The sequence below is a fragment of the Tachyglossus aculeatus genome, chromosome 2 (assembly GCF_015852505.1).
Source record: "Tachyglossus aculeatus isolate mTacAcu1 chromosome 2, mTacAcu1.pri, whole genome shotgun sequence".
Classification (NCBI taxonomy): Eukaryota; Metazoa; Chordata; class Mammalia; order Monotremata; family Tachyglossidae; genus Tachyglossus; species Tachyglossus aculeatus.
The window spans coordinates 146,195,826-146,340,004 of record NC_052067.1 but is presented as its reverse complement, the minus strand read 5'-3'; the positions used below and the strand labels follow the sequence as shown (position 1 = coordinate 146,340,004).

At 43.7% G+C, this 144,179-nt stretch overlaps 1 protein-coding gene across 1 annotated transcript; it reads left to right on the top strand.

The window, feature by feature from the left end:
* Window positions 1–26,278: 26,278 nt before the first annotated feature.
* On the top strand, window positions 26,279–142,316 carry SYT10 (synaptotagmin 10). Its single transcript, XM_038740257.1, is given in 8 exon segments — window positions 26,279–26,429; window positions 56,353–56,564; window positions 56,566–56,711; window positions 91,426–91,993; window positions 127,870–127,990; window positions 131,214–131,385; window positions 133,396–133,525; window positions 142,245–142,316. Coding segments are annotated over 8 exon segments (1,572 nt in total).
* Window positions 142,317–144,179: the final 1,863 nt, after the last annotated feature.

The following is a 144,179-nucleotide window of genomic DNA, read 5'->3' as shown; positions in this document are numbered from 1 at the left end:
GCCCACACCCTCCGCTCCTCTGCTGCCGCTAACCTCCTCACTGGGCCTCGTTCTCACCTGTCCTGGTGTCAACTCCTGGCCCACGTCCTCCCCCTGGCCTGGAATGCCCTTCCTCCATACATCCACCAAGTGAGCTTTCTTCTTTCCTTCAAAGCCCTACTGAGAGCTCACCTCCTCCAGGAGGCCTTCCCAGACTGAGCCCCCTTCTTCCTCTCCCCCTCCCCATCCCTCCCACCCTACCTCCTTCCCTTCCCCACAGCACCTGTACATATGTTTGTGCGGATTTATTACTCTATTTCTTTTACTTGTACATATTTACTATTCTATTTATTTTGTTAATGATGTGCATCTAGCTTTACTTCTATTTATTCTGATGACTTGACACCTGACCACATAGTTTGTTTTGTTGTCTGTCTCCCCCTTCTAGACTGTGAACCCGTTGTTGGGAAGGGACCGTCTCTATATGTTGCCAACTTGTACTTCCCGAGCGCTTAGTACAGTGCTCTGCACACAGTATGCACTCAATAAGTACGATTGAATGAATGAATGAATACTAGAATACTGTTACCACATTATAGCAGAAACATACAAATGATAATTGCAAACCTTTGGTGAGTTTATACCGATTGTACTACCAGAACGATTGCAGATGGGGAGTGGAGTGTTCCAGGAGAAATGTGTCCATGGAGCACTATGGGTGCTATGGATGACCGGACCACATAAGACGAGACCAGCCAAAAATGAGAGAGAAGGAGAAAAGGATGGCAAAAGGAGAGGAGGCTTCCTTTTGTTCTCTCTCTTTCTTTCATGAGTTATGTACAACTTCCCAGGCCTTTATTCACTAAGCACTTTCATTCATTCAATCGTATTTATTGAGCGCTTACTGTGTGCAGAGCACTGTACTAAGCGCTCGGGAAGTACAAGTTGGCAACCTATAGAGATGGTCCCTACCCAACAACGGGCACCAGGTCTAGAAGGGGGAGATAGAAAACAAAACGAAACACGTGGACAGGTGTCACCAACCCATTCCCACAGTCAATCAATAAATGGACCTTTCCTCTCCATCCAAACTGCCACCACATTAATCCAAACACCTATCCTATCCCTTCTTGATCACTGCATCAGCCTCCTCACTGACCTCCCTATCTTCTGTCTCTCCTTTCTCCAGTCTAAACTTCAGTCACTTAACTTCTCTGTGCTTCAGTTACCTCATCTGCAAAATGGGCAAAGAATCAGTGCAGTACTAAGGTAGTTTCTGGTCACTTATTTAATCAATCAATCAATCGTATTTATTGAGTGCTTACTGTGTGCAGAGCACTGTACTAAGCGCTTGGGAAGTACAAGTTGGCAACATATAGAGACAGTCCCTACCCAACAACACTCATGTGTATATAGCTGCTCTACATATTTTATTTTGAGCATGTTAGTTGCAAATACTCTTCTTTGTTTCCCATATTACAGTGCAAGCTTATCATGAAAAGAGAATCTCACGTCTTTATTTTGTACTTCCAAAGCACCTAGTACAGTGCTCTGTACCAAGTACATAATTACTACTAATTCTACTACAATTACTATTACCACTACTACCATTACCTCCCAAAATAGTAACGTTATAGTAAGGAGTAAATAGCAATTACTAATACCATCATAATTTACTATAATTACCATAGGAATTACAAAAGATAGTAATCAATACATACTATTTATTGAGCATGTGGAAGAGTACTCTACTATGAAATTGGGCCAGTAGAATAATAATAATAATAATGGTATTTGTTAAGCGCTTACTATGTATGAAACACTTTTCTAAGCACTGGGAGGATACCAGGTGATCAGGTTGTCCCACGTGGGGCTCAACAGTCTTCATCTCCATTTTACAGATGAGGTAACTGAGGCGCAGGGAAGTTAAATAATAATGATGACATTTATTAAGCACTTACTATGTGCAAAGTACTGTTCCAAGTGCTGGGGAGGATACAAGGTGATCAGGTTGTCCCATGGGGGGCTCACAGTCTTAATCCACATTTTACAAATGAGGTAACTGAGGCACAGAGAAGTGACTTGCCCAAAGTCACACAGCTGACCAGTGGTGGAGCCAGGATTAGAACCCATGAACTCTGACTTCCAAGCCCGGGCTCTTTCCACTGAGCCACACTGCTAAGTAGCTCAGAGCCTAGCAGGTATTTACTGAATAGTAGTTAACACTATTAGTATTATATTTTAGTAAATGTATTATCTAGTAGTCCCCTGAAGTCAGAGGTTCTGGGTTCTAATCCCTGCACTTCCACTTGCCTGCTGTGTAACGTTGGACCAGTCATTGAATTTTTTTTTATGGTATTTGTAAAGTGCTTACTATGTGAAAGACACTGTACTAATTTCTGGGATAGATACAAGATAATAGAGAAGCAGCATGGCTCAGTGGAAAGAGCCCGGGCTTTGGAGTCAGAAGTCATGGGTTCGAATCCTGGCTCCGCCAACGTGTCTGCTGTGTGACCTTGGGCAAGTCACTTAACTTCTCGGAGCCTCAGTTCCCTTATCTGTAAAATGGGGATGATGACTGTGAGCCCCACGTGGGACAACCTGATCACCTTGTATCCCCCCAGCGCTTAGAACAGTGCTTTGCACGTAGTAAGTGCTTAGCAAATGCCATTATAATTATTATTATTATAATCAGGTTGGACACAGTCCATGTCCCACATGGGACTCAGCTTTAATCCCCATTTTGCAGATGAAGGAACTGAAGCAAAAAGAAGTTAAGTGACTAGCCCAAGGTCATACAGAGGATAAGTGCAGAGCCAGGATTAGCACCGTACAAAAGTTGGCAAGTATTATACAAGCACCGTGGTTCAGTGGAAAGAGCCTGGGCTTGGGAGTCATAGGTCATGGGTTCTAATCCAAAGTAGCGTGGCTCAGTGGAAAGAGGTAACTGGCACAGGGAAGTTAAATAATAATGATGACATTTATTAAGCACTTACTATGTGTAAAGTACTGTTCCAAGTGCTGGGGAGGATACAAGGTGATCAGGTTGTCCTACGGGGGGCTCACAGTCTTAATCCACATTTTACAAAAGAGGTAACTGAGGCACAGAGAAGTGACTTGGAGTCAGTGGTCATGGGTTCAAATCCCAGCTCTGCCAATTGCCAGCTGTGTGACTTTGGGCAAGTCACTTAACTTCTCTGGGCCTCAGTTACCTCATCTGTAAAATGGGGATTGACTGTGAGCCCTCCGAGGTACAACCTGATAACTCTGTAGCCTCTCCAGCGTTTAGAACAGTGGTTTGCACATAGTAAGCACTTAATAAATGCCATTATTATTTTTATTATAATTAATCCCGGCTCAGCCACCTGTCAGCTGTGTGATTTTGGGCAAGTCACTTAACATCTCTGTGCCTCAGTTCCCTCATCTGTAAAATGGGGATTAAGACTGTGAGTCCCACGTGGGACAACCTTGATTACCTTGCATCACCCCAGCGCTTAGAACAGTGCTTGGCACATAGTAAATGCTTAACACATACCAACATTATTATTATTATTATTATTATTAAAGTTCCAGCCCTCAACAAGCTCTTACAGTTTAGTAGTGGAGACAAAATAAATTACAGGTAGGAAAAACGACAGAGTTTAAGGATTTGTTCATAAGTGCTGTGGGGCTGGGGTGGGGTGAATCTCAAAATCTTTAAGGGTACAGACCCAGGTGCACAGATAACTGAGAAAAGAGGGTGAATGGGCAGTGGGGAATAGTCAGAGAAGGCCTGATGGAAGAGATATTGGCACATAGTAAGCGCTTAACAAATACTATCATCACCATTATCATCATTACTATTAGCTATGACTTTATAAGGGCTTTGAAGATGGGGAGAGTGGTGGTTTTTCAGGTATGAAGGGGGAAGGAGTTCCCTCATCAAACATTTTGGATTTTCAAACCCGTGTCGAGCCCAAGATTAAAACATTCAGAAAGTGCAATTTGAGGTAAGTCTTTCCCTCTTCGCTACTGCCCCAAGACAAGTTTAAATTTGGTGTCTGCATCCTTCAATCATGTTTCAAGTATTCCCAGGTAGAACAACTTTTCCTCTTTCCTTCCTGAAAGACAGAGATGGTTCCCAAGCTTTGTTTTGGGAAGACGTGTGCTGGGGATAGATTACATTATTATCAGGGAGAACCACACATAAAACTTCTTTCTAGCAATCACTACTAATGAGATTTTATATTGTAACACTGCTAAATTATTTTATGCCATCCTTGTAATTAACAACACCCATAAAACATAAAGATATTCAAACATGTTAATTTGATTAAATATTTTGATAAAAACATTAATTCAGGCCCGTTCTCTGAACCAACCATAATTTATTCCCATTACCATTTTCATCAGTTGATTTTTTTTTCTAAAGCTTAGTTGTTTCTGCTTAGGGATTTAGGAAGGCATTTTCTTTAAAATACCATGACAAACCAAATATCTTAATAAAGCAGAAACCTCCCTTAATGTCACAAAATATCTAATTCTAGAGATTTAAAGTTGAATTTGGGATTATTAAAATAAATTTATATCTAAGTTTCTAATGAACTGAAATTCAGCCAGTGGATAAACTGTTTTTTTCCCAAATCCCCATTCCCCAGGAGGGATGAGAAGCAGCATGGCTCAGTGGAAGGAGCACAGGCTTTGGAGTCAGAGGTCATGGGTTCACATCCCAGCTCCGTCACTTGTCAGCTGTGTGACTTTGGTCAAGTCACTTCACTTCTCTGAGCCTCAGTTACCTCACCTGTAAAATGGGGATTAAGACTGTGAGCCCCCCGTGGGGCAACCTGATCACCTTGTAACCTCCCCAGCGCTTAGAACAGTGGTTTGCACATAGTAAGCGCTTAATAAATGCCATCATTATTATTATATGGATTGTGTCTGACCTGATTATCTTGTAACTACCCTAGTCCTTAGTACAGTGCTATCCACAGGCCAAGTGCTCCGTGAATACCACTGATGATGATGATGATTATAATTCAATGTAATTATAATATATCATTGTCATCATCAATCGTATTTATTGAGCGCTTACTGTGTGTAGAGCACTGTACTAAGCGCTTGGGAAGTACAAGTTGGCAACATATAGAGACAGTCCCTACCCAATAGTGGGCTCACAGTCATTGTCATTGTTATAATAGCATCATTCATTCATTCATTCATTCAATCGTATTTACTGAGCACTTACTGTGTGCAGAGCACTGTACTAAGCGCTTGGGAAGTACAAGTTGGCAACATCATTATTATTAACCATATATTAACTGTATAAATGGTGGAATTAGATAGTAGGTACCCTTTCAGGATGGCACCAGGAGACTTTCCAGTTCTTTATTAATCTCGGCTAAAGGAGAGAGAGTCAAGCAGAGACCTTCCCATTCCATTCCATTTCCTAGCTTGGGCAATGGCTCTCAAGTGGCAGGCAATCCGCTACAAGTCAAAACTCACCAGTGCTGGTCAACAGCGACACGGGTGAGAGTCGAGAGCGGAGACTCAAGTTGACTGCGTGGAAGGGGGCAATGGTCAACCACTTCCCGATTTTGACCAAGAAAACTCTCCGATCCACTACCAGAATGATTGCAGATGGAGGTGGGGCCTTCTGGGAGAGATGTGTCAACAAGGAGTTGGAAATGACTTGACAAACATAAGACAAGACAGTGGGCTCTGATCACCATTTTGAACCATTATCTGCGTCGGTTTTACAACTTTGTAGAGATCCAAATTGTGCTTCCTTTCCATTCAAGCAGAAAAAAACCCCCCAGAAATAGTAGATTTGAGGCATATGAATTAGTACCTACTAGACAACTTATTTGGGGGATCATTACTGTGCTTCCCATTCTTATCATAATCACCCTTTTCTCCCACAAACTCATTCCCATCATATCCTAGATGTTTCCTCCACTGTTGGAGGAAAGTTCTTCTTCCTCGTTTGTCATTAAAATTAGGTGCTGGGAATCTTTGGCTCCCAACTCGAGAAAGATCTTCATGATAATGATAATAATAGTAACAATTATGGTATTTGCTAAGTGCTTACTATGTGCCAGGCACCGTTCTAAATACTGGGGTAGATATAAGGTGATTGAATTGGACACGGCCCCTGTCCCACATGGGGCTCACAGTCCTAATCCCCATGTCACAGATAAGGGAACTGAGGCACAGAGAAGTTAAATTGACTTGCCCAAGGTTATGCAGCAGACAAGTGGCGGAGGCGGGATTAGAACTAATGGCCAAACAACGGTATTTATTGAGCATTTACTATGTGCAGACTACTGTACAAAACACTCGGGAAAGTACAATATCAGATGTACCTCTTGAGCATACGCACCTTCCTAGATATGACCTGCTACTAAAAGGGAGACAAAACTAATATTTCCTTCATATCTTTCTGGGAAGGAAGAATCTTTCCCTCCTTCAAGAATCTGGCCCTCTTTCCCCTTTGAACCAGAAAAGGTGAGTCAAGATGGTGGCTCCATTCTTTCATTTAGATTGCTAATTCACTGAGGACAGGGATTATCAGTGTGGGATTAGTCTACAGAAGCAGCATGGCCTAGTAGATAGAGCACGGGACTTGGAGTCAGAAGGCTCTAATCCTGGCTCCACCACTTGTCTGCTGTGTGACCTTGGGTGAGTCACTTTACTTCTCTGGGCCTCAGTTACCTCATCTGTAAAATGGAGATTAATATCCTGAGCCCCATGTGGGACAGGGACTGTGTCCAACCCAATTTGCTTGTATCCACCCCAGCACTTAATACAGCACCCGGCACATTGTAAGCATTTAACAAATACCAGAGTTGTCACGATTATTATTAGGAGAATACCCCATAGAATAGGTGTCTTGCTCCCCACACACAATGGGGAGAGCCACCCTCAACCAATTATTCCAATTAAAACAACCGGTTGTGATAGGGAATCATATTGATTTTTTTTTTAATCGGGTTGTTCACAAATTTATTGCAGACCATTCATATCAGTACTAAAGAAAAAAAAATCTGCTGACTTTTTTCCTTTACCACAGAAGTAAATTTTGTTTTTGTTTTTGTTTTATGCTTACCATGTGCCAGGCACCATTCTAAGAGCCGCGGTAGATACAGAGTAATCCGGTTGGACACAGTCCCCATCCCACAGGGAGCTCACTGTCTTAATCCACATTTTACAGATGAGGTCGCCGAGGCACAGAGACGTTCAGGGACTTGCCCAAGGTCATTCGGAAGACAAGTGGAAGAATCAGGATTAGAACCCAGGACCTTTGGATTCCCAGGACCATGCTCTATCCACTAGGCCATGCCGTTTCTTATGCTGCTTCACCCTGAGACCCTAAAGATCCACCTGTCCTCTGCAAACCCCACCCAGTTTTCCCTTCCCACCAATCTACTCCTCACAATAATAACGATAATAATGGTAATAATTGTGGTATTTGTTAAGCGTTTACTATGTTCCAAGCACTCTACTAAGCGCTGGGGTAGATACAAGCAAATGGGTTGGACACAGTACCTATCCAACATGAGGCTCTAGACTGAGCCCGTCCTCTAGACGGTAAGCCTGATGTTGCATAGGGACCGTCTCTATACCTTGCCAATTGGTACTTCCCAAGTGGTTAGTACAGTGCTCTGCACACAGTAAGCGCTCAATAAATATGATTGATTGAATGAATGAATGAATGAATGAATGAATGAAGGCTTACAGTCTCAATCCCCATTTTACAGATGAGGGAACTGAGGCCCAGATAAGTAAAGTGACTTGCCCAAGGTGATACAGCAGACAAGTGGAAAAGCAGCGTGGCTCACTGGAGGCCTTCCCAGACTGAGCCCATTCCTTCCTCTCCCCCTCGTCCCCCTCTCCATCTCCCCCATCTTACCTCCTTCCCTTCCGCACAGCACCTGTATATATGTATATAGGTTTGTACATATTTATTACTCTATTTATTCATTTATTTTACTTGTACATATCTATTCTATTTATTTTATTTTGTTAGTATGTTTGGTTTTGTTCTCTGTCTCCCCCTTTTAGACTGTGAGCCCACTGTTGGGTAGGGACTGTCTCTATATGTTGCCAACTTGTACTTCCCAAGCGCTTAGTACAGTGCTCTGCACATAGTAAGCGCTCAATAAATATGATTGATGATGATGATGATGAAATAGCCCGGGCTTTAGAGTCAGAGTTCATGGGTTCAAATCCCGGCTCCGCTAATTGTCCACTGTGTGACTTTGGGCAAGTCACTTAACTTCTCCATGCCTCAGTTACCTCAGTTGTAAAATGGGGGTTAAAACTGTGAGCCCCCCGAGGGACAACCTGATCACCTTGTAACCCCCCCAGTGCTTAGAACAGTGCTTTGCACATAGTAAGTGCTTAATAAATGCCACCATCATTATTATTATTATTAAGTGGCAGAGCCAGGATCAAAACCCATGACCTTCTGATTCCCAGGCCGATGATCTATCCAGTAAGCCATGCTGCTTTTTGGACCAATCCTCTTTCACCTCCTCTTATAATAATAATAATAATAATGATAATGATGGCATTTACTAAGCGCTTACTATGTGCAAAGCACTGTTCTAAGCACTGGGGGAGATACAAGGTGATCAGATTGTTCCACGGGAGGCTCACAGTCTTCATCCCCATTTTACAGATGAGAGAACAGAGGCCCAGAGAAGTTAAGTGACTTGCCCAAAGTCACACAGCTGACAAGTGGCGGAGCCGGGATTTGAACCCATGACCTCTGACTCCAAAGCCCGGGCTCTTTCCATTGAGCCACGCTGCTTCTTGGCTTCCCCATCCTCCCTCCATCAGCTCTCTCTGGCCCAGCCCAGCTCCTGCCATCCACCCTACCTACTGCTTTGATTTTCTGTTCTTCCTCTTTTTAAAAAATGTAATTCAACCCTGCCACCACTTCTGGCAGCCCCTTTCCTTTAGGGGCATCCTTCACTTCACTCCATTCACGCCACTAATAATAATAATAATGTTGGTATTTGTTAAGCGCTTACTATGTGCAAAGCACTGTTCTAAGCTCTGGGAGGGATACAAGGTGATCAGGTTGTCCCACGTGGGGCTCACAGTCTTCATCCCCATTTTACAGATGAGGGAACTGAGGCACAGAGAAGTGAAGTGACTTGCCCAAAGTCACACAGCTGGCAAGTGGTGGAGCCGGGATTTGAACCCACTGACTCTCAAGCCCGGGTTCTTTCCACTGAGCCATGCTGCTTCTCTGAATTCTGTTTCCTAGGCAGCATATGGGCTAAAAATGCAGCGATAAATGAGGAAGAATCAAGTCACTTGACTTCTCTGGGCCTCAGTCCCCTCATCTGTAAAATGGGGGTGAAGATTGTGAACCCCCGTGGGACAACCTGATCACTTTGTAACCTCCCCAGCACTTTGAACAGTGCTTTACACATAGTAAGCGCTTAATAAATGCCTTTATTATTATTATTATTTGCCCAAGGTCACACAGTAGATAAGTGGTGCCGCTGGAATTAGAACCCAAGTCCTTCTGACTCCCAAATCCACTAGACCACACTGCTACTCAAAGAAAGGAAAGATCTTAAGAATGCAGAAAAATAAGGCATTAGATGGTGTGACATGAGGCTGAAACTCGTTGACAATTTGGGGAGACAGATCAGGTGGACCTATAAATTGAGAATCGGGGTAGGGTCGTTGTAATCAAGAAGAAATCAAGTAATCAAGTGGCTTTTGGAGCAGAAGTTTCAAAAGGACTGGGAGACAAGGAGGCGAAGAGAAAACAACGTAAGACCCTGAAAGCAACACACCCCATAAGCCCAGGAAGGTCACCCTATCCGGATGATATGTTTGAGTCTGTATGTCCAACCTAGATCCCTTCAGCCACACAAGAAATGTCGATTTCACTGTCAAGAAGGATGTATATACACATTTTTTCTGTTGCTTCAAGCATGATAAATTCCAACTCTGCTTACTAGAGTTATAAAAGATCTTCAGTGATAATGACAATAATAATTTAAGCAATGCTAAGCATTGGGGTAAATAAAAGATCACCAGGTCCCACATGAAGCTTACATTGAAGGAGGGAGAACAGGTTTTGAATAGCTATTTTACAGATGGGGGAGTAGGGGCCGTCTCTATATGTTGCCAACTTGTACTTCCCAAGCGCTTAGTACTGTGCTCTGCACACAGAAAGCCCTCAATAAATATGATTGAATGAATGAATGAATCCCAGAAAAGTTAAATGACTTGCCCAGGGTCACCTAGCTGGCACGTGGCAGAGCCGGAATTAGAACTCAGGTCCTCTGACTCTCAGGCCTGGGGTCTTTCCACTAGGCCATGCTGTTTCTGAACTAGGGAAATATACTCTTGTTGAAAAAAACAGTGCTGTCTAGCACACTTCAGTGCCTCTTCTGATTTTCTACTGACATTACTAAGAGTTATGTTTGTGCCATCAGGGAGAATAGATTCCTTAATTATCAACCGCTGAAGTGTGGCTACATTTTGAATACTGGGCTGGCACTTGTTTCAATGTGAATAATCAATGATCTGAAAACATTTTAAATAAACTGAACTCTCAAGGGAAATGTGTTTACTCAAGTAATGTCAAATTTAATGAAATACAAGTTCACTTGCTGAAATTATTATAATTAATATTTTCACTATTGAATCATGATTATAAATGCATATTTGATTTACATAAGAGAGGGACATCTATCTATCCACATAGTAATGATCACAGAGCAGTAAAATGTTGCTGGGTTCCTACCCTGCCTTATTAAATTTTCTTACCAACCTTTGATTTTTCGACAGATTTATTAGATATTTTAAAGAGATAGTATAGATAGCTTAGACAGATAGATAGATAACATCTTTTTATGGCACAAAACTTGTTGGAAAAATATAAATGCAAGCTAATTATTTTAAAAAATATGTATATGCAACATTTGAGTTCTTACGCAAAACCTATCCCCAGTGGCTAACAGCTCCTGAAATGATCCCCCTCCATGACAGAGGGAGCAAAAAAAAAATCATTAACATCATCATCAATTATATTTATTGAGGGCTTCCTGCGTGCAGAGCACTGTACTAAGAGCTCTGGAGAGTACAATCTAATCCCGGCTCCGCCACATATCTGCTGTGTGACCTTGGGGAAGTCACTTAACTTCTCTGAGCCTCAATTACCTCATCTGTAAAATGTGGATTAAGACTGTGAGCCCCATGTGGGACAACCTGATCACCTTGAATCCCCCCAGCACTTAGAACAGTTCTTTGCACATAGTAAGCACTTAAATGCCATCATTTTTATTATTATTATTATTACAATACAAAAAAGTTGATTAACACCTTCCCTGCTCACAATAAACTTACGAACTAGAGAAGAAAACTGACATTAATATGAATAAATAACAATAATGGTATTTGTTAAGTGATTACCATGTGTCAAGCACTGTTCTAAGGGCTAAGGTCCCTTAGAACAAGCTAACTGTCCCTGTCCCACAGGGGGCTCACAGTTTTAATCCCCATTTTCCAGATGAGGGAACTGAGGCATAATGAAATGAACTGCCTTGCCCAAAGTCACACAGCAGACTAGGGTGGAGCCGGGATTAGAATCCAGGTCCTTTTGACTCCCAGGGCCGTTCTCTCTATACTAGGTCATGCTGCTTCCCATATTAAATATATTTAATCATTTTTACTATATTATTTTTAGATTTGAACCTAAGTGCTGTGGGAACTGAGGCTGGGATGGGGAAGAATGATCTATATTGCTACACTCCCCCATTTACTTCAATGTGCCCCCAAAGGAAGTCTCCCCATCAGTTAATCCATTTCAAAGTCTTATTCATAATGATGGTATTTATTAAGCACTTACTATGTGCAAAGCACTGTTCTAAGCGCTAGGGATATAAGGTGATTAGGTTGTCCCATGGGGGGCTCACAGTTTTAATCCCTATTTTACAGATGAGGGAACGGAGGCACAGAGAAGTTAAGTGACTTGCTCAAAGTCACACAGCTGACAATTGGCGGAGCCGGGATTTGAACCCCTGACCTCTGACTCCAAAGCCCGTTCTCTTTCCACTGAGCCACGCTGCAGTCACCTCTCCTCCAAGAGGCCTTCCCTGGTTAAGCCCTCCTTTCAGTCAATCGTATTTATTTAGTGCTTACTGTGTGCAGACCACTGTACTAAGCGCTTGGGAAGTACAAGTTGGCAACATATAAGCCCTCCTTTCCTCTTCTCCCACTCCCATCTGCATCACCCTGACTTGCTCCCCTTATTCATTCCCCACTCCCAGCCCCACGGCACTTATGTGCATATTGTCATTTATTTATTTACATTATTATCTGTCTACCCGTCTAGACTGTAACCTCGTTGTGGGCAAGAAATGTGTCTGTTGATTGTTATTCTGTCATCTCTCAAGCGCTTAGTTCAGTGCTCTGCACAGAGTAAGCACTCAGTAAATATGATTGAATGACTGAATGAAAGTGAGTGACAATACAGGTAGACTGACAGTTATTTGTGGCTGTGAAATGCCAGTTTGACTTGAGGGAGTGTGGTCTAGTGATGACGCCAGAACAAGGAGCTGTGTGATCTTGGGCAACTCACTTAACTTCTCTGTGCCTCAGTTACCTCATCTGTAAAATGGGGATTTCATTAATTCAGTCAATCTTATTTATTGAGCTCTTACTGTGTGCAGAACACTGTACTAAGCACTTGGAAAGAACAATACAGCAATAGAGACAACCCCTGCCCACAATGGGCTTACAGTCTGGAAGGGGGGAGACAGACATCAAAACAAACGGTCATAGTAACAATAATAATAATAATGGTGGCATTTATTAAGCACTTACTCTGCACAAAGCAGTGTTCTAAGCACTGGGGAGGTTATAAGGTAATCAGGTTGTCCCACGGAGGGCTCACAGTCTTAATCCCCATTTTACAGATGAGGTAACTGAGGCACAGAGAAGTGAAGTGACTTACCAAAAGGCACACAGCTGACAATCGGTGGAGCCGGGATTTGAACCTGTGACCTCTGACTCCAAAGCCCGGGCTCTTTCCACTGAGCCACGCTGCTTCATCAATATAAATAAATAGAATTATAGATACATACATAAATGCTGTGGGATGGGGAGAGGGGGGAAAGGGTAAAGGGAGTGAGTCAAGGGAACGTGGAAGGGAGGGGGAGCTGAGGAAAAGGGGGCTTAGTCTGGGAAGGCTTCTTGGAGGAGGTGAGCCTTCAGTAGGGCTTTGAAGCGGGGGAAGAGTGATTGGCAGATTTTAGGAGGGAGGGTGTTCCAGGCCAGAGGTAGGATGTGGGCCAGGGGTCGGCGGTGAGATAGGCGAGACGGAGGTCCGGTGAGACGGTTAGCACCAGAGGAGTGGGGTGTGTGGGCTGGGATGTAGGAGGAGAGAAGGGAGGTGAGGTAAGAAGGGGCAAGGTGATGGAGAGCTTTGAAGCCAGCAGTGAAGAGTTTTTGTTTGATATGAAGGTTGATAAGCAACCACTGGAGATTTTTCAAGAGGCAGTGACATGCCCTGAACGTTTCTGTACAAAGATAATCCGGGCAGCAGAGTGAAGTATGGACTGAAGAGGGGTGAGGCAGGAGGGTGCCTGTCCCGCCATCGACCCCCGGCCGATGTCATCCCCCGGGCCTGGAATGCCCTCCCTCTGCCCATCCGACAAGCTAGCTGTCTTCCTCCCTTCAAGGCCCTGCTGAGAGCTCACCTCCTCCAGGAGGCCTTCCCAGACTGAGCCCCTTCCTTCCTCTCCCCCTTATCCCCCTCTCCATCCCCCCTTCTTACCTCCTTCCCTTCACCACAGCACCTGTATATATGTATATATGTTTGTACATATTTATTACTCTATTTATTTATTTATTTAATTTTACTTGTACATATCTACCCTATTTATTTTATTTTGTTAGTATGTTTGGTTTTGTTCTCTGTCTCCCCCTTTTAGAATGTGAGCCCACTGTTGGGTAGGGACTGTCTCTATATGTTGCCAATTTGTACTTCCCAAGCGCTTAGTACAGTGCTCTGCACATAGTAAGCGCTCAATAAATACGATTGATGATGATGATGATGATCAGAAAGGAGGCTGATGCAGTAATCCGGTCAGGATAGAATGAGCAATTGTACTAATGTGGTAGCGGTTTGGATGGAGAGGAAAGGGCAGATCTGTGAGCCCCATATGGGACAGGGACTGTGTCCAATCTGATTACCTTGAGAAGCAGCTTGGCTCAGTGGAAAGAGCCCAGGCTTTGGAGTAAGAGGTCATGGGTTCAAATCCCGTCTCCGCCAACTGTCAGCTGTGTGACTTTGGGCAAGTCACTTAACTTCTATGTGCCTCAGTTACCTCACCTGGAAAATGGGGATTGACCGTGAGCCCCCCGTGGGACAAGCTGATCACCTTGTAGACTCCCCAGCGCTTAGAACAGTGCTTTGCACATAGTAAGGGATTAATCATCATCATCATCATCAATTGTATTTATTGAGCACTTACTGTGTGCAGGGCACTGTACTAAGCGCTTGGGAAGTACAAATTGGCAACATATAGAGACAGTCCCTACCCGACAGCGGGCTCACAGTCTCAAAGGGGGAGACAGAGAACAAAACCAAACATACTAACAAAATAAAATAAATAGAATAGATATGTACAAGTAAAATAAATAAATAAATAAATAAATAGAGTAATAAATATGTACAAACATATATACATATATACAGATGCTGTGGGGAAGGGTAGGAGGTAAGATGGTGGGATGGAGAGGGAGACGAGGGGGAGAGGAAGGAAGGGGCTCAGTCTGGGAAGGCCTCCTGGAGGAGGTGAGCTCTCAGTAGGGCCTTGAAGGGAGGAAGAGAGCTAGCTTGGCGGATGGGCAGAGGGAGGGCATTCCAGGCCCAGGGGATGGTGGGACAGGCGAGAACGATTAATAAATGCTATCATTATCATTATTATTACCCCAGCACTTAGAACAGTGCTTGGCACATAGTAAGAGCTCAACAGAAGCCATAATTAATTAATTAATTAGGAGTCAGATAATTGTTTTATACCATTGAGTCGTTTCCAGCCCATAACGACAACACAGACACATCTCTCCCAGAACTCCCCACTCTCTGTCTGGTTCTGGGAGTGGATCCAGAGAGTTTTCTTGGTAAAAGTGATTGGCCATTGCCTCTTTCCGTGCAGTCAACTTGAGTCTCCACCCTCTACTCTCTCCCGTGCTGCTGCTGCCCAGCACGGGTGAGTGGTGACTTGTAGCAGATGGCCTTCGACTCCATAACCACTGCCCAAGCTAGGAATAGAATGGGTAGGCCTCTACTTGACTCTCCCTCCGACAACCGAGACTGGTAGAGTACTGGAAACCCTCCAGGTGCAACCCTGAGAGGGGAATTAATGAATTAGGAGTCAGATTAATTAGGAGTCAGATGCTGGTTCAAGCTCTGCCACTGGTCTGGTGTGTGACTTCGGGAAAGATGCTTAAATCAATCAATCCTATTAATTAATCGCTTACTATGTGCAGGGCATTGTATTAAATGCTTGGGAGAGATCAACACAAACTCATGGAACCCCAGTTTTCCTGTCTATTAAAGGAGGGTACCTGCTTTCTTTCCCTACATAATAGATTATAAACTCTGTGTTGGGCAGGGATTGAGTCCCCTTTGATGATCTTGTTTTCACCCCAGTTTTTAGTGTATTGTTTTGGAACACAGTAAGTGCTTTTAAGTGTCATCATTTGATCAATTAATCAATCATCATATTTATTGAGTGCTTACTGTGGGCAGAGCACTGTACTAAGCGCTTGTGAAGTACAAGTCGGCAACACGTAGAGACGGTCCCTACCCAACAGCGGGCTCACAGTCTAGAAGAACAGCTCAATATAATATATTATAGATGTAATGTACAGTACATTCAATTGGTGGATTTTTCAAAATTTTAGGGTAAATATTCAATAACTGCATCTTAATTATAGCAATGTGAATTTTAGTCATTTGACAATATTTGTGTAAACATTTATCTTGTCTTAGAACACAATTCCAGTTTTGTATGGGATTTGTTCAGTGTTAGCTATGTGCTGGGCACTGTACTAAGCACTAGGGTAGATACAAGTTGATCAGGCTGGACACAGCCCCATATAGGGCTCATAGTGCAGGTAGGAGGGAGGAGGACTTAATCCCCATTTTACAGATGAGGTAACTGAGGCCCAGATAAGGTCAGTGATGTGCCCAAGGTCACACAACAGGCAAGTGGCTGACGCAGGACTAGAATCCAAGCCCTCTGACTCCCACAAGAGTGCCCCTTTCACTAGGCCATGCTGCTTCCTAGTTAACTTTTATTATTCATGGTTAGACAGCATAGCAGACATGATCCAGAGATTCTACCCAATTCATTTTAGCCAATTCATAAAACTCACGGTTACCATTTCTTAGACTCCCCTGAGACTCATTCCAAGGGATATTGATGATGATGATGGCATTTGTTAAGCACTTACTATGTGCAAAGCACTGTTCTAAGCGCTGGGGAAGTTTACAAGGTAATCAAGTTGTCCCACAGGGGGCTCACAGTTTTAATCCCCATTTCACAGATGAGGTAACTGAGGCACAGAGAAGTGAAGTGACTTGCCCAAAGTCACACAGCTGACAGTTGGCAGAGCCAGGATTTGAACCCATGATCTCTGACTCCAAAGCCCGTGCTCTTTCCACTGAGCCACGCTGCTTCTATTGGGGTTGCTTTAAGTGTAATCATAATGAAGACAAAGACCAGAGAAGCAGCATAGCTCAGTGGAGAGAGCATGGGCTTGGGAGTCACTGGTCATGGGTTCAAATTCCGGCTCCGCCACTTGTCAGCTGTGTGACTTTGGGCAAATCACTTCACTTCTCTGGGCATCAGTTAACCAGTTTACCATTTGTAATATGGAGATTAAGACTGTGAGCCCCACATGAGACAACCTGATCACCTTGTATCCCCCCCAGCGCTTAGAACAGTGCTTCACACATAGTAAGCACTTAGCAAATACCATCATCATTATTATTACTCTTACCCTGTATTTAGAACTACTAAAAGAAGACAGGGAATTAGATACTCCAGTCAGGATCCAATCAAACATTTCTATGGTGGCTCCAGTGCCTGTAGCTGAACCAGACTCCCAAACCAAAGTCAGGCTTTAATTAGTTACACAGATGGGAAAAGATCACAACAAAAAATACTGCAGCCAAGGTTTACGAGGTAATATTTAAAGGCACCGTGGCTTAAGACTGTCAGGTCCAAGATGAAGATTGGATTAACAGAAGTCATATAACTCAGGTACGTCCCTGTGTAAAAGCTTGGCTTGGGAAAAAGATTGAGAAATATATCTAAAGAAATCCACAAATTAAAATAAACTATGTCCCAGGTATAGTCTAGGAAGAGAGAACTGCATTTACTCTGATAGGTTTTCTCCTGGCCACATCTCAGGGAAGCAGGCAGACACTATTTTGCAGCTAACTGGAGAAGCAGTGTGGCTAGTGGAGAGAGCACAGGCCTGGGAATCAGAAAGACCTGGGTTCTAATCCTGTATCCACCACTCGTCAGCTGTGTGACCTTGGGTAATCACTTCACTTCTCTGTGCCTCAGTCACCTCATTTGTAAAATGGGGATTAATAGCGTGGCGGAGTGGTTAGAGCACTGGCCTAAGAGTCACGTGTTCTAATCCTAGCTTTGTCTCTTGTCTGCTCTGTGACCTTGGGCAAGTCACTTCACTTGTCCGGGCCTCCGTTACCTCATCTGCAAAATGGAAATTGAGACTCTGAGCCCCACGTGGGACAGAGATTGAGTCCAGCCTGACTTGCTGGTATCCACCCCAGCGCTTACTATGATGCTTGGCACATAGTAATTATTTCCCAAGCACTTAGTACAGTGCTCTGTTAGACTGAGAGCCCACTGTTGGGTATGGACTGTCTCTATATGTTGCCAACTTGTACTTCCCAAGTGCTTAAGTGCTCAATAAATATGATTGATTGATTGATTGCTCTGCACACAGTAAGCTCTCAGTAAATATGATTGAATGAATGAATGAATGAAATGGTGGAATTGGGATTAGAATCCAGGTCCTCTGGCTCCTGACCCCACTGCTTCAGTGTCCAGTGCAGTGCTCATAATAAGTCCTCAAGAAATACCACAATTGTTATTATTACCATTATTATTATTGAGAACAGGTTAGATCCACCTTCCTCTCTCTAGCACAGGGGTGAGTGGAAAAACTAGAACCCAGGATGTGGATGTCATCAGTCAGTCAGTGAATCATATTTATTAAGCACTTGTTATGGGCAGAGCAATGTACTACGCACCTGGCAGAGTACAACATAACGATAAACAGACACATTCCCTGTCCATAGCGAGCTTGCAGTCTAGAGGGGGAGACAGACATTAATATAAGTGAATAAATTGCAGATATGTACATAAGTGCTGTGGGGATGGGTGAGGGGCGCTGAATAAAAGGAGCAAGTCAGGGTGATGCAGAAGGGAATGGGAGAAGATGAAAGGAGGGCACAGTCTGGGAAGGCTTCGTGGAGGAGATGTGCCTTCGATTATGCTTCGGTGGGCAATTGGGTCTGCCTCAGGTGCTTCGATGACATGAAGTCTGAGCCCACTGTTGGTAGGGACCGTCTCTATATGTTGCCAACTTGTACTTCCCAAGCACTTAGTCCAGTGCTCTGCACACAGTAAGCGCTCAATAAATACGATTGAATGAATGAAATTCAATCAGTTCATTCTTTTGTTCATTCAATCGTATTTATTGAGCGCTTACTGTGTGCAGAGCACTGGACTAAGTGTTTGGAAGAGTATAATCATACCAATACACGGACACATTCCCTGCCCGCAACAAGCTTAGAATCTAGAGGGGGAGCTGGGCATTAATATAAATAAATTAATTACAGATAATAATAATAATAATAATCATGGTATTTGTTAAGCGCTCACTATGTGCAAAGCACAGTTCTAAGTGTTGGCATAGATACAAGGTAATCAGGTTGTCCCACGTGGGGCTCACAGTCTTAATCCCCACTTTACAGATGAAGTAACTGAGGCACCAAGACATTAAGTGGCTTGCCCAAGGTCACATAGCAGACAAGTGGTGGAGGCGGGATTAGAAGCCACATCCTCAGACTCCCAAGCCACTGTCCTTTTCATGTCCTATCAGTGCTATCAATCAATCAAAGAAGAGCTGAAATGACAATTGGTGAGAGTAGGGAAGCGATGCAGCTTGGCATAGTGGACAGAGCAGGGCCTGGGAATCAGAATCAATCAATCAATTGTATTTATTGAGCACTTACTGTGTGCAGAGCACTGTACTAACCACTTGGGAAGTACAAGTTGGCAACATATAGAGACGGTCCCTACCCAACAGTGGGCGCACAGTCTAGAAGGGGGAGACAGACAACAAAACCAAACATCTTAACAAAATAAAATAGAATAGATATGTACAAGTAAAATAAATAGAGTAATAAATCCATACAAACATATATACATATATACAGGTGCTGTGGGAAAGGGAAGGAGGTAAGACGGGGGGGGTGGAGGGGGGAGGAGGGGAAGAGGAAGGAAGGGGCTCAGTGTGGGAAGGCCTCCTGGAGGAGGTGAGCTCTCAGTAGGGCCTTGAAGGGAGGAAGACAGCTAGCTTGGAGGATGGGCAGAGGGAGGGCATTCCAGGCCCGGGGGATGATGTGGGCCGGGGGTCGATGGCGGGACAGGCGAGAACGAGGCACGGTGAGGGTTCTAATACTGCTCTGCCACTTGTCTGCTTTGTGATCTTGGGCAAGTCACTTCATTTTTCTGTGCCTCAATTCCCCCATCTGTGAAATGGGGACTAAGACAGTGAGCCCTATGTGGGACAAGGACTGTGTCCAAACTGATTAGCTCGTATCTACCCCAAGGCTTAGTACAGTGCCTGGCATATAGTAAACACTTAACAAATGCCACAAGTCTTATTACTATTGTGCTGGAGAGAGATGAGCGATTGCTCAGGGAAGGCTTCCTGGAGGTGAATAATTGCCCCCCTCCTGCTTCAACAACCAGCACTGTTTTACAAGAAGCCAAATTGACCGATCCAACTTTTATCTCCTTTCCTTTCTCTGTTAATGAACTCTAAAATGACCAAAAGGCCAACAACTGCAAGAAGAGTGAGCCAAGGGCCTGGATAGGGCATCAGCTGGATAATTGGCCTCTGAAAATCTCACACATTCCCGATATTAGTTTTGAAATGCAAGCTAAGAAGCTGTCAAGAAAGAAACAGTCCCCAAATTATTTTCAGAATCTGTTTACTGAGTAAAACACAAGCCTTCCACATATATATATATTTTTTTTCCCTAGTGAATGAAGTACACTCAGGAGAAGCGGTGTTGCCTAGTGGAAACAGCACGGGCTTGAGTCAGAGTACTAGGATCTAATCCCGGCTCCTCCGCTCATCTGCTGTGTGACCTTGGACAAATCACTTACCTTCTCTGAGCCTCAGTTCCTTCACCTGCAAAATGGAGATTCAAATACCTGTTCTCCTTCCAACTTACTCTGTGAGCCCCATGTGGGACCAGATTATCCTGTACCTACCCCAGGGCATGGGTTCTGATCCCGGCTCCGCCAATTGTCAGCTGTGTGACTTTGGGCAAGTCACTTCACTTCTCTGGGCCCCAGTTCCCTCATCTGTAAAATGGGGATTAAGACTGTGAGCCCCACGTGGGACAACCTCATCACCTTGTAACCTCCCCAGCGCTTAGAACAGTGATCTTCACATAGTAGGTGCTTAATAAATGCCATCATTATTATTATTATTATTTATTAGGCATAGAGTAAGTGCTTAACAAATAACATAATTTCAAGAGAAGCAGCATGGCTCTGTGGGAAGAGCCCGGGCTTTAGAGTCAGAGGTCATGGGTTCAAATCCCAGCTCCACAAACTGTCAGCTGTGTGACTTTGGGCAAGTCACTTAACTTCTCTGTGCCTCAGTTACCTCATCTGTAAAATGGGGATTAAAACTGTGAGCCCCCAGGGGGACAACCTGATCACCTGGTAACCACCCCAGCGCTTAGAACAGTGCTTTGCACATAGTAAGCACTTAACGAATACCATCATTATTATTATTACTACCATTATTCTAATTTGAAGGCTATTGAGAGATTGCCTAAATACAGATCTTGTCTTGTCTTATGCCATCTAGTCGTTTCCGACCCATAGTGACACTGTGGACACGTCTCTCCCAGAACTTCCCACCTCCATCTGTGATCATTCTGGTAGTGGATCCAGAGGGGTTTTTTGGTCAAAATCCAGAAATGGTTGACCATCGCCTCCTTCAGTGCACTCAACTTGAGTCTCCGCCCTCGGATCTCTCTCATGCTGATGCAGCCCAGCACAGGTGACTTCTAAGATCTGCAGTTTTTTTAAAAAAAGATTCCAACTCCAGAAGCCCAAACTAATTTGGATGTTAGGAAGCTGCATGGCTCAGTGGAAAGAGTCTGGGCTCTGGAGTCAGAGGGCATGGGTTCAAATCCTACTCTATCCTAATCCTCCTCAACCTCTCAGCTGCCTTCAACACTGTGGACCACCTCCTTCTCCTCAACACACTACCTAACCTTGGCTTCACAGACTCCGTCCTCTCCTGGTTCTCCTCTTATCTCTCCGGTCGTTCATTCTCAGTCTCTTTTGCAGGCTCCTCCTCCCCCTCCCACCCTGTTACTGTGGGGGTTCCTCAAGGTTCAGTTCTTGGACCCCTTCTGTTCTCGATCTTCACTCACTCCTGCGGTGACCTCATTCGCTCCCACAGCTTCAACTACCATCTCTACGCTGATGACACCCAAATCTACATCTCTGCCCCTGCTCTCTCCCCCTCCCTCCAGGCTCGCATCTCCTCCTGCCTTCAGGACATCTCCATCTGGATGTCTGCCCACCACCTAAAACTCAACATGTCCAAGACTGAACTCCTTGTCTTCCCTCCCAAACCCTGCCCTCTCCCTGACTTTCCCATCACTGTTGATGGCACTATCATCCTTCCTGTCTCACAAGCTCACAAACTTGGTGTCAGCCTTAGCCCCTTCCTTCCTCTCCCCCTCGTCCCCCTCTCCATCCCCCATTTTACCTTTTTCCCTTCCCCACAGCACCTGTATATATGTATATATGTTTGTAAATATTTATTACTCTTTATTTATTTATTTTACCTGTACATATCTATTCTATTTATTTTATTTTGTTAGTATGTTTGGTTTTGTTCTCTGTCTCCCCCTTTTAGACTGTGAGCCCACTGTTGGGTAGGAGCTGTCTCTATATGTTGCCAACTTGTACTTCCCAAGCACTTAGTGCAGTGCTCTGCACACAGTAAGCGCTCAATAAATATGACTGATTGATTGATTGGTCCTCAATTCCGCTCTCTCATTCACCACTCACATCCGATCTGTCACCAAAACCTGCCAGTCTCACCACCGCAACATCGCCAAGATCCTCCCTTTCCTCTCCATTCAAACCGCACTGCTACCCTGCTCATTCAAGCTCTCATCCTACCCCAACTGGATTACTGCATCAGCCTCCTCTCTGATCTCCCATCCTCCTGTCTCTCCCCACTTCACTCTGATGCCTGGATTATCTTTGTACAGAAACACTCTGGGCATGTTAGTCCCCTCCTCAAAAATCTCCAGTGGCTACCAATCAACCTACATGTCAGGGAAAAACTCCTCACTCTCGGCTTCAAGGCTGTCCATCCCCTTGCCCCCTCCTACCTCCCCTCCCTCCTCTCCTTCTCCAGCCCAGCCCGCACCCTCCACTCCTCTGCCGCAGCTAACCTCCTCACTGGGCCTCGTTCTCACCTGTCCTGCTGTTGACCCCCAGCCCATGTCCTCTCCCTGGCCTGGAATGCCCTCCCTCTGCATATCCGCCTAGCTAGCTCTCTTCCTCCCTTCAAAGCCCTACTGAGAGTTCACCTCCTCCAGAAGGCCTTCCCAGACTGAGCCCCCTCCTTCCTTTCCCCTTCTTCCCCGTCCCCATGCCCCTGCCTTACCTCCTTCCCCTCCCCACAGCACCTGTATATATGTATATATGTTTGTACATATTTATTACTCTATTTACTCATTTATTTTGCTTCTACATATTTATTCTATTTATTTTATTTTGTTAATATGTTTTGCTTTGTTGTCTGTCTCCCCCTTCTAGACTGTGAGCCCACTGTTGGGTAGGGACCGTCTCTATATGTTGCCAACTTGTACTTCCCAAGCGCTTAGTACAGTGCTCTGCACACAGTAAGCGCTCAATAAATACAACTGAATGAATGAATGGATGAAATCCTGGCTATACCAATTGTCAGCTGTGTGACTTTGGACAAGTCACTTAGCTTCTCTAGGCCTGAGTTAACTCATCTGTAAAATGGGGATGAAGACTGTGAGCCCCCCGTGGGACAACCTGATCACCTTGTAACCTCCCCAGTGCTTAGAACAGTGCTTTGCACATAGTAAGTGCTTAATAAATGTCATTATTATTATTATTATTAAAATGAGGAAGGTAACCTTTCAGAATTTAGGTCCTTGTGAATTGTCTTAGTTCATTGCTAGAGAGATTTAATGAAAATACGATTTTCAATGAATCAGGGTCCAGTGATTCAATGCATGAAACTGGCAACAGTACCGTGCCTAATACTTTCTATTAGATTATACTGCCCACTGGATTTAACAAGAAAAAAAGATGTTTTCAGAAATGATTAACAGTGTGGAAAAGAACCAAGTCTGAATATTCCTTCAGACACTCAGGAGTTCCCATCAGATATAATGAAGAAAAGATCCTTCATCATTTACATTGCTGTAATTGAGAACAAACTTGAACTTTCACAGGAAAACGAGGGTTTTAATAGTTTAAACAGTAACCAAACCCAAGAGCTTTCCAATCGCCATAGTTTATCACCCAAGATGTGTCCATTCACTAGCTTTGCCTATATTTCCATAGAGTTATATAAGGATCTCTGCAATTTTCAATTATGGGTTATGCAATATCATCTTATCTGGCTATTAAAATAAATATGCATTTAGTTTTACGATTCATCTCAGAATGGGAGTAAGAGTATAGGGAACTAAAGAGAGAGAAAAACACCTTCTGTTTCCTGCTAGAAGCATTGTCTATGTTTTTGTGTTGTGTGTTTTGAAGTGAATAACCCAGGCACTGTAATTCATAATTCAGGTTTTGTTAAAAGTTGGAAGAAGAGATGTCTCAGGCTCCCTCGGCCCTCTCCCTCCTCCCAACTGATGAAGGGCTGGAGGTGAGGAAGATTTCAGAGTTGCTCTCTCGGCTCCTGCCCCCATCCTTGCCCCCTTTGCCCTCGCCCTCTCTGAGGGCCGAGGGCAAAGCTTGCAAGAGTCGGGCTGCAGAAGGAGCTGGGCCCAAGCTCCGGGAAGGTCGCCTTTCAGAATTTAGGTCTTCAATTTAGTTCATAGCTAGGCAAATTTAATCAAAACCCCATTTTCACCAAAACAGGGTCCAGTCACTGAATGCGTGAAACTGGCAATAGTACCTTGCTAGGTACTTTTGAGCAGGTGGTACTGCCCACTGGATTTAATGAGAAAAAGGGAAAGTGGCCTGGAAGAGGTGAGGGAGGGAGGGGGCAGGCATACCAGGCCTGCCAGGGAGCGGACAAGCAGGGACAGACCCTCCGGATGGACAGACTGACGGACACAGACAAGCAGACAGACCCAGAGATCCAAGGCACACGGAGGGGGCACCATGAACCCCGACCCCCCCAGGGGCCTCGGACTGCTGCTGCTGCTGATGATGATGATGCTGGGAAGAAGGAGGGAAAGGAAGGAGGGGAAAGATGGAGGGGAAGAAGGAGGGCAAGAAGGAGGGCAAGAAGGAGAGAGAGGAGGGGGAAGAAGGAGGGGAAGGAAAGAGAGGAAGAAGGAAGAGGAAAAGGAGGAAAAGGAAAGAGGGGAAGGAAGGAAGGAGGGGAAGGAAGGAGGAGAAAGAGGGGAAGAAGTAGGGGAGAAGGATGAGAAGGAAGGTGGGGGGAAGGAGGGGAAGAGGAGGAGAAGGAAGGAGGGGAAGAAGGAGGGGAAGGAAGGAAGGAAGGAAGGGAAGGAAGCAGGAGAAGAAGGAGGGGAAGAAGGAAGAGAAAAGGAGGAGGGGAAGAAGGAGGGGAAGAAGGAAGGAAAGGAAGAAGGGAAAGGAAGGGGAGAAAGAAGGAGAAGGAGGCAGAATAGGAAGGAGGGGGAGAAGGAGGGGAGGAAAGGAGGAGCAGGAGGGGAAGGAAGCAGAGGAAGGAGGAGGGGGAAATGATGAGAAGGGAGGAAAGAAGAAGGGGAAGGAAGAAGGGGAAGAAGGAAGACGAAAAGGAGAGGGAAGGAGGAGAAGGAAGAAGGCAGAATAGGAAGGAGGGGGAGAAGGAGGGGAAGGAAGGAGGAGAAGGAGGGTCCTTACTGTGCCGCTTGGGGCTGCCATTGGGCGCTGAGCCGGGAGCCAGCCGCTGCCCACAGAATAAGAGAAAGACAAAAAGGGGCGTCCGCTGTTCGGAGCGAGCGGAGCGCTCACTCCATCCCCCTCTCGCTCTCTCCCCTGCTGCCGAGCGCTTCGGGATGCAAGTATCTCTATCCAACCCCTAGGCGCCTCTCACCTCCCTCTTGCTCTCCCTCTTCGGCTCTCCATCCCTCTCACTTTATCTCTGCCCCTCTCCATCTCCTCACTTTATCTCTGCCTCTCTCCATCCTCTCTCACTTTATCTCTGACTCTCTCCAACCCTCTCACTTTATCTCGGCCCCTCTCCATCCCTCCCTCACTTTATCTCTGCCCCTCTCCATTCCCCCTCACTTTTTCTCTGCCCCTCTCCATCCCTCTCACTTTATCTCTGCCTCTCCCCATCTCCTTACTTTATCTCTGCCTCTCTCCATCCCCCTCACTTTTTCTCTGCCCCTCTCCATCCCACTCACTTTATCTCTGTCTCTCTTCATCCCCTCTCACTCTATCACTGCCTCTCTCCATCTCCTCCCTTTATCTCTGCCCCCTTCATCCCCCCTCACCATCTCCTTTCTACCTCTGTGGTTTCTCACTCTTTCCCCCTCTTCTCTCTCCTTCTCTCTTTTTCTCCTTCTCTCTCTCTGTCTCTCTCTCCCTGCGCCTGGCTCCTGCCATGGGGATAACTGGGGATTACTGAGAGTGATTTCTCCCGGGAGCGCTCCAGGAGAGCCAAACCACCCCTGAAGCAGGCAATGGCTTAGGGGAGCTGGAGAAGGAAGGCGGCCAGACAGGAAGGGTGAGAGAGCCAGGAGGAGGAGGAGAAGGAAAAGAGGAAAAAAGAGGCCGGTGGCTCCAGTTTCCAAAGGATGAGTTTCCAGCAGGAAGACGGGGTGAACAGCCTGTGTCAGAAGGCTCTGCACATCGTCACGGAGCTGTGTTTCGCGGGCCAGGTGGAGTGGGAGAAATGTTCCGGGATCTTTCCCCGGGACAGAGGCAACCAAGGAGGAGGCAACACAGGTAACCGACCGGGAAGACGGTTCATGGGGACGGGGCTGCCGGGCCTGGAATAATAATGATGGTATTTGTTGAACACTTACTATGTGCCAAGCACTGTTCTAAGCGCTGGGGGAGATGCAAAGGTCATCGGGTTGTCCACGTGGGGCTCACAGCCCAAATCCCCATTTTCCAGGTGAGGGAACTGAGGCCCAGAGAAGTGAAGTAATAATAATGATGGCATTTGTTAAGCGCTTACTATGTGCCAAGCACTGTTCTAAGCGCTGGGGGAGATACGAGGTCATCAGGTTGTAACATGTGGGGCTCACAGCCTAAATCCCTTGTTCTGACACTTCTGACACCTGTCTACCTGTTTTGTTTTGTTGTCTGTCTCCCCCTTTTTGACTGTGAGCCCGTTGTTGGGTAGGGACCGTCTCTATATGTTTCCGACTTGTACTTCCCAAGCGCTTAGTACAGTGCTCTGCACACAGTAAGTTCTTAATGAATACGATTGAATGAATGAGGCCCAGACGATCAATCAATCAATCAATCGTATTTATTGAGCGCTTACTGTGTGCAGAGCACTGTACTAAGCGCTTGGGAAGTCCAAGTTGGCAACATATAGAGACAGTCCCTACCCAACAGTGGGCTCACAGTCTAAAAGGGGGAGACAGAGAACAAAACCAAACGTACTAACAAAATAAAATAAATAGAATAGACATGTACAAAATAAATAAATAAAGAGTAATAAATAAGTACAAACATATATACAGGTGCTGTGGGGAAGGGAAGGAGGTAAGATGGGGGGGATGGAGAGGGGGACGAGGGGGAGAGGAAGGAAGGGGCTCAGTCTGGGAAGGCCTCCGCGGGGGAAGTGACTTGCCCAAAGTCACACAGCTGGCACGTGGCGGAGGTGGGATTAGAACCCACAACCTCTGACTCCCAAACCCGGGCTCTTTCCGCTAAACCACGCTGCTTCTCTAAGTCAGGAGGACCTGGGTTCTAATCCCTCCTCCGCCACTTCTCTGCTGTGGGACCTTGGACAAATCGTTTCAATTCTCTTGACTTTAGTTCCCTCATCTGTCAAATGGGGATGGACACTGTGAGCCTCCCGTGGGGCATTCATTCAATCGTATTTATTGAGCGCTTACTGTATGCAGAGCACTGTAGTGAGCGCTTGGGAAGTAGGGACCGTGGGCAACTCGTTTTGCCTATCTTAACCCCAGCGTTTAGTACAGTGTTTGGCGCATAATAAGCGCTTAACAGATACCGTCTCTTTCCCCTCGCGACCTGTCGCTCATATGCTCTTTGGGCTGTGATATCCCTCCTCACTCACTCCCCGGCTACTTCATTCATTCAGTCATATTTATTGAGCGCTTACTGTGTGCAGAGCACTGTACTAAGCGCTTGGGAAAGTACAATAGAACAACAGTGACATTCCTTCCCCCGCCTCCTATTCCGGACTGAGGTCTCTGTGTGCAGGGATTGTCTCTATTGTCGCATTGTAATAATAATAATTGTGGTATTTTTTAAGCGCTTCATTCATTCATTCAATCGTATTTACTGAGCGCTTACTGTGTGCAGAGCACTGTACTAAGCGCTTGGGAAGTCCAAGTTGGCAACATATAGATGACGGTCCCTACCCAACAGTGGGCTCACATTCTAGAAGGGGGAGACAGAGAACAAAACAAAACATATTAACAAAATAAAATAAATAGAATAAACATGTACAAATAAAATAAATAAATAGCGCTGGGGTGGATACAAGCAAAACGAATTGGGCACAGCCCCTGTCCCACATGGGGCTCTCAGTCTCCATCCCCATTTACAGATGTGGCCCAGAGAAGTGAAGTGACTTGCCCAAGGTCACACAGCAGACAAGTGGCAGAGCGGGGATTAGAACCCACGACTTTATGACTCCTAGGCCCGTGCTGTACTTTCCCAAGCGCTTAGTAGTGCTCTGCATATAGTAAGCGCTCAATAAATAATAATAATAATAATGGCCTTTATTAAGCGCTTATTACGTGCAAAGCACTCTTCTAAGCACTGGGAAGGTTACAAGGAGATCAGGTTGTCCCGCGGGGGGCTACAGTCTTAATCCCCATCTCACAGATGAGGGAACTGAGGCCCAGAGAAGTGAAGTCTCTGTCTCCCCCTTCTAGACTGTGAGCCCACTGTTGGGTAGGGACCGTCCCTGTGTGTTGCCAACTTGGACTTCCCAAGCGCTTAGTACAGTGCTCTGCACACAGTAAGCGCTCAATAAATATGATTGAATGAATGAAGTGACTTGCACAAAGTCACACAGCTGACAATTGGAGGAGTCGGGATTCGAACCCATGACCTCTGACTCCAAAGCCCGGGCTCTTTCCACTGAGCAACGCTGCCCACACAAGGAGGTCTCAGCTCCTGGGCTGCACTTCCCTGGCGAGAAGGGGGCTCCCCCAGCCTCCTTCTCCTCCCCCGGCCTTCCTTCCACTTCCCAGCCCCTTCCCCCCATCCCTGCTCTGTTCCCAACTCTCCATCCTCCTTCATAATAATAATGGTGGGATATTCATTTTATTCGTTCATTCATTCACATTCATTCGTTCAATCGTATTTATTGAGCGCTTACTGCGTGCAGAACACTGTACTAAGCGCTTGGGAAGTGCAAATCGACAACATATAGAGACAAGTCCCTACCCAACAACGGGCTCACAGTCTAGAAGGGGGAGACAGACGACAAAACAAAACATGGAGACAGGTGTCTGGCATAGTTACCCCATCGACAGGGGGATTACGTTCACTGGAAACTCGAATGGATTTAACAAAATCAAAATGAGTCTGGCTGACTTCAAACGAACTTTTAAGCACCAAAACCCAATTCTGCTTAGCCACCCAAGAGCGTTTACTGTGTGCAGAGCACTGTACTAAGCGCTTGGGAAGTACAAGTTGGCAACATGTAGAGACGGTCCCTACCCGGTGTGACTTTGGGCAAGTCACTTCACTTCTCTGTGCCTCAGTTACCTCATCTGTAAAATGGGGATTAAGACTGTGAGCCCCCCGTGGGACAACCTGATCACCTTATGACCTCCCCAGCGCTTAGAACAGTGTGAGCCCGCTGTTGGGTAGGGACCATCTCTATATATTGCCAACTTGTACTTCCCAAGCGCTTAGTACAGTGCTCTGCACACAGTAAGCGCTCAATAAATATGATTGAATGAATGAATGAATAATGCTTTGTTCTTAGTAAGCACTTAATAAATGCTATCATTGTTATAATTATTACCCAACAACGGGCTCACAGTCTAGAAGGGGGAGACAGACAACAATACAAATCACATAGACAGGTGTCAAGTCATCAGAATAAATAGAATTAAAGCTAAATGCGCATCATTAACAAAATAAATAGAATAGTAAATATATACAAGTAAAATAAACAGAGTAATAAATCTGTACAAACATATATACAGGTGCTGTGGGGAGGGGAAAGAAATAGGGCAGGGGGGATGAGGAGGAGAGGGAAAAGGAGGCTTAGCCTGGGAAGGCCTCTTGGAGGAGGTGAGCTCTCAGTAGGGCTTTGAAGGGAGGAAGAGAGCTAGCTTGGTGGATGTGGGGAGGGAGGGCATTCAAAAATATGGAACACTTCATGAATTTGTGTGGAAATAATAATAATAATAATAATAATAATAATAATAATAATAATAATGGCATTTGTTAAGTGCCTACTATGTGTCAAGCACAGTTCTAAGCTAAGGGGATACAGGGTAATCAGGTTGTCCCACAGGAGGCTCACAGTCTTAATCCCCATTTTACAGATGAGGTAACTGAGGCACAGAGAAGTTAAGTGACTTGGGATCTGTTAAGGACTGGCTCTGTGCCAGGCACTGTACTAAGCGCTGGGGTGGCGACAAGCCAATCGGGTTGCCCACAGTCCCTGTACCCTGTGGGGCTCCTTGTCTCCATCCCCGTTCTACAGATGAGGGGACGGAGGCCCTGAGAAGGGAAGTGACTGGCCCAGGGTCACACAGCAGAGAAGGGGTGAAGTTGGGATTTTGAGCTCTGGCCCTGACGGGGGCTGCACTCTCCCTCCAGGTTGGGTTGGCAAAGTTGGAGCTATTGCATTTTCACTCCTGGGATGTTTTTTTTGTTTTGTTTTTTTTTGATGGCATTTATTAAGCGCTTACTATGTGTAAAGCACTGCTCTAAGCGCTGGGATGTGGAGGTGAGGAGGAGGCAGGGGAGGGAGGATTGGCCCTACTATCTCCCCAAGCGTTTCCCCCCCCCCCCCCCGCCCCCAGGCAGCCTGGATTTGCCAAGAACCAGGAGGACGTTGTGGGCAATTGTATTTATCAATAATAATTCAGGTACCTGTTAAGCACTTACTGTGTGCCAGGCATTGTACTAACCACTGGGGTGGATACAAGCAGATCAGGTTGGATGCATCCCCATTTTCCAGATGAGGAAACTGAGGCACAGAGAAGTGAAGTGACTTGTCCAAGGGCACACAGCAGACGAGTGGTGGAGCCACATGGGACAGGGACTGTGTCCAACCTGTTTGCTTTTATCCACTCCAGTGCTTAGTACAGTGTTTGATGCAGAGTAATGGCTTAACAAATACCGTAGTTATTAGCAGTGTGGCTCAGTGGAAAGAGCGCGGGCTTGGGAGTCAGAGGTCATGGGTTCGAATTACGGCTCCGCCACTTGTCAACTGTGTGACCTTGGGCAAGCCACTGAACTTCTCTATGCCTCAGTTACCTCACCTGTAAAATGGGGATTAAGACTGTGAGCCCCAAGTGGGACAACCTGATCACCTTGTATCCCCCCCAGCACATAGAACAGTGCTTTGCACATAGTAAGTGCTTAACAAATACCACTATTATTATTATTATTATTGTTATTTTTCCACTGGGCCACCTGCTGCTCACTGCCAACTCCTAGCCCACGTCCTGCCTCTATCCTGGAATGCCCTCCCACCTCAAATCTGACAGACAATTACTCTCTCCTCTCCCCAACCCCAAGCCTTATTGAGGCCCATCTCCTCCAAGAGGCCTTCCCAGACTAAGCCCCACTTTTCCTCATCTCCTCCTCTCTTCTGCATCCCCCTGACTTGCTCCCTTTCCTCTTCCCCCCTCCCAGCCCCCCAGAACTTATGTACACATCTGTCATTTCATTTATTTGCACTGATGTCTGTGTCCCCCACTCAAGACTGAAAGCTCGTTGTGGGCAGGGAATGTGACTGTCCATTGTTGTATCGTACTCTCTCAAGCACTTTAGTCCAGTGCTCTGCACACAGTAAGCGCTCCACAAATATGATTGAATGAATGAAGGAATACTGCTCAATCACACTGAGTGATGTCCACTTGCTGCAGTCAGATGCTTTGCAAATTGAAAGCGCTTTGGGAATGGTTATACTAAAACCCAACTCTGCTCTTACTTCCTTCACTTCATCCAAAAGGGTTGCGCTGAATACACAAAGAATGGAGTGCATATGCAGCAGGTAAAAAGTCAACTAGGAATAAATGACCCTGCGGTCATGTTTGTGGTAGATTCTATAAACAATGTACCTCTTTCTCCACTCTTGACAAACCACTACTCTCCCCACTCTCAAAGAATTATTAAAATCACATCTCCTCCAAGATGCCTTCTCCAGCTAAACCCTCATTTCCCCTACTTCCTCTCCCTTCTGCATCGCCTATGTACTGAATCTGTACCCTTTAGGGCTTGATATTCCCCCCACCCTCTGCTCCATAACATTTATGTACATTTTTCTTTTTGATCATTCATTTTGATGGCTGTCTCCCCCTCTTGACTGTTAGCTTCTGTTAGGACGTGTCTACCAACTCTGTCGTATTGTACTCTTCGGTGCTCTGTACACAGTAAGCATTCGATAAATACCATCGAATCATTTCCCCATCCTATTCCCCCTCCTACTGCCACTTCATGACTTCGCCATCACCTAATGACTTGGGTGGTCAAACTTACCTCCCTCACCTATAGCACTTATAGGGCCCATCTTTAAACTCTATGGCTTCCCCCATTTGTAATTTGCTTTAGTGACTGTCTGTTTTGCTATAATATAAGCACCTTGAGGGTACAGGCTGTGTCTACCAACTATACTGTACTCTCCCAAGTCCTTAGTTTCGTGCTTTACATGGAATAAGTGGTCAATAAATGCTATTGATCGATTTACTACGTGACAAAAGTTGGAATTTACCCCCACTAGGATGAAGATTGTAAGCGGCAAAAATGAGTCACCGTGAATTTCTATTCTTCCATGCTGGCCACTGAGGAATAACAACGTATTTTCAGAATTCCTCTATTTTGACTGGTCATAATTTGGGCAAAGCTAAGTATAAGTTCCTTGCAATCAGATTTTCCTTCTTGAATGGAATGATTTGTAAAATTGGATCCAAGATGGGGACAATGCTTCATTAGATTGTAACATCACATCCAAAATTCACAACTTCATTCAGTGAACCTGAGAACTCATTTGCAAAACAGTAGAATTTCTTCCATCTATTTTTTGTCTCTTAAAACTCCCTTATATTACCCAGAGCCTTTTAGTCAATCAATCAATAACTGAGATTTTTGAGTAGTTGGTACTGAGCTCTGTAGTGAGTCTAATTCATTGATAAAAGACTTATAGCATCCTAATGGCCTTATTTAGGATAAAGCAAACATTGAAATTCTACTTCCAGAAAATGAAATAAAACCATCTTTTTCTATTTTTTTTTTTTTTACTGAAGAGAAGAATTAAATTACTCCATATACAGACAAAAAGGACTGTTTCTTAGTGGGCAGAGACAGTGCATCTGTTTTTTGTTCATAGCCAATTTCCCTCCTCAGTAGCAAACCTTTGAAAATAGAAGGGTATTTCAAGGCAATAAAGGATTGGTCAGATCCTTTTACATCAGTACAAACTTTAGTGGGCACTTTCAGATTGGAGTGTTAGGTTATTCACATAAACAATGTACCCAGTTTTTGTGTAATAGTTGCAATGCATTTTCTGCCTGGACATCACTATTTTTTAAGAATTTGTGATTAGTTTGGGACTATTTGGATTGTTGAGTGAGAATTTGTTCTTGCTAGGACAGTGGTGTTCCAGAGCTAATAAAGGGTAGTGGGCTTCAAAAGTTTTTAATAGGTTAGTAAGGGTTTGTGAGATAGGGCCACTTTTTAAAAAGCCCTTTTGATAACCCAGTATGTAGAAAATATAACACCAATTAAATTCGTGTACCGCAAATTCAGAAGTACATGTGTGCTAAAAATTAGTAAAGTAACAATAAATCACTCAATTAAAATTATTTGAGTGGTCATTCATTCATTCAATCATGTTTATTGAGCACTTACTGTGTGCACAGCACTGTACTTAGAACTTGGGAGAGTACAGTAAAGTAGAGTTGGTGGTGATTCATTCATTCAATCAATCGTATTTATTGAACGCTTACAGTGTGCAGAGCACTGTACTAAGTGTGTGGGAAATACAAGTTGGCAACATATAGAGACGGTCCCTACCCAACAATGGACTCACAGTCTAGAAAGGGGAGACAGACATCAAAACAAACGGCACTACCATCCTTCCCGTCTCACAAGCCCGCCACCCTGGTGTCATCCTCGACTCCGCTCTCACATTCACCCCTCACATCCAAGCCGTGACCAAAACCTGCCGGTCTCAGCTTCACAACATTGCCAAGATCTGCCCTTTCCTCTCCATCCCAACCGCTACCCTGCTCATTCAAGCTCTCATCCCATCCCGTCTCGACTACTGCATCAGCCTTCTCTCTGATCTCCCATCCTCATGTCTCTCTCCACTTCAATCCATACTTCATGCTGCTGCCCGGATTATCTTTGTCCAGAAACGCTCTGGGCATATCACTCCCCTCCTCAAAAATCTCCAGTGGCTACCAATCAATCTGCGCATCAGGGAGAAACTCCTCACCCTGGGCTTCAAGGCTGTCCATCACCTCGCCCCCTCCTACCTCACCTCCCTTCTCTCCTTCTCCAGCCCAGCCCGCACCCTCCGCTCCTCCGCCGCTAATCTCCTTACCGTTAGGCCTCGTGCTCGCCTGTCCCGTTGTCGACCCCCGGCCCACGTCCTCCCCCTGGCCTGGAATGCCCTCCCTCTCACATCCGCCAAGCTAGCTCTCTTCCTCCCTTCAAGGCCCTACTGAGAGCTCACCTCCTCCAGGAGGCCTTCCCAGACTGAGCCCCCTCCTTCCTCTCCCCGTCATCCCCCTCTCCATCCCCACCGTCTTACCTCCTTCCCTTCCCCACAGCACCTGTATATATGTATATATGTTTGTACATATTTATTACTGTATTCATTTATTTATTTTACTTGTACATATATCTATTCTATTTATTTTATTTTGTTAATATGATTGGTTTTGTTCTCTGTCTCCCCCTTCTAGACTGTGAGCTCACTGTTGGGTAGGGACTGTCTCTATATGTTGCCAACTTGTACTTCCCAAGCGCTTAGTACAGTGCTCTGCACATAGTAAGTGCTCAATAAATACGATTGATGATGATGATGTAGACAGGTGTCAAAATAGTCAGAACAATTAGAATTAAAGCTATATGCACCCCACCCACAAGGACAAGAAAGGCTTAATGTTAAAAAGGACATCATCCATCATCATTATTTTCTAGAATAGCAGTCATTAATCAATCCATAATGTAATAGCCCAAATGACTAAGGGTATCATAATTTGATGATTTACAATATCCTTCTTAGTCATCAATTTTGGCTATTACCTTTTGAAATAAATAGAAATCAATTGTAAACAGAATCAGAGTTATTATTAATAATAATGATAATAATAATGATGATTGTATTCACTAAGCATTTACTATCTGCCAAGCACGGTTCTAAGCACTGGGGTAGATACAGGGTAATCAGTTTGTCCCATGTGGGGCTCACAGTCTTAATCCCCATTTTACACATGAGGTAACTGAGGCACAGAGAAGTGAAGTGACTTGCCCAAAGTTGCACAGCTGATAAGTGCCAGAGCCGGGATTCGAACCCATGATCTCTGACTCCCAAACCCTGGCTCTTTCCACTAAGCCACGCTGCTTCTCTAGTTCATGCTGGTTCTCTGCCACACTGGTTCATGAGAGTCCAAGAAAAAAATAAATTTACATCTTAAAGTCGTATGCCGGCTTTTGGAACTGATTTTTCACTACTTGTAAGTGATTTCAAATTCCACTTCTTGGAAGTTAGGTAAGTAGTTAAATATTAATTATTTCATTACACTAAATGGCTAATGCAATTACAGTGAATTGAAAAGGTTTGTTGGTGGCCAAATGGCCATTAACACTTTAAGTACATTAGAGAGTCAGTAGATTATGCTGCTTCAAAATTCCCTGCCTACCTCCTGGGGGAATCACTTCCATACTGAGAACATCCAGCCCCACATTAAATAGGCTGAAGTGTAGGTCTATCTGGCCTCCGATCTCTTGCCCACATCCCGTCTCTAGCCTGAAATTCTCTTCCCCTGAATATCGGACAGACCGCCACTCTTCCCACCTTCAAAGCCTTATTAAAATTACATCTCCTCCAAGAGGCCTTCCACAACTAAGCACTCATTTATTTCTGCCTCAACCTCTCCCTCCTGAGTCGCTTTTGAAATTGGATTTGTACTCTTTATTCACCCCACCTTCAGCCCCACAGCACTTATGTACATATCTGTAATGTATTCTTTAATGTCTGTCTCCCCCCTCTAGATTATAAACTCTTTGTGGGAAGGAAACACAGCTACCGATATTGTTATACTGTATTCTCCAAAGTAGTTCATGCTCCACACAGAGTAATCACTTGGAAAATACTATTTTTTTTTCTTAGAGTATTTGTTAAGTACTTATTATGTTCGAGGCACTGTTTAGGGCTGGGGTAATAATAATAATAATAAGTTTTGTTTTGTTGTCTGTCTCCCCCTTCTAGACTGTGAGCCCGTTGTTGGGTAGGGACCGTCTCTATATGCTGCCGACTTGAACATCCCAAGCACTTAGTACAGTGCTCTGCACACAGTAAGTGCTCAATACATATGATTGAATGAATAATGACATTTATTAAGCACTTACTATGTGCAAAGCGGTGTTCTAAGCGCTGGGGAGGTTACAAGGTGATCAGGTTGTCCCACAGGGGGACTTACAGTCTTCATCCCCATTTTATAGATGAGGTAGCTGAGGCACAGAGAAGTTAAGTGACTTGCCCAAGGTCACGCAGCTGGTAAGCGGCAGAGCTGGGATTTGAACCCATGACCTCTGACTCCAAAACCCAGGCTCTTTAAACTGAGCCACGCTGCTTCTCTAGATACAAGAGAATCAGGATGGAGGCAGTCCCCATCCCACAAGGGGCTCACAATCTTAATCTCCATTTTCCAGAGGAAACTGAGGCACAGAAAAGCGAAGTGACCCACCCAAGGTAACACAGCAGACAAATGGTGGAGCTGGAACAAGAACCCTTCTGACTTTCTGCCCCCCATTCCACCCACCAGGCCATTGATCGATTGATAGATTATTGTTATTATTATTATTATGAATGGATACCTCCAGAGTGGGAAGTGCTCAGGGTGGGAGGTAGACGCCACCCCACATGCCAAAAAAAATCATGGTATTTGTTAAGCGCTTAAGAGAATCCCACCGGGTTGCTGATCCCCCTTTTTCCTCTCCTCCTCCCCATCGCTGTCCCCCTGCCCTACCTCCTTCCACTCCCCACAGCACTTGTATATGTGTGTACAGATTTGTTACACTATTTTACTTGTAAGCATTTACTACTCTGTTCATTTTAATAAAATAATAATAATAATAATAATAATAATAATAATGGTATTTGTTAAGTGCTCACTATGTGCAGAACACTGTTCTAAGCACTGGGGGAATACAAGGTGATCAGGTTGTCCCACGTGGGCTCGCAGTCTTAATCCCCATTTAACAGATGAGGGAACTGAGGCTCAGGGAAGTGAAGTGACTTGCCCAAGGTCACACAGCTGACAGGTGGCGGAGCCGGGATTCGAACCTGTCTCTGATGTGCATTTAGCTATAATTCTATTTATTCTGATGGTTTTGACACCTGTCTATATGTTCTGTTTTGTTGTCTGTCTCCCCCTTCTAGATTGGGAGCCCATTGTTGGGTAGGGACCATCTCTATATGTTCCCGACTTGTACTTCCCAAGCGCTTAGTACAGTGCTCTGCACACAGTAAGCGCTCAATAAATACGATTGAGTGAATGAATGAATTGTTGTATCGGACACCTCCTATCATTTAGTACTCATTCATTAGATCGTATTTATTGAGCACTGACATTGTGCAGAGCACTGTACTAAGCACTTGGAAAGTACAACTCAGCAATGAAGAGACAATCCCTGCCCACACCGGGCTTATAGTCTAGAAGGGGGGGAGACAGACATCAAAACAAGTTAACAGGCATCAATATAAATAAATAGAATTATAGATATGTACATACATATACACAAGTGGTGCCGGGCGGGGAGGGAGGAGTAGAGGAAAGGGAGAAAGTTGGAGCGACACGGAGGGGAGGGGGAGCTGAGGAAAAGGGGGCTTAGTCTGGGAAGGCCTCCTGGAGGAGTTGAGCCTTCAGTAGGGCTTTGAAGGGGGGAAGAGAGCTAGTTTGGCGGATTTGTGAAGGAAGGGCATTCCAGGCCAGAGATAGGATGTTGGCCATGGGTCGACGGAGGGACAGGAGAGAACGAGGCCCAGTGAGGAGGTTAGCGGTGGCAGAGGAGCGGAGGGTGCAGGCTGGGCTGGAGGAGGGAAGGAGAGAAGGGAGGTGAAGTAGGAGAGGGCGAGGTGATGGACAGCCTTGAAGCTGAGAGTGAGGAGTTTTTGCTTGATGCGTAGGTTGACAGGCAACCACTGGAGATTTTTGAGGAGGGGAGTGACAAGCCCAGATCATTTCTGTAGAAAGATAATCCGGGCAGCAGAGTGAAGTACAGACTGAACTGGGAAGAGACAGGAGGTTGGAAGGTCAGAAAGGAGGCTGATGCAGTCATCCAGTCAGGGTGGGATGAGTGATTGTACAGTGCTGTGCACACAGTAAGCGCTCAATAAATACGACAATGAATGAGTGAATGAACCTTCACTGGCGTTCTATCAAGATGATCTGTAGGTGGACTTTTAATTGAGGCCACCGAACAATCAATCAATCAATCATATTAATTGAGCATTTACCGCATGCTGATCCCTGTACTAAGCATTTGGCAGAGCTAGACTGTGAGCCCGTTTCTAGACTGTGAGCCCGTCATTGGGCAGGGACCGTCTCTATATGTTGCCAACTTGTACTTCCCATGCACTTAGTACAGTGCTCTGCACACAGTAAACGCTCAATAAATACGATTGAATGAATGAATGAATGAATGAGAGTTCAATTTAACAGAGTTGGTAGATGTTCCCAGCCTACAGCGAGCTTACAGTCTAGCGTGGCCTAGCTTAAAGAGCACAAACCTCAGAGTCGGGGACCTGGGTTCGAACCCCAGCTCATTCACTTGCCTGCTGTGTGACCTTGGACAAATCATTTAACTTCTCTGCTCCTCATTTACCTCATCTGCAAAATGGAGATTCAGCACCTGTTCTCTTCCTCTTAACTGTGAGTTCCACTTGGGACAGAGACTGTGTCCAACCTGATTATCTTATATCTACCCCAGAGTTTAGCACAGTGTTTGGCTCATAGTAAAGTGCTAAAGAGTACCATTAACATAAATAAAACTCAAAGAGAGCTCTCTTTGCCTTACCCTTGGAGTCATACCAGGAAATCAAGTTCCCTCATTTTTCTAAAGTCCCAAATTTTTCACCAGGCCAAATTTAAACACTTTGTCATGCCCCTCTCTCCCTCCTGCTTGTAGGGGACCCAAAGACAGGAAAAAAATTTTCCCACTCGATAGAGTTTTTCTCTCTCATTCCACCAGACCAGTGAGCTGTAGTGAGTTTGCGGCAGCCCAGGGAGTGAAGGTCTCAGAGGGAATCTTATTCCATAAACTCAGATGCTTAGTGGAAAGAGCACGGGCCTGGAAGTTGGAGGACATGGGTTCTAATCCCGCCTTCGCCACTTGTCTGCTGTGTGACCTTGGGCAAGCCACTTAACTTCTCTGTGCCTCAGTTACCTCATCTGTAAAAATGGGGAATAAGACTGTAATGCCAACGTGGTACAGGAACTATGACCATCCTGATTATCTTGTTCTACCCCAGTGTATAGTACAATGTCTGACATTTAGTAAGTGCTTAACAAATATCATAAAAACAAACAATAAAAAAACACCAAACTCCAAAGATGTTTTTCCCACCCCTACACTACAGAAGCCATAACAAATTTGAAAATAAAGTGGGAAAAGAGAGAGGGTCAAAGCAATCAGCTGGAAGAAAAGGAAGCATAGAGTAAGGGATACACACACCCAGTAAGACCAGAGGATGAAGCATTAAAAGAGAATATGGCAAGTGAGTCATCTCGAAATGATTTTGTCATGCTTTGATTGTCAACCACCTAGAGATATGAATTATGAAATTAATTCCACCTATCTATGGCATAGATTCTATGAATATGGGGAGGACATCTTGCTTACACACTTGAATAATGGTGAGGAATTGCCACAGGGTCTCACAGTGTGGCTCAATGGAAAGAGCATGGGCTTTGGAGTCAGAGGTCATGGGTTCAAATCCCGGCTCTGCCACTTGTCAGCTGTGTGACTTTGAGCAAGTCACTTAACTTCTCTCAGCCTCAGTTACCTCATCGGTAAAATGGGGATTAAGACTGTGAGCCCCCTTGGGACAACCTGATCACCTTGTAACCTCCCCCGCACTTAGAACAGTGCTTTGCACATAGTAAGCGCTTAATAAATGCCATCATCATTATTATTATCATTATCCTGAAGACAAAAGGTGAAAGATTAGATAGTGGCTATGAGCGAGGTATTTCAGGACTCTCCATTGTTGGTAAGATCCTAGCTAGAGACTCCAGGATCAGATCCGCTACTGAATAATATTGTCATCCGGTTGTTCCCCGAATTCCAATGGGGCTTCAAACCACAGCATGGTAGAGTGGCCATGGTCTTTTCTGTGTCTTAGATATAAAAGGGCAGAGTCTATCACCAAGCCCTCTATGCATTTTTTGGAAACCTTAACTGAAATATTTAACGCTATTAGTAGATCTGAGTTCTGGAATTTACTAAGCAAACATGGCTGCTCTGAAAAGTTCATTGCATCAGTCAATCAATCAGTTGTATTTATTGAGTCCTTACTGTGTACAGAACACTACACCAAGCATATAATAATAATAATAATTACAATAATTATGATACTTAAGCGCTTGCTATGTGTGAAGCACTCTTCTAAGCCCTGGGGTAGATACAAATTAATTAGATTAGGCACAGACCCAGTTTTATATGGGGCACAAATTTTAAGTAGGAGGGAGTGGGATTTAATCTCTGTTATACAACTGGGGTAACTGAGACACAGAGAAGTTAAGTGACTTGCCCCAAGTCACACAGCAGATATGTGACAAAGTCAGGATTAGAATCCAGGTCCTCTGACTTCCAACCTGCGCTCTTTCCAGTCGGCCACACTGCTTCGCACTTGGGAGAGTACAATAGACTAGAGTCGGTAGAAACTTTACTTGTCCACAAGGAGCTTACCCTCCAGAGTGGGAGGCTGACATTAATATAAATGAAAAAATGACAGATACATACATAAATGCTGTGAGATTCTGAGACTACCTCCCATCTGGATCATTGCATCGGCCTTTTTGCTGACCTCCCACCCTCCTGTCTCTTCCTACTCCATACTTCACTCTGCGGCCCGAATCATTTTTCTACAAAAACGTTCAGGATATGTCCCTCCACTCCTCATCAAACAAAAACTCCTCACCATCGGCTTCAAAGCACTCAATCATCTTGCCCCATCCTATCTAACCTCACTACTTTCCTACTACAAGCCAGCCCTCACAGCAGTCCAGTGTGCTGGTATCAAGACAGAAGTGAGTCTTTTTGAGCAAAAACTCATAATAAATGAGAGACGAGGTGGCAAAATAGAAAAGGCATTGCAAATATTAATAGTGACAATGCAACAAGCGATGGCCTTTTTGTGTGTCCAATGTGAAGAGGTCTGTGGATGCGACACTGTCTTTTTTCAGCCACATATTCCCTCACAGGTGAATGTCACTATTGGTACCTTCTTCTAATATGAATGACATCTCTCATTCATTCTTTCATTCCATTGTATTTATTGAGTGCTTACTGTATACAGAGCACTGTACAAAGCGCTTGGAAACTAAAGTACAGCAATAAAGACAGACAATCCCTGCCCAGGACAGGCTCACAGCCTAGAAAGGGAAAACACTAGTACTGGAGAAGTCTTATCTTCTTATGTTCATAAATTGACAAATGCAAAATTACAGGCTATCCTCTTAAATAAAAATGGCATTTCACTGTTTGACCTTGGGCAAGTCACTTAACTTCTCTGTGCCTAAATTTCTTCAACTGCAAAATGGGGATTAAATATCCATCTCCCTCCTATTTAGACTGTGAATCTTGTGTGGGACCGTGTCCAACCTGATTAATTTGTATCTACCGTGGTTCTTAGAACAATCCTTGATACGTAGTACGCACTTAAGAAATACCATAACCATCATCTTTCATTTAGAAGGAAGTCAGTTACCCCCTTCCCTCATCCAGTCCCCACCAATGCAGTAATAATAATGATGATAATAATTATAATAGTATTTGTTAAGTGCTTACCATCAGCCAGACACTGTACTAAGCACTGGGATGGATACAAGCAAATCTGGTTGGATGCAGTCCCTGTCCCCTGTGGGGCTCATAGTCTCAGTCCCCATTTTACAGATGAGGTAACTAAGGCACAGAAAAGTGAAGTGACTTACCCAAGGTCAAACAGCAGACAAGTGGTGGACCCAGGATTAGAACCCAGGTCTTCCTGATTGCCATTTCTGGGCTCTACCCAATATTCACTCATTCATTCATATTTATTGAGCGCTTACTGTGTGCAGAGCACTGTACTAAGCACTTATAATAATAATCATAATGATGGCATTTATTAAGTGCTTACTATGTGCAAGCACTGTTCTAAGGGCTGGGGAGGTTACAAGGTGATCAGGTTGTCCCATGGGGTGCTCACAGGCTTAATCCCCAATTTACAGATGAGGGAACTGAGGCCAAAGTCCAAAGTCACACAGCTGACAATTGGCAGAGCCAGAATTTGAACCCATGACCTCTGACTCCAAAGCCCGGGCTCTTTCCACTGAGCCACTCTGCTTATGCCATGCAGCTTCTCACCTGGTATCAAACCCTTGATCACCCCTTCCCTCTTGCCCAGACCTCCAACCCCCTACATATTGTGGTATTTGTTCATTCATTCAATCGTATTTATTGAGCACTTACTGTGTGCAGAGCACTGTACTAAGTGCTTGGGAAGTACAAGTTGGCAACATATATAGACGGTCCCTACCCAACAGTTGGCTCACAGTCTATTTGTTAAGCACTTACTATGTGCCAGGCAAGTATGAGCAATACGTGCAAATCAGGTTGGATACCATCCCTGTCCCAAATGGGGCTTACAGTCTAAATCCCTATTTTACAGATGAGGTAACTGAGGCACAGAGAAGTAAAGTGGCTTGCCCAAAGCCACCCAGCAGACAGGTGGCAGAGCTGGAATTGGACCTTCTGACTCCCATGCCAGAGCTCTGTCAATCAATCAATTGTATTTGAGCACTTACTGTGTGCAGAGCACTGTACTAAGCGCTGTCCCATCCGCCAAGCTGCTACCCAATGATCCTTCTGCAGATATCATCATCAATCGTATTTATTGAGTGCTTACTGTGTGCAGAGCACTGTACTAAGCGCTTAGGAAGTACAAGTTGGCAACATCCGCCAGACCAGCACTCTCCCCATCATCAAAGCCTTACTGAAATCATAGGTCCTCCAGGAAGCCTTCGCTGACTAACCTCTCATCCTCCCACCTTATTTTCTCTCCCTACCACTTCACCCAACCATTTAGTCTCACCCTTGAAGCTCCTCTGACCCCGAACCTTTAAGGCACTTAGGCAAGTATCCCTTTATTAGGTTCCTTCCCTTACCAGTAATTTATTTTAAATGTCTGTTTCCCCTGATAGGCTTTTAGCACTTTGAGAGGAAGGATCGTGTCTATCCACTGTACCATACTCACCCTAGGGCCTAGTAAGAGAAGCAGTGTGGCTCAGTGGAAAGAACATGGGCTTTGGAGACAGAGGTCATGGGTTCAAATCCCAGCTCTGCCAATTGTCAGCTGTGTGACTTTGGGCAAGTCACTTAACTTCTCTGTGCTTCAGTTACCTCATCTGTAAAATGGGGATTAAGACTGTGAGCCCCGCGTGGGACAACCTTATCACTTTGTAACTTCCCCAGCACTTAGAATTGTGCTTTGCACATAGTAAGCACTTAATAAATGCCATTATTATTAGTAGTAAAGTGCTACGCACAAAGTAAAAACTCAATCAATAACATCGATGGATGGACTGGGTTCTACCATTTCTGCATTTGTGTTCTTTCCCCTACCTCTTTTTGTACGTGTCAGACGTAAACTACTCAGAGATCAGGTTCTCCTTGGGTCATACCACAAGAGCTAGAATTAGAATTCACATTCCTCAAAAATCTCCAGTGGCTACCAATCAATCTGCGCATCAGGCAGAAACTCCTCACCCTCGGCTTCAAGGCTGTCCATCACCTCGCCCCCTGCTACCTCCCCTCCCTTCTCTCCTTCTCCAGCCCAGCCAGCACCCTCTGCTCCTCTGCCGCTAATCTCCTCACCGTGCCTCGTTCTCGCCTGTCCTGCCATCGACCCCCGGCCCACGTCATCCCCTGGGCCTGGAATGCCCTCCCTCTGCCCATCCGCCAAGCTAGCTCTCTTCCTCCCTTCAAGGCCCTACTGAGAGCTCACCTCCTCCAGGAGGCCTTCCCAGACTGAGCCCCTTCCTTCCTCTCCCCCTCGTCCCCCTCTCCATCCTGCCCATCTTACCTCCTTCCCTCCCCCACAGCACCTGTATATATGTATATATGTTTGTACATATTTATCACTCTTTTTATTTATCTTCCTTGTACATATCTATTCTATTTATTTTATTTTGTTAGTATGTTTGGTTTTGTTCTCTGTCTCCCCCTTCTAGACTGTGAGCCCGCTGTTGGGTAGGGACTGTCTCTATGTGTTGCCGACTTGTACTTCCCAAGTGCTTAGTGCAGTGCTCTGCACACAGTAAGCACTCAGTAAATACAATTGATTGATTGATTGATAAAAAGGCCAGTCTGCCACATATGGCTTCCAAAACTACCAATCCTTCAGCTTCCGTTTTATCATTCAGATTATCTCATCATTTCCAAAATCTCCCTTCCCCAAAACCCCAAGGAAAGGCCATCCATCCCCTTGGCTTCTGCCTCAGCTTTCTTCCCCCTTCTCCATCTCACTTCCTCCTGTAATTGTCCAGGTCCTGCTGGGGAAGAGGTGGAGAAAGTGGTTGATCCGTGGAAGAGGTGAAGGAGCTGTTGGCAGAATCTCCCTACTCCTCTCCTCTTTCCTAGGCTGAGGCAGTAAGAATACTGCTTCATAATAACAGTAGTAATAACAGCAGTAATAATGATGGTATTTGTTAAGCACTTTCTATGTCTCAGGTGCTTTTCTAAGTGCTGGGGTGGATACATGTAAATCAGGTAGGACACAGTCTCTGTCGCACGTGGGGCTCACCGTTTCAACCCCCATTTTCCAGGTGAGGTAACTGTGGCACAGAGAAGTGAAGTGACTTGCCCAAAGGTCTCAGAAGAGACACGGGTGGAACCAGGATTAGAACCCATGACCTTTTGACTCCCAAGGCCATGCTCTATCTACTATGCCTTAGGAGGGAGGGCAAGGATGGGGCCATCACCTCTCACAACATTGGCAGATACGGATCTGCTGAGCCACCTTAGACAAGTTACTGTGAACAATTGCCCCTCTAGACTGTAAGCTCGTTATGGGCAGGGAACGTGTCTGCTGATTCTGTGGTACGCTCCCAAGCATTTAAGTAGATTGCTCTGCACATCCAGCGCTTAGAGCAGTGCTTTGCACAAAGCACTTAATAATTACCATCATTATAATACTGATAATAGCATTTGTTAAACGCTTACTATGTGCAAAGCATTGTTCTAAGCACTGGGGGGATACAAGGTGATCAGGTTGTCCCAAGTGGGGCTCACAGTCTTAATCTCCATTTTACAGACAACTGAGGATCAGAGAAGTTAAGTGATTTGCCCAAGGTCACAGAGCAGACATGTGGCAGAGCTGGGATTATTATATGTGCTCAATAAATACCACTGATTAATTGATTACTTAACTTCTCTGTGCCTCAATTTCCTCCTCTGGAAAATGGAGATTCAATACCTGTACACCTTCCGTCTGAGACTGTGAGCTCCATGTTGGGCAGGAGATGTATCTGACCTAATTATTTTGAAGCTTACTGTGGTCAGGGACTGTGTCTGTTCATTGCTTTATTGTATTCTCCAAAGTGATTAGTACAGTGTTCTGTACACAGTAAATGCTCAGTAAAGAATGAAAGAATGCATGAATGAATAAATAAATCTGTCCCAGGTTTTAGTGCTTGGGACAGAATACACACTCAATGATACCACAATTATCATTGTTATTTTCATTGAACAGAAAGATTCTGGAACTGCCTGACATACAATCTTAACATTTCTCAATGTATTAAATTTAAATTACCAGAATTAAAGTGGTTTATAAGGTTTGCTTGTAAACCTTCCAGGAAAGAAAAATGAAATGGATTCATTTTCATATATTAAGCAGATTATTAACCTGATCAGTTTTGAAATGGTTTATCGAAGTATTACATGGATATAATCCATCTGAAGGAAGGATTAAGCATCAGCGCTTCAAGGAATAACGGTCTCAAATATTAATACAACATCTTTCATTTGGGTGAATACTGAAATGTTTTAGCAATTGCATTCTACGTATTCTAAACTCAGTCCTTGAGCAATGCTCAGTAGAGTTTGGTTCATTCCAACAGTGTGGCCTCATATAAAGAGCAATGGCCAGGATGTTAGAGGACCTGGGTTCTAATCCTGGCTCCACTATTTACCTACTGTGTGACCTAGGGCAAGTCACTTAACTTCTCTGTGCCTCAGTTCCCTCTTCTGCAAAAATGGGGATTTATTCCTTCAATCATATTTACTGAGCGCTTACTGTGTGCAGAGTACTGTACTAAGCACTTGGAAAGTATAATACGGCAACACATAGAGACAGTCCCTACCCAACAACGGGCTCACAGTCTAGAAGGGAGAGACAGACAACAAAACAAAATAAGTAGACAGGCATCAATATCATCAAAATAGATAAATAGAATAATAGAAATATATACATCATTAATAAAATAAAGCAATAAATATGTACAAATATACAGAAGTGCTGTGGGGAGAGGAAGGGGATAGGGCAGAAGGAGGGAGTGGGGGCAATGGGGAGGGGAGGAGGAGGAGCAGAAGATAAGGGGGGCTCAGTCTGGGAAGGCCTCCTGGAGGAGGTGAGATTTCAGTAGGGTTTTGAAGGGAGGAAGAGAGCTGGTATGGCAGATGTGTGGAGGGAGGGCATTCCAGGCCAGGGGGAGGACGTGGGCCAGGGGTCGATGGTGGGACAGGCAAGAACAAGGCACAGTGAGGAGGTTAGCAGCGGCAGAGGAGCAGAGGATGCGGGCTGGGCTAGACAAGGAGAAAAGGGAGGTGACGTAGGAGGGGGCGAGGTGATGGAGAGCCTTGAAGCCGAGAGTGAGGAGTTTTTGCTTGATTCGTAGGTTGACAGGCAACCACTGGAGATTTTTGAGGAGGAGAGTAACATGCCCAGACCGTTTCTGTAGAAAGATAATCCGGGCAGCAGAGTGAAGTATAGACTGAAGTGGGGACAGACAGGAGGATGGAAGATCAGAAAGGAGGCTGATGCACTAATCCAGTGGGACAGGATGAGAGATTGAACTAACAAGGTAGCAGTTTGGATAGAGACGAAAGGGCAGATCTTGGCGATGTTGTGAAGGTGAGACTGGCAGATTTTGCTGACAGATTGGATGTGTGGGGTGAATGAGAGAGCAGAGTCGAGGATGACACCAAGGTTGTGGGCCTGTGAGATGGGAAGGATGGTAGTGCCATCCACAGTGACGGGAAAGTCAGGGATTGGACAGGTTTTGGGAGGGAAGATAAGGAGCTCAGTCTTGGACATGTTGAGCTTCAGGTTGGGGGCAGACATCCAGATGGAGATGTCCTGAAGGCGGGAGGAGTTACGAGCCTGAAGAGAGGGAGAGCGAACAGGGGTGGAGATGTAGATTTGAGTGTCATCTGCGTAGAGATGATAGTTGAAGCCATGGGAGCAAATGAGTTCACCAAGAGATTGAGTATGGATGGAGTGAGCTCCATGTGAGACCTGATTTTCTTCCCTCTAGACTGTACGCTCATTGTGGATAGGGAACATGTCTACCAACTCTGTTTTATTGTACTCTCTCAAGCACTTAGTACAGTGCCCTGCCCACAGGTAGCACTCAGTAAGTATGATTGATTATTAAAGTCAATGAAAATCATTTCTGTTTTTTCAGAAACTAAAATTCTTCCAAACCTTGGAATTACTTAAATTTAGGCAGGCTAAACTGCATAGCTTCTTTAGTCTGCATTTGTTGCCTTATCTACTTGTCAAAAGTTGCCAACTTACAGGTATCAGTAGTACAAAATACCTAATGACTTCTTGTCACACAGCAGACAAGAAGTAGAACCAGGATTAGAACTCAGGTCCTCTGATTCACAGGTGTGTCTTTTCACTAGTCCACGCTACAGTTCCATGTGATATTTATGTTAATAGGATTGCTATTTATAATATAAATACATTGCTGGAACTAAATTACTCCTTTATAATGGATTGAGCATAAAATTCTGGCTAATTTTGGTAACAGGATGTCCAGTATTGGGTAAGAAACCAATTCCCCATTTATTATTTTATTCATATGTAAAAATTAGTTCTGATTTACAACATTTTGACTTAAGATACAGTTTTGAGGAACCAATTAGGTAATAAATCTGAGGACTGCTGGTTAACAAATGGAAACAGGAAGTAATACAATGTTCATATATTTAATTATACCAACATTTAATCTATTTACCACTATAGCCCTTACCACGTGATTTACAAGAAAGAAGCAACAGAAATATAGTATAATTCCCATTTCTCCTGAATTTCGCTTAGTCTCAAAGATGGATTTTTTAGCTGAACCATTTTTGCCTAACCAAAAATCTGAATTGCAACAGCTGCTACCATTAACCTACAATTTCAAACAATGCCTTCACTTCATCTTATGATTTCCTGATACCTCGCACAATTTCTGCTAGGATTCTGGAGCCAAACATGTTTGAAAATGAAGTAGGTTATTTTTAACTGCCTCATTTCAGTAGCATCGAGCCTTAGACAGTGGGTGAAAAAGCTTTGCTGTAGCCCTGGTTAAGTTCTCTTGGAACAACGAGAAGCGGTAGCGTTTTAGTAGAGGGGTATAAAGAACTCCCACTACCAATCAATCAATCGATCAATTGTATTTACGGAGTGCTTACGGTGTGCAGAGCACTTGGGAGAGTACAGTTTAACCATGCATGACATATCCAGGCTCTAATCTCTGGTTGTGGTGTGGGGAATAATAATGGTATTTGTTAAGCACTTACTATGTGCCAGCCACTGTACTAAGCACTGGGGTGAATCAAACAAGTCAGGTTGGACATAGTCCTTGTGTCACAGGGGACTCACAGCCTTAATCCGCACTTTACAGACGAGGTAACTGAGGTACAGATAAGCGAAATGACTTGCCCAAGGTCACCCAGCTGACAAGTGGCAGAGCTGGGATCAGATCCCATGCCCTTCTGTCTCCCAAGCCCATGCTCTATCTTGGAGAAGCAGCGTGGCTCAGTGGAAAGAAGCCGGGCTTTGGAGTCAGAGGTCATGGGTTCAAATCCCGGCTCCGGCAACCATCAGCTGTGTGACTTTGGGCAGGTCACTTAACTTCTCTGGGCCTCAGTTACCTCATCTGTCGAATGGGGATTAAAACTGTGAGCCCCCCGTGGGACAACCTGATCACCTTGTAACCCCCACAGCACTTAGAACAGTAGTGCTTTGCACATAGTAAGCGCTTAATAAATGCCATTATTATGCACTTCATGATGCTGTCTACATGTTTTGTTTTGTTGTCTGTCTCCCCCTTCCAGACTGTGAGCCCGTTGTTGGGTAGGGACTGTCTCTATATGTTGCTGACTTGTACTTCCCAAGCGCTAAGTACAGTGCTCTGCACACAGTAAACGCTCAATAAATATGATTGAATGAATGAATGAATGAATGGGGGAACACAGAGTCACCCCTCCCATCTCCATGTACTATGTTATCATTAAGCAGATGTGACTATACTACTGAGTGCTCACCACACACTAATAATAATTATAATGCATTTGTTGAGCATTTACTATGTTCCTTTACTGTATTAACCACTGGGATAGATACCAGATAATCAGGTTGGACCCAGCCCCTGTCCCACACAGGGCTTAATCTTAGAGGGAAAGAAAACAGGCATTAAATCTCCATTTGACAGATGAGGAAATCGAGGCCCAGAGAAATTAAGTGACTTGCCCCAGGTCACACAGCATGCAAGTGGCAGCTTGGCTTAGTAGAAAGAGCACGGGCTTTGGAGTCAGAGGGTGTGGGTTCTATTCCGGTTCCATTACTTGTCTGCTGTGTGACCTTGGGCAAACCATTTAACTTATCTGTGCCTCAGTCACCTCATCTGTAAAATGGGGATGAAGGCTGCGAGTACCACGTGGGACAAGTTGATGATCTTGCATCTACTCCAGTGCTTAGAACAGTGCTTGGCCTATAGTAAGTGCTTAACAAGTACTATAATTATTATCATTTTTATTATTACTACAAGGGGCAGGGCTGGGATTAGGACCCAGGTCTTCTAACATCAGGCCCAGGCTCTTTCCAGTAGGCCACACTGCTTCTCACCGGAGGCCCAGAATTTAATAATGCTGACCCTCCCTGGTTGCCGGGGAACCAATGTGAATAATAATAATGATAATAATAATAATAATAATGGTATTTGTTAAGCACTTACTATGTGCCAAGCACTGTTCTAAACACTGGGGTAGACACAAGATGATCTTGTTGCCCCACGTGGGGCATACAGCTTTAATCCCCATTTTACAGACGAGGTCACTGAGACACAGAGAAGTTAAGTGACTTGCCCAAAGTCACACCACTGACATGTGTCGGAGCCAGGATTAGAACCCACAACCTCTGACTCCCAAGCCCGTGCTCTTTCCGCTAAGCCACGCTGCTTTTCAGCATATGTTTTTATACCTGTGAGAACAGTTCATGGAGGCTGGGATGGTACGTAGAACAGGCCCATCTTCCAGAGATCCTTTAGAACTATCCCTCCCGCTGAGACAAGGGAAAATCTAGGCTGGATCTGAGCTTCCCTCAATTCTCTAGTGCTGGTGGCTACTTTAAGTGGGCCATCACAGCCCCCTGAGCATCTGAAGAGCACATTTACTGGACTCACAAAGGGATTTCTGCAATAGAGCCGCTTGGGTAGCAGAATCACCATCAGTCCCTTCTCTCCCTTTGTGCTCTGAACATGTCATTCACAAGGATGACATATAAGTCCTGCACACAAAAGGATTTTCATCCTCTCCCTAAATCAGTCAAACAAATGATGGTATTTACTGAGCACTTAGTGTTTGCAGAGCACCGTATTAAATGCTTAGGAGAGTAACAGTTTGTTCTGATGACTTGACACCTGTCCACATGTTTAGTTTTGTCATCTGTCTCCCCCTTCTAGACTGTGAGCCCGTTGTTGGGTAGGGACTGTCTGCATATGTTGCCAACTTGTACTTCCCAAGCGCTTAGTACAGTGCTCTGCACACAGTAAGTGCTCAATAAATACGACTGAATGAATGAATGGCGTGGATTGACGTTCCCTGCCCACGAGGAGCTTACAGTCTAGAGTAAATTCTAAAACCCACATTAAAAAAACCTTGACCTGCTGAGAGTAACTCCCAAGGGTCTACACACTTCTCAATCCCTCAATCCTATTTACTGAGCACTCACCTTGTCTCTATCCCAGAGCTTAGAAAAGTGCTTGGCACATAGTAAGCACTTAACAAATACCATAATAATAATAATTATTATTACTCTGTGCCGTGCACTGTAGTAAGCGCTTGGGAGAGTACAATCTAGAAATAAACAGACGCATTCCCCCGCCCTCGAAAAGCCTAGAGGGGTTGGATAGGATCCTTTCACTTTTCGCTTTTGAACACCAATATTTTAATCCAATTATCATGTTCTATCCGAAATCTTAATGATGACTGAAAGTGAGAGTAATGACACTCACTTCTAATCGGATTTTCAAATATCTCCCTAAAGATCTTTAGCCATCCGATGAAAATCCAGCTCTCATTTCAATTAAGAATTCTTTCAAGTGAAAAGCTGTTGGATCCGCTTGGTTAAAAGGCTGTTAAGGGGATGAATCGGGGTCTAATGACGCTTTGTAAAGGAATGTAAACATGCAGCAGCCTCAAAAATGGCCTATGTAGCCTAAATAGGCTAGCAACAGCATCCCTTTTCCAATGTGAACAGTGGTTTATATCTCCTTTGAACTGCTAGGAGCAGAAGAATCATCCTTAGATCAAAGGCGAGGCAGATTGCAGCCTTCCCTGCTGTGTGTAGATTACATTGTTCATTAACCCTCCAGGCAACCTGCCAAATGCTATTTGGCCCCAAATTGTACCTCCTTCTCAGTATGTGCACAAACAAAAAAAGGAAGTTTTCTGTGACTGACGTTTAGGAAAAAATATTTATCCGTGATATTTGCCAAGGGTTTACTATGTACAGAGCACTGTACTAAGGGCTGGGAGAGTACGGTAGAGTAAGTAGACGCAATCCCTGTCTGGAAGAATTTACAATCCGAGGGCAAGCAGACACTGAAACAAATTAGAGGGAGGGGAAGCAACAAATTGTTAGGATAAGTGCATAAATGAATCAGCGCTGCTTAGTGGAAAGAGCATGGATTTAGGAGTCAGAGGACGTGGGTTCTAATCCAGGTTCCTCCACATGGCTTTGTGTGACCTTGGTCAAGTCACTTAACTTCTCTGGGCCTGTTACCTCATCTGTAAAATGAGGATTAAGACTGTGAGCCTCACGTGGGACAGCCTGATTACCTTGTATCTACCCCAGGGCTTAGAACAGTGCTTGGCACATACTAAGTGCTTAACAAATACCATAATTATTATTTTTAGTGCTATGGGGGTGGGCTGTATATCATGTAGAAACACTCCAGGAAGAGTAGAGGGTTTACAACTTTAACTTCTACGTTCACAGTATGTTTCCCTAGCTCCTAGTGCAGTGCTCTGCACACTGTAGGTGCATAACAAATCTATCCATCCACTGGCTTAATAATAATAATAATAATGGCATTTATTAAGAATTTACTATATGCAAAGCACTGTTCTAAGCACTGGGGAGGTTACAAGGTGATCAGGTTGTCCCTCGGGGGGCTCACAGTCTTAATCCCCATTTTACAGATGAGGTAACTGAGGCCCAGAGAAGTGAAATGACTTGCCCAAGGTCACACAGCTGACAATTGGCAGAGCTGGGATTTGAACCCATGACCTCTGACTCCAAAGCCTGGACTCTTTCCACTGAGCCACGCTGCTTCTTAGTGGAAAGAGCAGTGACTTGGGTGTCAGTGGTGATTCATTCATTCATTCAATCGTATTTATTGAGCGCTTACTGTGTGGTCGTGGGTTCTAATTCCGGCTGTGCCACCTGTCAGCTGTGTGACTTTGGGCAGGTCACTACACTTCTCTGGGCCTCAGTTACCTCATCTGTAAAATGGGGATTAAGCCCGTGAGCGCCAAGTGGGACAACCTGATTACCTTCTATCTACCCCAGTGCTTAGAACAGTGCTTGGCACGTTGTAAGCACTTAACAAAAACCATCAGTATTATTATTATAGCACTTAGAACAGTGCTCAGCACTTAGAACTGTGCTTGACACATTGTAAATATTTAAATACCATCGTTATTATTATTATTGCAATCCATAATAATAATAATAATAATGATAGTAATGATCATTGTGATATTTGTTAAGCGCTTACTATGCCAGGCCCTGTGCTAAGTGCTGGGGTGGATACAAGCTAATCAGGTTGGACACAGTCCCAGATGTGGGCTCAGAGACTTAATTTCCATTTTACAGAATAGGTAATTGAGGCACAGAACAGTGAAATGACCTGCCCAAGATCATACAGCAGAAAAGCAGCAGAGCCAGGATGAGAATCCGGATCCTTCTGACTCCCAGGCATATGAGCATGACTCATTGGAAAGAGCCCGGGCTTTGGAGTCGGAGGTCATGGGTTAAAATCCCAGCTCCGCCAATTGTCAGCTGTGTGACTTTGGGCAAGTCACTTCACTTCTCTGGGGCTCAGTTTCCTCATCTGGAAAATGGGGATTAAGACTGAGAGCCCCACGTGGGACAATCTGATCACCTTGTAACCTCCCCAATGCTTAGAAAAGTGCTTTGCACATAGTAAGCCCTTAATAAATGCCATTATTATTATTATTACTAGGGCATGCTGAGCACTTACTATGTGCAGAGCAATCAATCAATCAATTGTATTTATTGAGCGCTTACTGTGTGCAGAGCACTGTACTAAGGGCTTGGGAAGTACAAGTCGACAACACATAGAGACAGTCCCTACCCAACAGCGGGCTCACAGTCTAGAAGACTCTGTAGAGCACTGTATTAAGCGCTTGGGAGACCAAAATTAATGGAGTTAGCAGAACCAATTCCTGACCACAACAAGCCTATAGTCTAGAGGGGGAGACTATAGACTCCTGCTCCATAATATGACATCAATATGAATAAATATTACTATTTATTAAGTATTATTTATTTATTAAGCACTTATTGTGTGCAGAGCACGACATTAAGCAGTTAGGAGAGTAACAGTGGATCGACATCCCATGCCCACAAGGATCTTACAGTCTAGATTAAGTTCTAAACCCCACATTAAAAAGCTGAGACCTGCTAATGGTCTACACACTTCTCAATCACTCAATCCTATTTGAGTGCTTATGACATTAATATGAATAAATAATTTATACTATGTAATTTAAAGATAAATACGGTGGGGTTGGGGGTGGGGAGAATATCAAATGTCCAAAGGTCACAGATTGAAATGCATAGACTACACAGAAGAAAGAGAGAGAGAGCTGGGGAAAAGACAGCTTAAGTGGGGAATCCTTCTTGGAGGAGGCCTGAACTTAGAAATGCTTTGAAGCTTGGGAGAAATGTATAGTTGTTTTGATGTCTTCTAGACTGTAAGCCCACTGTTACGTAGGGACCGTCTCTATATATTGCCAACTTGTACTTCCCAAGTGCTTAGTACAGTGCTCTGCACACAGTAAGCACTCAATAAACACGACTGAATGAATGAATGAATGAATGTCTCCCCTCTTCTAGACTGTGAGCCCGTTGTTGGGTAGGGATTATCTCTATTTGTTGCTGAATTGTACTTTCCAAGTGCTTAGTACAGTGCTCTGCACACAGTAAGTGCTCATTAAATATGATTAAATGAATGGTATGTGTTAAGTGTTTACTATGTGCCAGGCACTGTACTAAGTGCTGGATCAAACAGGTAGCAGCCAGGAGAGTTTTACATGGAAGGGGCAAGGTATATGGTTGATGATGATGATGATAAAAGCAATCCCTGCACTTTACCATTCCCTAAGAGAAATTAGAACATGTCTCTCTGGACCTAGAAAGGAGTGAGAACATTCCTAATGACTTAATAGTAAAAATGATGGCATTTGTTAAGCGCTTACTATGTGCAAGGCACTGTTCTAAGTGCTGGGGAGGATACAAGGTGATCAGGTTGTCCCACATGGGGCTCACGGTCTTAATCCCCATTTTATAGATGAGGGAACTGAGGCCCAGAGAAGTGAAGTGACTTGCCCAAAGTCACACAGCGGACAATTGGTGGAGCTGGAATTAGGACCCATGAGCTCTGACCTCCAAGCCCATGCTCTTTCCACTGAGACACGCTGAAATGATGTTATTGCAAAGGCTTTCCACTCTGCCCTCTGAGCTGCCTCCTCACATTTAATGGTGGCATTTTATTAAGCGCTTACTATGTGCAAAGCACTGTTCTAAGCCCTGGGGAGGTTACAAGGTGATCAGGTTGTCCCACGGGGGGCTCACAGTCTTAATCCCCATTTTACAGACGAGGAAATTTAGGCATAGAGAAGTTAAGTGACTTGGCCAAAGTCACACAGCTGACAACTAGTGGAGCTGGGATTGTTAAGCACTTATTTTGCACCAAAGCGTTTACTTTAAGCACTGGGGTGGATTCAAAGCCCTATTGAGAGCACACCTCCTCCAAGAGGGCTTCCCAGAATGAGCCCCCTTTTTCCTCTCCTCCTCCCCATCCCCACCCCAGCCCTACCTCCTTCCCCTCCCCATAGCACCTGTATATATGTTTGTACAGATTTATTACTGTATTTATTTTACTTGTACATATTTGCGTTCTATTTATTTTGTTAATGATGTACTTTCTATTTGTTTTGACTTGACACCTGTCCACATGTTTCGTTTTGTCCTCTGTCTCCCCCTTCTAGACTGCGAGCCCGTTGTTAGTTGGGGACCATCTCTATATGTTGCCAACTTGTACTTCCCAAGCGCTTAGTACAGTGCTCTGCACATAGTAAGCGCTCAATAAATACGACTGAATGAGTGAATTTGAATCCCTGACCTCTGACTCCAGAGCCCGTGCTCTTTCCACTGAGCCACGCTGCTTCTCAATTGAATTTTACTCAATTTCTCCGAGTGAATTTTTGTCCCCGTTCTGGTTATTTGCAGACATCTCAGTCAGTCTGCTCGCGGTGGTGGTCAGCTTTTGTGGGCTGGCCCTGCTGGTTGTCTCGCTCTTCGTCTTCTGGAAGCTGTGCTGGCCCTGCTGGAGAAGCAAACCTCTGGCTCCCAACGGCGGCGCCTTCCCCCAAACCACCTCCAGCGCGCCCACGGAGGTCTTCGAGGCCGATGAGAAGAAGGAGGTGAAAGAGAACGGGAAGCCCCCCCCCGAAAGCCATGGAGGCCGCGATGAAAATTAGCCACACTTCCCCGGATATCCCGGCAGAAGTCCAGACGGCTTTGAAGGAGCACCTGATTAAACACGCGCGTGTGCAAAGACAGACCACTGAACCAACGTCTTCATCACGGTAAGGAAAATTCAGATGCAGAGCTTCTCTCTTTCCCAGAATCGTTCTGGGAAATGCTTGGTAGGATGGTCGAAATCTACTGGTCCTGTAGGACAGAATATCCAGTGATATTGCGGAAGTTGTATTCCCTCAGTTTTCCTGTTTTACAGCCCATTGTAAATTCTAACAATTATACATGTCTTGTGTTTCACTGGCGTCTGTTTTATAATCACATGCACATTTGTGGTTGAATTCTCTCTCTAAACAGGAATAGGCTATTATCGAGTTAAAGGGAGAAGTAGTTTGGCCTGCAAGTCAGAGGCCGTGGGTTCTAATCCTGGTTCCACCACTTTTTTGCTATGTGACCTTGGGCAAGTCACTTCACTTTTCTGTGCTTCCGGTACCCCATCTGTAAACTAGGGAATAAGACTGTGAACCCTAAGTGAGACAACCTGATTACCTTGTATCTACTCATCATCATCATCATCATCAATCGTATTTGTTGAGAGCTTACTATGTGCAGAGCACTGTACTAAGCGCTTGGGAAGTACAAATTGGCAACATATACAGTCCCTACCCAACAGTGGGCTCACAGTCTAAAAGGGGAGACAGAGAACAAAACCAAACATACTAACAAAATAAAATAAATAGAATAGATATGTACAAATAAAATAAGTAAATAAATAGAGTAATAAATATGTACAAACATATATACATATATACAGGTGCTGTGGGGAAGAGAAGGAGGTAAGATGGGGGGGATGGAGAGGGGGACGAGGGGGAGAGAAAGGAAGGGGCTCAGTCTGGGAAGGCCTCCTGGAGGAGGTGAGCTCTCAGCAGGGCCTTGAAGGGAGGAAGAGAGCTTAGTACAGTGTTTGGCACATTCATTCATTCAATTGTATTTATTGAGCGCTTACTGTGTGCAGAGCACTGTACTAAGCACTTGGGAAGTACAAGTTGGCACATAGTAAGCGCTTAACAAATGCCATTATAGAATTAATCAACAGTACCAGTTGACTATTTATAATAATGATAAAAATAATGATGGTATTTGTTAAATGCTTACTTTGTGTCAAGCACTTTTCTAAGCACTGGGGTAGATACAAGCTAATCAGGTTGGACACAGTCCCTGTCCCACATGTTTTAATCCTCAGTTTATAGAGGACGTAACTGAGGCCCAGGAAAGTTATGTGACTTGGCCAAGGTCACACAGCAGACAAGTGGCAGAGCCAGGATTAGAACCCAGGTCCTTCTCATCCCAAGCCCGTGCCCTATCCATTAGGCCATGACTCCTCCCATATGTGTGCAGAGCATTAGCACTAAATACTTGAGAATATAATAAAGGTAGCAAACAAAATCCTTGCCCCCTAAAAACTAAGAATCCAGCGGTGTAGACAGACATTAAAATAAATAACCAGTAGGAGGAAGCAATCTAACTTAAATATATGTATATGGTAAGCTTGTTGTGAGCAGGAAACACGCCTATCAACTCCTATCACAGTATCACAAGAGCTTAGTACAGTGCTCTGCATTCAGTAAGCACTCAACAAATGCGATTGATTGATTGAATGATTGATCGATATGGGTGTGGGAAGTGAGTACCACATTGTACAATCACTCATCCTATCCCGACTGGATTACTGCTTCAGCCTCCGTTCTGATCTCCCAACCTCCTTCCATACTTCACTCCACTGCCTGGATTATCTTTCTCCATTCTGGGCATGTCACCCCACTTTTCAAAAATCTCCAATGGTTGGATATCAACCTCCATATCAAAAACAATAACTCATCACTATTGGTTTTAAATCTCTCCATCCCCTCGCACCCTCGTACCTCACCTCCCTTCTCTCCTTCTTCAGCCCAGCCCGCACAAACTCCGCTCCTCTGCCATCGATAACTTCCTCTCTGGGCCTCGTTCACACCTGTCCCACTGTTCTCCCTCGGCCCACATCCTACCTCTAGCATGGGATACCCTCCCTCCTCACATCTGCCATATTAGCACACTTCCCCCCTTCAAAGCCCTACAGAAGGCACACCTCCTCCAAGAGGCCTTCCCAGACTAAGCCCCCTTTTCCTCAGCACCCACTCCCTTTGTGTCACCAAGACTTATTTCCTTTGTACTTCCCCCCTCTCACTCCACAGAATTTATGTATATATCTACAATTCGATTTATTTACACTGATGCCCGGTTACTTATTTTGATGTCTGTCTCCTCCCCCTGAATTGCCTCTCTTTATTGCTGCATTGTATAAGTGTTTAGTACAATGCACCGAACACAATAAGCAGTCAATAAATACGGTTGAATGAATGAAGTGAGAATCCAAGAACTGCCTGATGCCAAAATCCAAAATCCTGAAGTGGCAGTAGGAATGATGAAGGGTGGGCAGATGAGAGATTAATTAGGGAAGGCCTCCTGGAGAAAATGTGATTTGAAAAGAACTTGGAAGATGGGGAAAACAGTGTTCTCTTGGATATGAAGAGGGAGAGAGTTATAGGCAGAAAGTAGGGTTAGAACAAGATGCCAGGCAGTTCATTCAATCAATCAATATCATATTTATTGACTGCTTACTGTCTGAAGAGCACCGTACTAAGTGCTTGGGAGAGTACAGTACCACAGAGTTGGTAGACACTTTCCTTGCCCAAGAGAAGTTTACAGAATTTTTAAATATAAGAAAACCCGTCAATCCTTGATGGTTCAATAGAGGATTTCCCATTTTGTAGGCTATCTGCTGTAAATTTCCAAGTTCCCTTCAGTAGCAAACTCATTTTTCCTCTAGCCTGCTCGAAACCACAACCAAAGTCCTGGTCAAGGGCTTTTTCCAATAAAAACAGTCATGACATTTGTTAAGCACTTCCAGGCATTGTACTAAGTGCTGGGGTAGATACAATCAAATCGGGTTGGAAACAGACCCTGTACCACTTGGGGCTCACAGTCTCAGTCACCATTTTACAGATGAGGTAACTAAGGCACAGAGAAATGAAGTGACATGCCCAACATCACACGGAGTCAAGTGGCAGGGTTGGAATTAGAACTCATGACCTTCTGACCCCAGGCCTGTGTGCTATCCACTATCAAGAGTATTCACTGAGCATTTACTTGGCATAGAGCACTGTACTAAGCGCTCGGGAGAGTACAATATAACATTAAACAGACACATTCTCTGCTCACAAAAAGCATACAGTCTAGAGGAGCTTGGGGGTGAAGACAGATGTTAAAATGAATTACAAATTGAGGAAACAGCAGAGTAGAAGGATATTAATTGTGGTACCTAATTGTGACATTTGTTAAACACTTACTATGTGCCCAGCAGTGTACTAAGCACTAGGGTAGATACAAGGTAACCAGGTCCCTCACAGCGTTTGCATGGGAGAGAGAACAGATATTTGAATCCCAGTCTTGTAGATGACAGGACTGAAGCACAGAGAAGTTCTGTGACTTGCCCAAGATCCCAAGGCAGGTAAGTCTTGGAACGAGGTTTAGAACACAGGACCTCTGAATCCCAGGCCCAAAAATAATAATAATAATGATGACGGCATTTGTTAAGCGCTTACTATGTGCAAAGCACTGTTCTAAGCACTGGAGGGGTATACAAGGTGATCAGGTTGTCCCACGTGGAGCTCACAATCTTCATCCCCATTTTACAGATGAGGTCACTGAGGCACAGAGAAGTGAAGTGACTTGCCCAGGGTCACACAGCTGATAAGTGGTGGAGCTGGGATTTGAACCCATGACCTCTGACACCCAAGCCCATGCTCTTTCTATTGAGCCATGCTGCTTCTCTAGAAGTGTCATGGGACTGGGGTAGGGTGGTATGGAAATGCTCAAGGATTCATCATTCATTCAATCTATTTACTGAACACTTACTGTGTGCAAAATACTGTACTAAGCGCTTGGGAGTGTACAATAGAACAAAAAAACAGACATATTCCCTGTCCTCAATGAGCTTTCAGTTAAGAGGATGAGGCAGGGTGGGGAAATAATCAAAATCCTAATTTTGATTTCAGTAAGGGGAAATGGGGAGAGAGAAGCAGCGTGGCTTAGTGGAAAGATCCCAGGCTTGGGATTCAGAGGTCGTGGGTTCTAATCCTGGCTCTGCCACTTTTCAGCTGTGTGACTTTGGGCAAATCACTGAACTTCTTTGTGCCTCAGTTAGCTCATCTGTAAAATAGGGATTAAGACTTTGAGCCCCACGTGGGACAACCTGATCACCTTGTATCTACCCCAGCGCTTAGAACAGTGTTTGGCACACAGTAAGTGCTTAATAAATACTATTATTATTATTATTATTATCTGAATGGGGAGGGAGTTCCAGGCCAGAAGCAGGATGTGGAGAAGAGGACTGAGGTGAGATCAAGCTACTATGAGCAGATTGGAGTTAGAGGAGCGAAGTGTGTGGGCTGGGTTGTAATAGGAGAGTAGCAAGGTGAGGTAATAATAATAATGATGGTATTTGTTAAGCACTTACTATGTGTAAAGCACTGTTCTAAGCGCTGGGTAGGAGAGGGCAAGCTGATTGAGTGCCTTGAAGCATGGTGTAGTGGATAAAGCATGGACCTGGGAGTGAGAAGGTCATGGATTCTAATTCTGGCTCCACCACATGTCTGCTGTGTGACCTTGGGCAAGCCACTTCACTTCTCTTAGCCTCAGTTACCTCATCTGTAAAATAGGGATCGAGAAGGGGAGCCCCACATGGGACAGTCCAACTCGATTTGCTTGGCTCCACCCCAGTGTTTAGTACAGTGCCTGGCACACATTAAGCGCTTAGTACCACAATTACTGTTATTATTGTTGTCATTGAAGCCAAAGGCGAGGAGCTTCTGTCTGATGTGGAGGTGAAAGGGTAGCCACTGGAGGTTCTTGAGGAGTGGGGAAACATGATCAGTGCAATCACCTATCAAGGCCTACAAACATATCAATCAATCATATTTATTGAGCGCTTACTGTGTGCAGAGCACTGTACTAAGCACTTGGGAAGTACAAGTTGGCAACATATAGAGACAGTCCCTACCCAACAGTGGGCTCACAGTCTAAAAAGTGGGCTCACAGTCTAAAATCCCTCCCTTCCTGTAACATTTCTTGTTTGAGGATTTCTGTACCCCTGTGTCCTTTCAGGTGGTGACCTGAAGACCTCAGAACCGATTGTACACTCCTACTGGACCCTTAAATCCATCCTCAAAACAATCAATCAATCATATTTACTGAGCACTTACTATATTCACAGCACTGAACCTGGGAGAGTTACTAGGCAAGATCTCTCCCTACAAGCAACTCTATACATGCCAACTCCTTGGAGGCAATAGGAGAGATAACCCCTGTTATCATTTTTTTATAAAAAGGTATTTGTTAAGCACTTACTATGTACCACTCGATCATTCAGTAGTATTTACTGAGCACTTAATGTGAGCAAAGTGCTGAACTAAGCACTTGGGAGAGTACACTATAACATTAAACAAACACATTCTCTGCCCACAACAGGCATACAGTCTAGAGGAGCTTCTCTTTTAAGTTCTGGGGTAGATAAAAGGTAATGAGGTTGGATAAAGTCAATGTTCCACATGGAGCTCACAGTCTTAATCCCTATTTTGCGGATGAGGTAACTGAGGCTCAGAGAAGTTGAGTGACTTTCCTAGTGTCACAAAGCAGACAAGTGGTAATGCGGGGATTAGAACCCGGGTCCTTCTGATTCCCAGGCATTTGCTCTCTCCATTAGATCATGCTGGATCTCAGCTCACTTATTCCGAGAGTTTTCCATTAGGTTTGAAATGCCCCCAAATGGTGGCTTTCTGGGCCCTCTAGACTGTAAGTTTGCTGTGGGCTAGGAACGTGTCTGTTCATTGTTACATTGTACTCTCCCAAGTAATGATGATGATGGCATTTATTAAGCACTTACTATGTGCAGAGCACTGTTCTAAGTGCTGGGGAGGTTACAAGGTGATCAGGTTATCCCACAGGGGGCTCACAGTCTTCATCCCCATTTTCCAGATGAGGTAACTGAGGCACAGAGAAGTGAAGTGACTTGCCCAAAGTCACACAGCTGACAATCGTCAGAGCCGGGATTTGAACCCATGACCTCTGACTCCAAAGCCCGGGCTCTTTCCACTGAGCCATGCTGCTTCACTTAGAACAATGCTCTGCACACAGTAAGCACTCAGTAAATACGATTGAATTAATGAATGGCCCGTTAGCACTTTGGATCTCATCTCATCTTCAAGTCCCTACCTAAAATCTTGGTTCTCCTTTAGCTCTAGATTCAGAAAGAAAAATTGGCATCTATGCCTCCAAATCATTCAATCACTCAATGATATTTATTAAGCACTTTCTGCAGAGCACTGTACCAAGTACTTGGGAGTGATATCTTATTAGGTATAAGAAAAACCTGGCAAAGCTCAAGTGTTTTCAGTGATCAGCAACCACAAGATTTTTAAGCATAAATTAGGCTATGTATCCTAACTTCTTCCATCTGTTCGTCTTTCTATTTAGCTGTCAGCGCGACTAGCTAGATAGTCTAGAAATGTGTATTCATGCCTCTTGGGATTAGATTACATTGTAAAACCATCTACAAGTTGTGTAGTTGTATATCCTGAAGCAGATATTGTCAATAAATGCAATTTCAAAACGTATTTGTGCCTCTGCTTTGGAGTAGGGAGGCCTAGTATGAAGAGCATAGGGATGGAATTCAGAGGACCAGGGTCCTAATCCCACACTTTCTGGTGTGTGACTCTGGGGAAACTGCTTAACTTCTCTGTGCCTCAGTTTCCTCATATGTAACATGAAGATTCAATAACACAGTTATTATAATATTATGATTCATATAAAGAGTACAGTTTTAAATGCCCTGGAAACACTCTTAGAGGAGAGAATTCTTATTTACAAGGAGCTTATTATTATTATTATTATTATTATTGTATTTGTTAAGTGCTTACTACGTGTTTTCTATTGTTGGGTATTATTTGGAACAAGATTTCATCAAAAAAATTCTCCTTCATTCTTCAAACAAAAATGATTTTTCTTTCCAATATGTATTCTTCAAATTAATATCAATCAAGTCTCTCTGTCAGCTCTCTCCTATTCACATTTTTGCTTTCACACCTTTCTCTCCAACTGACATTCTACATTACTCCCAATTAAACCTTCCAATTTTACTTTGCACCTGATTCCCACTTCCAAACTCTTCTTCACAATATTCCCACAGCCTGAAACTCCCTCCCTTTCCAAATCTGCATCGTGACAGTTCTCCCCATCCTTAAATCCCGCCTAAAATTTCATCACCTCCTAAAAGCCGTCCTTAGTAAATTCCCAAATCTCACGTTGGTCAATCACACCTACCAATCAATCAGTCAATGGTATTTGCTCAGTGCTTACTCACTGTGAGCAGAACACTCTACTAAACAAGCTCTTTGATAGAATCCTTGCCTTCAAGGAGCTTATTTTCCTATCCGAAAAGAGCTAACGTTTCAACAGGGGAGAGGGCAACAGAAATATTTATAATTGACTACAATTAGAGTAGTCAACATCCTCTCAGGGTCACACCTGGAGAGTTTCCTGTACTCTACCAGTCTCAACTACTGTAGGGTGAGTCAAGCAGAGGCATATCCATTCCATTCCTAGCTTGGGCCAGTGGCTAATGAGTGGAAGGCAATCTGCTACAAGTCTCCCATGCGGCAGTGACATCGGAGAGAGGCAAGAACAAAGACTCAAGCTGACCATGTGGAAAGTGGCAATGCTAAGCAACGTCTGTATTTTGACCAAGAAAACTCTCTGGATCCACTACCCGGGACGATTGCAGATGGAGGTGGGGTGTTCTGGGAGAAATGGAGTCGCTATGGGTCAGAGATGACTCAACGACAAAAAATAATACAAGACGAGAGTAGTCAACATGAATAGCTGATTGTAGAAGTGAATTAACATATATTCAAAAATGCTGAGGATGGGTACATGTAAGTTCGTAAGGGCTACAGTTGGCTTTATACAGGTTGGGGAAGTAGCAAATTGATCAGGGAAGGCTTTTGGAGGAGGTATGAATTTAGGAGGGCTTTGAATTTGCGGAAAGTTGTGGTACAGGAACAGTCTGGACAGAGGCAGAAGAATTGGGGGGGTGGGAACAGCTAGAAAATTCGCTTGAGAGGAATGAAGAGAGCGAGAAGGGAATTGCAGATTAATAATAATAATAATAATAATGGCATTTATTAAGCACTTACTATGTGCCCAACACTGTTCTAAGCTCTGGGGGGGATACAAGGTAATCAGGTTGTCCCACATGGGGCTCACAGTCTTAATCCCCACTCTGGGTCACTGAGGCCCAGAAAAGTTAAGTGGCTTGCCCAAATTCACACAGCTGACAGGTTGCGGTGCCAGGATTAGAACCCTTGACCTCTGACTCCCAAGCCTGGGGTCTTGTCACTGAGCCATGCTGCTGAAGAGAGCAGAATGTCAGTGGAGGGTTTTGAGGAGGGAAGAGATGTACGCGTTGTGATGTTTAATTCATTCATTCATTCAATTGTATTTATTGAACACTTATTGTGTGCAGAGCACTGTATTATGTGCTTGGAAAGTGCAATTCAGCAACAAATAGAGACAATCCCTGCCCACAAAGGGCTCACAGTCTAGAAGGGGGGGAGACAGACATCAAAACAAGTAAACAGGCATCATCTGTGCTGCACCATTGAGCCTATATTGGTGTGGGGAATGGAGGGGGAAATGCTGAGAGAGCAGCAAAGAGATGGATGAGATAGAGAGATGAGAGAGAAGCTGTGTGGCTTAGTGGAAAGAGCCCGGGCTTTGGAGTCAGAGGTCATGGGTTCAAATCCTGGCTCTGCCACTTGTCAGCTGTGTGACTTTGGGCAAGTCACTTAACTTCTCTGCACCTCAGTTACCTCATCTGGAAAATGGGGATTAAGACTGTAAGCCCCCTGTGGGACAACCTGATTACCCTGTATCCTCCCCAGTGCTTAGAACAGTGCTTTGCACAGAGTAAGTGCTTAACAAATACTATCATCATTATTATTATTATTATTATTATTATATGAGAAGTAGCATGGAGTAGTGGATAGAGCACAGACCTGAGACCCAGAAGGACACGGGTTCTAATGCCGGCCCTACCACCTGTCTGCTGTGTGACTTTGGGCAAGTCACTTCACTTCTCTGTGCCTCAGTTACCTCATCTGTAAAATGGTGATTTAGACTGTGAGCCCCACATGGGACAGGGACTGTGTCCAACCCAATTTGCTTATATCCACTCCAGTGCTTTGCAGAGTGCCTGACACATAGTAAGTGCTTAAAAATACCATAATTAGTATTAGTATTATATGATATCAGCAGTGGCAGATTAGGTGGACTAGAAGGGGTGGATCTGAGAGATGACATAGTGGAAAACCAGCAGGATTTGGTAGTTGAAATACAGGAAGGAGTTGAAGATGACACGGACGTTGTGGGCTTGTGGGGGCACAACCAGAGTTTAAGATTTAAGGCAAATCTCCCGAACGGTAGAAAGAAGATCAGTGACAGGTATAGATAAGAGAGGGATCTTATAAAAATAGGGAGACATTTGAATTTTGGAAAGCTTTAAGGAGCCATCGGAGAGTGAGAGGCTGAGTGAGGAAAATGAATAATAGGAGCAAGTGGCTTTAAAAAGGTGAGAAGGGTTAGGGTCAGAGGAGCAGGTAGAGGAAGTAGAAGTATAGAGCAAGGGCAGATCTCACCTGAAGCAACAAGAAGAGTGCAGGGACTCTTCCTTACCCCTAAGTAATTTCCCAAGTTCTCAGTAGGCACTCAATAAAAAACATTGATTGATTGATTGACTATCCTAAGGAGAGAGGCTTGGGCCCCAAGGTTCAAATAATAACAATAATAATAATGGTAATAGCATTTGTTAAGCACTTACTCTGTGCCAGACACTGTACTAAGTGTGGCTTAGTGGATAGACTATGGGCTTGGGAGTCAGAAAGACCTAGGTTCTAAGTTTGACTCCACCATGTGCTCCGCTGAGTGACATTGGGCAAGTCACTTAACTTTCCTGTGCCTCAGTTATCGCATCTGTAAAAAATGGGGATTAAGAGTGTGAGCCCAATGTGAGACAGGGACTGTGTCCAACCTGATCTATCTCAGCACTTAGAACAGTGTTTGACACAGAGTAAGCACTTAGCACATACTATCATTATAATAATAATTATTGTTATACAAGCTAATCAGTTTGGAAACCGTCCCTGCCCGACTTGGGGCTTAGATTCTTAATCTACATGTTGCAGATGAGGTAACTGTGGCATAAAGAAGTTAAGTGACTTATCCAAGGTCACACACAGAGCGGACAAGTGGAGGAGCCAGAATTAGAACCCAGGTCCTTCTGACTCCCAAGCCTGCGCTTTATCCACTAGGATACACTGCTTCTTACAATGGAGACAATGAACCATGTTTTCTTAAATTTTCCAAAGTCCTTTTCCTTTTTTTTTTTGAGGTGGTATTTATGAAACGCTTACTAAGTGCCAGACACTGTACTAAGTGCTGGGGTAGATGCAAACGAATCAGGATGTACACAGCCCATGTCCCACATGGGACTCAGTCATTTTTGCATAATGGAAGCAGAGAGAAGTTAAGTGAATTGCTCGAGGTTAAAATCAGACTAGTGAACGGGTGGGATTAGAATCCAAGTCCTTCTGACTCGCTGAATGTTAATTGCTCCATAAGGGCCCTGCCTGTAAAGTCAGTGTTCAGTGAATGTTAATTGAGGATGGTGATGATTTTGAAATCAATGTAAGTGAGGAGACTATCTTAATTACAGTAGCACTTGTCCTCATAAATCAATTTGTGGTATTTACTGACCATTTATTGATCAATACCTGTTGATTCATTTAATCGCATTTATTGAGTACTTACTTTGTGCAGAGCATTGGACTAAGCACTCGGGAGAGTACAACAATAAAAAGACACATACCCTGTCCACATCAAGCTGAGCCCCAAGTGGGATCTGATGATTTGCATCTGCCCCAGGGTTTAGTACAGTGCTTGGCACATAGTAAATGATTAACAAATGCCACGATTATTATTAGTACTTACTGTGTGCAGAGCACAGTGCTAAGTGTTTGCGAGAGTAATGCAACAGAGTTGGTAGGCACATTCCCTTCCCATGACAGCCTTTAGTAAAGCACTTAGTATAGTGCTCTGCACGCAGTAAGTGCTCAATAAATATGACTGAATGAACCTTACAATTTAGAGGAGAAATTAGGCACTAATATAATTAATAATCATTAAAAATCTTCTAGACTGTAAGCTCATTATGGACAGAGATCATGCTTACCAATTCTGTTATATTATACTCTCACAAGCACTTAGTGCAATGCCCTGCACACAGCAAGCACTCAAACGTGATTAATAGATTAATATATTCAATCAATCAATGTGATATTAATGGATGCTTACTATGTGAACTGCACTAAGTGCTTGGGAGAGTTCAGTAGCCTAAGAAGACATCGTCGCTGTCCTCAAGGAGCTGATGACGTAAGCAGTGGAGACAGACAGTAAAATAAATTACAGGTTAGGGAAGCTACTCAGTACAAAGATATGTACTTAAGTGCTTTGGTAGTGGAGTAAGTGTACAAGTGCTTAGGGGATAAGATTAAGAACCTGATCTCTTTTTTCAGATATGGTACAGATCTTTGTTAGATCTATACCATATAAATATGGCATAATCTTGGTATAGATTTATTTATCTAGATTGATTTGTTTACTTAGATTAATGTCTCCCTGTCTGTAATCAATCAATCGTATTTATTGAGCACTTACTGTGTGCAGAGCACTGTACTAAGCGCTTGGGAAGTACAAGTTGGCAACATATAGAGAAAGTCCCTACCCAACAGTGGGCTCACAATCTAGAAGGGGGAGACAGGGAACAAAACAAAACATATTAAAAAAATAAAATAAATAGAATAGATATGCACAAGTAAAATAAATAAATAAATATTTATTTATCTACAAATCTGTAGATTGTAAGCTCATCCTGGGAAGGGAACATGCCTACCAACTGTTATATCCTTCTCTCCCAAGCATTTAGACTGTGAGCTCATCGTGGACAGAGAATATGTCTGCTATATTGTTAATAATAATAATAATTATAATGGTATTTATTAAGCGCTTACTATGTGCAAAGCACTGTTCTAGGTGCTGGGGAGGTTACAAGGTGATCAGGTTGTCCCACAGGGGGCTCACAGTTTTAATCCCCATTTTACAGATGAGGGAACTGAGGCACAGAGAAGTGAAGTGACTTGCCCAAAGTCACACAGCTGACAGTTGGTGGAGCCGGGATTTGAACCCGTGACCTCTGACTCCAAAGCCCAGGCTCTTTCCACTGAGCCACGCTGTTGTGTTCTACCCCCTGGACAAAGCATACCTCAAGCATTGGAGAAGCAGAATGGCTCGGTGGAAAGAGCACAGACTTGGGAGTCAGAGGATGTGGGTTCCAAACCCGGTTCTGCCACTTATCAGCTTTGTGACCTTGGGCAAGCCACTTAACTTCTCTGTGCCTCAGTTATCTCATCTGTAAAATGGGGATTAAGACTATGAGCCCCACGTGAGACAACCTGATTACCATGCATCTACCCCAGTACTTATAACAGTGCTCAACACATAGTAAGCACATAGTAAATACCATAATTATTATTATTTAGAACAGTGTTCTGCCCACAGTAAGTGCTCAGTAAGCACAATTGACTGACTTAGTACAGTGCCCTGCAGACAGAAAGCGCTAAATTGGTAGGATTGATCCTGTAAAATCTAAGAGTTATTTTCTACATTTAGTGCAAACCATTTTAAATTCAAGTGATTACTGTCTGGTATTTTTATTTGTGGCACATAAACCACCACAGTGTAGAAGTCAGGAGAGGCAAATAAATGCCAGTGGGAAGACGTTGGTACACATTTATTTCCAGAAATGAGTGCGTTGACCAGTTTTCAATATTTTCATTAACTGGGTAAAAATAAATGGAGCAGTAAGAGTGCAGAATTATTTCAGCCAGCCAAATTTAAAGCAAATTATGTGGACCTAATGAAACTAGCTAATTGAGAGCTATGATGGATCCTGTTTCATATTACTTCTGTTGAAAAACATAATGCTTGTTTATCTAAACTTTATTGGCCAAAGACAGAATTCCTAGCTATAAGTAGTTCAAAAAATGAGAGTTCAGTCAACTCACTTTAATTGCTTAAAATTGATGAGGCCTCTAAATGTACTGGCTATTAGAGTGTGAAGAATGTATTTCAAATATTTTCAAATGATGTGTCTTACATAATAATAATAATGGAATTTGTTAAGTGCTTACTCTGTGCAAAGCACAGTTTTAAGAGCTGGGCAGGTTACAAGGTGATCAGATTGTCCCACGGGGGGCTCACAGTCTTCATCCCCATTTTACAGATGAGGTAACTGAGGCACAGAGAAGTTAAGTGACTTGCCCAAAGTCACACAGCTGACAATTGGTGGAGCCTGGATTTGAACCCCTGACCTCTGACTCCAGAGCCCGGGCTCTTTCCATTGAGCCACACTGCTTCCACAAATGACCAGCTTGGGCCTTTAACATGGAGACAAATCTGGGAAGAAAAGTCATTTCTCCTTGTTCCCTGAACTCTGAGTCCCAAGGAACCTGAAATGTTGTTTCTTTAGCCACAGCCCCCTACTGATTTGGTTTCTATTTTATTTGTCTGTGTTTTTTTTATTTTTCATCATTCCTGATGTGTCTGTCTCTAGTCCTTTCTCTCCAACTATCTACTCTCAAATTGTGAATCCCCCAAGGGACAGGTACCATGTGAAATTCCCACCTGTATGTTCTCTCCCAAGGCTTAGCATAGTGCTCTGCACACAGTAAGCACTTAATACATTATATTGATATTATGACAACTAGTATTCATTCATTCAATCATATTTTTTGAGCACTTACTGTTTGCAGAGCAATGTACTAAGCTCTCAAGAGACCACAATATAACAATAAACAGGCACATTCCCTGCCCACGACGAACTTACAGCCTAGAGGGGGAGACAGACATGAATATAAATGAATGAATGACAGATATGTACATAAGTGCTGTAGGGCTGGGAGGGGATATGAATTCATTCATTCATTCACTCGTATTTACTGAGCACTTACTATGTGCAGAGCACTGTACTAAGCACTTGGGAAGTACAAGTCGGCATCATATAGAGATGGTCCCTACCCCACGACGGGCTCACAGTCTGGAAGAGGGAGACAGTCAGCAAAACAAATGGACAGGTGAATAAAGGAGCAAATCAGGCCAATGGGAGTGGGAGAAGAGGAATGGAGGGCTTAGTCAGGAAAGGCCTCTTGGAGAATATCATACTACTATCATACTACTACCACCATTACTATATTTGCCCATTCCTCGATGAAATAGTATTCTAGGCAGCCAAGTTAACTCTGGGAAGAGGGATTAAGAATTCTTAGGGAAATAGCAAGCATGAGTATCAATCAGTCCTTATTTTTTGAGCACTAACTGTGTGCAGAGCACTACACTAAGCGTTTGAGAGAGTACAACAAAGTTGGTAGACATGTTCCCTGCCCACAACAAGCTACAATCTAGAGGGGGAGGCTGACATTAATATATATATAGATATATATAAATTGTGGATATAAACATAAACACTGTGGGGGTGATGAGTAACGAAAGCAAGTCAGCGGGGAGATTTTGGTTCTATAATAAAGCTGCCAAAATATCCAATAATTGGAAAACTTCCTTCTCTTTGGTTGATATTGTTCCACGTGAGAGTAATAGCCATTTACCCTCATCTTTACATAAAAAAGGAAGAAATATGTTGTCATGGTAACAGCAAAGCATTGTAATAATTAAAGTCTCAAATGACTTGCTAAACTATGTCTTGGAATATGCATTAGGCACACTCTGTAATTAGGACACTGACTTACCAGAACAGAACAGAAATGCCTCTGTGCTTTCATTCCTACCAGAAAATGCCTTACAGCTGTACTATTATTTCTCAAATCAATGATTGATTTTACATTGGAGGGTATTAAATGTTTTATTACATTGACATATATACTGAATGGTATGTTCCAATTTTGACTGAATATAACGTGACCTGAGCTTTTAGAAGGTTATTCATGTTTAGTTGGATATATTGGCCCACAACTTAATTCCTCATATCTACATTCTAACAGAGACTATTTTGGCTGTATGTAGAAGCAGTCTAGTCTAGTGGAGAGAGCTCAGGTTTGGGAGTCAGAGGGATCTGGGTTCTAATGATGGCTCTGGCACTTCTCTATTGTGAGACCTGTGGTAAGTCACTTGACTGCTCTGGACCTCAGTTACCTCATCTGTAAAATGGGGATTTAGACCATAAGCCCCATGTCACTGTTGACGGCACTACCATCCTTCCTGTCTCACAAGCCCGCAACCTTGGTGTCATCCTCGACTCCGCTCTCTCATTCACCCCTCACATCCAAGCCGTCACCAAATCCTGCCGGTCTCAGCTCCGCAACATTGCCAAGATCCTCCCTTTCCTCTCCATCCAAACCACTACCCTGCTCGTTCAAGATCTCATCCTATCCCGTCTGGACTACTGCATCAGCCTTCACTCTGATCTCCCATCCTCGTGTCTCTCCCCACTTCAATCCATACTTCATGCTGCTGCCCGGATTGTCTTATTAATTACTCTATTTTACCTGTACAAATCTATTCTATTTATTTTATTAATATGTTTGGTTTTGTTCTCTGTCTCCCCCTTCTAGACTGTGAGCCCACTGTTGAGTAGGTACTGTCTCTATATGTTGCCAACTTGTACTTCCCAAGCGCTTAGTCCAGTGCTCTGCACACAGTAAGTGCTCAATAAATGCGATTGATTGATTGAGGTGGGACAGGGACTTTGTTCAACCTGATTAGTTTGTGCGTACCCCAGTTCTTAGAACAGTGCTGGACACATAGTAAGGGCTTAACTAATACTATCATCATTATTATTATTATTTTTATTATTATATGGTTAACTACTAGATACTATTCACAATATGCATTGCGAATGAAAGTAAAAGGGGTGCTTTTGGGTTATGTCTACCCCATGACTTGTTCCACCTTCCATCTTTCATCCCCAGTCCAGTTTATTCATTCATTCCTTCAATCATATTTATTGAGCACTTACTGTGTGCAGAGCACCATACTAAGCGCTTGGGAAGTACAAGTTGGCAACATATAGAAATGGTCCATACCCAACAGCAGGCTCAGATTTACTGAGTCAATTTTGTGGCTCGGCAGAAAGTGCATGAGCTTGGGAGTCAGAGGTCATGGGTTCAAATCCCGGCTCCGCCAACTGTCAGCTTTGTGACTTTGGGCAAGTCACTTAACTTCTCTGGGCCTCAGTTACCTCTTCTGTAAAATGGGGATGAAGACTGTGAGCCCCACGTGGGACAGCCTGATCACCTTATATCCTCCCCAATGCTTAGAACAGTGCTTTGAACATAGTACGTGCTTAACAAATGTCATCATTATTATTATTATCATTATATAAAGACAAGCCTGAGGAATTAAGCTTGGCATATTAATTTTACTGTGCCTGGAGGAATCAGATCTACTAACCTTATTGCACTTTCCCAGGTGCTTCAAGCAGTGTTCAGCACAAAGTAAGCACTCAATGAATATGATTGATTGAGGGACTGAGAAGTCATCCAGATGAAAACCATCCAGGAGGTGGAAGGAAATATAGATTAAATAGATGTGTTGCCAGGGCTGGAGATATCGATTTGGAAGTCATCGACTTGACAAAGTTGAAACTAATTAAATGGGTGACTTCCCCGAAAAAGGGTGAGTAGATCAGATGATGCAGAAGAGGCAGTGAAGTACAAAGCAGCACAGCATAGTGGATAGAGCACGGGCCTGGGAATCACAAGGTCATGGGTTCTAATCCTGGCTCCACCATGGAGACTATGAGCCCTACATGGGACAGGGACTGGGTCCAACTCGCTTTGCTTGCATCCACCCCAGCGCTTAGTAAAGTGCTTGGCACATAGTAAACTCTTAAGTACCATCATCATTATTATTATTAAGTATGGACTGAAGTGGACAGAAACTGGAGGCAGAGAGGTCTGCAAGGAGGCTGATGCAGTAACTAAAGTGGGATAAGAAAAGTCCATAAGATTAGAAGCAGCGTGGCTCAGTGGAAAGAGCACGGGCTTGGGAGTCAGAGATCATGGGTTCAAATCCCAGCTCCGCCGCTTATCAGCTGTGTGACTTTGGGCAAATCACTTAACTTCTCTGTTCCTCATTTACCTCATCTGTAAAATGGGGATTAAGACTGTGAGCCAGAAATGGGACAACCTGATCACCTTGTATCCTCCCCAGCACTTAGAACAGTGCTTTTCACATAGTAAGTGCTTAACAAATACCAAAATTATTATTATTATTAACGTGGTAGCAGTTTGAGTGGTGAGGACAGGGTGGGATTTATCAAAGTTGTGAAGGCTGAACCGAAAGGATTTGGTAATAGACTGAATTTGTGGTTTGAATGGGTTCTCATTCAATTCTCTACTGCCGATGTCAATTTTCTGCTCGTTCCGATCATTTTAGTCTCGCATTTCCTCCTGTCTTTAAGACATCTCTACTTGGTTCTCCCTCTGACACCTCAAACCTAACATGTCCAAAACAGAACTCCTTATTTTTCCCACCCAAAGCTTGTCCTCCCCATGACTTTTCCATCATTGTAGACAGCACATATTCAATCTGTCACCAAATCCTGTAGATTTAACATCACTGAATTCTGACCTTTCCTCTCCATCAGCCTCCTTGCCGACCTCCCTGTCTCCTGTCTCTCCCTAGTCCAGTCCACGCTTCAGTCCAGTGCCCAGATCAGTTTTCTAGAAAACAGTTCAGTCCATATTTCCCCGCCCCTCAAGGACCTCTGCTGGTTGTCCATCCATCTCCATATCAAATGGAAACTCCTTATCATCAGCTTTAAAGTATTCCATCACCTTGCCCTCTCCGACCTTACCTTGCTGCTTTCTTATTACAACCTAGCCTGCACACTTTGCTCCTCTAATGGCAACCTACTCACTGTACTTTGATTTCACTTACCTCACCACTAACGTCTCCTCCACATCCTGCCTCAGGCCTGGAATGCCCTCCTTCATATCCAACAACCATTTACTCTCTGCACTTTCAAAGCCTTATTAAAAGAACATCTCCTCCAAGAGTCCCTCCCTGACTAAACCCTTATTTCCTCACCTCCCACTCCCTTCTGCACTGTCCTGGTACTTGAATTTGCTCCCTTATTCACCCCTCTCGCAGCCCCATATTCATTCAATCGTATTTATTGAGGGCTTACTATGTGCAGAGCACTGTACTAAGTGCTTGGGAAGTACAAGTTGGCAACATATAGATATGGTCCCTACCCAACCACGGGCTCACAGTCTAGCAGGGGGAGACAGACAATAAAACAAAACATGTGAACAGGTGTCAAGTCGTCAGAACAAATAGAATTAAAGCTAAATGCACATCATAAAAAAATTAATAGAATAGTAAATATGTACAAGTAAAATAGAGTCATAAATCTGTACAAACATATATACAGGTGCTGTGGGGGGGGGAAGGAGGTAGGGTGGGGGGGAGGAGGAGAGGACATAGCACTTAGGTGCCTATGCATAATTTATTTATTCATAATTTATTTATTTCTAGACTGTAAGCTCACTGTGGGCAGGGAACATGTCCACCAACTCTGTTATATCATACTCTCCCAAACTCTTAGTACAGTGCTCTTCATTCATTCATTCAATCGTATTTATTGAGCACTTACTGTGTGCAGAACACTGTACTAAGCACTTGGGAAGTAAAAGTTGGCAACATATAGAGACGGTCCCTACTCAACAACGGGCTCACAGTCTAGAAGGGGGAGACAGACAACAAAACAAAACATATTAACAAAATGAAAGAAATAGAATGGTAAATATGTACAAGTAAAATAGACTAATAAATCTGTACAAACATATATACAGGTGCTGTGGGGAGGGGAAGGAGGTAGGGTGGGGGGTGGGGAGGGGGAGAGGAAGTAGGGGGCTCAGTCTGGGAAGGCCTCCTGGAGTAGGTGAGCTCTCAGTAAGGCTTTGAAGGGAGGAAGAGAGCTAGCTTGGCAGATGTGCGGAGGGAGGGCATTCCAGGCCAGGGGGAGGATGAGTGCTCACTTCACAGAATGAGTGCTCAATAAATAGAATTGATCAATTGATTTTCTACAAAACTGTTCATTCCATGTTTCACCTTTCCTCAAGAAACTCCTGGGGTTGCCCATCCACCTCTGCATCAAACAGAAACTCCTTACGAACGGCTTTAAAACCCTCAGTCACCTTTCCCTCTCCTACATCACCTCAGTACTCTCCAGCTACCACCCAGCCCACATATTTTATTCCTCTAATGCCAACCCACTCACTGTACCTCGAACTCATCTGTCTTGCTACTGGCCCTTCACCCACTTCCTGACTTGGGCCTGGAATTCCCTGCCGTTTCATAACAGACCATTACTCCTCCCATCTTCAAAGCCTTATTAAAATCACATCTCCTCCATGAGGACTTCCACAACTAATAATAATAATGGCATTTGTTAAGCACTTACCACGTGCAAAGCACCATTCTAAGCGCTGGGGAGCTTACAAGGTGATCAGGTTGTCCCACGGGGGGCTCACAGTCTTAATCCCCATTTTACAGATGAGGTAACTGAGGCACAGAGAAGCTAAGTGACTTGCCCAAGGTCACACAGCTGACAATTGGCGGAGCTGGGATTTGAACCCATGATCTCTGACTCCAAAGCCCATGCTCTTTCCTTTGAGCCACACTGCTTCAGTACTCATTCCCCCTACTCCCTCTTCCTTCTGAATCACTTTTGCACTTAGATTTGTATCCTTTATTCACCCAACCCTCAGCCTCACAGCATTTATGTACCTATCCATAATTCATTTTAAAGTCCGTGTCCCTCTCTAGAGTGCAAGCTTGTTGTGGGCAGGGAACATGTCTACTAATTCTGTTTTATTGTACTCTGCTTAGTAAAATGTGCTTAGTAAAGTGCTCTTCACAGTCAGCACAATAAATACAAATGATTTATTTTGAATTTTTTTGTTCCTATTGTCTATAATAGTATCTTCATCTTCCTGCCTCCCCTGTTAGATTGTAAACTCCTTGAAGTTAGGGACCATGTTATCTTCCTTTATTGTAATAATAATAATAATAATAATGACTTTGGTACTTGTTAAATGCTTGCAATGTGCCAAGCATTGTTCCAAGTGCTGGGGTTTATCAGGTAGGACATAGTCCTTGTCCTATATGGGGCTCACAGTCTAAGTAGGAGGGGGTATGATTAATCCCCATTTTACAGATGAGGAAAATGAGGCAGAGAAGTAAATAGACTTGCCCAAGGTCACACAGCAGACAGATTAAAACCCAGGTCCTCTGATTTCCAGGCCCGTGCTCTTTCCCACTAGACCACTTTGCTTCTCTGCATGTTGCTCTCAAGTGCCAGTAAACTGTATGCTCTCCAGTGCCTAGTAACAGTGCTCTTTACACAATAGGTGCAATTAATTACATAGTGCATGCTGAACACTGTAGTACTAGTAGGGTTTACAGTAATAGTAAAAGCTACATGGCGTATTGAATAGAGCACAGGCCTGGGAATCAGAAGGTCAAGGGGTCTTATCCTGGCTCCACCCCTTGTCTGCCGCGTGACCTTGGGCAAGTCACCTCACTTCCCTGGGCCTCAGTTCCCTCATCTGGAAAATGGGGATTGAGACTGCGAGCCCTCCAGTGGCTGCCTGTCAACCTATGAATCAAGCAAAAACTCCTCACTCTCGGCTTCAAGGCTGTCCATCCCCTCACCCCCTCACCCCCTCCTGCCTCACCTCCCTTCCCTCCTCCTACAGCCCAGCCCGCACCCTCCGCTCCTCTGCCACCACTAACCTCCTCACTGTACCTCATTCTCACCTGTACCACAGTCGAACCCCGGCCCACATCCATCCCCGGCCTGGAATTCCCTCCCTCCGCACATCTGCCAAGCTAGCTCTCTTCCTCCCTTCAAAGCCCTCCTGAGAGCTCACCTCCTCCAGGAGGCCTTCCCAGACTGAGCCCCCTTTTTCCTCTCTTCCTCCCCATGCCCCCCCACCCTACCTCCTTCCCCTCCCCACAACACTTGTATATATTTGTACGGATTTATTACTCTATTTTACTTGTACATATTTACTATTCTATTTACTTTGTTAATGATGTGCATCTAGCTTTATTTGTTCTGAAGACTTGACACCTGTCCACATGTTTTGTTGTCTGTCTAGACGGTGAGCCCATTGTTGGGTAGGGACTGTATATGTTGTCGACTTGTACTTACCAAGCGCTTAGTACAGTGCTCTGCACACAGTAAGCACCCAATAAATATGATTGAATGAAAGAATGACAGGGACTGTGTCCAATCCAATTTGCTTGCATCCACCCCAGCACTTAGTTCAGTGACTGGCACATAGTAAGTGCTTAACAAATACCATTATTATTACTATTATATATTGAGCATCCACCTGGTGCAGTGCTCTGTCATGTGTGGGAAGTTCAGAACAATGAAGTGACACATTTCCTGCCCAAAAGGAGCTTTCACTTTTTCAGATGAGTACAATAGAATTAAAAGACACAGTCTCTGCTTTCAAGGAACTTACAATATAATAGGTCTTGATTATGACCCTTCATGATTCATTCACTCATTCAATCGTATTTATTGAGAGCTTACTGTGTGCAGTGCATTGTACTAAGAGCTGGGGAAGTATAGTTCGGTGACAAATAGAGACAGGCCCTACCCAACAATGGGCTCACAGTCTAGCAGGGGGAGACAGACAACAAAACAAAACGACAGGTGTCAATACCACAGGGAAGCTGTGTGGCTCAGTGGAAAGAGCACGGGCTTTGGAGTCAGAGGCCGTGGGTTCAAATCCCGGCCTTGCCACTTGTCAGCTGTGTGACTTTGGGCAAGTCACTTCACTGCTCTGGGCCTCAGTTCCCTCATCTGTAAAATGGGGATGAAGACTGTGAGCCCCTCATGGGACAACCTGATTACCTTGTATCTACTCCAGCGCTTAGAACAGTGCTTTGCACATAGTAAGTGCTTAACAGATACCAACATTATTATTATTATTATTATGAGAATAAATAGAATTATAGCTATATACACATCATTAATACAATAGAGTAATAAATATGTACAGGTATACTCAAGTGCTGTGGGGAGGGGAAGGTGGTAGGGCAGAGGGAGGGGGGGCGATGGGGAGGTGAGGAGTAAGAGAGGAAAAAGAGGGGCTCAGTCTGGGAAGGCCTCCTGGAGGAGGTGAGCTCTCAGTAAGGTTTTGAAAGGAGGAGGAAAGCTAGTTTGGTGGATGTGTGGAGGGAGGGTTTTCCAGGCCAGAGGTAGGACGTGGGCTAGGGGTCAATGGCAAGACAGGTGAGAACGAGGCCCAGTGAGGAGGTTAGCGGCAGAGGAGCAGGGGGTGCGGGCTGGGCTAGAGAAGGAGAGAAGGGAGGTGAGGTAAGAGGGGGTGAGGTGATGGAGAGCTATGAAGCCAAGAGTGAGGAGCTTTTGCTTGATTTGAAGGTTGATGAGCAACCACTGGAGATTTTTGAGGAGGGGAATGACATGCCCAGAGCGTTTCTGTACAAAGATAATCCAAGCAGCAGAGTGAAGTATAGACTGAAGCAGGGAGAGACAGGAGGATGGGAGATCAGAGAGGAGGCTGATGCAGTCATCCAGTCAGGTTAGGATGAGAGATTGAACCAGCAAGGTAGAGGTTTAGATGGAGAGGAAAGGGCGGATATTGGTGATGTTGTGGAGGTGAGACCAGCAGATTTTGGTGATGGATTGGATGTTTGGGGTGAACAAGAGAGCAGAGTCCAGGATGACACCAAGGTTGCAGGTCTGTGAGACAGGAAGGAAGGTAGTGTCTTAAAAAAGACAAAGTGGCTCAGTGGAAAGAGCCCGGGCTTTGGAGTTGGAGGTCATGGGTTCAAATCCCAGCTCTGCCACTTGTCAGCTGTGTGACTTTGGGCAAGTCACTTCACTTCTCTGTGCCTCAGTTACCTCATCTGTAAAATGGGGATTAAGACTGTGAGCCCCCCGTGGGACAACCTGATCACCTTATAATCTCCCCAGCTCTTAGAAAAGTGCTTTGCACATAATAAGCGCTTAATAAATGCCATCATTATTATTATTATTAGTGCCATCCACAGTGACATTAAAGTCAGGGAGAGGGCAGGGTTTGGGAGGGAAGGTAAGTAGCTCAGTCTTGGACATGCTGAGTTTTAGATGGTGAGCAGACATCCAGATGGAGATGTCCTGAAGGCAGGAGGACATACGAGCCTGGAGGGATGGAGAGAGAACAGGGGTGGAGATGTAGATTTGGGTGTCATCAGCGTAGAGATGATAGTTGAAGCCGTGGGAGCGAATGAGTTCACCAAGGGAATGAGTACAGATGGAGAACAGAAGGGGACCAAGAACTGATCAATGATCAATCGGAGCTTGATTGTGGACAGGGAATGTGTCTACCAATGATGCTATATTGTACTCTCCCAAGTGCTTAGTTTAGTATGATAATAATTCTGGTATTTGTCAAGCACCATGTGCCAGGTATTAAACACTGGGGTGGATACAAGGAAATTGGTCTAGACACAGTCTCTGTTCCACATGGGGTTCACAGTCTTAATCCCCATTTTGCTGATGAGATAACTGAGGCATATAGAAGTGAAGTGATTTGTCCAAGGCCACACAGCAGAGAAGTGACAGAGCCGGGATTAGAAGTCATGACATTCTGACTCCCAGCCTATACTCTAACCACTGTGACATGCTGCTTCCCATGTATTCCTAAATATTCCTTAGTATGCCCCTCTAGTGCCTTTAGATCTCTCCTCATTTAAGGATCGTTATGATGGTAGCCAGAAGGATGGCCACCACAGACTCTAGTTTGGAAGCTCTTTGTTGGCAGGGATCCTGTCTACCAATTCTATTGTACTGTATTACCTCACGTGCTCCTCTTGACTGTGAGCTCGTTTTGGGCAGGGAATTTGTCTGTTGTATTGTTATATTGTACTTTCCCAAGCACTTATTAGAGGGCTTATCACACAGTAAGGGCTCAAGAAATGCAACTAAGTAGTTAGTACAGCGCTCCGCATAGAGTAAACACCCCATAGTGTTGATTGATTATGGTAGGCCAACCTTAATTCTCTAAATTAGAAGCAAGTCCAGGAAGAGTGTTCTGGGTTTAATTCCTGAAGATGCTAGGACACACAGCTACATATGTCTGTTTGTCCCCCACAAGTTGCTGAGACTACAAGTCCCAGAAGCCCATGTGGCAAAGTTACTGGTGAGTAGATGCCACCCCCATTTCTGATCTGAGCCCTCTTTGGAAGTTATGACCCAGGGATGCTCTAATTAGGTCAGAGTTTACTGGTTCACACAAGGTTCTTTGTCCCAGGATCATATTGTCTTTTTTCAAGAACAGCAGGACATCTCTGCTACATTCAGCATTGGTTCCCTGTGGCCAGTTTTGCCATTCTATGCTTTATGTGTATTTGATCAGTTTTTTTTCCCCATTCTGATATTTAGGATTTGGGGGCAAGGGGGCATTGTGTTTGTTTTTTTGTTCTTAAGCCCATTACCTCGCACTTTTCCCTCTTAGGCCATGTATCAAATTTATCAAGATCATTTCTGTTTTATTCCTATCATGTGAAAGGAGTTAGCATCCCCAAATTTCATTATGACTCCAAATTTAATGAAAATAAGCTCAATTCCTTCAAACCGGACATTGATAAAAAAAAAATCAATCAGTTTGTTGAAAATTACTATGTATTGGAAAAGACATAAAATAATAACACAAAAAATATAGTGAAACCAAACCAAGTAACATGGTGAGTTATAATGCCACTGGCATAATACAAATTGGGCTAGACCATTATAGAATTAACCAAATCCTAGGATAAACAGAGCCCACTGTTGGGTAGGGACTGTCTCTATATGTTGCCAATTTGTACTTCCCAAGCGCTTAGTACAGTGCTCTGCACATAGTAAGGGCTCAATAAATACGATTGATGATGATGATTGTCAAGGGTTTAAATTTTGTTCTGTATCTTCAATAATCAAGTTTTTCAAGTCCTTTGTAGCAAGTGTCAGTTTATTATTACGGAGTCATATCATCCTGTGCACTTTTTTTCAATTTTAAACAACTTCTAACGCTAGAGTTCAACAAAAGCTGCCCTACCCAAGCAAGCAAATCTTCTGGTATTATCTTCATTTATTCAATCATATTTATTGAGCACTTACTGTGTGCAGAGCACTGTATTAAGCACTTGGAAAGTATAGTTCAGCAACAATCTTCACTGGGTACCAATTTATTAACTTTTCCTCATCACTCTGTTTTTTTTCTAAGCATGAAATTCCCATTGATTTCCCAAATTCTCACTTTGGCTATTAATTAACTCCCTGTGAGCAAGGTAGGAAGCGAAACTATTAAATAAATAACTAAGAATCCTAATAGCCTCGTCACTTAAAACTGCCTTGTCTTCCCCATTTGACACATGAGGGAATCAAGGCCGAGAGAGAGCACGGCTAAGTGCCTAGATGTCTTAGTACTAGTAACTTGACAAAAGTTAATGTCATTGAGTCACTAAAGCCCCTAACATTTGGACGTCATCAAGATGGTAACTACCAATATCTCTCTGAAGACTTAATGGAGGAAAAGAAAAGGGTGGGATAAGGACAAGAGGATGAATCTGGAGTTAAAGAGTATTCCCTAGGGGCCTAAAGTATCCTGACTGAGTTGGAATGGAGAAGAAATGGGGAAAGGAGCAAAGAGTAGAACAAGGGCAGGAGGCTTATATGTTCTTCCAGGAAGGAAGGAAATTCCTGACTATATTTAAAGGGCATTGGGGAGTGGGAAGAAAGGGAACAGAGGAAATGACTAGTGACATTACTGCATCGGCCTCCTCACTCAGCCCCTGTCTCTCCCCCCTCTAGTCCATATTTCACTCTGATGCCTGGATCATTTTCCTAAAAAAATGTTCATTTCACATCTCCCCACTCCTCGAGAACCTCGAGCGGTTGCCTATCAACTTCCACATTGAACAGAAACTCCTTACCTTAGACTTTTAAACACTCAATCAGCTTTCCCCCTCCTACCTTACCTCACCACTTTCCTACAATTACCCAGTTCTGCATATTTTTGCTCCTCTAACATCAACTTACTCACTGTACCCCGATCATATACCTCTCTCACCGCTGGCCCCTAGCCCACATCCTCCTTCTGACCTGGAACTCCCTCCCTCATTGTATGACAGACCACACTCTCCCCACCTTCAAAGACTTATTAAAAGTCCACCTCCTCCAAGAGGCCTTCCCTGACTAAGCCCTCTTTTCCCCTACTCTATCTCCCTTCTGTGCCACCTAAGCATTTGGATCTCTAGCACTTAGGCACTTGATATCCACCCCACCCTCAGCCCCACAGCACTTATATACATAACCATAAATTATTAATTTATATCAGTGTCTCTGTAGGCTCTTTGTAGGCAGGGAACCTACCACCTTTGTTGTATTGTACTCTCCCAAGTGTTTAGTACAGCTCTGCACACAGTAAGTGCTCCATAAATACCACTGATTAACTGATTGATCAATCTCTCTGCCAAACCCTAGCTCACATCTTGCCTCTGACCTGGAACGCATTCCCTCTTCATATCTGACAGAGGATCACTCTCTCCACCTTAGAAGTCATATTAAAAACACATCTTCTTCCGGAGGCCCTCCCTGACTAACCACTCATTTCTCCTTCTCCAACTCCCTTCTATGTTGCCCATGCACTTGGATTTATACCCTTTATTCACCCCTCCCTCAGCCCCACAGCATTTATAATAATAATGATGGTATTAGTTAAATGCTTACAATGTGCCAAGCACTGTTCTAAGCGCTGGGGGTGGGGGGGTACAGTTAATCAGATTGTCCCACGTGGGGCTCACAGTCTTAATCCCCATTTTACAGATGAGGTAACTGAGGCACAGAGAAGTGACTTGCCCAAAGTCATACAACTGACAAGCGGCAGAGCCCATATCTGTAATTTATTTACATTAAAGTCTTTCTCCCCCTCTAGACTGTAAACTCACTTACTGTGTGGACAGAGCCCTGTACTAAGCACTTGGAAGAGTTCATACAATAATAATGATGGCATTTGTTAAGCACTTACTATGTGCAAAGCACTGTTCTAAGCACTGGGGAGGTTACAAGGTGATCAGGTTGTCCCACCAGGGGCTCACAGTTTTAATCCCCATTTTACAGATGAGGTAACTGAGGCACAGAGAAGTTAAGTGCCTTTCCCAAAGTCACACAGCTGACAGTTGGCGGACCCAGGATTTGAACTCATGACCTCTGACTCCAAAGCCCGTGCTCTTTCCACTGAGCCACACTGCTTCATAGATATATTCCCTACCCTCAACAAGCACAACATCTATCAGTCAGCACTATTATGAAGAACTCACATACAGCCTATCCTTGGAACACTTTCACATTCATGCAGTGATAATTCTACTATGACTAATTTTGATATTTGTTCAGTACTTACTGTGTGAAAAACACTGAATCAAGCACTGGGGGAGATATAAAACTATCAGATCAGATATAATTCCTGTCCCACATAGCCTTCACTGTCTTCACTTTCCTCTACCATCCCGCCCAGACATTCCTCTCCTCCTCACTGTAACACAATCTCATCTATTCCACCACTTACCCCTCACCCCCATCTTCTCTTGGGCTGAGAACTTCCTCCTCTCTGCCCACCTTCAAAACCCTCCTAAAATCACACCCTTTTTCCTAAACCCTCATTTCCCTCACCTGCCCCTCCCAAAGCATTCTAATTGGTACCCTTTAAGCAATCATCCTAATTACCTCAGTGCTTATCTACATATTCTTATTCTCTCCTAGCTATAATTTATTTTAATGCCTGTCTCCCCCTCTAGAATGTAAGCTCCCTATGGGTTAGGTATTGTACCTAAAGTTAGAGAAGCAGTGTGGCATAGCGGAAAGGACAAGGGCTTGGGAGTCGAAGGTCATGGGTTCTATTTACAGCTCTGCCACTGATCAGCTGTGTGACTTTGGGCAAGTCACTTGACTTCTCTGTGCTTCAGTTACCTCATCTGCAAAATGGGGATTAAGACTGTGAGCCCCACGTGGAACAACCTCATTACCTTGTCTTCCCCAGCACTTAGAACAGTGCTGCTCTGCACACAGTAAGCACTCAATAAATATGATTGAATGAATGCTTGGCACCTAGTAATAATAATAATGGCATTTATTAAGCACTTACTATGTGCAAAGCACTGTTCTAAGTGCTGGGGAGGTTACAAGGTGATCAGGTTGTCACGGGGGGCTCACAGTCTTCATCTCCATTTTATAGATATGGTAACTGAGGCACAGAGAAGTTAAGTGACTTGCCCAAAGTCACACAGCTGACATGTGGCAGAGCCAGTATTTGAACCCCTGGCCTCTGACTCCAAAGCCCGGGCTCTTTCCACTGAGCCACGCTGCTCAGTCTGAGCCACTTAAGTTAGTAAGCACTTAACAAATGCCATTATTATCATTTTTACCAGCCAACTCCATTATACTGCACCCCCCCCAGATGTTTAGTATAGCACTCTGCACTCTGAAAATGCTCAACACATTTCACTGATCTATTGATTTCCTATTCAATTCAGTTTAAATAGGCCTGAATGAAAGGACAAAGTTCAGGTGAAACAACATACAAGGTCCTAGCCAGTTGCCTTTGAAGATTTAATGAGCTACTAGCAGAATAAACAGCATGAACATACTTTACTGCTTAGCATCTAGTTTTTCCAAGACACTTCTACATTTCCAATTAGGCAAATCAATCAATCAATCAGTGGCATTTATTGAGCACTTACAGTATGCTGGGTTTATTTCCCATTTTTCTCTATACAGTTGGCAGCTGTTTCAAAGAGGTTGCACTTTTATTGGTGGTTGAAGTGAATTTCGTTCATTCAATTGTATTTATTGAGCACTTACTGTGTGCAGAACACTGTACTAAGCGCTTGGGAAGTACAAATCAGCAACACATAGAGTCCCTACCCAACAACGGGCTCACAGTCTAGAAAGTGAATCAAATATATTTTGGTTCATGTAGGCACTTTTGGAATATATCATTTTGTTTGTGGCTTTGTTAGGAACAGTTTCCCATGAAGTGGCACTGCTTAGAAATTCTCCCTTGCCTTCTCATTTGCGAGAAGAGAAATAGAAATTTGCAAGAGGAAGGTAGAAGAAAATTGATTTTTTACAGGTCACGGCCACAGGTGATAGGGAGATGACTGTGGAGAAGAAGCATGTTTGTTATAGCCCAGACTAATTTCTCAGACCCAGAAGAAGAAGCAGCATGGCTCAGTGGAAAGAGCAAGGGCTTTGTAGTCAGAGGTCATGGGTTCAAATCCCGGCACTGCCAATTGTCAGCTGTGTGACTTTGGGCAAGTCACTTAACTTCTCTGTGCCTCAGTGACCTCATTTGTAAAATGGGGATTAAGAATGTGAGCCACGCATGGGACAACCTGATCACCTTGTAACCTCCCCAGCGCTTAGGACAGTGCTTTACACATAGTAAGCACTTAATAAATGTCATTATTATTATTATTAGTAGTAGTAGTAGAAGGGACAGCAATCATCAAAAATTGCGAAGCAGCATAGCCTAGTGGATAAACCCTAGGCCTAAGTGCCAGAGGACCTAGGTTCTAATCCCAGTTCCACCACTTTGCCTGCTGTGAGACCTTGGGCAAGTCATTTAAATTCTATGTACCTCAATTTCCACAACTGTAAAATGGGAATACCTGTTCTCCCTCCTACTGGACTGTGAACCCCATGTGGGACAGCCCTTTATCTCACCTGATTTACTTGTATCTACTCCAGTGCTTAGAATAGTGTTTGTCACATAGTAAGTGCTTAACAAATACCATTAAAAAAAATCAAAGAAAGGATCCTCATGCCAGTCCAACACCAAAATAATACGATCGCACTGAGAGGGGAGATAGTGCAGTCCAAAGGGAATAAGCGAGGACTGGGAACCAAGAGACCTAGATTCTAGATCCAATTCTAACTCTATCGTAATAATAATAATAATAATAATAATAATGGTATTTGTTTAGTGCTTACTCTGTGCCAGGCACTTACTAAGTGCTGGAGTGGTTACAAGCAAATCAGGTTGGACATAGTCCCTGTCCCACACAGGACTCATAGCCTTAGTCCCCACTGAGTCCCCGTTAGTCCCCATGGAGAAGCAGCGTGACTCAGTGGAAAGAGCACGGGCTTTGGAGTCAGGGGTCATGGGTTCAAATCCTGGCTCCACCAACTGTCAGCTGGGTGACTTTGGGCAAGTCACTTCACCTCTCTCTGCCTCAGTTACCTCGTCTGAAAAATGGGGATTTAAACTGTAAGCCCCCCGTGGGACAACCTGATCACCGTGTAACCTCCCCAGTGCTTAGAACAGTGCTTTGCACCTAGTAAGCACTTACCAAATACCATCATTATTATTATTATTTTAAAGATGAGGTAACTGAGGAACAGAGAAGTTAAGTGAGTTACCCAAGGTCACACAGCAGACAAGTGGCAGAGCCAGCATTGGTACCCAGGACCCTCTGACTCCCAAGCTCATGCTCTATCCATTACACCATGAGCATACAGTGTGACCTTGGGAAATATCCTTGATTTCTCCCAGCCTCTTATTTCTCATCTTTAAGATGGTGATAAGGACTACATCCAATCTCCAAACCTTGTATATTCTAGGTTAGAGAGTAAGGGCACAGTGTTTTGCAGGTCTGTCCAAGCCAGACCACCATCCTGACACACCATCCCCATCACTATATCTACACTACCACCACCATCATCTCCATCTCCAGCCCTGATCTCAGATCTCCCTCTCTGCAGTCTCACATTTCCTTCTGCCTTCAAGACCTCTCTACTTGGATGTTCTCCCATCTAAACATGTCTAAAACAGAACTCCATACATAACTTCCCACCCAAACCCTGTCCTCCCGCTGACTTTCCTATCACTGTACACAGCATCACCATCCTTCCTGTCTCACAAGCCTGTAACCTTGGCATTATCCTTTACTCCTCTCTCATTCAACCTACATGGGTTCCTGTAGACTCCACCTTCACATCACTAGAATCTGCCCCTTCCTCCCCTTGCAAACTGCTACATTAATCCAAGCACTTATCTTTGATTATTATATCAGCCTCCTTGCTGACCTCCCTGCCTCCTGTCTCTCCTCACTCCAGTCCATACTTCACCCTGGGTCCATTCCTACAAAAATGTTCAGACCATGTTTCCCCCCTCATTAAAAAACTCCACATCAAACAAAAATTCCTTACCATTAGTCAATCACCTTGCCCCCTTCTACCTCACCTCACTACTTCCCTACTACAACCTTACTCTCACACTTCAATCTCTGTTGTTCACCTTCTCACTGTACCTCAATCTTGTCTATCTCACTACCAACCTCTCGCCCACATCCTGCCTCTGGCCTGGAATACCCTCCCTCCTCATATCCAACAGACAATTGCTCTCGCCCCTTCAAAGCCTTATTGAAGGCACATCTCCTTCAAGCGCTTAAGCGCTAAGTACAGTGCTCTGCACATAGTAAGCGCTCAATAAATATGATTGATTGATTCAAGAGAATTCCCTAATTAAACCTTCTTCTCCTCTTCTCCCTTCCCTTCTATATCACCCTGACTTGCTCCCTTTATTCATCCCCCCACCACAGCCTGACAGCACCCATGTACATATCTGCCATTTCTTTACTTATTTATATTTATATCTGTCTCCCCTTCTAGACTGTAAGCTCACTGTACGTAGGGAGTGTATCTGTTATATTGTACTCTCTCATCTGATTAATAGAGTGCTTTGCACACAGTAAGCACTAAATAGGATTGAGTGAATAAACACTAATAATAATAATTATGGTTTTGTTAAGCACTATGTCCCTGCCACTGTGCTAAGCACTGAGATAGATACAAAGTAATCAGGTTGGACACAGTCCACGTCCCACATGGGGCTCACAGTCACAATCCCCATTTTAAAGATAAGATAATTGAGGCACAGAGAAGTGAAGTGGCTTGCTCAAGGTCATACAACAGACAAGTGGCAGAGCCAGGACTAAAACAGGATTATAAACTCATCCACTTGATTGTAAAATCCTTGAGGACAAAGGTATAGTGTCTACAAAGTCCATCATACTTTTCCAAATGTTTAATCCAGGGCTCTGCACATAGTACGTGCTCAAAACGTACTATTGGTTATTTGATTTCTTCTGTCCTCCTTGCTGTTGGTTTCCAAATGGTAGCTCTCCACATAGCAGGTGTTTGGATATCCTGCTTCACTGGTTCTCTTCACATGTCCCAGCCAGCATAACAGTGTTGAGGTAAGCAAAGCTTCGGTGCCAGGAAACTGATTCAATACCAGAATTTCGTAGCTTGTGATCCTGTCTCGCTACATGCCCTGGCAAGTCTCCCAAGCCTCCACTCTATCCACGACATAATGCTGCTTCTCCACCAGGGTCATTGGGAATATTCTGGGAAGGGACTGGCTTCTCCCTTTGGAAATGGAACTGAGCTCTCCTGGGAGCAAAATGCAGGAAAGTGACTCCATTGGAAATGGCAGTTAACTGGGACGCAGCTCCTCTCCCTGAGATTTACCCTGAAGTGGTAGGGAATAATAATAATAATGGCATTCATTAAGCACTTACTATGTGCAAAGCACTATTCTAAGTGCTGGGGAGGTTACAAGGTGATCAGGTTGTCCCACGGGGGGCTCACAGTCTTAATCCTCATTTTACAGATGAGGTAACTGAGGCACAGAGAAGATAAGTGACTTGCCCAAAGTCACACAGCTGACAATTGTCGGAGCCAGGATTTGAACCCATGATCTCTGACTCCAAAGCCCATGCTCTTTTCACTGAGCCACGCTGCTCCTCCAATGTCTCTATATGTTGCAGACTTGTACTTCCCAAGCGCTTAGTAAAGTGCTCTGCACACAGTAAGCGCTCAATAAATATTATTGAATGAATGGAGGAATGCATTTCTCTCTACCCATGACACTCCCAGAGTCAAAAAAGGAAGTCAGTGGGAGTTAATTTGACTCTTAGCTTATTCTGTGGATGATATTCATCCAAACCCCTTTTCTCAGTTTTTTCCTCCAGCAGCACTCTAAGACTCTAAGAGAAGCAGTGTGGCTCAGTGGAAAGAGCACAGGCTTTGGAGTCAGAGGTCATGGGTTCAAATCCCAGCTCCGCTAATTGTCAGCTGTGTGACTTTCGGCAAGTCACTTCACTTCTCTATGCCTCAGTTACCTCATCTGTAAAAATGGGATTAAGACTGTGAGCCCCATGTGGGACAACCTGATCACCTTGTAACCTCCCCAACGTCTAGAACAGTGCGTTTCACATAGTAAGTACTTAATATATGCCATTATTATTATTATAATGTGACACATGTACTAACCACAAGGCCTGGTGAGGAGATCTCCAGCTTGACCCCACTGAATTATATTTCAGCACTTGGTACAGTGTTCTGTACACAGTAATTGCTCACTAAATGCTACTGATGGATTGAATGGATTTATTATTCAACCATATATATTGAGCACTTACTCTGTGCACAGCACTGTACTAAGTGCTTGGGAAGTACAAGTCGGCAACATATAGAGATGGTCCCTACCCTACAACGGACTCAATTACCTTGCACCCCTTGTGTGTTTTTTGTTTTGTGGTATTTGTTAAGTGCTTCCTATGTGCCAGGCACTGTACTAAGCCCTGGGGTGATTACAAGCAAATTTAATTGGACACAGTCCCTATCCCACATGGGGCTCACAGTCAACGGGAGGGGGGTCAAAAGCAATTGAATCCCCACTTAACAGATGAGGAAAACTGAGGCACAAAGATTTCAGTGACTTGCCCAAGGTCACACAGCAGGCGAGTGGAGGAGCCAGGATTAGCAACCAGATCCACTGACTCCCAGGTTGTTGCTTTATCCATGAGGCCTCACCGTACCTCGTTCTCGCCTGTCCTGCCATTGACCCCCGGCCCACATCATCCCCCTGGCCTGGAATGCCCTCCCTCTGCCCATCCGCCAAGCTAGCTCTCTTCCTCCCTTCAAGGCCCTGCTGAGAGCTCACCTCCTCCAGGAGGCCTTCCCAGACTGAGCCCCTTCCTTCCTCTCCCCCTCATCCCCCTCTCCATCCCCCCATCTTACCTCCTTCCCTTCCCCACAGCACCTGTATATATGTATATATGTTTGTACATATTTATTACTCTATTTATTTATTTATGTATTTTACTTGTATATATCTATTCTATATATTTTATTTTGTTAGTATGTTTGGTTTTGTTCTCTGTCTCCCCCTTTTAGACTGTGAGCCCAATGTTGGGTAGGGACTGTCTCTACATGTTGCCAATTTGTACTTCCCAAGCACTTAGTACAGTGCTCTGCACATATTAAGTGCTCAATAAATACGATTGATGATGATGATGAGGCCACGTTAGATTTACTGGAATTATTTAGCATATGTATGGGCACATTCTACATAAACCATACAATCCTCTTATTCTATCTTGCATATATAATCCTAATTTCTAAGTCTTGTTTTATTTTTTGTTGTTGGGGTGTGTGTGTGTGTGTGTGTGTGTGTATTTGTTTGTATACAGGCACAATTCCTTCAGAAGGCATCTGCCGAGACAAATGCAAGTATCCAGTGTTGATTTCAGCATGGGAACAGAACCAGTGTTACAGAGAGGCGAGACGACCACCAGCATTGGGAGAATCAAACCAGAGCTCTACAAACAAAAATCAGTCGACTCTGAAGGAAACAGGAAAGAAGACATCAAAACTTGCGGGAAACTCAACTTTACTCTCCAATACGACTACGAAAATGAACTCCTTGTGGTTAACATTGTCAAAGCCTTAGATCTCCCCGCTAAAGACTTCACAGGGACATCAGATCCCTATGTGAAGATATATCTTCTTCCAGACAGAAAAAAGAAGTTTCAGACTCGTGTGCACAGAAAGACCCTAAACCCTCTCTTTGAAGAAACCTTTCAGTTTCCTGTACCCTACGATCAATTAAGCAACAGAAAACTGCATTTCAGTATATATGATTTTGACAGATTTTCTAGACATGACATGATTGGGGAAGTTATTCTTGATAACTTTTTTGAAGTCTCCGATCTCTCCAGGGAAGCCTCAGTGTGGAAAGATATCCACTGTGCCACCACAGTAAGTAATGATGGTACCCCAATATCTGTGTTGCCATTTTATATTCTTTTATTCCAACTTAGAGACCAGTTCCCTGCCCATGCGAACTATCAATTTAGTCTCTTAAGTCCTTCTGCATTTGACTTATTTTGTTTGGGAACTCACAAAATAACTGAAATACTGATTTTCTAAAGGTACTTTCCGTGTCAAATCATAAGGCTAAGATGATCCTCCCTTGCATCAAGACTGGCCTTGGGAGTTGCAAGCTTTTGAGACTTAGGGATGTTTATCCTGGAGGCTAAGAAATCTCGGGAAAAGGTTTCTCACCAGTATCAGGTTTCCCACTTTCCTTTTCCCTGTTTGTGGGAAAAGTCGATCTCCAAGACCTCAGTTTATTCAGAAGCACTAAGGTAAATTGCCCAGTTCCGAGTCAACACTCCCAAATAACCCTATTTCTTGGCCTGTCAAAGTGGCTGCAGAGTCCTTGGGCTGGGCTCCTTACAAGTCCAGAGAACGTGACCTAGTGAAAAGAGCCTGGGCCTGCGAGTCAAAGGACCTGAGTTCAAATCCAGGTTTGGCTACCTGCCTGCTGTGTGATCTTGGGCAAGTCACATAACTTCCCTGTGCCTCGATTTCCTCATCCATAAAAGAGGGATTAAAGGCCTGCTCTCCCTCCCTCATTGACTGGAAATTCCATGTGGGAAGGAGACTGTATCTGACCTGATTATCTTGTATTTACTTTAGTGCTTAGGACATATAAAGGCTTAATAAGCATCATGATTATTATACTTATTCATTCAATCATATTTATTGAGCACTTACTGTGTGCAGAGCACTGTATTAAGTGCTTGGAAAGTACAATTGAGCAATAAAGAGAGACAATCCCTGCCCAGTGTTCACAGGCTCCCCCTCCCAGTACTGGCTTCCAACTTTTCAGCCCAAGACATCCCTTTCTCCTTGCTTTACCTCTTCTTCCCAGGAGAAGGGAGGGATCCTTCTCTCCCAGCTGCTAATCACTGACATAGAAGCCACTGTATTTCTCCTCCTTCCCCTCCGAACAGATCCTGAATTCCAATATCATTCTCTGCTTGTCTCCCTTTCACCACACACCCAGAGACTCTAAATTTATGAGCAAAGACTGTCTTCAATTAATACCTTCTTTGTATATAATAATAATGATGATGATATTTGTTAAAGCACTTACTATGTTCTAAGCTCTGGGAGGCTGGGGGGATACAAGGTGATCAGGTTGTCCCACGTGGGGCTCACAGTCTTCATCCCCATTTTACAGATGAGGTAACTGAGGCACAGAGAAGTGAAGTGACTTGCCCAAAGTCACACAGCTGACAAGTGGCGGGGCCGAGATTAGAACCCATGACCGCTGAATCCCAAGCCCATGCTCTTTCCACTGAACCACGCCGTTTCTCCCGCTGTTGGGTAGGGACTGTCTCTATGTGTTGCCGACTTGTACTTCCCAAGCGCTTAGTACAGTGCTCTGCACACAGTAAGCGCTCAATAAATACTATTGATTGATTGATTGATTGAGTATATCTAATGTATTTACTTAAATCAATGTCTGTCTCTCCTTCTAGACTGTAAACTGGTTGTGGGCAGGGAACATGTCTACCACCTCTGTTAATTTGTATAGAGAAGCAGCGTGGCTTAGTGGAAAGAGACCGGGCTTGGGAGTCAGAGGTCATGGGTTCTAATCCTGCCTCTGTCACTTGTCAACTGTGTGACTTTGGGCAAGTCACTTCACTTCTCTGTGCCTCAGTTGCCTCATCTGTAAAATGGGGATGAAGCCTGTGAACCCCATGTGGGACCACCTAATTACCTTGCATATACCCCAGAGCTTAGAACAGGGCTTGGCATATAGTAAATGCTTAACAAATGCCATCATTATTATGTGAAGCAGCGTGGCTTAGTATGAAGCAGCGTAGCTTAATGGAAAGAGCCCAGGCTTGGGTGTCAGAGGACGTGGGTTCTAATTCCGGCTCCGCCAGTTGTTTGCTGTGTGACCTTGGGCAAGTCACTTAACTTCTCTGTGCCTCAGTTGCTTCATCTGTTAAATAGGGATTAAAAGTGTAAGCCCCTCGTGGGACAACCTGATTACTCTGTATCTACCCCAGTGCTTAGAACAGCGCTTAGTACATAGTAAATGCTTAACAAATACCATCATTATTATTAATAGTACTCTCCAAAGTGTTTAGTATAGTGCTCTGCACATGGTAAGTGCTCAGTAAATACAGATAATTGATACTCCTTAGCTCCTAGCTCTGTTTATATGCGCAGTAGGTACTCAGTAGCAGAGAAGCAATTTGGGCTAATGAGAAGCAGCGTGACTCAGTGGAAAGAGCCCGGGCTTTGGAGTCAGAGGTCATGGATTCAAATCCTGACTCCCCTGTCAGCTGTGGGACTTTGGGCAAGTCACTTCACTTCTCTGTGCCTCAGTTACCTCATCTGTAAAATAGGGATGAAGACTGTGAGCCCCCCATGGGACAATCTCATCACCTTGTAACCTCCCCTGTCCTTAGAACAGTGTTTTGCACATAGTAAGTGCTTAACAAAATGCCATTATTATTAATGGAAAGACAACATTACCAAGATTCAGGAACCGTGAGTTCTCTTTACTCATTTATTCAGTCATATTTATTGAGCACTTACTGTGTGCAGACCACTGTTCTAAGCACTTGAGAGAGTACAATATAACAGTTAACAGACCCATTCCCTGCCCACAAGGAGCTTAGTTCCAGCACCACCACTTGCCTGTTGTGGAAAGTTGGCAAGTCAGTTAATCTGTGCCTCAGTTTCTTCATCTGTAAAATGGGGATGAAATACCTGTTCTCTCACCCCCTTAGACTGTGAGCACCCCTCGAGGGATTGGATCTGTGTCCAATCTGATTATTTTATATCTACCCCACCATTTAGCACACTCCTTAGCCAATAGCAAGCACTTAAATGTCATTGTTATTTGGTATAGTAATAATGTCAATGACAATTATAAAAACAATAATAATCACCATCCAAAATGGCTGGGCCCAAGTACCTGGGCACTCTCTATAGGGAGCTCCCAGACAAAAGTCCTCATTTGGCTACAGAGAGGGGTAGGAATTCTTCCTCCAAGTCTCCTCCTTCTAGACTGTGAGCCCGTTGTTGGGTAGGGACTGTCTCTCTATGTTACCGACTTACACTTCCCAAGTACTTAATACAGTGCCCTGCACACAGTAAGCGCACATGAGAAGCAGCGTGGCTCAGTAGAAAGAGCCTGGGCTTTGGATTCAGAGGTCATGGGTTCAAATCCCGGCTCCCCCACTTGTCAGCTGTGTGACTTCACTTCTCTGGGCCTCAGTTACCTCATCTGTAAAATGAGAATTAAGACTGTGAGCCCCTGTGGGACAACCTGATCACCTTGTAACCTCCCCAGCACTTAGAACAGTGCTTTGCACATAGTAAGCACTTAATAAAGTGCTTAATACTTAATAATAGTACTTAATAAAGTGCTTACCCCCTCCTACCTCACCTCCCTTCTCTCCTTCTACTGCCCAGCCCGCACCCTCCGCTCCTCCACCACTAATCTCCTCACTGTACCTCGCTCTCGCCTGTCCCGCCATCGACCCCCGGCCCACGTCATCCCCCGGGCCTGGAATGCCCTCCCTCTGCCCATCCGCCGCGGTAGCTCTCTTCCTCCCTTCAAGGCCCTGCTGAGAGCTCACCTCCTCCAGGAGGCCTTCCCAGACTGAGCCCCTTCTTTCCTCTCCCCCTCGTCCCCCTCTCCATCCCCCCGTCTTACCTCCTTCCCTTCCCCACAGCACCTGTATATATGTATATATGGTTGTACATATTTATTACTCTATTTATTTATTTATTTATTTATTTTACTTGGACATTTCTATCCTACTTATTTTATTTTGTTGGTATGTTTGGTTCTGTTCTCTGTCTCCCCCTTTTAGACTGTGAGCCCACTGTTGGGTAGGGACTGTCTCTATGTGATGCCAATTTGTACTTCCCAAGCGCTTAGTACAGTGCTCTGCACATAGTAAGCGCTCAATAAATACGATTGATTGATTGATTGATAAATGCCATCATCATCATCATCAATAAATACGACTGAATGAATGAATGAATCTAGGAAGATGGAAAGCAGCATGGCTTAGTGGATAGAGCAAGGGCCTGGGAATCAGAAGGTCATGGGTTCTAATCCCAGCTCTGCCATTTGTCTGCTGTGTGGCTTTGGGCCAATCACTTCAGTTCTCTGAACCTCAGTTACCTCCACTATAAAACGGAGATTTTACTTGTACATATCTATTCTATTTATTTTATTTTGTTAGTATGTTTGGTTTTGTTCTCTGTCTCCCCCTTTTAGACTGTGAGCCCACTGCTGGGTAGGGACTGTCTCTATATGTTACCAACTAGTACTTCCCAAGTGCTTAGTACAGTACTCTGCACACAGTAAGCGCTCAATAAATACGATTGACGATGATGACTGTGAGCCCTATGTGGTCCAGGGACTGTGTCCAATCTGATTTGCTTGTATCCACCCAAGTGCTTAGTACAATGCCGGGTATTATTATTACTATAGACTAAAAGCTATAGATGTTGTATTTTAATGTACCAAGTGCTTAGAGAAAAAAGAACAGGCCTGGGAGTCTGAGGACCTGGGTTCTAATTCTGGCTCCACCACTTACCTGCTATATGATCTGGGGCAAGGCACTTAACTTCTCTGTGTCTCAGTTTCCTTAACTGCAAAATAAAGATTCAATACCTGTTCTTTCCCCTACTTGGACTCTGAGCCCCATGTGGGACTGGAATATCTTGTATCTACCCCAGAGCTTAATACAGTGCTTGGCACAAAGTAACAAGAAATTCCACAATTACTATTATTATTATTACAGTGCTCTGCATACACCAAGCATTCAATGAATACCATTGATTCTCCAAAGCTCTCATCTCTATAGTTGTTGACCTCACTGATGACTTTCTATTCTGCTGTCTTCTGCCTTCTTCCCCATAAGAGTAGCCTCCTGGCTATTTTCCCCTACTTAGACTGCGAAGTCCATGTGGGACTAGACCTATGTTTGATCTGATTATCTTGGATCTACCCTAGAACGTAGTACAGTGTCTAAAACATAGTAAGTGCTTAAGAAATATCACTTGAAATTGTATTTTCCCCTCATTCCAGCCCTCCAGAGTCCTTGTGAGAGCCCCCAACTTAACTGGAAAAGAGATTGTATCGTACATAAGCACATGGGGAATCTTGGAGAATCCTCAGCATGCTTATGAGAAGGAGAGGGTTGGGAGGAGCTTTGATAAGGACTCACAAACCTTTCTAAGGGCTAATCAATCAATCAATCGTGTTTATTGAACACTTACTGTGTGCAGAGCACTGTACTAAGCGCTTGGGAAGTACAAGTTGGCAGCATATAGAGACAATCTATACACAACAGTGGGCTCACAGTCTAGAAGGGGGAGACAGAGAACAAAACCGAACATATTAACAAAATAAAACAAATAAGATATGTACAAGTAAAATAAATATGTACAAACATATATACATATATACAGGTGCTGTGGGGAAGGGAAGGAGGTAAGACGGTGGGGATGGAGAGGGGGAAGGGGGGAGAGGAAGGAGGGGGCTCAGTCTGGGAAGGCCTCCTGGAGCAGGTGAGCTCTCAGTAGGGCCTTGAAGGGAGGAAGAGAGCTAGCTTGGTGGAGGGGCAGAGGGAGGGCATTCCAGGCCCGGGGGATGACGTGGGCCGGGGGTCGACGGCGGGACAGGCGAGAAGGAGGCACAGTGAGGAGATTAGCAGCAGAGGAGTGGAGGGTGCGGGCTGGGCTCTAGAAGGAGAGAAGGGAGGTGAGGTAGGAGGAGGCGAGGTGATGGACAGCCTTGAAGCCCAGGGTGAGGAGTTTCTGCCTGATGCGCAGATTGATTGGTAGCCACTGGAGATTTTTGAGGAACAGCCGGAGCATGTCGGAGGCTGATCTCACAAGCGATGCAGCGTGGCCCAATTGAAAGAACATCGTCCTGGAAGTCAGGGCATCTGGGTTTTAATCGCAGCTACGCCACTTGTCTGCTAGATGACCTAAGGCAAGGTATTTAGCTTCTCTCTCTGCCTCAGTTTTCTCACCTGTAGAATGAGGATTCAATGTCTGTTCAACCTCGACTGTGAGCCTAACATGTCTGAGCTGATTATCTTGTATCTACCTCAGCGCTCAGTACAAGTACCACAATTTTAATTATTACAAACTCACAGAGGACTCTGACTCTATGAGTCCCTTTCAACCCAGTACCAATCAGGTCTAAGGCTTGGAGAGGTTTACAGGCTTCGGGGAAATAATAATAATAATAAATAATAATAAATATTAATAAATAATAATGATAATGGTATTTAAGTGCTTACTCTGTGCCTACCACTGTTCTCAGTGCTGGGGTAGGTACAAGGTAATTCATTCAATCCTATTTATTGAGCACTTGCTGTGGGCAGAACACTGTCCTAAACACTTAGCACTTTACTAAGCAGTAATCAGGTTGCCCCAAGTGGGGCTCACAGTCTTAATCCCCATTTTACAAATGAGGTAACTGAGGCACAGAGAAGTGAAGTGACTTGTCCAAAGTCACACAGCTCTGCTCTTGACTGCTCTATCTGCTCTTACCACTGAGCCATGTTGCTTCTCTGTCTTCGGGGTCCCTAGATCCAATTGAGACCTACGTATTTCAATGCAAATGGGGTTTTGAGGGATTGGGGTGGGGGGACAGGGGCGGGTTGCGGTGGCAGAGAGAATCAAGGTACTGGTAGAGTTGGGGTGATAGCAAGAGAGCTGATAACTGAATCCTGGAGATGTCAGCAGATGGACCAAGAACACAGAGAAAGATTCCATCTGGAGTAAAGTCATCAGGCTAAAAGGATCACTGCAGCTTTTAATCAACCAGCGGTACTTATTGAGCACTTACTGTGTGCACAGCATTGTACTAAACACTTGGGAAAGTACAATACAACAGAATTGGTAGACAGATTCCTTGTCCACGACAGTTATAGAGTCTAGAGAGGAGAGACAAATATTATATAAATAATTAGGAGAAGTTGCCTGGCCCAGTGGAAAGAACATAGACCCGGGAATCAAAGGACCTGCATTCTGATCCCACTCTGCCAATTCCTTGCTGCGTGACCTTGGACAAGTCACTAACTTCTCTGCGCCTCAGTTCTCTCATCTGTAAAATAGGAATTCAGTACTTATTCTCCCTCCTACTTAGACTGTGAGTCCCAGTAGAGACAGGGACTGTGTCTTACCTAAACAACTTGTACCTATCCTAGTGCTTACAACAATTTTGACACATATTAAGTTCTTAAATACTATATAAAATGGTGTGGGGCTGAAGCTGGGGGGGATACCATTCATTCATTTATTCATTCAATCATAGTTATTGAGCACTTACTGTGTGCAGAGTACTGTACTAAGTGCTTGGGAAGTACAAGTTGGCAACATATAGAGATGGTCCCTACCCAACAACGGGCTCACAGTCTAGAAGGGGGAGAGAGACACAAAACAAAACATATGGAAAGGGTTCAGATCCAGATGTGCAGACAACACAGAAGGGAGAGGGAATCAGGGAAGGCTGTTGAAGGAGACATAAGCTCCATTATCTAAAACATCCTACACAGACTCTTCCAGACTTAGTCAGCTAAACTACCTTCCCTAACAATTTATCTTTTAAGCAAATCTCATTCGAGAGGACAAACAGGTCAATTACAATCTCCCAGGAGCTCAACCCAGGACACAGGTCTTGAGTTAGCAGAGATTAATCTAGGTTGATTTAACAACTTGATTTATCAGGTCCCAACAGGACCTCCTCTGCTCAGTTCATAGCCCGGCCAGACGAGACCAGAGAGAGGAGAAAACACAACACAAAAAAATCAGAAGTTGGAAGTAATCATTTCCACAAAGCTTACCTTCCATCTTCAACAAAAGTTGAAGGGTACAAGAGGAGAACATCCATCCATCTTCCCTCACCACTGCGGCCGCCTCTCCCATCTGTTCTCAGCCTCCTGGCTAAGCACCCTCATCTTTATGATGTACTGCAACCAGTTGTCAGAGAACACACAAAACAAATCCCAAACACCTGAGACAAAGCAGGAAATTGAATCTGTTACAGTCTGAGGTATAGGTCTCTCTAAATCACCGACCACACTTTAATGGAACAAGGAAGGATTTTGATTCTCCTTTTTTCCCAGAAAAGCCAGGAGAATATTTATGACTGCTTCTGAGCTCCTGTGTGACTAAAGGGTAAATAGACTTGTATTCCTCGGGAAGAACTTTTCCCTAATAAGGAAGCAGGACAGTTGTTATACATTGGATTCGAAAAAGACATGTAGTTTCATTATGAAATTCACCTGAGACACATGAACTATATTAGGGATGCAAAGTGGGGGAAAAACACATACAGTATGACATTTCCTTTTGACCTCTCTTCAGTATTGAGGGAATGTACATACCACTGAATCCCAATATTCCTTTGGTGGTTTGTGATCCACTTATTCCCAAAAGCAGCGTGGCTCAGTGGAAAGAGCAAGGGCTTGGGAGTCAGAGGTCATGGGTTCAAATTCCAGCTCTGCTGCTTGTCAGCTGTGTGACTTTGGGCAAGTCACTTAACTTCTCTGTGCCTCGGTTACCTCATCTGTAAAATGGGGATTAAGACTGTGAGCCCTTCGAGGGACAACCTGATCACCTTGTATCCTCCCCAGTGCTTAGAATAGTGTTTTGCACATAGTAAGTGCTTAAAAAATACCATTATTAGTATTATCTCTGACAAATATAATTATCATTACATTTGTTAAGTGCTTACTATGTGTCAAGTACCGGGCTAGACATATGTTGATCAGGTGGGCCACAATCTTCTCCCACTTGGGGTTCGCAGTCTAAGTATGAGGTAGAATAAACACTTAGTACAGTACTCTGCCCTCAATAAATACAATTGAGTGAAGAAGCTAACTGAATACCCATTTTACAGACGAGGAAACAGAGGGACAGAAATTAATAATAATAATAATTCTGTCCTTATTAAGCCTTTACTATGTGCCTGGCACTATACTAATCACTGGGGTGGGTACAAGAAAATATGTTGAACACAGTACCTGTCCTGCATAGGGCCACAGTCTTAACCCCCATTTTACGGATGATGTAACTGAGACACAGAGAAGTGAAGTAACTTGCCCAAGGTCACACAGCAGACAAGTCTCCCAAGTTGGGATTAGAACCCATGACCTTCTGATTCCCAGGCCTGTACTCTATCCATTATGCTTCTTCTAGTGAATGGTCCCAGGTCACACAGTTTGCAACTACCAGAATGGGGATTAGAACCCAGGTTCTGTGACTCTCAAGCCCATGCTACTCCTCTCAGACGGTCTAACTCCTTTAAGTGAGCCCAGATTCCTTAAAGGCCACAGTTCAGATATTGGAGTTAAAACTCAAACCCTCCCATATCCCATCTATTTAATATCCCAGTCAAGAGTTCAGTGAAGCCTTTTTAGGCTTGATCCAAATAAAGCTGTCCATTCCCTCTCCTGAGTTAGTGAAGGCACTGTTCGGTGAAGGTGACTGAAAGATTCAAGAAAAATCGGGAATCAGTGTGGTCTAGTGGAAAGATCTTGAGTCCAGAGGTCAGAGGATCTGGGTTTAGCCAATTGCTTGTCACTTAGCCTCTCTCTATGCCTCAATTACCTCAGCTGTAAATTGGGGATTAAATCCTCCTCCCTCCTACCTAGACTGTGAGCCCCACGTGGGACTAGAACTGTGCTTTATCTGACTATCCTGTACTAAGTGTACAGCGACTGGAATGTAATAAGTTCTTAACAAGTACCGTTTTAAAAAATTGAGAGATCACAGTTCAGAAATTACTGTGCCTGCTAGATTCCATGCCAACTGCATTGGATTTCCATCCTTGTAGTTGTAAACACAGTACTTGCAAACAATGCTTTCTTTACCAATGGGAACCTCTTTGGAAGTTGAAATCTCAGGTACGCATGAGCAACCCATTTGTTGTAATCTCCTTGAGGGCAGGAAGTGTGTCTTGTTCTTTGTACTCTCCTAAACTCTTAGCACAGTTCATCACACTCAGTACATGCTCAATTAAACTCTTACTACTACTTGGCAGTTTTTGCCAGTAGATAATAATAATAGTAGTAGTAGTAGTAGTACTTCTAAAGTGTTTAATATGTGCCAAGCAGTGTGCTAAGCTCTGAGGTGGATACAAGGAAATAGAGTTGGACACAGTCCCTGTCTCACATGGGGCTCACAGTCTCAATCCCCATTTTACAGATGAGGTAACTGGGGTACGGAGAAGGTAAGTGATTTGGGCGAGGCCACGCAGGAGACAAGTGGAGGATACAGGATTAGAACCCAGGTCCTTTTGACTCCCAGGACCATGATCTAGCCATGCTCCTCCTAAGCTATGTGCCAAGACCAAGGATCTGATCAAGCAAGGGGTCTCAATTCTACATCAACAATCTCAAACAGATTGCAGTACATTAACCTCTGAAAAAGCCCATAAAAATCCATTACACCTAAAAAAATCCTGATGCAAACAGGCAGGGCATACGGTCTGCTTAGAAACAACCAATGAAACATGCTTAGTGAACCTTTGTATAACCGCATGTGGATTATAGGAAGCTGCTTTCATGGTCAGGAAAATGAACAAATAGTAGCCAACATAATGCTTCAAAATATGACTTCTCTCTTAATAGCATTAAAATCCCAGCTACCCTAATTCAATCAATCAGTGATATTTATTGAGTGCTTACTTTGAGCAGAGTTGTACTAAGTGCCTGGGAGAGGACAACAGAACAGATTTGGTAGACATGTTCCCTACCCACAGTAATGGTAATTTATTAATTTTTATTGGTGATTGTCTCCCACCTCCAAACTGTAAGCTCGCTGTGTGCAGGGAATGTGTCCATTTATTGCTGAATTGTACTTTCCCAAGCATTCAGCACATCATCATCATCAGTCGTATTTATTGAGCGCTTACTGTGTGCAGAGCACTGTACTAAGCGCTTGGGAAGTACAAGTTGGCAACATATAGAGACAGTCCCTACCCAGCAGTGGGCTCACAGTCTAAAAGGGGGAGACAGAGAACAAAACCAAACATAGTAACAAAATAAAATAAATAGAATAGATATGTACAAATAAAATAGAGTAATAAGTATGTACAAACATATATACATATATACAGGTTCAACACAGTGTTCAACACAGGAAGCTCCACATTCTCATTATAGGAAGCACATTCAGCAGAAGAGACTGTGCTCTGGGTGTCTCTCCAATCCCACTCATTTTACTCCCTGTTGCATATCAACTAATCCATCATATATGTTTGAGCTCCTATTATGTGCAGAGCTCTCTTCCAAAAGGCTTGGAAGAGTCCAACTGAGGATAAAGACAATATCCAAGATACGAAGAGGAAAGGAGGTCCAGTCTGATGGGGCCTAGGGAAGCCCTGGGGGTTAGAGGCTAAGAATAATGGGAAGGTCCCTTGGGAGGCTATCCACAAAGCATCGTGGGAAGATCCCTTGGGAGGAGAATCGAGTGTGGAAAATGTCAGGTTTAGAAAGGACAAAGGCCGAAAAATCGTGACCACCATAGAGGACAGGGGTTGGGTGGGGTGTGGGATCAGAGGGTTGGGACCCTTGAACTACACTGAGCCTCTTCCATTTTATTCAGCTCCAAGGTCCTGGGCTGTGGGCCCAGTGCCTTCTTCAGTGGCTTCCTGGCTAACTGGCTGGCAGACCACGTTGGAAGAGAACCAGGAAGACTGTGTAATAGTAATGGTGGTATTAATTAAGTGCTTACTCTGTGCCAAGCACTGTTCAAAGCGCTGGGGTAGATACAAGGTAATCAGGTTGTCCCACATGGGGCTCACAGTCTTAATCCCCATTGTAAAGATGAGGAAACTGAGGCACAGAGAAGTTAAGTGATTTGCCCAAGGTCACACAGCAGAAAAGTGGAGGAGCCACTTAGGTTCTAATCCTATGACCTCTGACTCCCAAGCTTGGGTTCTTGCCACTGAGCCTTGCTACTTCTCAAGATTAGTCCAAAATGTGTAGTGAGAAGGTCGGAGGAAGAGTGAACAGGGTGATTGATCTATAACTGACTGTGAACAATCAATTGAGGTAACTCACTGCCTTCAGACTAGCCAGTACAAAATCCAGCAACAGTCTGAGAAGCTATTTCCCATCCGAGCCCTTCCCATTATGCCCTCTCTCACCTTCATCACTCCCCATCCTCCAGAAAGCCTGGTCACCACTGGCATTCCAATTAAGACATTTTTTTTACTTTCAGCGCTATCCAAGGAGAAAAAAAAAACTGTGACACTATCTCCTCTATGCAGTCAGGTTTGATTAGTTATACTAATAATGATATTTGTTAAGTAATAATAATAATCATAAAATGGCATTTGTTAAGCACTTACTATGTGCAAACATTCATTCATTCATTCAATTGTATTTGTTGAGCCCTTACTGTGTGCAGAGCACTGTACTAAGAGCATGGGAAGTACAAGTTGGCAACATATAGAGACGGTCCCTACCCAACAGCAGGCTCACAGTCTAGAAGGGGGAGATAGACAACAAAACAAAACATATTAACAAAATAAAATAAATAGAATAAATATGTAGAAGTAAAATAAATAGAGTAATAAATATGTACAAACATATATACACATATACAGGTGCTGTGGGGAAGGGAAGGATGTAAGGCGGGGATGGGGAAGAGGGGGGAGAGCAAGGTGGGGGTTACAAGGTTATCAGGTTGTCCCACGGGGGGCTCACAGTCTTAATCCCCATTTTGTAGATGAGGTAACTGAGGCACAGAGAAGTGAAGTGACTTGCCCAAAGTCACACAGCTGACAAGTGGCAGAGCTGGGATTGAACCCACAACCTCTGACTCCCAAGCCCGGGCTCTTTCCACTGAGCCACGCTGCTTCTCAGTGCCTATTCTGTGCCAACAGCCAGAGTAGTTATAGTACAGTAAGATCAGACATGGTTCCTGCCCCACATAGGGCTCACGGTCAAAGAGGAGGAAGAACAGGAATTTTACTCCCATTTACAAGTGAGGAAACTGAGGCACTGAGAAGTTGAGTAAATTGCCCACAATCACAAGCAGCAGAGCAGACTTTAGAACCAATACCTCTTAATTCCCAGGCCTGAGTTCATTCCAAGTCACAGTGTTTCCCCAAAATCTCGGAAGCTTTGCAAACACAATACCTTTTTATGTTCCTAAGTAAGAAAAAAAGAATGATTTTAAGGTCTTGAGTTTCTTATTTTGAGTTTGGAGAAGTTGTGGGATTTTGTGCCTAATATAGTAGTTTGCTTGGTATAAACCTCACTGGAACAAAATATGAAATTCTAGTTCTGTTGGAATCTCCTTAATGAAGCTCATATTTGCCCCCAATCTCAACACCATGAGTAAGAACTTTAAAATGGTGGCAACCTTGAGAAGAAAACAGAAAAGCAGAGAAAAAGGAAGGCGTTTTTCATTATTTGTCATAAAGTTCCTTTCTAGAGATATTTTTGTTCTTTTCTAATTGTGCTGCTAATTATAATGAACAGTTGGTGCCATAATAGCTTCAATGTGAGCAATGTAGATTAATTCATGTCAACACATTTACAGTTTATGGTCTTGCAGTTGAGAATTTCCATCATAATATTTTTTATTTCCATAGTGAAGTTTATTGAAAAATGAACTATGGAATTAGCTTGTACTTCCATAGAGACACTCCATGAATTTTACAATTGGTAACAGTACAATTTCCCACATTCAAGTAGAAGGAAAAAGAAGGATTCATTACATTTAAATTTCTATATTGTATATTTTTCTAGATTTATTCCAATGGGAATACTAAATAGTTTCATAAGGAACAGATTACCTTTCCCCTTCACTTTGCAAATTTCTTATTGAACAGAATCTCTTTGAAACCTACTCTAGACTTAGATATTGATAGTAAAGCGTGGCTCAGTGGAAAGAGCATGGGCTTTGGAGTCAGAGGTCATGGGTTCAAATCCCGGCTCCACCAATTGCAAACTGTGTGACTTTGGGCAAGTCACAACTTCTCTGTGCCTCAGTTACCTCATCTGTAAAATGGGGATTAAGACTGTGAGCCCCCCGTGGGACAACCTGATCACCTTGTAACTTCCCCAGTGCTTAGAACAGTGCTTTCCACTTAGTAAACACTTAATAAATGCCATTATTATTATTATTATTACAATTTTTACATTCAAGTAGAAGGAAAAAGAAGGATCCATTATGTTTAAATTTCTTTATTGTATATTTTTCTAGATTTCTTCCAATGGGAATACTAAATAGTTTCATAAAGAACAGATGACCTTTCCTCTTCACTTTGCAAATTTCTTATTGAACAGAATCTCTTTGAAACCTACTCTAGACTTAGATATTGATAGTAAAGACTATGGAGGGGAAACATTATCGTATCATCCACGTGTTTTGTTTAAAAAAACCTTGGAAAGAGTGGTATTTTTACTAAGGGGATATTTTCATGAGTACAGTGGTTTTGATTTGTTGGCTATATGAGTAAGGGTGATTTTAAGAAGGAAATTGGGCTTAAAGCATTATATTCATTCATTCAATCATATTTATTGAGTGCTTACTGTGTGCAGAGCACTGTACTAAGTGCTTGGAAAGTATAAATTGGCAACATGTAGAGATGGTCCCTACCCAACAACGGGCTCACTGTCTAGAAGGGGGGGACAGACAACAAAACAAAACATGTGGACAGCTGTCAAGTAATCAGAACAAATAAAATTAAAGCTAAATGCACATCATTAACAAAATTAATAGAATAGTAAATATGTACATGTAAAATAAATAGAGTAAGAAATCTGTAATAATAATACTGGCATTTATTAAGTGCTTACTATGTGTAAAGCACTGTTCTAAGTTCTGGGGAGGTTACAAGGTGATCAGGTTGTCCCATGGGGGGCTCACAGTCTTAATCCCCATTTTATAGATGAGGTAACTAAGGCCCAGAGAAGTGAAGTGACTTGCCCAAAGTCACACAGCTGACAAGTGGCGGAGCTGGGATTTGAACCCATGACCTCTGACTCCAAAGCCCGGGCTCTTTCCACTGAGCCGCGCTGCTTCTCTAACAAATACCAGTGCTGTGGGGAAGGGAAGCAGGTAGGGCAGGGGGGATGAGGAGGAGGAGAGGATAAAGGGGCTCTATTAAGGAATTATATAATTCCATTATATTAAGGAAGACATTGGGAGCATAGAGAAGCATCTTAGCCTAGTTAAGAAAGCACTGGCCTGGGATTCAGAGGATATGAGTTCTAATCCCAGCTCTGCCACTTAAGTCACTTTGCTCTTCTGTGCCTCAGTTTTCTTATATGTAAAATGGGCATTCAGTATCTTTTCTCCCTTCTCTTTAGATTGTGAGCCCCATGTGGGACAAGTGCTTTATCTGATTGGATTATCCCACTAGTCTATGAGCTCCCTGTGGGCAAGGAATGTGTCTACCAACTCTGTTATACTGTACTCTCTCAAGGGTTTAGTACAGTGCTCTGCACACAGTAAGTCCCCAATAAATATGATTGATTGATATCTCTTGGCCAAGTGGAAAAATCATGGTCCTATAAATCAGAGGATCTGGATTCTAATCCAGACTCAGTCACTTGTCTGCTGTGTGACCTTAGGAAAGTCACTTCACTTTTCTGTGACTCAGTTACCTCATCTGTAAAATGAGGATTAAGACCGGTGAGCCCTGTGAGGAACAGAGGGACTCTGTCCAACCTAAGTGTCTTGTTCCTACCACAGCACTTAATACAATGCCTGGCATGTAGTACATGCTTCACAAATACTATTTTTTTTTTAAATCAAGCCATCAGTGGTATCGATTGAGTGCATACTGTGGGTAGAACATTGTACTAAAGATTTGGAAGACTAATGATTCAACAGAATTTGTAGAAACGTTCCTTGACCACAACTAAGTTTTCAGTCTAGAAGGGGTGACATATATTAATATAAATAAATAAATTACAGATATAAAAATAAGTACAGGGAAGCTGAGGGAGGGATGAATACCAAGTGCTCAAAGACTATTCATTCATTCATTCATTCAATTGTATTTATGGAGCACTTACTGTGGGCAGAGCACTATACTAAGTGCTTGAGAAGTACAAGTAGGCAACATATAGAGACAGTCCCTACCCTACAACGGTCTCACAGTTTAGAAGGGGGTGCCAGACAACAAAACAAAACATGCGGACAGGTGTCAAAACCGTCAGAATAAGTAGCATTACAACTATATGCACATCATTAACAAAATAAATATAGTAAAGATGTACAAGTAAAATAAATAGAGTAATAAATCTGTACAAATATATACAAGTGCTGTGGAGGGGGAAGAGGGTAGGTTGGGGGAAAGGGGAGGAGAAGGAAAACGGGGTTCAGTCTGGGAATATGTAATAATAATGGTGGCATTTGTTATGTGCTTACTATGTGCCGAGCACTGCTCTAAGTGTGGTCTGTCTTCCTCTTCTAGACTGTGAGCCCATTTTTGGGTAGGGACTGTCTCTATATGTTGCCAACTTGTACTTCCCAAGCGCTTAGTACAGTGCTCTGCACACAGTAAGTGCTCAATAAATATGATTGAATGAATGAATGAATGAATCAGGTACTGATCCAAGAGCATAGATAATGCAGAAGGAAAAGGGAGCTGGAGAAAAGGGGGCTTAACTGGGGAAGGCCTCTGCAGAGGAGATGTGACCTTAATAATAATAATAATAATTTTGGTGTTTGTTAAGCGCTTACTATGTGCAAAGAACTGTTCTAAGCACTGGGGAGGTTACAAGGTGATCAGGCTGTCCCATGTGGGGCTCACAATATTAATCCCCATTTTTACAGATGAGGTAACTGAGGCCCAGAGAAGTGAAGTGACTTGCCCAAAGCCACACAGCTGACAAGTGGCGGAGCCAGGACTTGAACCCATGACCTCGGACTCCCAAGCCCGTGCTCTTTCCACTGAGCCATGCTGCTTCAAAAAAAGCACTATTCTAAGCACTGGGGAGGTTATAAGGTGATCAGGTTGTCCCACGTGGGGCTCACAGTCTTAATCCCCATTTTTAGAGATGAGGTAACTGAGGCATGGAGAAGTTAAGTGACTTGCCCAAAGTCACACAGCTGACAGGTGGTGGAGCTGGGATTTGAACCCAGGACCTCTGACTCCAAAGCCCTGCTCTTTCCACTGAGCCACGCTGTTTTGAAGGTGGAGAGAGTGGTGGTGTGGTGTATATGCAGAGGGAGGGAGTTCCAAGCCAGAGGGAGGTTGGGGGAAAGGGGCCAGTGGTAAGATAGATGAGATGGAGGCAAAGTATGCAAACTTATATTAGAGGAGTGATGTGTGCATGCTGGACTGTAATAGAAGATCAGTAGGAGGGGGTAAACTGAGTGCTTTAAAGCTGACAGTAAAGAGTTTCTTTTAGAGGTGGAGGTGAATGGGCAACCATTAGAAGTTCTTGAAGAGTGGAGAGATGTGGACTGAAATTTCTTAGAAAAATCATCTGTACAGCAGGATGAAATATGTACCGAAGTTGGGAGAGACGGAAGGCAGGGAGTAATCAAGGTGGGATAGGATAAGCGCTTGAATCAGCATGGTAGCAATTTAGATGGAATGGAAAGGGTGGAATTTAGTGATGTTGTGAGATAGAAGCAACAGGATTTGAGACAGATTGAATATTTGAGCTGTATGAGAGAGAGAGGTCTGTCATGGACAAGGGTACAGGCTTTAGAAGCAGAGGAGATAGTGGTATTGTCTATTGTGGTTGGAAAAACAGGGGGAAGACGGTTTGGGTGGGAAGTTAAAGAGCTGTCTTTGGGACATGCTTAGTTGGAGGTGTCATCAGGACCTGTTGTCCCTCCTACTTAGATTGCACGTCCCATGTGGAGCAGAAACTAAGGCAGGCCTGATTATTTTGTTTCTACCCCAGCCCTTAGTAATCATAGTAATGATAACTGTGGTATTTGTTAAGTGTTTACCATTTGCCAGGCACTGCACTAAGCACTGGGGTGGATACGAGCAAATCGGGTTGGACACGGTCCCTGTCCCACATAGGGTTCACAGAAGAAGTAACTGAGACACAGAGAAGTCAAGTGAGTTGACCAAGGTCACACAGCAGACAAGTGGCAGTGTTGGGATTAGAATGCACAGCCTTCTGACTTCCAGTCTCATGCTCTACCCACTATACAATGCTGCTTCCTTAGTACAGTTCTTGGCACACAGTAAGCACTTAATAAATACCATTCTTTAATAATAATAATAATAATAGCATTTATTAAGTGCTTACTATATGAAAAGCACTGTTCTAAGCGCTGGGGAGGTTACAAGGTAATCAGGTTGTCCCACAGGAGGCTCACAGTCTTAATCCCCATTTTACAGATAAGGTAACTGAGGCACAGAGAAGTGAAGTGACTTGCCCAAAGTCACACAGCTTACAATTGGCGGTGCTGGGATTTGAACCCATGACCTCTGACTCCAAAGCCCGGGCTCTTTCCACTGAGCCACACTGCTTCTCGACAGCGTTGCTTCTGCGTTGCGCTGCTTCCTAACAAATTCCAATTATTATTATCAACTGCGTAGTACAGTGCTGGACATGTAGTGTGTGTTTATCAAAAATCACAATTATTAGGAAAAGGAAAGAGAGGAAACGGAGCAATTCTCTTTCTCACACTGCAGACATTCTGGGATCATCCAACTTCAGGTCTGTGAACGTAGTCAAGCTGATGTTCCAGACACAAATATACCATTGCAATTAGCTATTTTTACAGTTTCATCCAAGGATTTACATTCATTATAATAAATGGGAATCTGACTAATTCAAAATAGATTTTGAATATCCTGGGCACATAGGACTCATTCATTCATTCAGAAATCAGGCTCTACTGCTAATATTGTTCTTAGTGGCATACTGATATGAAAGTGGTGTTCTTTAATTGCCTTCTTTTCAGGTTTCATGTTTCAAATCCTATCGCCAATGAAAATGATGATGCACTGCTGTTGTTAGAGTTGAATTTCTAAGATGTCCCTATCAAAGGGCTTCTACTGACATGGATAAAAAGAAAAGGAGGATATATCATATTGGTTTTTTTTTTAATGTAATCAGGTAGGGCTTTTCCTGAACAACTATCCCACTTAAAATGTGTTAGACTTTAAAGGGAAGAAAAAACTTCCAGAAAGAGCTTCCAGAAAGGTGCCTTTGTTCAAAACCTGTATGTTTCAAATATCAAAAGTGTTTGGCCAGATGGCCATAGCACAGAATATGGAGAACCCCTAAAATAATTCCCATGCCCTAGTTTACTAAAGTCCAAGTAGTTCTGGCCATCTAAAGAAAGCATCAAGAGATGGTAGGCAGGGTCTTAGGTAACCAAAATACAAACTCCTTGTTGTATTAAGGATGAGCAACATCAAAGCAGTCTTTTGTTTTACTGGGTTTTTTTCTTTTCAAAAACCATAATGATTAGCTTGTGTAGCTACTATACCTCCTTTCACTCTACTGCTTTTAAAGCACGTGAAAACCAATCTCAGCTGTGGGGATTTCAAGGGTATGAACGTATTATTTCTCTTCACATTCTGTGAAAAGAGAGGTTTTGACTGTGTATACAAAGAGCTAATTGTGGGGGAACTATATATCTCAGTGGATTAAACAATCACGAATATACACATTTTCACTTAGAGGAAGAAAAACTCAAATAATAATAATTTTCTGCATTTGTTTAGACTTTCTCATTCAGATTTAAATCACTACATGTCCTTTTGGGCTGTTTTGTGGAACAAACTGAACCAAAAATGGGAAAGGACAATTTAAGTTAAAAATAAATCTGCCTATTTGGAGTAATGTGGACAAACAGAGTAAAGAGAAAACACAATTCACAAGTGAACAGAGATGCTGGACTTAAATCAAATCTATGATGATTGCATACAAAATGTAAGCACTTGTGAAAAGTACATTTACTCTTCTCCTTTCCAAAACAAAAACACGACTTTTACTGGAGTAATGAAATAATGTTTTAAATTATGTCAAGCCCAAAGAAAGAAATGCCTTAGTAATTATATCCCGAAAGCACTGTCACCTTAGTTTTATCTTATGTTTACCCTCACGACGATCGTGTGAAGTAGGTAGAAAAGCCGGTATCACTATATAAGTAGTGTGGCTTAATGGAGAGAGCACAGGCTTGGGAGTCAGAGGTCATGGGTTTGAATCCTGCTCCACCACTTGTCAGCTGCTTGACTTTGGGCAAATCACTTCACTTCTCTGTGCCTCAGTTCCCTCATCTGTAAAATGGAGATGAAGACTGTGAGCCCCATGTGGGACAACTTGCTAACCTTGCAGTTATCCCAGAGCTTAGAACAGTGCTCGGCACATAGTAAATGCTTAACAAATACCATCATTATTATTTAGCAGATATGAGGAAACTGAGGTGCAGAGGGATGAATTGACTTGGCCAAGGTCACACAGCAAGTTGGTGGCAGAGCCCAGATTCGAACTCGGGTCCTCTGGTTTCCAGACCGTCAGTGTTCCACTATGTTGTGCCACCTCCCCTTTGAGAGCAGCTGGTTTCACTGATGTTTCTATTGTCGACTTCATCCTATTCCTCCTCGGCCTCCCAGTTTTCTTCGACACTGCGGACCACCTCTTTCTTCTGGAAACATTATAACACAAAGATAATAATAATGATGGTATTTGTTAAAGACTTACTATATGTCAAACGCTATTCGACGCTCTGCGGGAGATACAAGCAAATCAGGTTGGACACAGTCCCGGGCCCCACTGCTTTACTCTCCAATTTATAGATGAGGTAACTGAGGCCCAGAGAAGTAGAGTGACTTGCCCAAGGTCACGCAGCAGACAGGTGGCAAAGGATGGATTAAAAATCCTGGTCCTTCTGACTCCCAAACCCATGCTCTATTTACTAAGCCACACTGCTTCTCCTCAGTTTATCCAACCTTCGCTTTAGTTCATTCATTCATTCATTCAGTCGTACTTATTGAGCGCTTACTGTGTGCAGAGCACTAAGCACTTGGGAAGTACAAGTCGGCAACATATAAAGACAGTCCCTACCCAACACCGGGCTCACGGTCTAGAAGGGGGAGATGGACAACAAAACAAAACATGTAGACAGGTGTCAAAATCGTCAGAACAAATAGATTTAAAGCTATATGCACACCGTTAACAAAATAAATAGAATAGTAAATATGTACAAGTAAAATAAATGCAGTAATGAATCTGTACAAATATATACAAGTGCTGTGGGGAGTGGAAGGAGGTAGGGTTGGGGGGATGGGGAGGAGGAGAGGAAAAAGGGGGCTTAGTCTGGGAAGGCCTTTTGGAGGAGGTGAGCTCTCAGTAGGGCTTTGAAGGGAGGAAGAGCGCTAGCTTGAAGGATGTGTGGAGGGAGGGCATCCCGGGCCAGGGGAAGGAAATGGGCTGGGGGTCGACGGTGGGACGGGCGAGAACAAGGCACAGTGAGCCCACTATTGGATAGGGACTGTCTCTATATGTTGCTGACCTGTACTTCCCAAGCGCTTAGTACAGTGCTCTGCACACAGTAAGCACTCAATAAATATGATTGATTGATTGATTGAGTAGGTTAGCAGCAGAGGTGATGTTGTCCTCTCCAGGTTCTCCTCCTATCTATCTGGCCACTCATTCTCAATCTCTTTTGTGGGCCCTTCCACTATCTCCCACCCTCTAACTGTGGGAGCCCCTCAAAGTGTAGTTATGGATCCCCTTCTATTCTCCATCTCCACCCACTCCCTTGGCAAACTCATTTGCTCCCACAGCTTCAACTACCATCTCGATGTGGAGGATTCCCAAATCCACGTCTCCAGCCCTGATCTTTCTCTGTGGCCTTGTATTTCCTCCTGCCTTCTGGACACCTCTACTTGGCTGCCCCACTGGCACCTCAAGCTCAACATCTCCAAAACAGGATTCCTCAAATTCTGCCATTCCCTTGACTTTCCCGTCACTGAAGACAGCATCACCATCCTTCCTGTCTCACAAGCCCGGAACTTATGAGAAGCAGCGTGGCTTAGTGGAAAGAGCCCAGGCTTGGGAGTCAGAAGTCATGGGTTCTATTCTCAGCTTTGCCACTTATCAGCTGTGTGGCTTTGGACAAGTCACTTCACTTCTCTGGGCCTCAGTTACCTCATCTGTAAAATGGGGATTAAGACTGGGCCCCACGTGGGACAACCTGATTGCCTTTTTTTGGAATTTCTTAAGTGCTTACTATGTGTAAAGCACTGTTCTGAACGCTGGGGAGGTTACAAGGTGATCAGGTTGTCCCACGGGGAATCACAGTTTTAATCCCCATTTTACAGATGAGGTAACTGAGGCACAGAGAAGTTAAGTGACTTGCCCAAAGCCACACAGCTGACAACTGGTGGAGGTGGGATTTGAACCCATGACCACTGACTCCAAAGCCCGTGTTCTTTCCACTGAGCCATGCTGCTTCTTAACCTGATTGCCTTGTATCTACCCCAGAGCTTAGAACAATGCTTGGCACATAGTAAGCCCTTAACAAATACCATCAATATTATTATCCTTGACTCATCTCTCTCATTCAATTTACATATTCAATCTAGCAATAAATTCTGCCAGTTTGACCTTCACAAATCACAAAAATTGCCCTTTCTTCCTTCCAAACTGCTACCACATTAATCCAAGCAATTAAGCTATCCCAGCTTTCTTGCTGACCTCCTTGCCCCCTGTCTTTCCCCACTCTAGTCCATACTTCACTGTGCTCTGGGATCATTTTTCTAAAAAAACACTTAGACCATGTTTTGCCACTCTATCCATACTTCACTGTGCTCCCAGATCATTTTTCTAAAATAACACCTAAACCATGTTTCACCACTCCTTAAGTACCTCCTGTGGTTGCCAGTCCTCCTCTTCATGCAGCAGAAGCTCCCATCACTTCTCTAACACCAACCTACTCACCATACCTTGATCTTGGCTATCTAGCCACTGACCCTTCATCCATATCCTCCCTCCCCCTTCACAGCTGACAATCATTCTCCCTTCCTTCAAAGCCTTATTATAATAATATCTCCTTGAAGAGGCCTTCCCTGATTTAACTCTCATTTTCCCTACTCCCTCTCTGTTCTGCATCCTCTTTGCACTTGGATTTCCACCCTTTATTCACCCAACCCTCAGCCCCTCAGCATTAAAGTGCATATCCTTAATTGAATTTAATGTGCACCTCCACCTCTAGACTTTGAGCTCCTTGTGGGCAGAGAATGTGTCTACCAATTCTGTTGTAGTGTATCCTACACTACCAGACACTTTAGGACAGTATTTCGCACACAGTGTGCATTCAATAAATTCTAGATTGATTGATTTGATACTTTCTTGAGCTGTAACAAACATATCTATTGAGGATAGAGGTCTTCACATCAAATCTAGTTTAGGACCATGGGGAATTAGGTTTGCTATGATTAGAAGATTTGGTGTCAACAACGTGTCAAGTATTTGCATGGGTTTCATTCCATTCTTATCAGATGAAGTTTTATATAAAACAAAACCATTCGTGAAGGCTGAACTTTTTTCCTCCTCTGAGGATGAGACAGCCTGTTTGACTAAAGATTGAAATGTACTGATGGAAATTAAAGACTGAAAAGTAGTACAGATGACAATATGGGAAAAAATGATCACCATTTACTGAGGATAAATAAATTGCACATGGATTGAAAGGGCTTTTTCAACATTTTAATTACAGGTTTAGGAGATCTCAGTCAACCCTTGGTTTATTGCCTAAAAACAATTATTATAGGGCAAAACCTTATGGAAAGAGCACATTTTCCCCATAAAATTATCTGAGAATTATTTTATGTAGGGAAGAATGAACATACATAGAGACACTGGCCCAGTTTATAGCTATTAAGTTATTTTATGTCTATTCTCCATTAACTAGAAATCTGTCAAGGAGGTTTTGAAAGACTAGGCCTTGACATGACAAATTACAAAGGAACTGCTAGATCATTTGGTTACAAGGTAATTGTTATATCATTTGGCTACAAAGGAATTGTTAAATCATTATGCCAATGATTTATAGTACTGAATGTACTATGAGGAGCCTTGCTCTGAGTTTATATGGCTCAGACACCAGATTAAATAATACAAAATTCAAAAGCACAGTCCGCATTTTAGTGTTTTTCTCAGCCTTTGGTGTGTTTTTGTTTTGTTTTGGATTTTTTTTGCAAACATTTTTTCCCATTTTCTGGCATTCTACTTTTTTATGGCATTTGTTACAGTGTACCAGGTACTATACTAAGTGCTGGGATAGATACAAGCTAGTCAGGTTGGACACAGTCCCTGTCGCACATGGGGCTCACAGTCTTAATCCCCATTTGGCAGAAGAGGGAACTGAGGCATAGAGAATTAAGTGACTTGCACAACAGTCGAGCGGCAGAGTGGGATTAGAACCCAAATCCTTTTGACTCCTAGGCCTGTGCTCCATCCACTAATAATAATAATAATGATGGCATTTGTTAAGTGCACTAGGCCATGCTGCGTCTCTACTCCTACCATTCCTTTGGATTCTGCAAATTTTTTTTACAAGGTGACTCTCCTTTTTACAATCTCTCTTCAAATTCTGTTAAAAATGAATAAGAAATCTTAATCTGAAAGATCAGGTTGACTTGTTCTCCAAGAGGAACACCACATTAAGGCAAACATTGTGATAGCATCAGTTTAAAATGAGAAAATAGGAAAAGAATCAACCTTCCTGGGGAAAAAGGGTTAAATCAGTCAATCAAGAAGTGGTATTTATTGAGAATTTACTGTGTGCAGAGCTCTATACTAAACAGTTGGGAGAGTACAATATACTAGAACTGGTAAATATGATCTCTACCCTCTAGGACCTTGCAGACTAGTGAAGGATCTTACAATCTAGTGAAGGAGCCTACAAACAGTAGTGGAGGAGCTTAAAATCTAGAGGGGGAGTGGAGATCTCATTGAGAAAAATTTTCTTTATTTTGTTTTTCAAAAAAATTAAAATTGCTTCAAAGGGAATTTTCCTCTGTAAAAATGATTTTCCCCAGGGAAAAGCTTCCCGTGCCCTGGGTAATTATTAGCACAAAATAGAAAAAAGGAGAGCATATTTTTTAATGGCATTTATTAAGTGCTTACTATGTGCAAAGCACTGTTCTAAGCGCTGGAGAGGTTACAAGGTGATCAGGTTGTACCACGGGGTGCTCACAGTCTTAATCCCCATTTTACAGATAAGGTAACTGAGGACCAGAGAAGTTAAGTGACTTGCCCAAAGTCACACAGCTGACAGTTGGCAGAGCCAGGATTTGAACCCATGACTTCTGACTCCAAAGCCCGTGCTCTTTTCCACTGAGCCATGCTGCTTCTGATATTACTACAAAAAACATCCATATGCTATCCACATGATGTGTGTGAGCATAGAGATTCATTCATTCATTCATTCAATTATATTTATTGAGCGCTTACTGTGTGCAGAGCACTGTACTAAGCACTTGGGAGATATGTGAGAGTACAGAGGTTCTTGGTAGTGTTCTGCAGACAATCTGAGGAAGACAAACAGAAAGATGTGTGTGTTGTGTGTGTATGTGTGTGTTTTCTCACTGGCAGTCACTCTGACCCACACATTCACAGAGACAGATATATTTACCGCCACAGACAACCAGAATACTGAGTCAAAGCAGAAGAAAATGAGGGGAATAATTGCTCTCATATGAGTTTAGCCCATAAATCACTCACTTTTTATAAGAACTTGCCACATTTCAGTTGCACCTAGAATACTGCAATTTAGCTTGCTTGCGGCATCTTAGGAAGGACGAAGTAGAGCTGGAGAAGGGAAGCTCCTTGAGGGGAGGAGTCGTCTCTACCTACTTTACCGTATTCTCCCAAATGCTTACTGAAGTGCTTTGCACAAAGTAAGTGCCCAATAAGTACCATTGGTGGATTGATAGATATAGAATTTTGAAAATTGATAACCATCTTGCTAGAGGGTACAGGGAGATTACTGGAATAGGCTTCCCATTGCTTTCAATTTAGTATCCCATGTCATATGATCTTGGATTTTTGTGAAACCAAATTCTACAAACCAACATTACCAATTGTTGCCAGCCAGTCTCTTGGGTTAGCCTTTTCAAGAATACAGAGAAGGACTGACAAAATCTACCAGTCTGTTAAATAATACAGGTATTCCAAAACAGAAGACCTAATAACAGAATTCAAAACTGGTTTGCACCAGTGTTACCTTGATTTCAATCATTTTCAGGTGCTTTTTTTCTTGTTTGAGTGTTGAGTTCAATCTCACATTAGTGTAACACTACTGTGGTTTGTTTATTGACAATTACAATGAACTGTTTTGCTTTTGAACATGCTACAGCACTGTCATTGTTGAACTTCTCTGGACTGTGTGGTGTAACCGGGGCTATTGATTAATCCATGAAATTTACTGAGGAATTACTGTGTGCAGAATATGGTACTAAGTGCTTAGGAGAATATAATACCGTCTCTATATGTTGCCGATTTGTACTTCCCAAGAGCTTAGTACAGTGCTCTGCACACAGTAAGAGCTCAATAAATATGATTGAACGAATAATACAATAGAGTTGATAGATGCAGTGCTAGATAAATCATGGACTGCTGGGTTTCTAACTCCTGAGAGCCATATGAATCGTTGAGGTGGGTCACCCCCTTGATAATAATAATAGTAATTATTATTATTGTATTTAACTGCTCACTATATGCCAAACACTGAACTGAGTGCTGAAGTAGATGCAAGATAATCAATTTAGTTACAACCCCTCTCCCACATGGAGCTCACAATCTAGTAGAAAGAAGATCAGAGATTGAATCCCCATTTTACAAATGTGAAAACTGAGGCACAGATAAATGAAACGACTTGTCCAAGGTAACGCAGCAAGGAAGTGGCAGAGCCTGGATTAATAATAATAATAGTAATAATAATGGCATTTATTAAGCACTTACTATGTGCACAGCACTGTTCTAAGCACTGGGGAGGTTATAAGGTGATCAGGTTGTCCCACGGGGGGCTCACAGTCTTAATCCCCATTTTACAGATGAGGGAACTGAGGCACAGAGAAGTTAAGTGACTTGCCCAAAGGCACACACTGTTGACAGTTGGCTAAGCCAGAATTCAAATCCATGACCCCTGACTCCAAAGCCCAGGCTCTTTCCACTGAGCCACGTCAGACTCCAGGTCCTCTGATTCCCAGGCCCCTGCCGGTCTCAGCTCCACAACATAGCCAAGATCCGCCCTTTCCTCTCCATCCCAACCGCTACCCTGCTCATTCAAGCTCTCATCCTATCCCGTCTGGACTACTGCATCAGCCTTCTCTCTGATCTCCGATCCTCGTGTCTCTCTCCACTTCAATCCATACTTCATGCTGCTGCCCGGATTATCTTTGTCCAGAAACGCTCTGGGCATATCACTCCCCTCCTCAAAAAACTCCAGTGGCTACCAATCAATCTGCGCATCAGGCAGAAACTCCTCACCCTGGGCTTCAAGGCTGTCCATCACCTCGCCCCCTCCTACCTCACCTACCTTCTCTCCTTCTACAGCCCAGCCCGCACCCTCCGCTCCTCCACTGCTGATCTCCTCACCGTACCTCGCTCTCGCCTGTCCCGCCATTGACCCCCGGCCCACGTCATCCCCGGGGCCTGGAATGCCCTCCCTCTGTCCATCTGCCAAGCTAGCTTTCTTCCTCCCTTCAAGGCCCTGCTGAGAGCTCACCTCCTCCAGGAGGCCTTCCCAGACTGAGCCCCTTCCTTCCTCTCCCCCTCGTCCCCCTCTCCATCCCCCATCTTACCTCCCTCCCTTCCCCACAGCACCTGTATATATGTATATATGTTTGTACATATTTTTTACTCTATTTATTTATTTTATTTATTTGTACATATCTATTCTATTTATTTTATTTTGTTAGTATGTTCGGTCTCTGTCTCCCCCTTTTAGACTGTGAGCCCACTGTTGGGTAGGGACTGTCTCTATATGTTGCCAATTTGTACTTCCCAAGCGCTTAGTACAGTGCTCTGCACATAGTAAGCGCTCAATAAATACGATTGATGATGATGATGATGCTCTTTCCACTAGACCACATTGCTTCCACACTGATAACTGAACTCACGAGAAATGTAGCGAAGATGATTGCGGATTACTTTGCAGGTATCATCCAGCACTATGGTCTGACGATAGACCTGAAGAAATGCAAAGCTCTATATCAGCCCGAACCAGGAAAATTATGCCCAACAATAGCCTCTCAACTGAAACATGGAGCTGAATCCTACCCCTTAATCCTGCTACCTAGATGGCACACTGTTTAACAACACCCAGCTAGACAAAACATTAGTAGAAACCTGGCTAAGGGAGATCAGAATGAATTACGGCAGCATTTGACCACAATGCATTATCAAGTTAAATTCCAAAACAATGAATAAAAGATGCCAGCTTTCTATGTTGCTATGTGACCTGGCTCAGTGGAAAGAGCCTGGGCTCTTGAGTCAGAGGTCATGGGTTTGAATCCCAACTCCACCAATTGTCAGCTGCAGAGGTCATGCTGCAGAGAAGCAGCGTGGCTCAGTGGAAAGAGCATGGGCTTTGGAGTCAGAGGTCATGGGTTTGAATTCCGACTCCACCAATTGTCAGCTGTGTGACTTTTGGTAATCAATCGATCTTATTTATTGAGCGCTTACTGTGTGCAGAGCACTGTACTAAGCACTTGGGAAGTACAAGTTGGCAACATATAGAGACAGTCCCTACCCAACACTGGGCTCGTCACTTAACTTCTCTGTACCTCAGTTATCTCATCTGGAAAGATGGGGATTAAGACTGTGAGCCCCCGTGGGACAACCTGATCACCTTGTAACCTCCCCAGCACTTAGAACAGTGCTTCGCACATAGTAAGTGCTTAATAAATGCCATTATTATTATTATTATTATACTAAGCGCTTAATAAATGCCATCATTATTATTATTACAGCTGGGACATTCAGATTCTACAGCATCTTTATAAGCATTCCCTAGGAAGCATATTGAATGTAAAGATCATTGCCATAAGGATCACTTGTCTAAAGTACCACTCACTTAATGCCTCCCCTCTCTTCAGAAACCTCCAGCGGTTTCCCATCCACCGCCCCATCAAACAGAAACCCCTTACCATCAGCTCTAAGGCATTCAATCAGCTCTCCCCCTCCTACCTTTTCTCACTGATTTCCTACTAAAACTACATCCTACAAACCAACCGATTCTTTTCACTTCTGTAATTCTGCAAGGGGCGCTTATAGCCTAGAGGGAGAGGTTTATAGTCTAGAGGGATCCTGGAATCTTTAATTCTACTCATGTATCTTGCCCGTCGAAACTGTATGGCAACAGCCTTTGCTTCATTGTTGGTGCACTGACTCACTGTGGGCAGGAACGTGCCTACCAACGCTGTTTTATTATACTCTCCCAAGCACTTAATACAACTTAGATCACTACTGCTGAGATCAATCAATCAATCATTAGAGAATCATTAGAATCACTAGAGAAGCAGCACATTGTAGTGGCTATAGCATGGGCCTGGGGATCAGGAGGTCTTGGGTTCTAGTCCCAGCTCTGCCACTTGTCTGCTGTGTGGCCTTGGGCAAGTCACTTAGCTTCTCTGTGCCTCAGTTACCTCATCTAAAAAATTCATTCATTCAATCATACTTACTGAGCTCTTACTGTATGTAGAGCACTGTACTAAGTGCTTGGAAAACACAATTCAGCAATAATGAGAGAAAAACCCTGCCCACATGGAGTTTCCAGTCTAGAAGGGAGGAAAGAGACATCAAAACAAGTCAACAGGCATCAATATAAATAAATAGAATTATAGGAATATGCACATCAAAACAAGTAAACAGAATTAATATAAATAAATAGAATTATAGATATACAAGTGCTTTGGGGCGGAGAGGGGATAGGGCAAACAGAGTGAGCCGAGGTGACGGGGAAGTGAGGCGGAGCAGAGGAAAAGGGGGGCTTAGTTTGGGGATTACGACTATGAGCCCCATGTGGGACAGGGACTGTGTCCAACCCAATTTACTTGTATTCGCCCCAGCGCTTAGTACAGAACCTTACACATAGTAAGTGCTTAACAAATGCCGCAATCATTACTATTATTCAATAATCATATTTATTGAGCACTTATCGAGTGCAGAACGTTGTACTAAGTGCTTGGGAGAGTATAATAGCATTGGTAGGCATGTTCCTGCCCACAATGAGTCAGTGCACTAACAATGAAGCAAAGGTTATTGCCACACAGTTTTGATGGGCAAGATACATGAGTAGAATGAAAGATTCCGGGATCCCTCTAGATTATAAACTTCTCCCTCTAGGCTATAAGCTCCACTTGCAGAATTACTGAAGTGAAAAGAATGGGTTAGTTTTCAGGATGTAGTTTTAGTATGAAATCAGTGAGAAAAGGTAGTAGGGGGAGAACTAATTGAATGCCTCAAAGCTGATGGTAAGGGGTTTCTGTTTGATGGGGAGGTGGATGGGAAACTGCTGGAGGTTTCTGAAGAGAGGAGAGGCATTAACTGAGTGGTGCTTTAGACAAGTGATCCTTATGGCAACAGAATGAAGAATGCACTGGAGAGGGGAAAGACAGGAAGCAAGGAGGTGGGCTAGGAAGTTGATGGCTTTGTCAAGGCAGGATAAATAAGTGCTGGGATCAGCATAGCAGCATTGTGATTGGGGGCGAAAGGCTGGATTCTAGAGATGTTTTGAAGATAGAATGACCGCCTTTGGTGACAAACTGAATAAGCAGAGTGAATGAAATCAAGGAGTCAAAGATAATGCCAAAGTTACGGTTTAGTGAGACAAAGGAGAGTGGTGGTGTGCTCGATGATGAGAAAGATTCCACAGGAAGATGAGTTCTGTCTTGGTCATGTTGAATTTGAGGTATCAGCGAGATATCTAAGTAGAGATGTCCTGAAGAAAGGAAGAAATGTAGTTTTGTTTTGTTCTCTGTCTTCCCCTTCTAGACTGTGAGCCCACTGTTGCATAGGGACTGTCTCTATATGTTGCCAACTTGTACTTCCCAAGCGCTTAGTACAGTGCTCTGCACACAGTAAGCTCTCGATAAATACGATTGAATGAATGAATGAATGAATGAATGAATGAATGAATCAGTGCTGGAGAGGTAGATTAGTAAATCATCATCACATAGAGATGGTAGTTGAAATCATGAGAGGGAATGAGTTCCCCAAGGGAGTGGGTGCAGCTGGAGAAGGAGACGCAGAACTACAATTTTTTTTAATAGTATTTGTTAATGTTTACTATATGTTCTAAGCATTGGGGTAGGTACAAGGTAATCAGGTTGGACACAGTTCATGTCCCACATAATAATAATAATAATAATAATAATAATAATAATAATAAGGCTAATAATGCTAATAATGACATTTATTAAGTTCTTACTCTGTGCAAAGCACTGTTCTAAGCTCTAGGGAGGTTACAAGGTGATCAGGTTGTCCCATGGGGGGCTCACAGTCTTAATCCCCATTTGACAGTTGAGGTAACTGAAGCCCAGATAAGTGAAGTGACTTGCCCAAAGTCACACAGCTGACAATTGGTGGCGCTGGGATTTGAACCCATGACCTCTGACTCCAAAGCCCGTGCTCTTTCCACTAAGCCACACTGCTTCTCACATGGGGCTCACAGTCTTAATCCCCATTTTGTAGATGAGGTAACTGAAGCACAGAGAGGTTGAGTGACTTGTCCAAGGTCACCCAACAGACAAGTGGTGGATTCAGGATTAGAACTCAGGTCCTTCTGACACCCAGGCCCGTGCTCTAACTTCCAGGAGACACTGCATTTTGAGGGCAAATGAGGAGCCCATTAAAGAGGCCAAGCTCCACAGCGCTCATAAACCTATCTGTAATTTCATTTATTGGTATTGATGTCTGTCGCCCTTTCTCTTGACCTTAAGCTTGTTATGGGCAGGGAATATGTCTCTGTACTGTATCGTACTCTTTTTCATTCATTCAATTGTATTTATTGAGCACTTACTGTGTGCAGAGCGTGGTACTAAGCGCTTGGGAAGTACAAGTTGACACTCTCTCAAGTGCTTAGTACAGTGCTCTGCACACAGTAAACTCTCAATAAATATGATTGAATGAATGAATGAAAGTGTCAGAGGCAGGAGTAGAACCAAGGTCTTCTGACTCCCAGTTTTGTGCTCTATCCACTAAGCCATGCTCCTTCTCAGCTTCTTGGCAGACTAGTCTGATGTGCAGCGATTGCAAAAAAGGTTTCTTCTCCTTGTGTAGGGGCTTTGGGAAGTTCAGAATACCCAAAGGCAGAGACAAAAACAATAGCAAGCCCTGCATCAGCTCAGCAAAGAAATGCTTCTTTGCACACAGTGTGGAATGGGTTGGGTTGGGTTTTTTAAAGATATTTATGAAGCACTTACTATGTGCCGAGAAGTACGCTATGCACTGGTTAGACCCAAGAAATCTGACAGGACACAGACTTTGTCCCCCATGGGGTTCATGTTCTAAGAGGGAGGAAGAATGGGTATTTTATCTTCACTTTACAGATGAGGAAACTGAGACATAGAGACATTAAGTGACTTGCCCAAGGTTACCTAGGGATGAGTAGCAGGGCTGGAACTAGGAAAAATTATCCTGATTCCCAAACCTGAGTTCTGTCAATTTGGCCATGTTTTCAGTTATCTCCACATACATGGGCACACCATAAATGTCAGCAGCATCATTTTCAGAGATGAAGGACAGATGCTGGGGTTGCCTGTCGGAAATAATGTTATAAACCTTGGTCTTCGGTCCTCAGGACTTGAAAAGCTGCATAGAAGAAGTGATTATAAAGCTAATGACTTGGACAGTACCACTTACATTCTCAGTCGGTCAGTTAATCATATTTATTGAACACTTACTGTGTGCAGAGCACTGTACTAAGCACTTGGGAGAGTACAATCTAAAAGTAGAACAGACACATTCCCTGTCCACATAGAACTTTGAGTCCTGAGACAGGGAAGGACATTAATATAAATAAATTACAGATAGGTACATAAGTACGATGGGGCACATAAGTGCTTTGGGGCACATCAATCAGTGGTATTTATTGGTATTTATTAACATTGTCAAGATCCTTTCCTCTCCATCCAAACCACTACCTTGTTGGTTCAGTCTCTGGTCCTATCCCGACTGGATTACTGCATCGGGGTCCTTTCTGATCTCCCATCCTCCTGTCTCTCCCTGCTTGAGTCTATACTTCACTCTGCTGTCCAGATTATCTTTCTACAGAAACGCTCTGGGCATGTCACTCACCTCCTCAAAAATCTCCAGTGGTTGCCTATCAACCTTCACATCAAGCAAAAACTCCTCACAATTGGCTTCAAAGCTCTCCATCCCCTCGCCCCCTCCTGTCTCACCTCCCTTCTCTCCTTCTCCAGCCCAACCCACACTGTCCACTCCTCTGCCGCTGCTAACCTCCTCACTGGGCCTTGTTCTCGCCTGTCCCACTGTCGACCCCCGGCCCACATCCTCCCCCTGGCCTGGAATGCCCTCCCTCCACATATCTGCCAAAATAGCTCTCTTCCTCCCTTCAAAGCCCTACTGAGAGCTCACCTCCTCCAGTAGGCCTTCCCTGACTGAGCTCCCCCTTTTCCTCTCCTCCTCTTCCCCTCCTCATCATCCCCACTCCCTCCCTCTGCCCTACCCCCTTCCCCTCCCCACAGCACTTGTGTATATTTGTACATATTCATTACTTTATTTATTTTATTAATGATGTGTATATAGCTATAATTCTATTTATCTATTCTGATGGTATTGACACCTGTCTATTTGTTTTGTTTTGATGTCCGTCTCCCCCTTCTAGACTGTGAGCCCGTTGTTGGGTAGTGACTGTCTCTATGTGTTGCCAAATTGTACTTTCCAAGTGCTTAGTACAGTGTTCTGCACACAGTAAGCACTCAATAAATATGATTGAATGAATGAATGTGTTGCCAAACTGTACTTTCCAAGTGCTTAGTACAGTGTTCTGCACACAGTATGCACTCAACAAATACGATTGAATGAATGAATGAATTGAGCACTTACTATGTGCAGAACACCATACTGAGCACTTTAGAGAGTACAGTGCAACAGATTTAGAAGATTTGTGGTAGACTCCTGAGGAATTCCCATCCCTAAAAGAAAGAGGGACTGGTGGACTGTAAAACTCTAAGCTTCTTGTGGTCAGGGATCATGTTTATTAACTCCAGAAAAGCAGTATTGCCTAGTCAATAGAGCACAGGCCCGGGAGTCAAAAAGACCTGAGTTCTAATCCTGTCCCTGCCACTTGTCTGCTGCGTGAACTTGAGCAAGTCATGTTTCTTCTCTGGGCCTCAGTTCCTTCATCTGTAAAATGGGGATGAAGACTGTGAGCCCCATGTGGGTATGGACTGCATCCAGCCTGATTAGCCTGTATCTACCCCAGTATTTAGAACAGTGCCTGGCACATAGTAAGTGCTTATCAAATACCATAAAGAAAGAAAAAGAAGAAAAAGAAGACTATTGTATTATGTGTTCCCAAGTGCTCTGCACACAGTTGACAGTCAATAAATACCATTGATTGATCAACTGAGTGTGGGTTGACAGGAAGGGATTGAATCTCAGAAGACTTAAAGTAGTTCAGAGAAAAGGAGGGAAAAAGAAGTAGGAAGAATGGAGCAAATATTCAACAATAGCAATACCATGAACTTCCCTTGTGTCCCTGTCTCCTTTCATTTCCCTGTGTCCCTGTCTCCTTTCAGGTTCAGTCTTTCTACTAAAGCAAATGCTCTGCTCCATCTTTAATTCTTCTTCCATCTGAAAGAGTCTTCCTTGTTACTCAGGCTGGAGTTTTCAAGCTTTCTTGGGACTAGATTAGCCATTATTCATTCAATCAATATTGTTTATTGGGCACTTACTCTGATCAAAGAACTGAACTAAAAACTCCAAGAGTACAATAGAACTATTTTAAAACACATGCTAATGCACCCTGTCTCCATTTTGCTTAGGCAGGGAAGATAGTGATCATGGATCCAGACAGCTTTAGGGAAATATCCTTAGGCAGCTGTTTTGCAGGCATGACTTAGTGCGCCTTTCTGGATGCTAGGGTGCAGAAAGGGTCATTTCCTGAATCACGAAGTGATGAAAGGGAGCTGGCAATATCTGTGGCTTGTGCTCTGAGTCTAAATTTACCTTGGAAATATCTTTTGATTCTAAGATACTTCCAATTTGTACAAGTTCTTCCAGAACAGGGCTTGTTGATCTTCTGATCTAATGCAAGACATTATTTTGGAATTGGTTCATCCTAATTGTGTTTTCCTGGTTTCATCTAGTTATGCACAGCCTGATCCTTTCAGTATGCAAATTGACTTCCTTGGACTAAATTAGCCACTAATCTTTTCAAACCATAAGGGAACTGACCCAGAATGGTTTAAACAATAAATTCAGCTCTATCCTAATGAGTCTTCAGAAATGCTGAACTCACTACCAGCACATGTAAACTGTGACACTGGGAGAGTTAGTCTCAGTGTGTGGTTTCATAAATTTGCATAAAGTTTGGTTGGTTGCAAATACAGCCACTTGAAGTCACTTTTGAGAGCAAATCCCTAAGCTAAAGTGTGACAAAATATTCACTTCTACATTTCCTCTTCAAGCAGGTTCATTTAAACAAAACATTGGTAATCTCTTATGCATTGGTTTTAAGTAACAGGGACTGTTCTGCAGAAATGATTTTGCACTCAACTCAGATTTAGAATTGTGTTATTCGATATTTATTTTTCTGAATCACTACCATAACAGACCAAATTCTAACAATGTTTTCCTTTGTAGGAAAGCATAGATCTGGGTGAAATCATGTTCTCCCTTTGTTACTTACCTACTGCTGGGCGTATGACATTAACAGTCATCAAGTGTAGAAATCTCAAGGCCATGGACATTACGGGCTCTTCAGGTGTGTATGGACGCTTCCAGTGGATAATAAAGTATAACAGCAAATGATAAGATGCTTTTCTTATTTTATATGTTGTTCTTTTAAAATGGTATTCATTAAGAGCTTACTATGTGACAGGCACTGTTCTAAGTGCTGGGGTAGATACTAGCCAGTCATGTTGGACAGAGTCCTTGCCCCAGATGGGGCTCACAGTCTTAATCCCCATTTTACAATTGAGGGAACTGAGGCACAGAGACGTGAAATGACTTTCCCAAAGGCACACGGCAGACAGGTGGTGGGGCTGGGATTGGAACCCAGGCCCTCTGGCTCTCAGGCCCACGCTCTATCCACCAGGCCATGCTCCTTCTCCTTGCCCACCTTAAAAAGCATTATTGCATTGTCCATTGCAACTGCTGTGGAGAAGAAATCTTGAATTGGTTTCAGGAAGTTCTGAGGAAAAAATGTTCTGTGGTGCTGATAACTGAAGGTTCCTATTCATTCTGTCTCTTTTATGTTCCCCAGAAGATCACATGGTAGGACAAGTAAACAACAGTGTAATTGTAGTGCAATGTAAGACTGTTTTGCATTTATATAATATCTTTCACAGGAGGCACTCAGAATGCTTTAGGGGCACTGCATCATTAATTCTTACAATGTGCCGGGGAATCAGCTAACAGCTACTAAATTATCCCCATGTCACAGACAGACAGAGGAATTAAAGTAGTATACAGGGGACAGTCATTGAATTATTTCACAGTCTGGAGGTCATATGGGCCTCCCCAAATCCTGTTACTGATCCCTAAATTTGTTTTAGTTTTGCAAGATGAGAAGGAGGACATTGTAGAACAGAGAACATTCATTCCCTTTTACCCACTCTGACAAGCAGCATGGATCAGTGGACAGACCACAGGAGGCCTGAGAGTCAAAGGACCTGGGTTCTAATCCTGGCTCTGCCACAAATCTGCTGTGTGGACCTGAGCAAGTCATTTAACTTCTCTGTGCCTGTTACCTCATCTGGAAAAATGGCGATTAAGACTGAAAGCACTCTGTGGGACAGGGACTGTATCCAACCCAATTACCAACACAGTTGGTAGACACATTTCTTGCCCACAAGGAGCTTACAGTCACCAGGGAGAAAATATGGCAGATGGGTTTGGGAAAGGATTCATTCATTCATTCGATCATATTTATTGAGCGCTTACTGTGTGCAGAGCACTGTACTAAGCGCTTGGGAAGTACAAGCTGGCAACATATAGAGATGGTCCCTACCCAACAGCGGGCTCACAGTCTAGAAGCTGAATATGAGAAGGTAGATGACCTTCTCATCAGGAAGGAAGCCATGATACATGATATATTTTGCCAACTTGTACTTCCCAAGTGCTTAGTACAGTGCTCTGCACACAGTAAGTACTCAATAAATATGATTGATTGATTGATTGATTGATACTCCAGAGAAGGAGGAAAGAGGCTGGCTTCAGAGAAGCCGTCCAGATCTTGTTGGGCGATAATAAAAATCATGGTGTTTATTAAGTGCTTACTGTGTGCCAGCCACTGTGCTAACTGCTTGGGTAGATACGAACAAATCAGGTTGGACACCCTGTCCTACATGGGGCTCACAGTCTCAATCCCCCATTTTACAGATGAGGTAACTGAGGCACAGAGAAGTTAAGAAATTTGCCCAAAATTGCACAGCACACAAGTGGTGGAGCCGGGATTAGAACCCATGACCATCTGACACCCAGTCCCATGCTATATCCATCATACCATGCCATGGGTAGCCCACAAAATAGTCTCAGTGTTTCCAGGAAGCTTGTGGCACTGGGAATGTCACTCAAGAGCCCAACACAGCAACAAGCACACTAGGTTGTATAATAAAACTTGAATGTCCTAAGATGTTTAAATTACTGCCTGTATGAAGTACCAACCCTCTCAGGGTCACACCAGGAAAGTTTCCAGTACTCTACCAGTCTCGGCTATGGGAGGGAGATTGAAACAGAGGCCTACCCATTCCATTCCTAGCTTGGGCAGTGGCTAGTGAGTGGAGGGCAATCTGCTGCAAGTCAAAACTCACCTGTTCTGGGCAGCAACAGTATGCGAGAGAATCAAGGGCAAAGACTCGAGTTTACTGTGTGGAAGGAGGCAATGGTCAACCACTTCCAGATTTTTACCAAGAAAACTCTATGGATCCACTACCAGAACGATTGCAGATGGAGGTGGGGCGTTCTGGGAAAGATGTGTCCGAGGCGTCGCCATGGGTCGAAGACAACTGAACGGCATAAGACAAAACAATTAAGTACCAATTTTGTGGTTTTTGTATGACATTGCCTTTCCGGGGGCCCTCTTAATTGAAGTTGTTTTTTCTAGTGTGGAGGTATCTGGAGTTGATTTTGACTCAACATATTGAAAACATTTACGCAATCTTGCAACATTCAAAAACTCTCTCCAGCATCTTGGGGACACTCACAAAATAAGAACAGCGTTGCCTAGTGGAAAGAGTACCCCCCTGGGAGTCAGAGGACCTGGGTTCTAACCACAGCTCTGCCACTTGTCTGCTGTGTGACCCTGGGCAAGTCACTTCACTTCTGTCTGCCTCAGTTACTTCATCTGTAAAATGAAGAGTAGACTGTGGGCCCCTTATGGGACATGGACTGTGTCCTACCTGTTAATCGTGTATCTACCCCAGGGCTTAGCACAATTTCTAGACTGTGAGCCCACTGTTGGGTAGGGACCGTCTCTATATGTTGCCAACTTGCACTTCCCAAGTGCTTAGTACAGTGCTCTGCACACAGTAAGCACTCAATAAATATGATTGAATGAATGAATGAATGAATCTGGCATGTTTCAAGCACTTAAAAAATGCCATTAGAAAATAACAACAATTTGCTGCAAAAATATATCACGGAAACTGTAATTCAAAGAAGAAAGTACTATATTTCCTTAATTAGAGAGGTAGCACATGGAAAAATTGAATCCTTTTTTCGTATCAATTCTGATCAATGCAAATCAATTCAAAGTAACAGCAGCAGAACAGAATCAAAGATATTACTCCTAACCACTGTCAAAGATTGTTCTTACTTGTCATCAGCTGGTAAGAAAACTGGCAAGATCCATTCATCTATGTTAAAAAAAAAATGGAAATGTAGAAGGCTTTAGGAAGAGATAATAATTGAGTAATCAAACTACAAATACAACTCCAAAACTCAAGCTCCATGTGCGTTACTAAAACCCACTTCTTATTTTTCAGATCCCTATGTCAAGGTGTCTCTGATGTGTGAGGGTCGGAGGTTGAAAAAACGAAAAACGACCACAAAGAAAAACACTCTGAATCCCATCTATAATGAGGCTATCATTTTCGACATTCCTCCTGAGAATGTAGACCAGGTCAGCCTTTCCATCGCTGTGATGGATTATGATCGGTACGTACCCTTGGCTGTAAAAATGCCCATTGGATCACGTTTGGTTTCTATCAGTGGAACCGCATCACTCACCTTCAATCTGCATAGGAACTCTGTTGCTCTTTCTACTTTCAATTTCTGCTCATGAGCCCCCAACTTTTGATTAATTTGATGGATGAGGGAGAAGGCTAGAAATCGACAGTGTTCTGTTCCATTTTTTAAAATTCTTTTTTCCTTAGTCTAGAGGAACAGAAATATTTTCAAAGGGAATTTACTTAGGGAATATGATTGAGTTGAGTATATTCAAAATGCATTTAGAGATTTCGAATTCTGGGATTTAGTCTCTTAAGTGCCAAATTGGTTAGAAATCCTAACTTTGTTCTTAGAAGTTATTTATAGTCGTCTAGTGGAAAGAACATTGTATGAAGAAGCAGAAGAGAGTTCAGACATAAACCCTGCCATCATCATCAATGAGCACTTAATGTGTGCAGAGCACTGTAGTAAGCCATTGGGAGACTATACTACAACAGTTGGAAGACACATTCCCCTGCCCCACAACAAGCTTTCAGTCTAGCTAATGAACCTTTGGTAAATTGTTTACTCTTTGGGGGAAAATAAAAACTACCTCCCCTGACTTTACAATTCAAACAAGAGGATAAAATAATGATGGCATTTGTTAAGCGCTTACTATGTGTGAAGCACTGTTCTAAGCACTGGGGGGATACAAGTTGATCAGGTTGTCCCCATGTGGGGCTCACAGTCCTAACCCCCATTTTACAGATGAGGTAACTGAGTCACAGAGAAGTTAAGTGACTTGCCCAAAGTCACACAGCTGACAAGTGGCAGAGCAGGGATTAGAACCCATGACCTCTGACTCCCAAGCCCATGCTCTTTCCACTGAGCCATGCTTAGAAAAAGAAAGTCACCATATGAAACCAAGGCATTGTTATTTTCATCTAAGAAATCTACCCATAACAAATATTCAAACAAAAGTCAATAGATTTCAACCCTGATCTTGCAAGCCATATGGTCAAATTCAGTTATTCACCACAAATATACTGAGATTATGTGTAAGAAACTGACTTTATATTTTTCTTATAAGTAATTGAAAAACATTTGAAAAACATTTTAGAAGATTCAAAAAAGAAATATAGGACACTTCTGCTGACATCTAGACTACTAAAGTATCTTGAGAAGCTGCATAATAATAATAATAATGGCATTTGTAAAGCACTTACTATGTGCAAAGCATGGTTCTAAGCACTTGGGAGGATACAAGGTGATCAGGTTGTCCCAAGGGGGGCTCAAATCTTAATCCCCATTTTACAGATGAGGTAACTGAGGCACAGAGAAGTTCAGTGACTTGCCCAAAGTCACACAGCTGACACAGCTGACAGCTGACAGCATGGCCTAGTGGATAGGGCTTGGACCTGGGTGTAAAAAGGACCTTGGTTCTAATCCCAGCTCCACCACTTATCTGATGTGTGGCCTTGGGTGAGTCACTTAACTTCTCTGTGCCTCAGTTATCTCATCTATAAAATATGGATTAAGTCTGTGAGCCTCACATAGAACAGGGCCTGTGTCCAACCCAACTGTCTTGAGTCTATCCCAGCATTTAGTGGATTGACTGGTATATAATGATAATAATGATGGCATTTGTTAAGCGCTTACTATGTGAAAAGCACTCTTCTAAGCACTGGGGAGGCTACAAGGTGATCAGGTTGTCCCACGGTGGGGGGAGGCTCACAGCTTTAATCCCCATTTTACAGATGAGGGAACTGAGGCCCAGAGAAGTTAAGTGACTTGCCCAAAGTCACACAGCTGACAGTTGGCGGAGCTGGGATTTGAACCCATGACCTCTGACTCCAAAGCCCAGGCTCTTTCCACTGAGCCAACGCTGCTTTTCCAGTGCTTAATAAATACTACAATTATTATTATTAGTAGTAGTATCGTTGTAGTCTTTGAGGGTATTTTAGAACGCTGTTTGCCTTTGATAATGTAATCTACAACTTTTCTTTCCTCGCTCCTCAGGGTGGGACACAATGAAGTTATAGGGGTATGCAGGACAGGACTAGATGCTGAAGGCCTTGGACGAGACCACTGGAACGAAATGCTAGCCTACCACCGAAAGCCAATAACCCATTGGCACCCTCTGGTAGAGGTAACTATACATTTCATATAGTCTTGTGCCTTAATCTCGTATTCTTTTCCTTCACTTTTCATTTTCCTTAAATTATTATTCAAATTCCCACTTTTAATGCCATTTGTTACTCACTTACTGCTCTCAGATTGCATTCAACATAGGCCATGATATTGCACAATATTTTGCTTCCCATCCATGGCTCCAAATGACCAAATTACCCAATTTCTATCTCATTTAATAAAACTGAGGGCGTGTCAAAATGAGGCAAACATTCTCTCCGTGCCCTAACATTTCCGCTCCCCCTCTGGACTGTAAGCTTACTGTGGACAGGGAATGTGTCTTTTTACTGTTCTAGTGTACTCTCCTGAGCTCTTAGTATAGTGCTCTGCACACAGTAAGCATTCAGTAGATATGATTGAATGGATGAATTTGACCCAACTCTCTGGCCTCCATTCAATAATCAGTGGTATGTACAATACATTAGAGTTGGTAGACATGATTCCTTCAATAAGGAGCTAGCAGTCTAGAGGGGGAGATAGACATTAAAATAAATTACATACAGATATGTACAGAAGCACTGGGGGAATGGGATGAAAATCACAGGGTTTGAGAGGTAATAATAATAATGATAATAATGATATTAAGTGCTTACTGTGTGCCAGGCACCAAACTAAGCACTGGGATGGATACAAGCAAATCGGGTTAGATACATGTCCCACATGGGGCTCATGGTCTCAAGCCCCATTTTACAGATGAGGGAACTGAGGCCCGAGAAGTAAAGTGACTTACCCAAGGTCACACAGCAGACAAGTGGCAAAACTGGGATTAGAACCCATGACCTTCTGACTCCCAAGCCTATGTTCTATCCGTGCTGCTTGGGTACGGAAACAAGCACACAGGGGACTCGGAAGACAGGACCAATAACAGAAGTAAGGGCTAACCTTTCTCTTACCTACAGGAGCAGGTAATGCTCCAGTGCTCCAATGTCAGGGAAGGGAACATGGCCCTATCTTTCGGATAAATTTGAAAATGCTGGTGAAGAGAGAGGTACTTTGGATTAGCTGCTAGTTAAATTCTTTGGCTGGAAACTTCCCTTCAGTATTCCAATTGGACATTTTTCTGGGCGGATTAGCTGCTAGTTAAATTCTTTGGCTGGAAACTTCCCTTCAATATTCCAATTGGACATTTTTCTGGATGGATTAGCTGCTAGTTAAATTCTTTGGCTGGAAACTTCCCTTCAGTATTCCAATTGGACATTTTTCTGGACGGATTAGCTGCTAGTTAAATTCTTTGGCTGGAAACATCCCTTCAATATTCCAACTGGACATTTTTCTGGAGAGCTAACCTGAGCTAGAGAAGCAGTGCGGCCTAATGGAAGGAGCATAGGCCTCGGTATCAGAGGACCTGGGCTCTAATCCCTGCTCGGCTACTCGTCTACAGTATGGGACCCTGAATCAGTCACTTTTCTTCTCCGTGCCTCAGGTGCCTCATCTGTAAAATGGGGATTGAGACTGTGAACCTCATGTGGGACAGAGACTGCATCTAGCCTGATTATCTTGCATCACCCCAACACTTAGTACAGTGCCCAACACATAGAAACCACTTAATAAATAACATTAAAAAAAATAGCATCAGGAAATTAACAGCTGTCTCCAAGTTTCATCCACATACATCCCTTTCCAAGGCTATTTTTTTTTACCATCATGAACACAGGAGCTGTGTCAAACCATCTAAACTCCAAAGGGACAGAAGGTTCCTTCAGTATAATGATGAATCTTTTCGAGGCTCTTTAAAAAACAATTGATTGATCATATTTATTGAGTGCTAACTCTGTATGGAGCACTGTACTAAGCACTTGGGAGAGTGAAATAGGACAGAATTGAAATTTTGTGAGAAATATCTGTCTTTAGGTTTTTCATTTCTTTTTTTTTATTTTGGTGCTTCAGCGTGTTGAAGTTAAATGCAGATCAGACAGAAAGGGATAAAAGGAATAATGATAAATCAATCAATTGATGGTATTTATTGAGTACTTACAGTACCAAGCACTTGGAAGAGTATAATACAGTTGGTAGAAACAATCCAAGCACACAAGGAATTGTTAAGCTAGTGGAAGAGACAAATCTATATCCATAATTTATTTATCCTACTGTCTGACTCCCCCTCTAGATTGTAAACTCGTTATGGGCAGGGATAGTGTCTACCAACTCTGTTATCCTATAATCTCCCAAGCATTTAGTGTGACCTAGTGATTAATTCTGTTTATCTATTTTGGTGCTATTAATGGCTGTCTACTTGTTTTGTTGTCTTTCTCCCCCTTCTAGACTGTGAGTCCGTTGTTGGGTAGGGATTTCCTCTATTTGTTGCCAAATTGTACTTTCCAAGCTCTTAGTACAGTGCTCTGCACACAGTAAGTGCTCAATAAATACTATTGCATGAAGGAATGAATGAAGGAGTACAGGCCTGGGAGTTAAAAGGACCTGGGTTCTAATCCTGGCTCTGCCACATGTCTGTTGTTTAACCTTGGGAAGATAAGCAGTTCTGCTTTGAACGTGTTAAATTTAAGGTAATGGCAGGACAACCAAGAGATGTCTTGAAGGCAGGAGGAAATGTGAGTCTGTGGAAAGGGAGAGAGATCTGGGCTGGAGATGAAGATTTGGGAATCATTCGCCTAGAGGTGGTAGTTGAAGCCGTGGAAGAGAATGAGTACTCTAATGGAGTGGGTGTAGATGGGGAATAGAAGGGGACCCAGAATTGAACCCTGAGGAACCCCCAATAGCGGGTGGGAAGCAAATGAGGAGCCCATGAAAGAGACTGAGAATGAGTGGCCAGTGAGATAGAAGGAGAACTGGGAGAGGACAGTGCCAATGAAGCCGAGCTTGGATAATGTTTTCAGGAGAAGGAAGTGGTCAAACCTGTCAAAGGAAGATGAGAAGTCAAGGAAAATTAGGATAGAATAGAGGCCATTGGATTTGTCATGAAGAAGTTGACTTGTGACCTTTGAGAAGGCAGTTTCTGTGGAGTGAAAGTGACGGAAGCCAGATTGGAGGGGGTCAAGGAGAAAATCAGACGCAAGTACTTAAATAATAGGGCATGTAAGATATGAAGAGATGTGCTTGCTATAAGAGGGCATGAATTCACAAATAATTCAATAAATGGTGTTTTTTGAGCATTTACTTTGTATAACACACGGCACTAAGAGCTTGAGAAGTACCACAGCACCTGTATATATATTTGTACAGATTTATTACTCTGTTTATTTTACATGTATATATTTACTACTGTATTTATTTTGTTAATGATGTGCATTTTGCTTTAATTCTTTTTGTTCTGATGACTTGACACCTGTCCACATGTTTTGTTTTGTTGTCTGTCTCCCCCTTCTAGACTGTGAGCCCATTGTTGGATAGGGACCGTCTCTATAATGTTGCTGACTTGTACTTCCCAGGCACATAGTACAGTGCTCTGCACACAGTAAGCGCTCAATAAATACAATTGAATGAATGAAAGTGCATTTCCTCCTGCCTTCAAGACATCTCTACTTGGATGTCCTGCTGACATCTCAAATGTCACATGTCCAAAACAGAACTGATCCTCCCACTCATACTGGTTCTTCCCCCTGACTTTTCCATCACTGCAGACAGCACAGAGAAGCAGCGTGGCTCAGTAGAAAGAACACGGGCTTTGGAGTCAGAGGTCATGGGTTCGAAACCCAGCTCTGCCAAGTGACAGCTGTGTGACTTTGGACAAGTCACCAAACTTCTCTGTGCCTCAGTTACCTCATCTGTAAAATGGGGATTAAGACAGTGAGCCCCCTGTGGGGCAACCTGATCAACTTGTAACCTCCCCAGTACTTAGAACAGTGCTTTGCACATAGTAAGCACTTAATAAATGTCATCACCATCATCATCATCACCACTATCCTTCCTGTCTCACACGCCTATAACCCTGGCATTATCCTTTAGTCATCTCTCTCCTTCAACCCACATATTCAATCTGTCATCAATCAATCAATCAATCATATTTATTGAGCACTTACTGTGTGCAGAGCACTGTACTAAGTGCTTGGGAAATACAAGTTGGCAACACATAGAGACAGTCTATACCCAACAGTGGGCTCACAGTCTAAATGGGGGAGAAAGAGAACAAAACCAAACTTACTAACAAAATAAAATAAATAGAATAGATATGTACAAGTAAAATAAATAAATAAATAAATAGAGTAATAAATATGTACAAACATAAATACATATATACAGGTGCTGTGGGGAAGGGAAGGAGGTAAGATGGGGGGATGGAGAGGGGGACAAGGGGGAGAGGAAGGAAGGGCCTCAGTCTGGGAAGGCCTCCTGGAGGAGGTGAGCTCTCAGTAGGGCCTTGAAGGGAGGAAGACAGCTAGCTTGGCAGATGGGCAGAGGGAGGGCATTCCAGGCCCGGGGGATGACGTGGGCCGGGGGTCGATGGTGGGACAGGCAAGAACGAGGCACAGTGAGGAGATTAGCGGCAGAGGAGCGGAGGGTGCGGGCTGGGCTGTAGAAGGAGAGAAAGGAGGTGAGGTAGGAGGGGGCAAGGGGATGGACAGCCTTGAAGCCCAGGGTGAGGAGTTTCTGCCTGATGTGCAGATTGATTGGTAGCCACTGGAGATTTTTGAGGAGGGGAGTAACATGCCCAGAGCGTTTCTGGACAAAGACAATCTGGGCAGCAGCATGAAGTATGGATTGAAGTGGAGAGAGACACGAGGGTGGGAGATCAGAGAGAAGGCTGCTGCAGTAGTCCAGAGAGGATAGGATGAGAGCTTGACCGAGCAGGGTAGCAGTATGGATGGAGAGGAAAGGGCGGATCTTGACAATGTTGCGGAGCTGATACCGGCAGGTTTTGGTGACAGCTTGGATGTGAGAGATGAACGAGAGAGTGGAGTGGAGGATGACACCAAGGTTGCGGGCTTGTGAGACGGGAAGGATGGTAGTGCCGTCAACAGAGATGGGAAAGTCAGGGAAAGGGCAGGGTTTGGGAGGGAAGACAAGGAGTTCAGTCTTGGACATGTTGAGTTTTAGGTGGTGGGCAGACATCCAGATGGAGATGTCCTGGAGGCAGGAGGAGATGCAAGCCTGGAGAGAGGGGAAGAGAGCAGGGTCAGAGATGTAGATCTGGGTGTCACCAGCGTAGAGATGAGAGTTCGTGGGAGCGAATGAGGTCACCAAGGGAGTGCGTGTAGATCGAGAACAGAAGGGGACCAAGCACTGAACCTTGGGGAACCCCCACAGTAAGGGGATGGGAGGGGGAGGAGGAGCCTTCACAGTGTGACTAAAATCTACTCTTTTCTTTCCATAATAATAAGAATAGTGATAACATTTGTAAAGTGCTTACTATATGCAAAGCACTGTTCTAAGCACTTGGGGGGATACAAGGTGATCAGGTTGTCTCACATGGGGCTCACACTCCTAATCCCCATTTTACAGATGAGATAACTGAGGTTCAGAGAAGCTAAGTGTCTTACCCAAGGTCACACAGCAGACATGTGGCAGAGCCGGGACTATAACCCATGACCTCTGACTCCCAAGCCCGGGCTCTTTCCTCTAAGCCACGCTGTTCCATCCAAACAGCTACCATGTTGATTCAAGCATTTATCCTATCCCACCTTGATTACTGCATCACTATCATCCTCTCCACTCCTGAAGCCCAAATATTAGCCTTCTTTAATTATCCTTCCCTTTCAATCCCGATACTCAATCTATTGTCAAATCCTGCTTTTGGTTGTTCTTTTTCCTCCCCAACATTTCAAGAATCTGCCCCATCTCCAAGCACCAAGCTGGTCCAGATATTTGTCATATCCCTTGACTGCTGTATCAGCCTCCTCACTGACCTCCCTGCCTCCTGTCACTCGCACTCCAGCCCATATTTCACTCTGCTGCCTGGATCATTTTTCCTAAAAAAATAATAAAATCAACGTTTTCCCACTCCTCAGGAACCTCCAGGAGTTGCCCATTCACCTCTGCACCAAACCAAAGCTCCTTACCATGAGTTTTAAAGCACTCAATTTCCTTGCCCACTTCTCTTACCTCACTGAGTTCCTATTCATTCATTCATTCAATCGTATTTATTGAGCACTTTCTGTGTGCAGAACACTGTACTAAGCACTTGGGAAGTACAACTTGGCAACATACAGAGATGGTCCCTATTCAACAACGGGCTCACAGTCTAGAACTTGGCTCCTCTAACTCCGACTTAGTCACTGTGCCTTTATCTCATTCATCTCACCTCTGACTCTCTGCCCAAATTCATTCATTCATTCATTCAGTTGTATTTACTGAGCATTTGCCGTGTACTGAACACTGTACTAAGGGCTTGGGAGAGTAGGGTATAACAGTAAACTGCGCTATATCGGGACTGGAAGAGTGGGAAGAGTAAGGGATAATGTCAAGGATTTGGACTTCAGGAGTGGAGAAGTTGGTAGTGGTGTTTTGTTTTAGGTTTTTTATGGTATTTGTTAAGCACTTACTATGTACCAGCCATGGTAATAAGATCTGGGGTAGACCCAAGCTAAACAGGCTGGACACCAACGGGTTGTGGACGGAAATTAGAAAGCGTGGAGGAGGAAATGTAAAGCTGTCCTGGAGGCAGCACGGACTGTGAGATTGAAGAGGAGAGAGGTCAGGGATAGTGAAATAGACGAGAGTACTTGAAGCCATAGAAACAGATGAGCTGCTCATGGGAATGAGTGCAAAATGTGGAGAGAAGAGGACCCAGAAAAGAGAGCCTTTGAAACTCTCAGAATCGGTAGGGTTGGATGAGCTCGATATGGGCAGGGAACGTGTCAACGAACTCTATTGTACTCTCCGAAGCACATAGTACAGTTCTCTGCCCACAGGAATCCCTCAGTGAATATCATTTATGACAGAGGAAAAGCTGGTGAAAGAGCCAGAGAAGGAGCAACTGGAAGGCTAAGAGGAGAACCAGGAGAAAACTATGTCCATAAAACCAAGGTTAAGGTTTCCAGAAGGCAACGGCCTATATCAAACCGCAATGCCTACAAATGAGCTGCTCAAGGGAATGAGTGTAAAATGTGGAGAGAAGAGGACCCAGAAAAGAGAGCCTTTTAAACGTTCAGAATCAGTAGGGTTGGATGAGCTCGATATGGGCAGGGAACATGTCAATGAACTCTATTGTATTGTACTCTCCAAAGCACATAGTACAGTTCTCTGCACACAGGAATCCCTCAGTGAATATCATTTATGACAGAGGAAAAGCTGGTGAAACAGCCAGAGGAGCAACTGGAAAGCTAAGAGGAGAACCAGGAGAAAACTATGTCCATAAAACCAAGGTTAAGGTTTCCAGGAGAAGGCAATGGCCTATATCAAACAGCAATGCTTCAGCATTAGACTTACCACATTTGAGACTCTCCCCAGTACAAACCCTTGCTCCTCTCCATCTACAATCCAGTTCGTTCACTTTATTCCTCTAAATATCAAACTGCCCCTCCCTCTCAATTTTCCCACCATCAACCCCCTTGCTTATGTTCTCCCTCAATTATCAATCATTTACCTTTGACCTGAGTACTGTACAAAGTGCTTGGGAGAGTACAATGTAATTGGTAGACGTGATTCTTGCCTTCGAAGAGCTAATGGCATAGTGGGAGTGATAGATACTTCTTACTTCACCCATAAAATGAGGATAAAGACTGTGAGCCCTACATAGGACAGGCACTGTGTCCAACCTGAACAGTTTGAAACTACTCCAGCTCTTAGAAGAGTGCCTGGAACTTAGTAAACTTAATAAATAGTTTTAGCATTATTATTACTACTAATTATAAGTAGGAGCTTTCCTTTTGAGAGGTTTGTACACTTCCCCCTTCTCCTTAATTTCCCTAATGTGCAAATCTATAATTTATTTATATTAATGGCTGTCTCCCACTAGACACTATAAGCGCCTTACTGTCAGGGACGTATCTACCAATTCTGTTGTACTGTCCTCTTTCAAGTGATCTGTGCACAGTAAATGTTCAATAAACACCATTGATGGATTGATTTACCCCAGAGCATAGTGAAATTAAGAAAAATGATATGTGAACAACACAATTAATTCAAGATAGAATTATTTTTTTAACTCATGGTGTACATTGAATTGATGAGAGGATTTTTCCCATAATTGGCTTGGATTTGGTTACTTCATTCCTTCAATTGTATTTATTGAGCACTTACTGTGTGCAGAGCACTGTATTGAAAGAAGTCCTAACTCATGAGTGGACTGTCAGCAGTTATTTCCTTTTCTTCCCATCCCTAAACTCTGCCAATTCCTCATAACCCATATCAGTCAGTCAGTCAATTAAATTTATTGAGTGCTTACTGCATGCAAAGCACTGTACTAAGAACTTGGGAGAGTACACTAGAACAATAGAACAAGACTTATTCCCTGCCCACGATCACTCACTCTGTTCTCCTAACATACCTGGGGTTTGCCTAGGGCCTAAATAGCTAGACTAAAATAGAAGAAGTCACAGCCAGCGTAAAGAAATGAATCACATGTCATTTCTGCCTGCTCTGCCTATTAAATGTTCTGTCTGTGAGATGCATAGCCATTGTTGCCTCAAGATGTCAAATTCCCAGGGGCCAGCTGGTAGGCCTTGAGCACCGGGTGGAATGACAAAATAACCACTAAGAAATAAATGGAGCAAGTTGAAATTGTGGTTCACTTAGCAGTGTTTCATCAGTGTACCATGCTTACTCCAACTATTTTCTTCCAGTTACCTGGCCGAGCAACCAGTTTTGATAGTCAAGGATCCTGCTCGTCTCCCAAGCCACCTTCTACGCCCTAAGATCCTTCAGACGGCCTCTTCCCTGTCACCCCACGAACAACGGCCTCATCACATCCGTGGGGGTGGGAGAGGGGGTCCGTCTTCCGTGGGCGGGCCGCGTCCATATTCAAATGAGTGATATTTCTCCTAATCGTTTTGTCTTACCAATATAATACTTCTCAACTTCTGGATCATTTCACCTGAGCCAAAATGTTCCTTCTGTCCACAGAAGCACTCGTTTGTCTGTTGGGCATTGCCTAGTCTTCTACGGAAGGTTTATGATGTCGTAGATTCTTTGTAAGGCAATCGGAAGAAAACATTAAATCCACACTTGAAAATGAACACAGCTTATGCTGCTATTATTTAAGGTAGCACAATTGTCATATATGTATAGTCTTCGTTTTGTACCTCGTTTGTACGTTATCGATTTTGCACTAAATTCCATATGGCGGTCGATGGCACCTTTTAGAGTTTGATGTGATAACCCATACGAACACGTCATTTCATTGCAGAGTAGCTGTTGTGGTGGCTTGCTAACCCATTCATTTTAAAGCCAGTTTCCTTCATAAGGGTCATTACCGTCACCACCCTAACAGCCCCTCAAGACTGTGCTATGGTGGGAACGAGGATGATTCTGTGCCCTGCAATTGGGGGAGCATGAGCTGTCTTAAATCCTTCATGAAGGAGCATCTGATGGACTTGGCAGGCTAGGGAAAATGGAGGAATGTGACCGTGTCCCACCCTACCACATGAACAGGAGGATCCGTCACCATGTCAGATGAGGCCAGAGAGGCACAACGTTGCTTGGGATCCACCTGAAGGCAGGGAGGGTTGGTGGTTATCATTTTGGACAATCCAGTCATTAGCACAATTGTCATTTCAACTTCCCTTGAGCATAAAGAACTGCCTGGGGAACGTGGCGTTTGAGACAACTGTTGCATTAGGACTGATTCTCCAACTGAGGCAGGCATGTTCCCACTCTGAGCGGCAAGCAAAGGAGGGGATAGATCGAAGACTGGTTGGCCTCATGCTCTTCCTGAGGATACATACTTGTATCCTGGGGGAGTTCCAGTCAGGAGAGTCAGGGTCAGGAATAACCATATCAATCGCACCTCTTTTGCTCCCCTGAATCCCAACTTCATATATGTGGATTTACATCCTTTAAAATTGGGAGATTCGAGCTGAACAATAGTAGTTCGATTCCAAAGCAGCTTTGAATGGAAATTAAGGCATAATGTTCAGTAGCTAAGAAATGGAGTTTTGGGCCATGGTAGCTATCTTTTTCGTATTGTCCTCTGTAATGTGGGATACGTATTTGTTGCACTATATTGGACCTGATATTTAAGGAGTTTAATAATTTCACAATCAGATGTAGCATTCTCATTCCACAACAAACAAAATCAGAGTTTGGGGGTTTTTGTGGTTTTTTTTACAATTGCAAGATTATCTAGTAGTATGCTGTCGTGCGTGTTTTGAAATGATGTATTGTTTATTTTCTTGGGTAGAAAATACTACCAAACACCAAAGGAATAATGATAATACAATGTGTGTCCTTTCTTTACCTTAATGGTAGATAAGTAATGGTGACGTTTACTTCCTCATTAGGAACTAAAAGTTACAAATGCATTTCTTCTTAACAAAGACAGTGTTGCCCATCAATATATTGTAGAAACACAACGTGAACAATGCACCTGCAATATGCAGGAAGAAGTAACTGATTAATAGACAGGTTCAACCCTATAGTCCTTGTTCAAGATCAGGCCAGGCATGAGAAAAGCTATGCAAATTTTTGTAAAGAGACCGAATTTTCTTTAGAAATTAGGTCTACTTCTCACCAACTAATCTCTGGGCCCTAGAAAGGAGTACTATGTTTAGGGGCTTTAC